Source organism: Anomaloglossus baeobatrachus, chromosome 5, assembly GCF_048569485.1.
Source record: "Anomaloglossus baeobatrachus isolate aAnoBae1 chromosome 5, aAnoBae1.hap1, whole genome shotgun sequence".
NCBI classification, from domain to species: Eukaryota; Metazoa; Chordata; class Amphibia; order Anura; family Aromobatidae; genus Anomaloglossus; species Anomaloglossus baeobatrachus.
The window spans coordinates 524,015,120-524,159,298 of record NC_134357.1 but is presented as its reverse complement, the minus strand read 5'-3'; the positions used below and the strand labels follow the sequence as shown (position 1 = coordinate 524,159,298).

Here is a 144,179-nt window from a genome sequence, read left to right as displayed (position 1 = left end):
AAGGTGCCAACTAGTGTTAATTATTTGTTACTGGGGCATTTCCTAGTAATTATGGTGTAACTACTTTAAATTACGTTATATTTAGTAGAATCTGTGACCTCTCTGCACTTAATCGATACTACTCACCTGTGTGGTTATCTGTAGGAATTTCTTCTATACACCGCTCATCACTCCTCACATATGTCCCTGTAGTATTAATAGGAGTCAGGTCTTCAGCCTGAAATAAATAATATAAAAGTCACAGACAGATGAAGTCACATTTATGATCAGCTCTAATCCTGCCATCTCCACCGCTCTCATAACACCAGTATAAAACATATAATACTGGTGGATAAAACAAGACTGAGCACAAGACCTTCACAGCCGTCTACACATTGTAGGGGAGAATTCATGACGCCTTCTCAATCTACCTGATGATCCTGAGGAACATTGGGCTTTTCTTGTTTACAGTCCTGTAGAAGAAGATGGGAACATCTCTCTGGTGTTGTCCTCTCACTGGATAGAACTGTAGGAAACACATACAGGGACTGAATTCATTCTTTACGTATAGATAATTATAGGCCGTGAGTATGTAGTCCTATTACCTGGTGATGTGAGGGGTTGGGGATCCTCCATCATGACGTCCTTGTACTGATCTTTGTGTCCTTCTAAATACTCCCACTCCTCCATGGAGAAATAGACAGTGACATCCTGACACCTTATAGGAACCTGACACATACGATGATACCGTCATCCCTCGATCCCTTCATAACATTACTGTATAATGTCCCAGCATTCCCACCTCTCCAGTCAGCAGTTCAATCATCTTGTAGATGAGTTCTAGGATCTTCTGCTCATTGATGTCCTCATGTATCAGGGGGTGCGGTGGAGGCCCCGTGATTGGGCTCAGGGGTCTTCCCCATTCCTCAGACACAGGGTCCTGACAGCGCTCACTAGAGGTCTTCTTCACTACTGTGTAATCCTGGTAATGGAGAGACACATTAATAAATCTCACTACAGACATTTCCAGAGTCCTCACCTCTCCAGTTCTGTCCATCTGTTATTCCCATAGATAAGAATGATGTAATGTGACGTCATCAGAATCTCTCACCTCTCCAGTAAGCCGGAAGAGGATCTCTAGGGTGAGGTGTAATATCCTCTCCACCATCTTGTCCCTGTCCCTATCCATCCTTGACAAGTCAATCAGGAAAATTCTCTTATATAGAGAAATCCACTAGAGAATTTGATATTGTAGGACCCTGAATGGGCAGAAGATGGAAAATCATAAAGAATCCCATGTACTAATCCAAATTACTGGAGGAGATAAGGAGAACATATGAGATAATATATCGTGTATTCCTGATGCTGCTTTATGCGGCCCACAGGCACAGTAGACTCCTTGACAATCGCAGCCCTGTCCAGGGGGCTGCCAATGTCTGTGCTTTTCTAACCAATAGCAGACATCATATTCTGACAGAGCTGACGTCGTGGTGATCCATTAAAACAGTCCTCGCTAAACATTGGCCTATACTGAAAATGGAGTCTACTCTGGCAGCTAATCTGTCTGAAATTCCATTAATGACCGCAAGACGCTCTAAAATATTGAGGATTTACTAGTGAACAGACATTACATTCCTCAATTAACAAAGCCCTTTGGTTCTGGTGGTCCCATTCATGGCTATTTTCCCTGCAGCCACTGCCTGGAGTACGCCAATGTGCTTCGCTGTACTATGTTCAGATCGGCTGATTGTAACTACAATATCAATTAATACATTTCTTGCAGCAGTACCCATGTGATTTACTATGCTACATGTGGTTGACTGAAGATTTATATCAGCCTGAGACCTGAGGGTCAGGATACAGGAACATTTAAGAGACATTGGTGCAGCCGGGGATGGTGGTTGACCTCACTACACTTAAAACTCTACCCTGCCACTTAAAAGAAACATCATTGCTGCAACTACTAGTCTTTAAAAGTATGTGGGATTGATTTGATACATGGCGGCATTAGAGGAAGAAACCTTAAACTATTCGCTCCAAAGAGAAACTAAATGGATAGTCTCTGGGCACAATGGTCTCCAATGGCTTGATTGAGACACTCAGCTTTCCTTCTTTCCTCTAGACCTCTCCCACCACCACAAATGTCAGAATTTTTTTAAATTTTTTTTCACACATCTATGTTAATCTTATTCTGGTAGAGTGTATGTATGTATGTATGTACATATGTATATATATATATATATATATATATATATATATATGTATGTATGTATGTGTGTATATATATATATAATATATATATATATATATATATATATATTCTCATGCATGTTCTTGTTACCTGCCAGAACCTCACAATCTCCTATATCATCCACCTAAAATACCCCTATCTATGACATGTACATCTGTTGTTCAAAATCAGGAGTCTCGTATGCAACACTGTTTTGATGTTCATCATTTCTATGTTTTTCACATTATTATTTGACATGTACTTCTTGTATAAATATCTTCTGATCTTCAATTATATATATTTACTGCCCATAGGAATTAATGGGTACATGCCTTTCCTGTAGCTCTGTGCCCTTTCGCCCTCCCGGCATCTTGGATGGATGTATGCATGCCTGGGAGCCATGGTGACTTATCCCTGATCCCACACATGCACACTACACCTTGACGCCTGGTGGGAGAATGGTGAGTACGGGCTTCTGGGTGCGCATGCACTGAATATATTGATTCCATTGGTTGGATACACAGACACGTGATCTTGGCATATGTTTTAAGGTTCTGGCAGGTCACAGTACATTATCCCCTTGAGAAAACGTTGAGACTTCATACCTGAAACGCGCATTAGGGCTCTTTGGGGGCAGTTGGCATTATATGCAGTTATCCAGGTACTAATTATATCCATGCCAATTATAAACATGTCTGGAAGTTTCATGTATTGCTACTATGACCACAGTGTGCATCATATTTGCTTCTACCCTCTTTATATCACAGCCAGTGTCTTTGACTCTTTTTGTATGTGTGCCTGTCACTATTTTTTTTTTTTTTTTTTTTTATATATGTAATTATCTCTAATAAAATTGTAAGTTTATGAATATTTAACTTCCACTTTTTATTTTTTGTATGAAGACGAGGACCGTGATCCTGCACATAAATAAAAGAGGAAAAACCAGTGTGGGGCACATTACTACAAGATGAGGACTAAAATGGGGCATTATTACAAGAAGGGGTCAAGGATGGGCACATTAGAAGATCAGGACCAGGATGGGACACTTTACTACAGGATGAGGAGCTGGATGGGCACATTACAAGAAAGGAACCAGGATGGGGGAGATTACTACAAGATGTTGTCCAAAATTACTATAGGTTTCTAATTGTAAGATGATATTACTTACAAGGAGGGGATAAAATGTAATAAGAAAATTCAAAAGAAGGCATGAGAAAAAAAGTTACTAAAAATGCTGTTATATATACTAAAGCAAAGTGCTCGGCTGTTATCACATCTGTAATGACTTGCGCTATAACACAGTACCATAACCCCTACGATGAATGCCATTTAAACAAAATAAAATAAACAAGTGAAAAATTTTCAAAATTAGTGATCAAAAAAAGGTCACAAATGTCATCTTGTCCTGCAAAAGATGCGGCAATTCCCCCACCCAAATTCAAATTTTTTTTAATTTTTTTTTGTGTACCCCATATATCCAGCCGCATTTGAGACCTCTAATGTAGATGTTGTTGTCCTCAATGTCAGTGTCAGAGTGATGAGACAAACTGTTCAGCCATTGCCTACGCTGAACAAAACTGATGACTAGAGATGAGCTCGGTTTGGAGGGCAGAGTCAAACCTTTATACAAGGTTCGGTTTGTGACACTGACTTGATCCGAACCTCGATGGAAGTCAATAATTGGGCAGTTCATAGCTCCAACCATATGCTGCCAGCCATAAGCAGAACATTTCCAGGGGAGGGTGCTCGAGGTTTTATATAAAATGTTTTTTGTGTGTGTGCAGATTTTTACCCCCAGTGCGAGATGTTCAAACACTGACCAGGGCTGAATATCCAACATACCCAAGCACAGCGCTGCTCTCTTGAGTGGTTTGCATTCAAGCTTCGAACCTGAACGTTTTTTTTCTTTTTTCAAACTCCGAACCATCTCTATTGATGACCGCAATAAAGAGGCCAAAAAAGATACACTGTCGGACCACAAGCCAGATGGGAGGTCAAAGTAACTCCCTCGGCTTCATTACAGTGAATTTTTCTACTGGGAATTTCTTCTGAAAAATTTTTTTCAGAGATTTACACATAATCCCCAGTGTAAGTGCTGAGTGTAGAGCGCAGGATAAATATAAACTTGACATACTGCGATCTTTGGGAAACAGAAGAATTTGCTTTTTTTTTTTTTTTTTTTTTTTTCTTTTTTTCTTTTTACTTCACTCACTGTGTGGTATAAATGATTAGTTCAGTATGATTCAAGCAATACTAGATTTATATAGGTTTTTTTAAGTTTGGCTACTATCATTCTAAAAAATGCTTTACTTTGTGAAAACAAAAACAAATCTATAGCCTTCAAAATTCGGTGATGAAAAATGTATTTTTCTGCTGATAGTCATGTGAGGGCTTGTTTGTTTTGCATGATGAGTTTGAGTTTTTATTGGCACCATATATTGGGCCACGTCATTTTTTATTGCTTTCTATTCCACTTTTGAGGCAAAATCAAAAAGTAACTGTAATTCAGGGATTATTTTATTTTTGCAACCGTTTTATTCGTCGAGTTAGTACGACTTATTGATTTTATTTTTTTTTTTTTTTTGCTGCTTTTACACCATAAAAACTATTTTTATAAAAAAAAAGTGTTTGCATTTCTGTATTCTGACAGCTATAGCTTTATTTACTGACAGAACTGTATGGCGACTTGAATTTTTGCGAGACAAGATAACTATTTCAGCTATACCAGTTGTATATGAATTTTATTCCACTTTTTGTCACCTTTCTGAAAAGTTTTTGCTACACTTTTTTTTTTTTTTAGTGTTAACTGAAGGCGTTAACTAGTTTTTGTTTGTTGATTTGAGTTGTTACAAATGCGGCAATACATAACATGTACCGTTTGTTGTGATCCCAGGGGGTGCTTTCTGTAGCTTGGTGACACAGGTCGTCACCATGGCAACGATCAGCCCCTTATGATCACCTCATTGGGGCACCAATCTGAGGGGAGAGGGAGCGCAATCCCTTTCGGAATCCCCTAACTACTACCATGGATATCCATTGTAGAATTTAAGGGGTTAAACAGCTAGGGACAGGCTGGGGACCACCATTGTCTGAGAGCTGGGGCTCGGCTGTCAGAAAAGCAGAGTCCTCAGTGTCAATCGTGTCGGCACAGCTCCTGAGCCCTTAAGATCGCTAGGACATACCGGTACATCCAAGGTAGGTAAGCCCTTCCCCCGACAATCAGAATGTGCCGGTACGTCCATCTAGAGTCTTGAATGGGTTAACCACATACGCCCACAATTTAACATTTTTGAGCTTTCATTTTTCTTACACAGCTTATTTATTTGTGCTTATACATTGCCATAAAATTCTTACTTTTATGTAATTTTGAACAATATCATTCACTTTACAATATACTGTACTGAAAAAAAATTCCAAGTGTAGTGAAATTGCAAAGAATTAACCCCTTAACGACCGCGAACCGTAAAATTACATCCCAGCGATCAGCGCCGATCCTCCCCGGCTGCCCGTGGCAGCCGGGGAGGATCCGCGCATATGTCAGCTGATTTGCCCAGCTGATGTGTGCCTAGCAGGCACCAGCAGATCCGCAGTCTGCCCGTACCTGTTAACCCCTTAAATGGCGCTGTCAAAAACGCCATTATAGTAGCGGTAGAAGTTTTCGCCACCCGACATTAGAAGTTTCATGATCACTTGGATCTGATGGTTGTCATGGTAGCACAGGATCATGTGATGACTCCTGTAGCTCACATGATTCAGGTCCTGTAAACAGCAGCCGAGTACTGCAGGTTACAAGAGTTGATCACTTCTCCCTATCTGAACGGTGCTGCTGATTGGGATAAAAGAATGAGCGATCAGACTGCTGATACTTATAGCCCCCTAGGGGGACTATTAAAAAAGAAAAACCCCAAAAGTTCAAATCCCCCCACCCCCCTACCCCCACCTTCGCCCCAGTGAAAATTAAAGGGCTAAAAAATATACACACTTGATATCACTGTTAAGAAATGCCCAATCACAATATGAAATCAATCGGATCGGTAAACGACGTAGCGGCAAATAGAATTCCTAACTCCAAAATTAAGGGTTTTTTTTTTTACCACAAATTTTGCGCAAAATGCAATAACAGGCAATCAAAGCATAGCATCTGCTCAAAGAATGGTACCACTAAAAAGTCAGCTCGAAATGCAAAAAATAAGCTGCCATAGAGCCCGAAAAATGAGAATGCTACTGGTCGTGGAAAATTGTGCAAAACGTGCGGCACTGTTTTTGGACAAACTTCAGTTTTATTTTTTTTTTTTTTACCCACTTTAGATAAAATAAACCTTTCATCTAACGTTGGTGTCTACGAACCCGCACCGACCTGAGGCATCACACCGACACATCAGTTTTACCACGTAGTGAACACTGCATAAAATAGCTCAAACAATCATGCAATTGCACTTTTTTGCAATTTATCTGCATTTGGAATTTTGCCGTTATTCAGTACACTATATGGTGAAATTCATGATTTCATTTAAAAGTACAACAAGCTCACATGGCTATATTAACGGAAAAATAACGTTACGGCTCTTGGAGGAAGGGTGTAGAAAAAAACGGAAAGCGCAAAATCGGCTGGTCGTGAAGGGGTTAAAATCCACCAATGGTTTTGTTTCTACAACTTTCATTCATTGGTAAAAAATGACCTGTTAATGTTGTTCTTCAGGTCAGAGTACGGAGATACAAAACGTGTGTGTGTTTTTGTTTAATTTTTTTTTTTTTTTACGTCTAAGTTTTGCTGCAGAATTTCTGCAGCAAAAATAATGAGCATGTCACTTCTTTTCCGTTGGCACCTGCGGTTTTTGCCATAGATAATAGTGAAAAAACGCAGCAAAGCGCGGGTGCGTTATTACCGCGGTTTTTGCAGCGGGTATGGTATTCTGCCAGAGGGGGCGGATTTTTCTTAAGAAAAAGTTATTTCCCAGTGCGCACAGAGCCTAAATGCTTTTCTTTCACATGTCCTGACTAGGGATGAGTGTACCCGAACTGTAAAGTTCGGGGTTCATTCCAAACAGGTGCCTGGGTCTTGGAGTCTAGCATGGACTAAAAAAAAAGTCTGTTAATAAAGTTTGTTGAAAGCCTGCAGTGCTGCCAATCAACAAACTTTATTTTATTCAGAAGTTGCCTGACCCCTATGCAGAACAATAAAGATATAAAAAAAAAAAAAAAAGTGGGCTCCAGCCTATTTTTGATAGTTTGCGCAAGGGCACGTTTCCACTTGCGTACCGCTTCCGAAGCAGGAGCATCGGAAGCGATATGCTAATGACTGCTGCAGATGTCAGCCGAGAGTCATGCGACTGTGATGCGATCTTGCGATCACATCACAGGAGCGGAGAAGAGGGAGGGAACACTTTCTCCCCATCTCCTCCGGTGTCTGACTCTGCGTGTGCTGTGTGATTTTACACACGTAAGCCGAGACTCTATGCAAATCGCACGATGCTGCAATTGCACCGAGAGTCAGATCCATGTGAACAAAAAACGAGACAGAGGAAACTGTCTCCTTGTTTAACACTGGGGCGAGTGCAATCCGTTTTGCGTTTTGGTTTTTTTTTTTTTTTTTTTTATCGGATCACCCTCGCACCAGGAAATCGCAAATGGAAAAGCGCCCTAAAACAGGCAACTGCAGGCTGCAACCCTCAGCTGGCAGCTTTACCTTTGCTGGTTATCAAAAATAGACGGGATCCCAAGCTGTTTTTATAATCATGCAAATAAATAATTTAAAAAGAAGGGAGTCTTTATTAGAATAAAGTTTTATCGTCCACCCCTCGTGTCTGTTTTATAGTTACCGGGGTGTCTGATAGATGCCTATCCATTACTGGGAGGGGCCAAATAACCATGGGCCTCCCAGCCTGATCATACCAGCCCCCAGCTGTATGCTCTACTTTGTCAAGTTATCAAAAATAGAGCAGAGCCCACAACATTTATTTTTTTTTGTTTCTAAATTTTAAAAAATAGCTTTGGATCTCTATTTTTTATAACTAAAAGTGACAATTCTGGCATTACATTTTATTTTTCTTATTTTGTTATTTAATTTGTCGTTTTAATATTGTTATACTTTTTTTTTTTTTTTTTTTTTTTTTTTTTTTTTTTTTACATGATCTGCCCCAAACCCCCCCCCTTCAAGTTTAAACTTTTAGAAATTTTTAATTGTTTAATTTTTTGTTTTTCCAATATTACCGTATATTACAAATTAAAAACTACTTTTTACAACATCAGAAAAAAAATCAAGATTTTAGAACTATCATACTCCGTGTTTTTTTTTTTTTCTTGACTAAACATAAAAACTGCTAGTTTTTAAAACTACAGCGTGTGAATAATTTCTGCATTTTTTTTTTTCGCCATCAAAGGCAAAGAATACAAAATGCTACAAAAAGCAACAACTGTGTTTTTGTTGCTTTTTTTGATGAAAACCTAGCTGTAGACCAATGACACACACAATCTGCACCAAAAGCGCAGCAAAAAAATTTTTTTACCAAAAAGTAGAAAAACTTGCTTTTTGTTGGTAGCTTTTTTACTGCAAAGAGAGCATGTGTTAGTTGTATATAAAAAAAAAGAAACAAAACAGCAACATTCGAAAATAGTCTTACTCAAACCTGCAATGTTTTGATTGCTTACACTGTATGCAGCAATCCTACAATATTGTACACTGGGTGCAGAATTATTAGGCAAGTTGTATTTTAGCGGATTTTTTTTATTATTGATCAACAACTATGTTCTCAATCACCCCAAACGGCTCATAAATATCAAAGCTTAATATTTTTGGAAGTTGGAGTGGGTTTTCTTTAGATTTGGCTATCTTACGACGATATCTGATTTTGCAGGTAATTATTACTGTGCAGAATTATTAGGCAACTTAATAATAACCAAATATATTCCCATCTCCCTTGTTTATGTTCACAAGGTAAACCAATATAACTGCACAAAAGTTAGAAAAAAAACATTTCTGACATGCAAAAACAAAAGCCCAAAAAATTAGTGACTAATATAGCCACCTTTCTTTATGATGACACTCAGCAGCCTACCATCCATAGATTCTGTCAGTTGCTTGATCTGTTTACAATCAACATTGCGTGCAGCAGCCACCACAGCCTCCAGACACTGTTCCGAGAGGTGTACTGTTTTCCCTCCCTGTAGATCTCACATTTTATGAGGGACCACAGGTTCTCTATGGGGTTCAGATCAGGTGAACAAGGGGGCCATGTCATTATTTTTTCATCTTTTAGACCTTTACTGGCCAGCCACGCTGTGGAGTAGTTGGATGCATGTGATAGAGCATTGTCCTGCATGAAAATCATGTTTTGTGTTTTTGTTTTTTTTTAACGATACTGACTTCTTCCTGTACCACTGCTTGCAGAAGTTGTCTTCCAGAAGCTGGCGGCAGGTCTGGGAGTTGAGCTTCACTCCATCCTCGACCCGAAAAGGTCCCACAAGTTCATCTTTGATGATACCAGCCCATACCAGTACCCCACCTCCACCTTGCTGGCGTCGGAGTGGAGCTCTCTGCCCTTTACTGATCAGCCTCTGGCCCATCCATCTGGCCCATCAAGAGTCACTCTCATTTCATCAGTCTATAAAACCTTTGAAAAATCAGTCTTAAGATATTTCTTGGCCCAGTCTTGACATTTTATCTTATGTTTCTTGTTCAAACTAAGGTGGTTGTTTTTCAGCCTTCCTTACCTTGGCCATGTCCCTGAGTATGGCACACCTTGTGCTTCTTGATACTTCAGTAATGTTGCAGCTTTGAAATATGGCCAAACTGGTGGCAAATGCATCTTGGCAGCTTCACGCTTGATTTTCCTCAATTCATGGGCAGTTATTTTGCGCCTTGCCCAACACGCTTCTTGTGACCCTGTTGGCTATTTGCCATGAAACGCTTGCTTGTTCGGTGATCACGCTTCAAAAGTTTGGCAATTTCAAGACTGCTGCATCCCTCTGCAAGATAACAGAAAGCGAAGGAGAGAGGTGTTCAAATGCCGCGCCAATAGATCACTTAAGCAGATGTTCAGATCAATGTCACTTTAAGTGATCCATTGGCGCGGCATTTGAACACCTCTCTCCTTCGCTTTCTGTTATCTACCGGTTTTGGTGGCTGCAGCCCTGGATCGACATTACATGCGTTTACAGTAGTTGTGACTTTTCACAACTGCAATTGGTGAGTAATTTGACCCCCCCCCCCTCTCCCTGCCCCACATATATTGGGGTAAGACCCTATTTGCGCTTGTTTTTCCACAGTCTCTCCCCTTGCATCCTTCTGCAAGACATCTCACAATTTTGGACTTTTCAGAGCCCGTCAAATCTCTCTTCTGACCCATTTTGCCAAAGGAAAGGAAGTTGCCTAATAAGTATGCACCCCTTATATAGGGTGTTGAAGTCATAACACCGCACCCCTCCTCATTACAGAGATGCACATCACCTGATTTACTTAATTGGTAGTTGGCTCTCAAGCCTATACAGCTTGGAGTAGGACAATATGTATAAAAAGTATCATGGGATCAAAATACTCATTTGCCTAATAAGTGTGCACACAGTGTAGTAGACACAGAAATTGCGGTCCTCATAAGAGGCTGTGACTAAGCTTCACAGGAGTAGAGATGGCAGATTCAGGGGTCCTAGGAAGATCCATAGCGGCTATTAGAACCCATTGGATCCCTACAATCGTGTTCTGGGAATCCAGCAAAATGTTGTCTAGCCAGTAGGTTCAATTAGTTTATTAACACTAGAACTACTGGACTCGTGACACCTATATAGAAATATATGGTGCAAAGTAGTCAAAATGACTACCTCAGTAGTTCTAGTGTTAAAGGGGATTTGTCAGCAGCATTTCACACTCCAAACTATTTATATGTATATGTGGTTCTTTCAAAGACAAGTTGAGCAACTCCTCTAGATGGTCAGTTTATTACTCTATTAATGAGAAATCAAAGTTTTATTTAATTTTTATGCAAATAATCCTCAAGAGCTATGGTAGATCTGATGTCTCTGTCACTTCAGCTCCTTTCCCGCCTCCTTCTCCTCCATACAGAAAGAATGAGATTACTATTATTTTTAGGTCTCCAACTCTTTGATCACATTCGGATCCTATAATGTCCTGAGCGCTGATATTCTGCTCCACAATCTCCACCTCCGCGGCCAGTGCCCTCGTTACAAGACTGACACCACCAACATCTAATAATAATAATAATAATAATAATCTTTATTTCTATAGCGCCAACATATTCCGCAGCGCTTTACAATTCAGGAGGATCATATACAAACAAGTAACAGTTATAGAAATACAATATTTAGAGCAAAAAAAAAAAAGAAAAACACAACCCTACTCGTGAGAGCTTACAATCGACTCATGGGAAATCCCTTTATTATCAACTATTACAGGAAAAACCAGGAACATTACCCGACACCTCCATTCCCTATAATCTCCACCCCAGAGAGAAAGCGTCATCTGTCCCCAAACCCAGAGTGACCTCCCCTGTATACATGAGCACACCCAGCTGTATATTACTGTATATATACACATGGCAGAGCTGGGGGAGGGGACACTATCTCCGGGAATGGAGGGGTTACTGCACCCAGTAATGGGGAATCTCCACATACCTCCACCTGCAGAGCCGCACACTAGATATATGGTAGATGCTAGACTGTATGGGCTCCTTTCAGGTATGATGTCATTTCATTACACCCCTATCACATGACAGGGGCGTGTCCTTATGGCTGTTCTGTGCTTTCAGGACCTGTGATGATGTCACATGAAGGGGAGGAGTCAGGGGGGTCACATGATCAGCTCCTCAGTCAGTGTATGCAGGACCTGATGATGTGTGCAGAGTGGACGTGTGTGTGTACGACTTGTACAAAGCGAATCTGCATGTGTATGACATGTACGGAGTAGAGCCGTGTGTGTATGATGACATCTTCTTGTTTTATGGTATTGTGTATTACAGGATTGGGGGAAATGGCTGCTCTCTCATTGTATCACAATGTGTCATGATAGCAAGGGACATGGGTCCCCTATACTGTTACCGTCTTTCACACAAGGGGATCCTAGGCTATTCCTAACCTCCGGATTACCCCTGATGGTGGAGATGCCGGAGCACCGTGCCTTACTATGCTCCTGACCAGAACTAAACTATTGCCCCTCCATCGGCGATATTTGTAAAAACCTCCTTGTAACAGTACACCTCCCTCTAAAAGGGGCCTGTGGATCCTTAGGACTTGTTTTTTTCCGGCTAAATTAACTGCTCAGATTGAATATCGGAGGCTGGTAGCCAAGTCCTTTCCTCGGGACCATAACCCAGCCAATGAACCAAATACTGCAACGACCTGTGCATGAAACAGGAATCAACAATTTTTGAAACCTGAAACTCTAATGACCCATTGACGAACATTGAAAGTGGCGGTAAGCGAAGAGAGGTTCAAGAATCCAGCTATGTTTTTAACAGAGACCTGTGAAAAACATCATGAATTTTAAATGATGTCAGTAGTGGCAGATGGAAATCCACAGGATTAATGACTGCAGTAATTTTATATGAACCAATAAACCGCAGTTCTAACTTCAATGAAAGTATTTTAAGTTTAATGTTCTTGTTAGATAACCACACCAGATCACCCGCACAGAAGTCCGGACAAGGCACACGTCTACAGGCAACTGTGACACCCTGGACTAGCCAGGTAGTCACAGACATAACACACACCCCCTTCCCTAGACAGTCACAACAGTCTAACAAAAACCCTTGTTTCCTCCCTCCAAGGTCTGATGTCCACACCAAGTGGGGCGGAGCCAGGTGGTTGGCCCCACCCACCGAGGAGTTCACAGGTCTGGAGGCGGGGAAAAAAGAGAGATTTGTGTAGACAGTGAAAGTGAGAGGTCAGAAACTGTCGGTGTCTGGGTAGGGGCCCAGACACAAACAGCAAGGTTGGCATATGGTGGTGGCTGTCTGCAGGAGTTAGTGGATCTCTGCGAAACCGTAGGACCGGGGTCGGGCGGTGGCCCGCCGGTACCGAACCGGGGAGCGGAGTTAAGCTAAGCACACAGGCAGGGCCATCGGACCCCGACTAGGCTTGGAGCCGCCGACAACGGTCAAATCCGAGTGTGACCGGAACCCCAGGGGTTTCCCAACAACCAAGACCCGACAGAAGGCAACAGTCCACACCGTGAAGATATACAGCCACCGCCATAGGCTAGAGATCCAAGGGCCAGCGCCTGCGGGCAAAACAGGCTCCTCCGGTACCTATACTCCGGGGAGCGGACTACCGGTGGAAAACCACAGGAGTCAGAACATTCTAACAAGGTGCAGGGAAAGACAGCAACCATCACACTATCCGGGGAGAGCACAAAAGCACTGCAGCCGGCTGCAGGACCCGTCCATCCAGCTGTTTGGTTTACCAGAGACTATGTCGTTGACTGCCTGAGTGAGTACACCAGTGCCATCCGGCACCGCGCTGCGCTGCCCCTGCAACCCTGCATCCCAGCTATCCAGCCTCCCCGTTACACCACCGGGCCCCGGGATCACCAACTCCTACGAACGGAGGGGACAACATCCTAGCTGCTCCCTACCATCGCTCCCGGGATCCCAGTCACCAGCAGCGGTGGTGTCCATTATCACCACGACCCGTGGGTGGCGTCACGAACTATCTCCCTAACCAAACCACCCCCTTTTCACTCGTGGACGAGGAGCGCTGCTCGAGTCCCCGGGTCCAGCCCACCACTCGAGCCACCGAGCAGCAGCAGAAGCCCCGGACCCGAGCGTGGCGAGCGCTTCCCCTCCGCCCGCGACACAACCTCACATTTATATTTAGAACTCATGTCACACAGATATTGCTGAACCTTCTCCGATGTAGATGATAAAGATGAGACAAATCCTCCCCAGATACCCCAGACAAGTGTTCCTCCTGAACGTACAGAACTGGGGATGCCGACCATAGAGACAAAACTATGGTGAAACCCCAGTGGTTTCATGATGCCGATTATTAAAAGAATATTCAGTGAGAGGAAGGAAAGACCACTCTTCCTGATTATCAGGTACAAAACAAAGTAAATACTGCTCCAAATTCATATTTACATGTTCTGTATGCCCATTAGACTGCGGGTGGAACGCCGAAGAATGAGAACTTAATCACTAACCGAGAGCAAAATGCTCTCCAAAATTTGGCAATGAACTAAGTTCCTCTATATGATACAATATCAGAGGAGACTCTGTGGAGTTTAACAGCTTCATGACCAAAGGCCTGAGCTAAAGTCTTGGTATTAGGTAAGGATAATAAGGCGATATAATGTGTGATTTTAGAAAAAGTATCCACAATCACCAAAATGACCGTATTACCAGCAGGAGAGTAAATTCATTTATAAAATCGAGAAAAATGTCTGTCCAAGGTTGACTGGGAACACTCAAAGGGTGCAAGCATCCAGAAGAACAAGAGTGAGATGCCTTAGGCTACTTTCACACATCCGGTTTGAGCCGTGCGGCTCAATCCGGCTGTGAAACCTATGCAACGGATGCGCATCCTTTGCATAAGTTTTTATATGCGGCCGGTCCGTTTTTTTCCGTTTGCGGCACGCTACTGAGCATGCGCAGTGGAAGAAACCGCATGCGGCGGCCGGATGCGTTTTTTCCACATCGCGCCGCATCCTGCGTCCATAGGCATGCATTGAAAAATGCGCCGCAGCGGCCGGATGCGGCGCGATGCGGGTTTTTTGCCGGCGCAAAAAACGTTGCAGGCAACGTTCCATCCGGCCGCAGCATCGGCTAAATCTGCCGCATGCGGCAAAAAACGGACCGAACGGAAGCCCATGCGGCACAATACGGCACTAATGTAAGTCTATGCAAAAAAACCCGCAACCGGCGGCAAAAAAAAACGGTTGCGGTTTTTCTGCAGAGCGCCGTATTGTGCCGCAGAGCAAAAACCGGATGTGTGAAAGTAGCCTTAGAGTACGCACAGGCAGACACATAGGCCACTACATCCCTCCAAATTTTGGGCCATCAAAAGGGACACAACAAGATATCTAGAGTTCCCTTAACCCCAGGGTAAACAGCAAGAACAGAATCATAATGTTTACCCAAGACATTAAGTCAAAGATTCAGAGGGAGAAACTACTTGTTCACTGGAACCCCAGACGGCAATTCATATTGAGCTTCCATGATCTCAGATTCAAAATCTGTACTGAGCACGTCTGAAGAATGGGGACAGGTTCCTCACTGGGTTCCCCTCCCCCTGGAAATCTCCTGGACAAAGCATCGGCCTTAGTATTTTTAGAACCAGGGAGATAAGTTACAAAAAAATGAAACGTATTGAATAAGAATGACCACCAAGCATGTGCCAGTGTAATACGCTTTGCAGATTCAAGGTAGAGATTTTATGGTCGGTAGTTACAGTAACCGGATGGATAGCTCCCTCCAAAAAGTGTCACCATTCCTCAAATGCTAATTTTACCACAAGTAATTCTCTGTGCTATCAATATCGTAATTGCGTTCTGCCAACGATAGTTTCTTAGAGAAAAAGGGGCATGGACACAGCTTACCAAGAGACGGATCCTGAGACAACACAGCTTCTACACCCACTTCTGAAGCATCAACCTCCACCGTAAAATGCTGAGATTCATCAGGCTGTATCAATACAGGTGTCGACAAGAAGCATTTTTTAAGATGGTAAATGCATACAAAGCACCCTCAGATCATTTCAAGAAGTCTGTACCTTTTAGTCATGTTATTAAGAGTTCTTGCTATGGCAGAAAAGTTATTAATACATTTCTATAATAATTTTTAAAACCTGAAAAAACATTGCAGAACCTTAAGGTTATCATGATGGTCCCATTTTAATAAAGCCTATAATTTAGTGGGATCCATCCGAAAACCTGCCACCGAAATTATATACCCCAAAATAGGAAGTTCCTGTACAGCGAATACACTCTTATCAAGTTTAGCATACAACATATCAACACCGAGAATTTGTAGTATCTGTCTGACATGTTCCATATGAGACCCATAATCTCGTGAGTATATGAGGATGTCATCTAAGTAAATGATTACAGTCTTTCACAAAATGAGATAAAAAACCTCATTAACAATGTGTTGGAATACTGCAGGTGCAATTGGTAAGTCTGAATGACATCACCTGGTTTTCAAAATGCCTCTCAGGAGTATTAAAGGCCGTTTTTAACTCATACCTGTTTGACCTGGATCAGATTATAGCCCCCTAAGTTCAGGCTTCCGTTTAGCACTGGCAATCTGATTAAAAAGATCAGAAATGAGTGACAGAGGATAAGGATCCCAAAACGTTATGTCGTTGAGCTCCTGGAAGTCTAGGCACAGCCGAAAACACCATATTTCTTTTTGACAAAGAACAATCCAATTTAGAAAGTGTGCCTCTTCGCTAAACTCTGTGTTATGTACTCTTTGAGAATTGAAGTCTCAGGACCACACAAATTATATTTTGCTCCCAGGATCAACCTTATGGTGTAGTCAAAAGGCCTATGTGGCAGCAAGTCCTGACTTCCTTTCTCTGAGAACACATCACGAAAGTCAGAGAGAGGACCAGGAAGGCTTGTGGTGATTGCCAAAATACAGGTTTCCAAACAGCGGCCTTTACAATATGTACTCCATTTCATTATCTCCTGAGTCTGCCAATCTACGGTGGGGTTATGTAAGGCTATAGCCAGGGAAACTTCAAAATCAATTGTGAAGGAAGGCCCTTGAGAATATAACATGATATCTGCTCTGTATGCAGTACCTCTATATTGAGTTCCAGCGCCTGTACACACTCAACACTCCCCCCCCCTCCGAGTAAGAGATGAAGAATCAAATCTTCAATTCCAGCCCTTTGGAGTGAGCAAACTGTTCATCTATCATGTTCACCCCTGATCCATTGTCTATAAAAAACCGTAGAAGGAATTTCTTGCCTCCAAGCTTAACCCTGGTGGGTATTAAACATGAAAACACCATTGTGTGGAGGACATACATAGACCCAGGTTGGGATCCCTCAAACAACCTGGATCAAGGAGCTTTCCGACTACCGTCTTTCCCTGGGCATCGAGGGGCAGGCACTGATAAAGGATAAAGTGTCCCTTTTTCCAACAGAAAAAAACAGTCTCCGTCCCTTTTTTAGTGGCGTGGAGGTTCTCCCCTCATGGGACGTACCTCCAAGCTGCATAGACTCGGGTGAGGCCTCTGAAAGTAAGGCAGGTACAGAAACACCCTCTCCCGATGATTTAGAATCAGGGGTGCTCTGCAGAAATCGGCAATCAATACATATTACTAAGGACATAGCACACTCTAAAGAAGTAGCGGTCTCCTCTATAACCAACGCTTCCTTTACCCTCTTTGACAACCCCTGGAAAAAGTGGCCTTTCAGCACACAGTCATTCCATTGTGTATACGTGGACCAGCACCTGAATTCAGTCCAACAATCCTGTAAAAGCAGATTCCTCTGTTGCAGTGACTGGATTTTAAACTTGGCTAATGGTGTTCTATGCGGATCATCATAGATGAGCCCGAGTGCTGAGAAAAACCCGTCCACCTTCAAAATGGGCAGGAGTGTGATTGCAACAGAGATAAAAACAGGGAAAAAGAAAAACTCAGATACACTGCAAACTCATGTCTTGCTAAATTCTACTAAAAAGGGGGCTGAAAGCCCGTACTTACGAAGCGCTCACTGATATCCTAATCAGGCACGAATACTAATATTCTTTATAGCAAGATACTATTTATTTTAATAGCACATGAATAGTTAATGGTACATAGGCATTTAGAACTATAGTCATAGAATCTTATACAATAACAGAAATATGCATCAACATTACCGTTTGTTGTAGCAATCCTTTCACATCGGAGGGAACTCGAGTTAATGATAAGGAAACAACATGGCATCTTGCATCACAGGAACAGTGCGTACGTACACTTCAATGTCCTGGAAGGTTTCCCTTAACATTAAGCGAGTCCAGTGTATTTTTATAGGAAAACTTTGTAGGTTGTGTTTAAATGGTCACCAGCATGTGACAGCTGAGTCATGTTCATGTAACTTGACCACAAACTGCTGTGGGCACCAGCAGCTTCCTGCACATTTACTTGTACATCCTGCCAGTTGACAACTGACCGACCACAGTTGACCATAGTGTTAGTGAAATATTGCAATGAGCCGTAAATTTCATATGCAAGCTTCCTTAAACCTGTCTTTAAGCCAACCACAAGTTTCCGGTAAGTGGAACTGTAAATGTTACTTCCTTATTATCGTGAAACTGCTTCAAAACCTGTTTGACATGTATTCTTTGGTCATAGAAATTGGCTATAGAGAGGACATCTCTTTGATACTGAATTATTGATAGGTCAAATAATATCTGGGATCACTCCTATCTTTTGATTATGATCCCTATCTAATCAAATTCATACTTCAGTCATATCACATTGGTATCACAACTCACAGGAACAAACTATAAGAAACTAAGAAGAAAAGCAAGAGAATTAAGGCAGCAACAAAAGGACAACAAGGGTTAACACCACAACTGTTCACAGCAATAAAGTACTACAACCACCAGTAGGTCTGGATCATAACTTCTTACCAGACCAATATGGAGAAGCTATAGCTGGCATTAATGGAATTGTCCAGCCAGCATATATAGAGGAGAGGAGCGAATGTGACTAGCTCCCCCACAGCATGCGATCAAAAGGAGACTAACAACCAGCTCAGCAGAGATTAATTCCTGCTAGCCTGCCTAGGAACTACAAGTTGGTTGGTCGATGCCCAAGTCTCCCTGCGCTGATCACAGACATGAGAGAAGTTATCAGGCAGAGTGCCAAAATCTGGATTCTCCACAGATCCTGACACCACCGTGACAATCAGCGAAGTTGGTAAAAACCTCCTTGTGGGCCATTGGTCGCTAGTTCAATCTGACTGCATAATTTTCCTCTGAATTATGTAGTCAAAGGAGCTAAGGCAATACACATTTGACAGACAATCCGCATTTAATAAATAATAGGGCTTGGATCAATCTGACATGAGACAATGGCTAACTTGTCTTGATTTACCAAACAAATGAACCATACGTCTGGCCTAATTAAGGACAGTTCACCCCAACACAAGTCGCCGAATCATCACAATGTTCTCAACTGGATTCGGATCAGGAGAATATGTGGGCACAGGTAGACAGGTATTTTCCTGCACCAGGAGTAACCCATTGCACTAGTGAAAGATCTGAAAATGGCTCAAAAGATTTAATCTCTAAACACTTTTCACAGTAACGTGCTCATTGTCAGCAGAATAACTTGGATCCTGGTTCGGCAATGCTGGCTCCAGATCTCACCTTTGTGGTGTTCCCTGTGATGGGAATTGTCTTTGAGGATCCAGTCTAGATAACATCCTTGATCAAGCATCTGAAGAAAAGAAAAATGTTCTTACCGATTCAAAAGTTTGTGTTTTTTTTTTGTTTTAAGCAAAGGAGATGCTTTCGTAACTTCAAAAAAAAATATTCAGGAGACCAATAAAAATAATGAAGTTCAGTCTTCCAATGGTTGGAAGTCTTAAGGATCCAAAGGGAAAATAGTCTACAGCTACGCTAGCTTCAATGTGACTGCCCGTGTATCATAGCAAAAAGAAAACAGTTGCAAGTCTGACAAGACTATGCCAATATAAATCATCTCTGCTGTTGAATAAGGCTGTCACTGAAGCTAAAAATGAATAATCATATATTGGGAATCTTGATTCTGGAAATTTGTAGCTAAAAGATGCATAATTTGTATATAGCAGTAAAAGAACTCAAGAGATGGCAAACTTTTTTTTCAGCTGAATAAATGATCTCTATACTGTAGAGCAGGGGTCTCAAACACTCAGGCTGCATGCGGCCCCTCAGACTGCTTCTTGTGGTTCACAGACATGTGCCCCCCTTATGATTGCGGCCAATGCAGGGGCCACCGCTGTCAGCGCTTCATCTGAAATTCACAAACGTTTTGCCGATGCTGCGCAGAGTCAAGGTATCTCTGCACAACTATTCCTATGGCAGCCGCCGGCCAATCACAGGCAAGCAGCTGAGGGAATGGAGGACAGGTGAGTAGAATGGTTTTGGGTTTTTTTGTGTATGTGAAGAACGGTACAATAGGGGACCAGGATGGGATATTGCTACAAGAGGACCAGTAAAGGGGGCATTACTACAAGAGGACCTGCATGGGCACATTAGTAAAAGGGGACAAGGATGGGCACATTACTACAGGATGAGAACAAGGATGATCACATTACTACAAGATGGGGAAAAGGATAGTCACATTACTACAAGATGGGGATAAGGATGCGCACATTACTACAGCATGGGGACAAGGATGTGCACATTACTACAGGATGGGGACAAGGTTGGGCACATTACTACAAGAAGGGGTACAGGATGGGGGACATTACTAAAAGATGTTGGGCAAAATTACAATATGGTGCGAATTGTAATACTATATTACTAAAGCCTGCTTTACACCTTACGATCCAGCATACGATATCGTATGCGATCGTAACCGCCCCAATCGTATGTGCGGCACGTTCAATTTGTTGAATGTGCCGCACATACGAGTAAACCCGTCACACGTACTTACCCATCCATACGACCTCGATGTGGGCGGCGAACGTCCACTTCCTTGAGTAAGAGGGACGTTCGGCGTCACAGCGACGTCACGCGGCAGCCAGCCAAAAGAAGTGGAGGGGCGGAGCTGAGCGGGACGTAAACATCCTTCCGAATTACTGGCTGGGAGCCGCAGGAAGCAGGTAAGATCTGTTCATCGTTCCCGGGGTGTCACACACTGTGATGTGTGCTACCCTGGGTACGATGAACAATCAGACGTTCAATTCATGAGGAATGAACGACATGCGCGCAATGAACGTTTTACCGTTCAATCGCAATCGCACATAGCTGTTACACACTGCAATGTACCTTACGATGCCGGATATGCGTCACTTACGATGTGACCCCGCCGACACATTGTAAGATACATTGCAGCGTGTAAAGCGGGCTTTAAAAGGGATAAAATGTAAAAAAAAATAAAAATTTACCTTCAAAAAATATTTTTATATATTTTATTTAAAGAAAAAAGTACAAGTTTGTTATAATAAATGGGCAGCAAAAAATGTTCAAAAACAGTGATCCAAAGTTGTATAGAAAAAAAAAATATGGTACCAATAAAAATGTCACTTTGTCCTGCAAAAGAATGCGGCCCCCAAAATATTTTTTTTTCTATGTGCGGCTGAGTTTGAGACCCCTGCTGTACACTATCCTTATATGATATCCTGGGTGGATGGGTTTATATCAATAGTCATACAATCCCAGTTGTCTCCTTTAGTGATTCCTGCTTACAGGACATGCTCTGTTAAGCTGCCCTTCCTTGCTCTGATTCCATCTGCGCATGCACCAGAAAAAATGGGAGTACACTGCTCACTGCGGAAACCCTGAAAGAAGAAAATACAAGTATAGACAGCAGGAACTTCATGTCAATGGAGTAAAAAAGCTCAGACTAGGGGACCTGTTCAGGTTAGTCATAACACTGCGCACTGTGTGCTTTCTCATAATCACTTTATTATACAACAAATCAGGATCATCTAATATACAGTTAAGTACAATCTGATAATATACAATACAGTGAATTCAGGAATAATGTACAAGTAGTTTTAAAACAATAGGTACAAAAGCAATATTAACCCTTTTTGACCTATTCACAGTAATAATTTAAAAAAGAGCAAATAATGGCCAATGACGAGTGGGGCTTTATGACATTTTAGTAATGAATACATTTAGTTTGCTTATTTTGCCACTTCTTGGATGTTTCAAATATGATTTCCCTACTGCAGACTACATTTTCCATCACTCCAATGCAGAGGGAATGGAGTCTGATCTATGGGTGTGTTTTGGTATCTGTACCAGTTGACTGTACCAGTTCTTTCCTCAAGGTAATTCAATTTTCCAGTTCCATATACCCTCTATAATGCTTGTGGAGTAGAGATAAGAGAACCCGAATAGTAAAGTTCAGTGTTTCATACTGAACATGGACCTTACAAAAAAAATAATCAATATTCGAATTTGGAGTTTGGGTGCTTTACGTATGCGGACCACTCAATCGAGCATCGGTGTGCTTGGGTGTGCTCGGTGCTCTACCCAGTGCGAGCCACATGCGGTGTTTGAATGCCTTGCACTGGGAGTAAAATCAGTGTTATCAGATGAAGTGTGTACAAACCCTCCCCCAAAAATACACAAAAACAAACCCCACCCTCCCTCTCCTAGCGTTTATGGCTGGCTGTTTGCGGGTGGAGAGCTGAACTGCCCAATCAATGACTTTTAATGGGGTTCAGGTCAAGTCCGGTTCCCAAACTGAACTTTATCTAAAACCCGCCAAACCCTAACTTCAACGGGTCAGCTCACCTCTATTCTTGAGTCATCTTGATGCTATAGCAAAGGCAAAATCATACCTATATATTGCTACACAAGAAAATCTATCTAGCAGGCAAAACTACACTGATAACATAGAACCTTTAAGGAACCAAAAAAACACAGACCAAGGTCGCCAACCATCCACAAATTCTTTGACACTACATTAAAATAGGACATCTTTTTCCTATCCGTACAAAACTATTTGATGCTTTGGGGGTTTTTTTGCAAATGGAAGAGTTTGCATAGATGATTGTGACTAATTATTTTACAGTTCACAGTAAATGCTGCAAATTTGTGATGGTGGATCAATTCCTGTGACAGATGACATTGCGTAAATCCAAATAATCAAAAGCCAAGCCAGGGATGCCGTAGAGCAGTGGTCCCCAATCTTTCTATGAGAGCCACATACAGCTCCGAGAGGGTTGCAAGCCACATCCACCTCCCACCTCTCACAGTAGTGACACCCAGAGACCCCATTAGCAGTACAATGACAGCCAAAGCTCCTGAGCTACAGGTAAGGGACACCTGCCATAGGGTATGATATTTGTGAGCCTTCTTTCCAGGTTTGATGGACCGGAGTCCCGAGAATCGATCCGCCCATGTCTATTACAAAAGTCTTCATATCACAATAATAGGTTGCAAACATACAGTATATCACTTTAAATCCTAATGATTTATTATGGCTTTCAATGAGTCTGTAAAAATTATTGGCTCGGTTCTACTTCTGCATAGCGTCCGATGCGAGAGCATTGGAAGCTATATGTTACTGACCCTCTGCTGCGAGTGTGAGCTGAGGGTCATGACTATGATCCGATCTTGCAATCTAATCACAGCTGCGGAGAAGAGGGGGGGAGCACATTCTCCCCATCTCCTACGCTGCCTGTCTCTGCGTACATCGCACTGCAGTTGGATGACATGCGAGTGCAGTGTGATGTTTCACACGCACCCGTAGACTTGTATGGGTGCGTGTGAGCAGAGACTCGCATGAGAGACACAGACATGACATGAGAAATCAATCGTAGAAGGACACTGCCCCATCGTTTTGCACTGATGTTTTATCGGATTGCACTCGTCCGTGCAAAACGCAAGTGAAACCGAGGCCTATCTGTGATTTTTGGACACGTTGTCCATAGAAAAAAATTAAGTTCGCAACCCTGATACAGATGTTTATTGTTAACACTAGAAGTCCCAGAGAGGGGTAATTTAACATTTCTACCTTTGGAACCCAGAGACTGGTCGAATGATCTGAAGTATTTTAGCTAACATCCTATAATCACCGTCTTTTGTTCTGTAATTAAGGCCATTACTGTCGCACCACAGGAGGTGGTTGTTTTCCATTGAATTTAGCCATTTAGTTTCTAGTTAGTTCTATTCAGTTTATTGTATTTGGTCATTTGACCCTCTTTCGGGACTTCAGGGGGGAGCTCGACATTTCTGGGACTTCTAGTGTTAATTATATACATTTCTTAATCATTTAGTTGTCTGAATTGCTTTCCTTTTCTTGCCTACGACAAAACTTCACTCTAATTGTAATTGTCAATAATGCATCTCTGATGTATAAGGAAAATGTCATCTTCCCTATGTGAGCGATGTGAATTTTGCCCTGTAAGAATGCAGCCATGTTTAGTTTCATTTTCAGTTTTTTGTTGTAACTCGTCATCTTTTTTGTATGGCAAAAATGATCAAATGCCTTTATAGTTATTGAGACCAAATTTGTATAGTTTTTTTGGAGCTGTACTACTTAAAAAAAAAAGTTATAAGAGCTATCTGACACAAACAGTTTAAAGTTCAATTGCATACAATTTTTGGATCTTTTTACTCAATTTTAGGGAAAGTGAGATGAGGAAAAAACATAAGCTCTGCCATCTCGATTACTTTTTATCAAAGTTCACTGCATAATATGCAAATGTCTCAGTCTCACATAGTGAAGTCAGAAAGTTTATTTCAAATTGGTTTACAAAAAAAAAAATATTTAAAAAGGGAGCAATAAAGAAACTACATGGCCCATGGTGATCCTAAAATAGCAGAAGCATTTGTACCCCCACCAACTGACTGGGCTTCTAAGTATGTTCTCTGTCTATCTGCCTGGTTAAGAAGTCGCCTTATAAACCAATGACCGATTAAAAAAATCATTGATTTTAATTAATGTAGGGATTGTCACTGACTTTTCCCATTATAATAACCATACTGGGTCTACTTTATTGACCCTTCCTTACTTGCAAGAGATCGCTCGATAGGCAAAGATCCCCCTACTTATCAGAGCATAAGACATAATTGAGCAAGACAGACAGAAATACAAGTACAAACAATTATACACATACATTGTAAGAAAATGTAATAATTCGGCATTATTTACTTAGGTTTTAAGAAAAGGGGGATAATTTTAACTTTTAAATATTTTCACATTTTTAAAAAAATATTTTAATGTAAAAGAAAAAGTTAAAATTTACTTGAACCCGTGATTGTGCGATGATGGGTGATGGCTATATAACAAAGTCTGCATATGTACTCTATGGAGATAGCCCAGCTTCTGAACTGGCTCTATATAACTAGTTTGCACGTCTACTCTGCATAAAAGGCAGACATCAACAAAGTAAAGTGTGATTCACTCAGTACTTTACCAAGAAACATTGATGTAACTGCTAAGGCTACTTTCACACTCGTTTTGCCTTACGTTCAGTGGTCCTGTCGGGGCATCCGTCCGAACCGCCCCTCCCCCACCCTGCAAAACGTGTTTCGGAGTCATGCGCCGACAGGGTCCTTGACTGTAATGGAGTACACTACGTTAGCGTGTGCTCTGTTTTGTACCATTTTTGCACATATACGATTTTTGCAGGCGGACACTCGAACGTAGTCGACTACGTTCGGGTGTCCGCCTGCAGAAAATGTGTATGCATGAAAATGGTACAAAACAAAGCACACGCTAACGTAGTGTGCTCCATTACAGTCAATGGCCCTGTCGGCGCATGCGTCCGAAACACGTTTTGCAGGGTGGGTGGAGGGGCGGTTCGGACGGATGCCCCGACGGGACCACTGGACGTAAGGCAAAACGTAGTATGAAAGGGGCCTAAAAGAGTCGATTGACCATACTAAAATTTGGACCGTACATACTTTGGTTCATGAGATGGGAGAGTGCAATGAACTTCAGTGCCAGCGGCGAGAAACATCCTCACGCTGAGTGGTCTTGACTACTTTTCGGTCCACCGATCATCTCTACTTATTGCGTGCTGGCAGTTTGTGTGGTGCTTGCACTTCACTTCTGCTGAATTCCTACTTCATTTGTTAACTATGTATAGATACAATTTGGAGGAGCGTGTTTTTATTGTGAAAATGTATTGGAAAACTGAGTCCTTTAAAGAAGTGCCAAATTTAGTTTCTAAAGAAGCTTGGACTTCGAAATGTATTCTGTCAGTGGTGAATAAGCTGGAACATACAGGGACATTACTGGGTAAGTATGATCTAGGACATCCGAAAATGCATTTGAAAGGTTGGGTGTATAGTAACAAGCCACAAACATAACAGGCACTCTGAGAGTAAAACAGGCTATGACCCCAGACAACCTGTGGAATACATTCAATAATATGGAACAGCACATGCAGGCATGCTTGGGATGTGAACGCTGGACATTTTAAACACTTGCTTGTAAACATTTGTTTCTCATGAATAGTCCAAATTTCAGTATGATAGATAGTCTTTTTTAGACGTTACAGCAATCTTTCCGGGTATAGTAGTGCGTGAATCACCCTCTATTAAGAATATATTTATTTGTGGACAAAACAGCACAAAATATGGTTATACCCCTGCTCTTGTTATTTTAGCTCTATAATTTTTCGCACATTCTGAGCATGAATATAGCTTCTCTGATGTGTAACAAGATATGATTTTAGCTTAAAACATTTACCACATTCTACACATGGAAATGGCTTCTCACCTGTATGACTTCTCTGATGTGCAATAAGATGTAATTTAGCATTATAACTTTTTCCACATTCAAAACATGTATATGGCTTCTCCCCAGTGTGACTTCTCTGATGTCTAATCAGATTTGATGTTTGGTTAAAACATTTCCCACATTCTGAACAAATAAATGGCTTCTCCCCTGTATGAATTCTTTGATGTGTAGTAAGATCTGATCTCTGGCTAAAACACTTCCCACATTCAGAACATAAATATGGCTTCTCTCCTGTGTGAATTCTTTGATGTTTGACCAGATGTGATTTCTGATTGAAACCTTTTCCACATTCTGGACATAAAAATGGCTTTTCTCCAGTGTGAATTCTTTCATGTGTAATAAGATCTGATTTCTGGTTAAAACATTTCAGACATTGAGAACATGTATATGGCTTCTCGCTTATGTGACTTCTCTGATGTACTTCAAGATCTGATATCTGATTAAAACACTTCCCACACTCTAAACATGAAAATGGTTTCTGCCATGTGTGACGTTTCTCATGTTCAACAAGATGTGATTTCTTTTTAAAACATCTCCTGCATTCAGAACATGAAAATGGTTTCTCCCCTGTGTGAGTTTTTTGATGGTAAACAAGATTTCGTTTACGAGTGTAACATTTGCCACAATCTGAACATGGATATGATTTCTTCCCAGTGTCAGTGGTTTGAAATTCAACATCCCTTCTTTCTTTAAAAGGTTGCGATGGAACAGAATATAAGATCTGTTGAAAAGGATCAGGTGATAGATATTTCCCGGGAATAACTGAGGTTATATCTGGAATAATTTCATATTCTTCATACATATCTTGTGTGATGCCACCATCTTCTTCTTTAAAATCTGAATACATTGTATATTCCTCTGAGTGCTTGATACAGTCACCTATCAAGAATGAAACAGAGTTGTTTTTTGACAAACTATATGGCATGTAACAAAATTTAATTTCCTGCTTAAAGCTGTTAGAGAGTTTTTAGCCTCTGGAAACCTCCCCATACATGCTCTGTTTAGCCATGGTGCATGCGTTTTGAATAGGGAGGAAGGAGGAAGCCGCTACGACACACCTCTGGCATTACTAAATCTCCCTTAAGTACAAAAATATCAAGCATGTTAAAATGTATAAGCCTGATACTTCATTCTTTTTCCCCCAACATAATCTGTCCAGGAAAAGTTGGCCAGATCAACCTAAATCAAAAAATTTGGTGGAAATTACCCTAAGGTGTACAACAACAACAACAGTGGTGCTAAAACAAGTCACAATATTATAGTATACCACAGATCATAGACCTGACTGTTGTCTTCAATTCTTCTTTATATTTTGTCTTTTGAATCATTTATGGTATATTGAATGCTCATTATCAAATTTAGATCTGGCCCTCAGAAATGTCAATGTCAGCTTTAATTTCTAGACTATATTATTTTCGGTTTCTGGATCAGGTTTCTAAAACCATCTGCCAACCAATTAAGAAAAGTGGAAATAGTTAAAAGGGTGGTTCACCCATATTTTTTTATTGTCTAGTTCGATATTATATTGAGAAACAATGTTTCTCTCAAATACCTTATGTTGGCAATAGTGCATGTGAGAGGCGCTATTGCAGACCACTGTTCCCCGCTCTGGTAACGTCACATCAAGTGCCGCATATGTCACATCTCTGCGGCCGGCTGCAGTCTTCCTGACTCACTGGGTTGTGGGCGGTGTTTCACCGCTGTCACAGCACAGCGCGTCTCCTGCTTGAAGCGTTCTGCGAGGAGGGAGCAGATGGGCCGTGACGAGCGGTGAAACACCGCTCACAGCTTAGTGAGTCAGGAAGACTGTAGCCGACCTCAGGGATGTGACATGTGCGGCACTTGACGTGACGTCACCAGAGCGGGGAACAGCGGGTTGCAATAGCGCCTCTCACATGCACTATTGCCAACATAAGGTATTTGAGAGAAACATTGTTTCTCAATATAATATCGAACTAGACAATAAAAAATATGGGTGAACCACCCCTTTAGTTGGTGGTGGGGAGGTAATAGAAGGAAGGCAAGAGTACTATAGCGGATGTAGGAGTATTCAGATTGCATTAACAGATTCCCAATTGTCCAACTTTTCAAGCTTCAAGTTTCAGACATCAAAAAGTACATCAAAAATTAAGTGGACATCTTCAGTCTGAAGGGCTGCAAAAGCACATATATAGCATTGGAATATCATGTATTCTTCATCATTTTGTGGCAAACAATGCGCACTCGGCTTTCTATAAAAGATATCTCAGTGCACATAGGCTGCTATAGTTCTCAGCGCTGTGAGTCCTGTTTACACAGACTGATACACTACTGAGAAAAATAATGTTTTATAATGCATAACAGATCAATTCACCCAATAGACGAGCTTTTTTCTTGATCATTGGTTGATCAGCAGTATGTTTTCATGGTAAAATAATGGTAAAAACAAAAGCTTTTTAACAATGTTCATTCACAGAAATATTGCAGTGAAAATGCAACTTTACCACCAAACTCAATTTCCCAGCTCCACAGCTCCCGCTCTGACTGTCTCTTTCATACTAGAAATGAGAACGTCATGAACACCAGTCACCTGACTACTTAGCCCACAACTTGAGACAGACAGTAGCAGCACTGGAGTGGGAGCCATTTTTGGTGCAAAGTAAGGCATGGCATGTTTTTTTTTACTTTTAACAGGAAGGCTTTGCTCTGCTAACGTAATAAAAAAAAAAGTTGAAAACCCCTTTGAAAGGATTGTTTCATCAGAAAATGACCACCTGCTTTTAACAAGTTTTTAAGTTAATTTTTTTTTTTCAATATCATAATCTCTTTAAAAATAAAAATGTAAAATTTGGCAATTGTCACACTGACCACTGGGGCTATTTTAGATTCCTATTTCCTGTTGCTCGAGGATATCCACACTTAAATTAGAAAACCATAAGCACTGACTCTGATTCTGTATTGAATGTGATGACTCGGTGTCTGACCACTTAAGTGGGAAGTGAACTATTCTTAATTAGGCCAGATGTATGGTTCCTTTCATTGGAAAATCAAGAGAAGTTACCCATTGTATCATGTGAGACTGATGGTAGCGCTATTATCTGTTAAGTGCGGATTGTATGTTAAATGTGTAGTGCCTCAGCCCCTTTGACTTCATAATTCAAAGGAAAATTATGCAGGCAGATTGAAGTAATGAGAAAGCAGCCATCTCCTACCAATCCTGTATGACACAATACCCTAAAATTAGAAATGAGGGGTATAAAAGGGGCATTGCTTCCATCACCAGGTTGATATTCTATTGGTCTTCAGCCTAGGATTTACGGTTGCAGCTGGAAGATCACAGGACTGCTTCAAAACTCATTCATATTCAACAGGACTGCCACCTTGGATCGCCTCACTACATATTTTTCTGTGCTCGGTCAGCCTCCTAAGCTTTACTACTATCTCCTCTAAGTTGGTGTCCCTTAAAAGCGGGGTGCTGCTGACTGGGACAGTTGGCCATGGAAGCCCTGAAGATCCTAATCCCTGGTGGCTCAGCAGAAGGGTGAGACTCTGTCGCTTGTAACATTTTGTGTACTTGCTGGGAATGTATGATATATTTTTGCCTGTTAGTGAACCAAAAGTCATACCAATGTGTGGGTCCCTCACCATTTGTTGTCTGAGTAATGTTTTGCCCATGGGGGAAGAAGAGTGAGTATTTAGTGGGATGAGCCCTGGTCCATGCAGACTTTCTGGAAACAGCCAGGCCTGCGGACCAGAGCACTCACTAACCCTCATGTCTGTTTCTGCAAACCTCTTGGATATTACATAACAGTACAACCAAGTAGAGACATTGACTGTCCACCATCTGCAATGGAGTTCATACACGCATGGGAGGCCTTACCCAATACTGACTCACATTATTTCTGATGATTATCGCATTCACACAAAATGGATCAGCCTGTAAATTTTTACTTTGACTTTCAGGGTGATTTGGAATCCAACCCTCAGTTAAGTCGATGATTTTGGTATCTATTGACCATTGTGCTGCTCTGTACGTCAGAACACCCACTAACCCTCATGTCTCCACAATCAGCATTAAGGGAGAAAAGGAAATCAGCTGTGATATCACGTATTCTAAGTGGTGTATATCAGCCTTGTCTGTGATGATAATTAGACTTCTGAAAATTCTTAGCACTTGAACAAGTGAATACTAAGAATTTGGAAATAATATAATATATCCTAAAAGGAAACTTTAAAATAAATTTCATAATAAAACATATTTCTCAATCCAGCTCAAAAGGAAGTATTCCATTTGGCGGAGACCAATTTGCTTTAGCAGGACACCAATACAAAACCGTTTCATTATTAGAGTCCTAGCAGTCCACACAAAAGGATAATATGTATGTTACAAAACTTAGGGAAATATTTTTACATAACACAATTTGTCAGATATTTTGGAGTCAGTGGAGGATGGATGTTTTTGAAAAATGGCCATTCCAGAAGCTTTGCTTCACTCCAAGTGTGTATATAGTAATCTCCATTACCTGGTGATGTGAGGGGCTCGGGAACCTCCATTATGACGTCCTTGTACAGATCTTTATGTTCATCTAAATATTCCCACTCCTCCATGGACAAAAAGATGGCGACATCCTGACACCTTATAGGAACCTGTCACATACAATAATACTGTCATTACCCCAATCCCTTCATAGCGGTACTGTATAATGTCCCAGCATTCCCAGCAGTGTCACCTCTCCAGTCAGCAGCTCAATCATCCTGTAGGTAAGTTCTAAGATCTTCTGATCATCGATGTCCTCATGTATCAGGGGGTGAGGTGGAGGCCCCGTGATTGGGCTCCATGATGTTCCCCATCTCTCAGACACAGGGTACTGACAGTGCTCACTAGAGGTCTTCTTCACTACTGTGTAATCCTGGTTATGGAGAGACACATTAATAAATCTCACTACAGACATTTCCAGAATCCTCACCTCTCCAGTTCTGTCCATCTGTTATTCCCATAGATAAGAATGATGTAACGTGACGTCATTAGAATCTCTCACCTCTCCAGTAAGTCGGAAGAGGATCTCTAGGGTGAGGTGTAATATCCTCTCCGCCATCTCATCTCTGTCCATATACATCCTTGATGGGTTTATCAGGGGAATTCTCTTATATGGAAGATCTCGCAGAGAGGATTCAAATATTATAGAAACCTGAATAGGAAAAAGATGGGCCACAGATTGTTGATGATATAGAAGGGTTGATATGTTTCTCTGTTCTATATCTTGTTTAGCATTAACTAGTCCTTTAGTCTCACTGTTAAGGTTTCATATTTAATCTAAGATTTTCTTATTACATATACAGTGTTAAGAGAAAACTGTGCTATGGGTAGTACACTGGAAAGTATGGTAAATAAAAGTTATAGTAACCTCTTTCTGATAAGGGTGCGGCTGGTGGAACTTGCAAATGGGAACTTTGCATGCAGTGGTACTTTTGTCTCTAAAATGGTATAAGAAAACTCCCTACAGGGGAATACACAGAATTGTTTTTGATTAATTACTCATGTCTAAAAAGGCCTAGTCCCACAATTTTGCCTCACTGGTCATCCCATAGTTTGACTTTGGGTAAGAACAAAACATCTACAACAGTTTTTGGCGCCCAATGTGGGAACATGATGTACAGTGGATTCCGGAGAAAGTGAAACTTCCAGCTACAGCACAGTAATAATCCTTACATTCTTTTCACTCACTATGATTTCTCTGGATTTGTAAGGTTGTAAACAGGGTCCAAAAACTAACATCACCTGTGAATTGGACGAATTTTATGTATGTCTGCATGAGAGTTAAATAACAGAGTAATAGGATAATCTGTCTATTATCTAGTTACGTAGTACAGAGTTGAGGAGGTGTATGTTCGATTCTATTCCTGTGGCCATCTCGGATGAGCAGTACACTGTCCTAGGGCTGTCTATATGTAATAACATGGAGGTTCCAGTCACATCTTTACAATTTCTCTACAATTCTGATCATTCTAGATGCTTTTTGGGAGACCCAGTAGAAAGATTTAAAAAGGAACCTGTCACCATTATTTTCACCATTAAACTAAAAGTCTCACCTTCTGCAGCTCCTGGGCTGCATTATATGAAGGAGCACCTTGTTCCCTGACTCCCCTTGCAGACCCCAAAATAACTTTATGAAACATGATCGCCACGTATGCTAATTATCTGTGTGGCTCAGATGGGCGTCCTCTTTTTCGGCTCCTGTCACCCCTCCTGCCGCTTTTCGCCGTCCTCCTTTCTTGATTGACGGGATGACGTCTCAGTCATCATCCTCGTTGCACTTTCAAATCTCGTGCCTATGCAATCATGTCGGCTCGCACAGGAAACATAGCTGCCCTCGCTCGCACTGGTGAGCTAAATGTGCAGGCGCGCGATTATGGTCGGCGCTATACATGACCTCGCCAGTGTTATCCTCGTACTCGACCTAATCCTCGCGCCTGCGCATTTAGCTCACCGGTGCACGCGAGGGCAGCTATGTTTTCTGCTCTGCCCGTTATATGGCAGAGCGAACTGCGCCTGCACGGGCCGACATGACTGCACAGGTGCGAGACTTGAAAGAGCAACGAGGATGATGACGGAGGCGTCATCACATCAATCAAGAAAGGAGGACGGCAAACAGCGGCAGGAGGGGGAACAGAAGCCGAAAAAGAGGATGCCCATCTGAGCCACACAGGTACTTAGCATACGTGGTGGTCATGTTTTATAAAGTTATTTTTGGGGTCTGCAAGGGGAGTCAGGGAACAAGGTACACCTCCATAGAATGCAGCCCAGGAGCTGCGGAAGGTGAGACTTTTAGTTTAATAGTGAAAAAACTGGTGACAGGTTCCCTTTAAGAGATAACCTAGTTTGTTTGGATAACATTAGTTAGTTTTGGGCAATGGTTAAAAAGCTACTTAGAGGACACATAATTCAGTTATTAGACAAAAAAAAGAAAATATTTTCCATTACACGGACCCCACCTTTAAAACCTCCACAAATCCTAGAGAAACATTAATATTTGAGGAAATCCAGTAACAAAAGAACGTTATCTGTAAACTAAGAAAGCCCTTCATTTTGTCCTCCATGAGGAAGCTGCCATCCAGTTAGCATACCAGAAGAATATGCATTTCCATTGGGGTAATAAGCAAGGTAGCTTACTAGCTTCTCTGAACAGGTCCCGTGTGAAAATTCCAGTTATTTATTCTCTGGCACATTGTATTACCTTGAATTGTAGATAGGTCAGGTTTTTCCAATCTTATTTTGCAGATCTTTCATTTCAGTGTCTGGAGGCCAACACTATGCCTGATTGTATGTCACGGGTATGACATGATAACCAGGAGTAGGGGCACCTAGACTGGCCCTCAGACTAGGGGCCCTAAACACTTATTCCAGAGGTATGCCAAAGGGTGGTGAGGTCTGGCCCGCCAGTGCAGCCCTAACTCCTGAGTAGACCTAGTCTAACACTCCCGGGGAGGGCTGGGACAGGAGTAAAGAATTCTACAAATACCGACAGACACTGGAAAACCAAGACTCAAACTCACTGCAAGCACACACAAGGGAAAAGACAATAAAGTACAGGGCAAAAAAAAAAACAAGGATATATCCACAGGACATTAAATTGCATACAACAGTTCACCAACAACTGGATCACCACTCTCAAAGACCGATATCGCGGTAGCAGAGCTAGAGCTAAGTTCCACCATTTTTTTTGTAGCGGAGGCGGCTGTGATAGGACGTCAGAAATCTGTGACTACAGCAGCATTTCACCAGCCAGCAGGAATTACCGTATTTTTCGCTTTATAAGACACACCTGATTATAAGACGCACCCTCAAATTTGGTGAAGGAAAAGAGAATTTTTTTTTTAATGTTAAATGGGGTCCATCTTATAATGCCAGTGTCCATCTAACAAATCATATAGGGTATATGTCCCTCATAGCCCTCCATCCTAAAATTAGCCCCCCTTAATCTGGATATGGCCCCCTTATATTGAATATAGCCCCCTTGTACTGGGACACGTCCACCTGTGCTGCCCATGGCCCCTATAGATGGCACACCTCCCCTGTGTTTGATATGGCCCCCATGTGTGCTGCCCATTGCCCCCATAGATGGCACACCTCCCCTGTGTTTGATATGGCCCCCATGTGTGCTGCCCATGGCCCCTATAGATGGCACACCTCCCCTGTGTTAGATATGGCCCCCATGTGTGCTGCCCATGGCCCCTATAGATGGCACACCTCCCCTGTGTTAGATATGGCCCCCATGTGTGCTGCTCACGGCTACTATAGATGGAACATCTCCGCCGTGTTAGATATGGCCCCCATGCTGCTGCCCATAATAAAATAAAACACTTTCCTTACCTTCTCAGCGCTGTCCCTCCTCTGTTTCCCTCCTCGCAGTTGAGCTCAGAGTCCTCCCTCCTCCACTTCCTGGTTCTTGCTGCCGGTCATGTGATCGGCATGGCAGAGTGATATCATCTCTGCGTGCCTTATCACAGACAGCAGCAGCAGGAGACCGGGAGATCAACGCTGGAGGTAAGCAAAGCTTTTTTTATTTTACTATGGGCAGCAGCATGGGGGCCATATCTAACACAGGGGGGGATCATGTGCGATCAAAGGAGGGCGCAGGCAGATATAATATGCCCCGCTGCCCCAGCCCCTCAGCGTGATGCGGTTTCAGCACCACGCTGCTGATGGACAGCGGCTGTGCATATTATATGAGCGGGAGCAGGAGAACTAGCACCCGCAGCTGTCACCTGCCCCCAGCACCGCTCCAGAGCGGACCCTGCAGTATATATATATATATATATATATATATATATATATATATATATATATATATATATATATATATATATATGTACACACCCTCCCCTGTATATTCGGTTTATAAGACGCACCCCCTACTTTCCCCCAAAATTTGGGGGAACAAAAGTGCGTCTTATAAAGCGAAAAATATGGTAAATCCTGCTAAACTGATGACCAGAGAGCACTAAACAGTCAACACCTGACTGGCTGAGCAACTAAGAAACATCAGGTTGCCTGCCAGACTCTGCAATGTGAAAAAAGTCTGGAGTCACCATGACACCTAGTGAGAGAGGGGCAGAACACTGCATGACATTGTGTTAATAAAGCCTACCTCCGTTGTCCAAGCCAACTAAGAACCCCTTAATTTTTTAGTTTTGTTGACCAACTTCTATTCTTAGTGTTGACTTTAAATTCCGAACTAATGGTGACCCGACTTCAATCTTTTCTCCATACAAGAATAATGTACTCTCAGATTGGGATTGTCCATAGACGCTCTATCACCCACATCTGATCTATGATTGGGACATGTTACAGATAGCTCATAAAAAAAGAAGTGAAAAGTGCCTGTCTTTATACTGATGGGGCTTTTGATAGTCTCTTGGCCATAGCTAATCAAAAGTCTAAAATTCAGGTTTTTTTGGAAACACTTTTATAAAATTCATACAAATACTTTTATACCCCAAAAAGACAAAAGTATTCTAGGCGTTATACCTTAAAATTATATTTGCAAGTTTTCAAAGCACGGAGGCTCCTTCTTCAGACAGGTTTACAAATAAGTTACATTTTAGAGATGTTACAACAGGACATGTGTAAGGGGTCGATGAAGGGATGCCTCCCAAAGATATGCCAAGGTTAAAAAATATGTTTTTGTTACAAATGGAGAGGTGGTGCTTTATGGGGCATAATAATATTTACCTTAATTTTTCTGGCTAACATGGGACCACAATATAATTTTTTATTGTACATCATAAAATTCATACGCATTGTATTATCTGTTTGGAATCAATTTCTACTATAAGGATCAATGTCATGCAGTCCAAATCATTTGCCATTTCCAGGACCACAAGGCAAGGCTGTCTCCTTTCATTGCTATTGTATAACTGTATTTTTTGGATTATAAGACGCACTTTTCCTCCCAAAAATTTGGGAGGAAAATGAGGGGTGCGTCTTAAAATCCGAATGTAGCTTAGCGGGGGAAGGTGGTGGAGAGAGGTCACTGGAGGCAGAACAATGCTGTGCTGCTCTGTGCGGCCACCCGGCGAGGCTCTGAGCGGCTGCCCGATGCTGCTGTGTGCTGGTGCTCAAGATGTCAGCGGTAAGTTCTTCACATAATGGCGCCAAGAGTCGGCGCGTGTGCAAATGGAGCTCTTAGCTCAAGCTCTAATCTGCACAAGTAAAAACTCTGGCCATTTCTTTGAAGCCTACACCGCAGACATCTTCAGAATGGTCAGTGCCTGCAGTGAGCACCAGCACACAGCACCGCCGGCCACCCCAGCACACAGCACTGCCGGACACCCTAACACACAGCACCGCAAGCCACCCCAGCACAGCTCCGCAGTGAGCATTTGGGCCCCCCTCTGCATCACCCACAGCATCGACCTGCTCCACCACCGCTGCTGCCCCCCTCTGATGAGACACCACCGGATTATAAAACAGACCCTAGATTTATAGCTTTTTAACCTTTTTTAGCTCTAAATTTGCGACACGGTGGCTCAGTGGTTAGCACTGCAGTCTTGCAGCGCTGGGGTCCTGGGTTCAAATCCCACCAAGGACACCATCTGCAAGGAGTTTGTATGTTCTCCCCGTGTTTGCGTGGGTTTCCTCCCACACTCCAAAGTCATACAGATAGGGACTCTAGATTGTGACCCCCAATGGGGACAGTGTTGCCAATGTATGTAAAGCGCTGTGGAATTAATAGCGCTATATAAATGAATAAAATTATTGATTATTGTCTTATAATCCCGTGCGTCTTATAAAATGAAAAATACGGTAGTTTTTAATCCATTACACAGGTTTGTATTCTTCCACGTCTCTCTGTTTTTAGTTTCTATATTAAAGCATTGGAGATCATTTTAGCTGAACAGTCGATCATTGTCTTCACCTCTTTATAAGTTTTACCCTCTACAATTAACTTTTTCTTTTAATCCAATTAGTTTTTATTGAAAACACGGCAGATACAAACTCATACATGGTAATTTAAGAGAACAATTGTCAACTGCCCGCACATGAGGGCTCCATACATTAATATACTCCGAGACAATCCAGTTACAATTCCTCTGCCTTACACTTTAACCACACAACAACATGGGGAGGGAGGAGAGGGGAGGAAAGATGGGGACTTCATTCAAGTAAGGGGGAACAAGAACAAAGTGGGAGGGGAAGAAGGTAGGGTTGGGGGGGAAGTGGGGGGGGTTAGTAGGGGTACAGGGTTAGATGCCTGCCTACATTACCAACCCCAGTCCACCAGCCGGGGCCATCAACTCCTCCTAGATTTCTCTCATAAACTGCTGCCTCAGTCAGGGTCTCAATGCTTTAGCCCCCTGGCTAGCCGAGCCGGGGCTATAATTCCATCGGCTCTATCTCAACTAGGTGCTCTTTGCCCGGGGAATAGTTGTGTAATAGGTGTTGCATGGCTGGATGACAGCCAGGGTTCCCATATTGTAAGAATTCTAGTTTTTTGTTTTAGGGAGTGGGCAAGGCAGTATTCATATTGGCATTGTTGGTCGATCCTACTATATAACTCTGCTCCAGAGGGAGCTTCAGTGGCCTTCCACGAATGGCTCAAACACTGTCTGGCAGCTATTAGAATTTGCACAATCAGTCCCCTAAAATTCTGCGGGTACGAGTCTATGCCCAAATTCAGAACTGCCAGCCCTGGGTTGGGGTTGGTGTGCACACCTGTTATTTCACTAATGAGTCTGAAAACTGCTATCCAAAAAGGTTGGACCCTCGGACAGTGCCACCAACAGTGTCCCAGTGATCCCCTCTGGAGGCAGCCCTTCCAACAGAGCGGTGAGTAGTTGGGAATGTAATGCACCAATTTTGCCGGCGTATGGTACCAACGTAGATGCACCTTTTTCAGCTGTTCCAAATGGTTAATGCATTTTGAGGATCTTTGCACCCACTGCGTCGCAGTATGCCACGCCGAGGGGGAGGTGTTAATGCCTAAATCTGATTCCCATTTAGTCATGTATGGGAGCTTTTGCTCGTCAGAGGGGTTGTTCAACCATTTGTAGGTTAAAGAGATTCCCGGTTGCCTCATTAGTTTTTTAAACAATAGTGCCTTAACAGTGGGTAAGGTCGGGTTTGATCCCGGGGGGAATTTTGTGCTTAGAAAATGGCGAATCTGCAGGTGTTGATAAAAACACCCCTTTAGGGAGGGGTGCTCCCGAAGTATATCGTTGAAGGGCCTAATCTCTTCACCATCGTAAAAGTCCGCCAAAACTCCAAAACCCGCTGCTTCCCATCTACTCAAATTTGTATATGGAATGTGGGATTCTATTGCTCTGAGCGAAATTTCTGACAGCGGGACCTGGATCTTAGGGATCATCTCACTGCGCCATATGGCTATCGATGCTGTCATAGTAGGGAGACACAGGGTGGACCTAGTACGTTTTAGATATTCCACCTCCATCAGTTTCCTCGTCGAACCCTGGTCTGTCAGAGAGTTCTCAAGTTGAACCCACCTATGGGAGCTCTCCGTGTTCCACCATTCTTTGAGTGATTCTATAAGAGAAGCTTTATAATAGGCCATCACATTAGGCGTACCCAGACCTCCCATTCCATATGGCAGATGCATAATCTTACTAGCAACTCTAGCTCTTTTATTACCCCAAATAAACTTATTGGTCATCGACTGCAGTTTTATCAAATATCTATATGGAATTTTAAGAGGGAGACACCTAAACATATACAGCAGCTTAGGAAGGAACGTCATCTTAAAGGATTGAATTCTCGCCATCCAAGATAGCGACAACTTCTCATACCTGCCTAGAGCCTGACCCAAGTTTTTGAGTAGGTGATCGAGATTGGATCTGATGAGGGAATGGGTTGGTGTCAAACGGATACCTAGATAAGGGATACTGTCTTCGCACCACTGGAAAGGAAAGGCTGCCTCCAAAATCCTTCTGGACCTTGCGGGTACATTAAATGGTAGTACTAAGGACTTAGTGGCATTCAATTTGTAATAAGACACCTCAGAAAAGGTCGACAGGGTGGACATCACTGCTGGAAAGGAATATTCAAGGTTAGTACATGATATTATTACATCATCCGCATATAGACCCAATTTATGTTCATGCTCCCCTACCCTTATACCAGTTATGTTCGGGTTCACCCTAATTGCCTCCGCCAGAGGTTGCACCACCAGAGCAAAAACAATAGGGGACAGCGGGCACCCCTGGCGGGTGCCATTGGTTATAGAAAATTTTAATGAGCGAAAACCCGAGGCTAGAACTGAAGCATTTGGGTGAGAGTACAAGGCCAAAACAGATGACTTAATTCTTCCTTCAAAACCAAATTTCATAAGCACTCTTTCCAGATATCCCCAGTGCACCCTATCAAAGGCCTTTTCGGCGTCGAGTGACAAGAATACACCAGGGACACCCGACTTCTCCATCACCCCAATTAAATCCAGCATTCGCCTGGTGCCATCTTTGGATTGCCTGCCCGCCACAAAACCCACCTGATCCGGGGCTACCAAGGAGGGGATTATTTTATGGAGTCTGGTGGCTACCATTTTTGAGTAAATTTTTAAATCACAGTTGAGCAATGAAATTGGTCTGAAATTCCCAGGGGTATCTGCCGTTTTCCCCGGTTTGGGTAGTGTAGTGATAACTGCTTCTAGGTTCTCTGAGGAAATAGTCCCGGCCGTTTGCCACAAATTAAAGGTCTTTAGTAAAAAAGGGGCTAGAATAGAGGCAAATTGCTGATAATATTCATAGGGAAGCCCATCCGGGCCTGGGGCTGAGTTTCGTTTAGAAGCTCTAATGGTGTCCAAAATTTCCTGTATAGTAAAGGGAAGATTTAAAGATTCTAATTGCCGGTCTGAGACCCGAGGCAATTCCAGACCGTCCAAAAACTCCTGAATTTTTTCCGGTGTTGGCTGAGGGGTTTGCGGGTCATCCCTTAAATTGTACAGGGCAGCATAATACTTGGCAAAGGCGTCTGCTATCCCATTAGGGTGCCTTATAAGTGATCCGTCTGGGCCCTTCAAAAATTCAATTTTAGATTTAATTTCCCATTTTTTTGTTCTTCTAGCTAGTAAGGTGCTGGCTCTATCCCCCATCGCATAAAAAGTTGATTTACTCTTTTTAAGATTATGTTCATATCTATACAACAGGAGGGATCGCAGTTGAAACCTGCAAGTAAGAATTTCCCTGGACAGTGTAGACGATGGGGAGGCCTTGTTAATAGTTTCTAAGTGTTGAATATGGCCTATAATTTCTTTAATTTCTGCTTCTCTTTGCTTTTTCAAGAATGATGCAGTTTTTAAAAACTGCCCTCTAATAACTGATTTGTGTGCAGCCCATAAGGTCTCGTCAGAGACCTCCCCATTGTCATTATGTCCAAAGTATTCCAACAGGCCTGCCACAACCTCCTCCTGAACGTTCTTTTGGTTCAGTAAACTAGTATTAAGTCTCCACTGAGGCACCATAAATCCACTAGTAGAGTCCTGTACAACCAAAGTTATCGGAGCATGATCCGACCATGTTATCAGACCCACTTCAGCACCCGTACACTTGTGAACAGTCTTACTATCCGTCAGGAAGAAGTCGATCCTGCTGTACGACCGATGCCTTGGGGAAAAGAAAGTATAGTCCCTTTCCGATGCATGAAGGTATCTCCATATGTCATGTAGATGAAACTCCGCGACCAACTGTTTCAGTTCCTTTCCTGACTTAGCGGACCCCGCCGAGCAGTCCATAGATCGGAAAACTGGAGTGTTAAAGTCACCGCAGATTATCTCTGACCCCTGTGCGGTGCTCCTAAACATCTGGAAAAATTTCCGGGCAAATGTTAGTTGAGATGAGTTTGGAGCGTAAATCGATGCCAAGGTATACAAAAGCCCATTCAGGAGGCACTTTAGAATAATATATCTCCCGTCTGCACCATAGGTTACATGAATCATTTTGAAAGCCACAGAGTTTTTAATCAGGATAGCCACTCCTCCTTTTTTTTTTTTTAGAGTCATTTGCAAAGAACATATGTGGAAATCTTGGATGTAGTAGCCTTTTATTGTCATCAGTAAGAAGGTGAGTTTCTTGAATACATGCTATATCACATTTGGATGCTATAACTTCTCTCCACAGCATGGATCTTTTTGCAGGAGAATTGAGACCCTTCACATTGAGAGACAGAAACTTAATACTCATGGTGGATCCCAGAAAGGACGATGTTTCCAGGCAGGCCGACTAAGAGGCATAGGGCAGGCAGAGGCAGGCAAGGAGGACCAGTTAGGGACGGTGCACGGGTGGAGGGAAAAAACAACAAAAACAAAAAAACTTGAATACTTCAGCTTCATCCTTACCGGACAGCTGGGAAGTACTTGCTCGCCATAGGCGAGAACAACAGAGGGCTTAAGTGACATCACAGGTCACATGAGAGCTACACACGCCTGCGGCTGGCGAGACTCCCTCAAGCTGGTTCCCACTCAGGATTGATCTTTTTCTTCTGAGCATCCCCCTGCTCCCGGCGTGAGTCTGAGTGCATTGTAAGGGGTAATCCCCAGGACTCAAGTAGTTTGCTCAGTTGAGGAGGGGACTGGCATACATGTGTTTTAGAATCCCTGAAGATAATCAGTTTCACCGGGAATCCCCATTTATAGTGTATGTCATGCTCCCTCAGGATTCTGGAGAACTGGGAAAATTCTCTTCTTTTTGCCAGAGTTGCAGCAGACAGGTCCGGGAACACCTTTAAATCATTAAATTCATCTGGGAGGATAGGGTTATGCCTCAGTATCTGGAGCACTGCTTCCTTTGTTTTATAAAAATGCAGTCGTGCCAGCGTGTCCCTGGGCAGAGTGGGGTCGATACCTTTAGGTTTAGGGATTCTATGTATTCTATCCACTATGAGATCTCTTTCTGTGTGTTCTGGGAGCAGTAGTTGGAGAAACTTGTGAAAGAAATCTGGCAGCTCATTATCAGCTACTGACACAGGAATGCCCCTAATTTTAAGATTGTTCCTTCTGGATCTGTCTTCCAGATCCCCAAGCTTGTTTTTCAGTATTCCCACCTCCTCCTCTAGTGCTGTGTTAGCATCAATCAGATCATTGTGTGACTGAGCAAGTTCGGCCATTTTAGACTCCACATGGTCTGTACGGTCCCCCAGTGATTTGATTTCCTCTTTAACTTCTTTAATCATGTTCTTAAGATCCCTGAAATCCTCCTGCAGTGATGACTTCAGAGAACTGAGCATGGCTTGCAGCCTTTCCTCTGTGAGAGGAGTGCCTGTGACACTGCTTCCCAACCCTGTCTCTTCCTGGTGTAAGGGAGACACTGCAGCAGCAGACATCTTCTGAGGAGAGGGGGATCCCCTATCCCTGGGATAAAAGTCAGTAAGCTTGGCCGGGGGGCCAGATTTCCGGGGTCTACCCTTTGGCATACTGTGCAGGGGGGATTACTCACTGTTTCAGAGGAGAGTTCTCAGCGATTTGAAGCAGCTTTGAGCCAGTTTGTACAGCCACAGCACTGAGCTTCTCTCTTAAGCAGCCATTGCCTTCAGCATGCAGGCCACACCCCCCTACAATTAACTTTTTAATCAAAGTACTCTGTTCTTCTTAACAATGTCTTGGGCGATCCATATTTCACAGGCTTTCAAGGAGAAATGCATGTTCAACATGGGCTGACTTCACCCTTAGATAAGGGCCACCTGATTCACACCAGTTTCTACACAAAATGGCTGACCTCACTAAGGCTACTTTCACACTTGCGTTGAACGGTATCCTTTGCATTGCGTTGTGTGACAGATGCAACTGATGTGTTGCATATAGTGGCACAACAGATGCAACGGATGCTGCAAAACAACGCAATCCGTTTTGTTTTTTTTACAGTTTTACCATCGGCAGACTATTGTGAACGATCAGCTGATCGCTAACAGTAGTCGGCCACCGGGTGATCAGCTGATCACTCACAGTAGCCGGCCGCCGGGTGATCAGCTGATCGTTCGGTCGCCGACAATGTGTGCGGGGGGGCGGTTGAGGGGGGCGGAGTGCAAAGTGCGTGGAGCCGAGCGGGGCCATGGCTGAGGACGTCAGTGCCGCGGGGACTGCATCGCTGGGGGATAGATGAGTGAGTGTGAGAGTGTGTGTGTGTGTGCGATTGTGTGTGTGTGCGCGCGATTGTGTGTGTGTGTATACATACGTACATACGGAGTGCGGGAGGGGGCAGAGCCGAGCGGGGAAGTGTCGGGCTCCCGGCACACGTAACCAGGGTTCCTTGGTTACGGGTGCAGGGAGCCAGAGAGAGCATGCGCAGTGAAATCCAAAGGATTCCGCTGCTCAAAAATCGTTACATGCTGCGTTACTTCCGCCCGACGCAGCGTCAAAATAACGACACTGCGTCGTCCGGCGGATGCAACGCTGACACTTGCGTTACAGTGCGTCATCCATACAAGTCTATGGAGAATAGCGCAGTGCGTTAACGGACTGCGCTATTCTCGATAGTGACGGACTCTGCTGAATGCAAGTGTGAAAGTACCCTAATTTAACTCCTCTGCTCTTATTTTGAATACCCCCCCTTCTATTAATTATTCTAATACACAGACTCAAAAGCATGCAGATCATGAATGATGAGTCTGGTGGTTTTCTAAGAACCTACTGGACCAACTGGTAAAATGTGTGACACGTGGTAATATAATTTATACCAAAAACAGTGAATAATCAGGTCATATTGGACTGCTATTATTTTGAAGATCAGATTTGAGGTCATCTATGAAGGAGGATCTCATGGAGGCGATACCATTTGCCAGAACAAATTCATAGACTGGACAAATGTTAATCAGTACGTTTTACAATTTTTTAAAGTTTTTCTTGTGTTACAATAATTATATTTTATGTTCTATCTAAATAGTTTGATTATTGTTTCATAATAGTGATGAAAAGCCTGATGGTACCGTTCTACTACAGTAAATTTATCACTTAAAAGGTTGGTTCACCATATTTTTTATTGTCTAGATCCATATTATATTGAGAAACAATGTTTCTCTCAAATACCTTATGTTGGCAATAGTGCCTGTGAGTGGCGCTATTGCAGACCGCTGTTCACCGCTCCGTGACCCCCGGGCTCCGTGACCTCGGGGATCTGGTGACGTCAAGTCAAGTTGAGGACACGTCACATCCCTGCCGCCGGCCCCAGTCTTCCTGAGTCACTAGGCTGTGTTTCACCGCTTGTCACAGCCGAGCGTGTCTCCTGCTTGCAGTGTTCTGCTGTGAGGGAGGAGGAAGCACATGGGCTGTGACGAGCAGTGAAACACCGCTCACAGCCCATCACTTAGGCCTTGTGCGCACTAGGCGTTTTTGCTGCGTTTTTAGCGGCGTTTTTTACCGCGTTTTTGTGCTGAAAACGCAGTGACATTGCTTCCCCAGCAATGTCTATGGGTTTTCAGAAGTGCTGTCCGCACACAGCTTTTTTTGTAGCTGCGTTTTTGTGGTGACCACAAAAATGCAGCATGTCAATTATTTCTGCGTTTTTCACTGCGTTTTTCACCCATTGAGTTCAATGAGATGTTCAACAACGCAATGAAAAACGCATATAGCTGTGTTTCTATGACTAAAAACGCAGCTATAAACGCAAGGGGTGGGCAGTAAAGTGACGTGTACAGGAAGAGGATTCCTTCTGTTGGTAAACACAGAAGCATGAATCCTCCCGGTACCGTCACCGCTGCGTCCACAACCCGCCCGGTGCCATGTCAGCTCCGTGCGGTAACATTTCTGGGCGGGAGATGGAGGCAGCGGCGAAAACAAAAGTGAACAGTAGAAAAAAAAAAATGTCATATATACTCACCCGTCTGCAGGGTCCCGGTGCCATGCCCGCTCCCATCTCCTCCCGGTACCGCCGCTCTGGCTGTGTGCAGTCTCCCCAGGGCACGTACGAAGCTTGCAGGACCTGGCGGTGGATCACCTGATGCAGTCACCTGACGCATCAGCTGATCGTAATTCTCGCGGTGTCGCCGGCTTTTTCGCGCCCGGCCGGCTATCAGCTGATCCTGCCGTCAGGGGACTTCATCAGCTGATTACCGGCAGCTCCTGCAGCGATCGGACAGGATCAGACTCTCATCCGATCGCTGCAGGAGCTGCCGGTAATCAGCACAGACGTGAGTATTTATTTATTTTTTTTTTGCACTGATGCTTCAGCTGATTGTATAATCGGCTTTTATACAATCAGCTGATGTGTGATGTGCTTCAGCCCCTAGAACCTGACACATCATTTGATCGCTTTGCCTTCCAGCAAACCGATCAGATGATATTGGATCCGGATTGGACGGCGCGGGACCCTTGACCCAGGATTACTGCGGAGGAGGGTTCTTTATTTCAATAAAGATGGAGTCACTAATTGTGTTGTGTTTTATTTCTAATAAAAATATTTTTCTGTGTGTTGTGTTTTTTTTTATCATTACTAGAAATTCATGGTGGCCATGTCTAATATTGGCGTGACCCCATGAATTTCGGGCTTAGGGCCAGCTGATAATATACAGCTAGCCCTAACTCCATTATTACCCAGTGAGCCACCCGGCATCAGGGCAGCTGGAAGAGTTGGATACAGCGCCAGAAGATGGCACTTCTATGAAAGCGCCATTTTCTGGGGTGGCTGCGGACTGCAATTCGCAGCGGGGGTGCCCAGAAAGCTTGGGCACTCTGCACTTCGGATTCCAATCCCCAGCTGCCTAGTTGTACCTGGCTGGACTCAAAAATTGGGCGAAGCCTATGTCATTTTTATTTTTAATTATTTCTTGAAATTCATGAAATGACAAAAAAAAAAAAAAAAGGGCTTCCCTATATTTTTGATTCCCAGCCGGGTACAAATAGGCAGGTGGGGATTGGGGGCAGCCTGTATCTGCCTGCTGTACCCGGCTAGCATACAAAAATATAGCGAAGCCCATGTCATTTTTTTTCTTCTTTTTGGGCAAAAAACTCCTGCATACAGTCCTGGATGGAGGATGCTGAGCCTTGTAGTTCTGCAGCTGCTGTGTGCTCTCCTGCATACACTAGTTCTGCAGCTGTCTGCTCTCCTGCATACAAAGAACATTTTGAAGAAGGAAATGACATCAGACCTTTTTTTTTTCTTTTTCATCAACAATCTTTAATGGCATTGTGCACTGATTAAAAACGCAGTGAGCAAAAACGCAGCAAAAACCGCACCAAATCGCGGTAAAAACGCATGCGTTTTTGTCGCGTTTTTTGAGACAAAGACGCACATAAAAACGCAGCGTGAAAAAAACGCCTAGTGCGCACATACCCTTACGGACACTGCGGCTGGCCACGGTGTCAGGAACTTGACGTGACATCACTGGATCCCCGAGGTCACGGATCTCGGGGGTCAGGCATGGGGAACAGCGGTCTGCAATAGCGCCTCTCACAGGCACTATTGCCAGCATATGGTATTTGAGAGAAACATTGTTTCTCAATATAAAGAAAAAATCTCCAGCGTCCATTCTCGATCGAGAAAGGACACAATGTCCGAAACATGTCTGTGTGTTCACAGACTCTCGGCATCTCGGGGATGTTTGTGCTTTGAATTTGTTTTTACCCTTCTTACATTGGCGATTATAATTTTAAGTGAATGAAATAAAAAGAACGATTTTAGAAGAATGATTGCTGGAGATTTTTTCTTTATATTACCTGTGCTGGAATCTCACTGGATCCGTGATGGCTGCTCTTCTAAAAGACTGGTGAGCTGACTAAACCTATTTTTCTATATATTGTTTCTCAATACAATATCGATCTATTCTAGACAATAAAAAATATAGGTGAACCACCCCTTTAAACATGAGCCATGTATGAGGGAGTCGAACTAGGGAGTCGGAGTTGGAGTAAGGGAAATTGAGGAGTCAGAGAATTGCTTTACCGACTCCAAAGCCCTGACAGTGGCAACATTTCATTAATCACTGAGCCAGGCTGGGATTTCAGGGGTATATATACTGGATCAGTTCTAAAGGTCTGCTTTCCCTCATCAGTTGCTGCGAAGGCAGAGCAGCTCCTTTATCTTTCCTCCCAGCTGCAAAACAATAGAAGTGTCCCTCCTCTTCTTCACTCACCTCCTCCTGTCATTAGCTGATCAGCTGCTCATTCCTTTCCCCCTTCCATCACCTCCTCATTAGAGGAATAGTAATTACTGGTAAAATTCCAATGCATATATTCAATGAGGGTCACAAAGTACAGACTACCTCTCTGTCAGATTCATGATTTGATAACATGACTTTTTTTTTACTTTTTTCTGTTTATAATTGCTAAAATGCTCGAGTGCTCGGTAGTTGAGTCCATCCGATCAGATGCTCTGAAAGTGCTCAAGTAACGAGTATAATGGAAGTCAATGATTGGGCAGTTCGACTCTCCGTCCACATACAGCCAGCCATAAAGAGAGCATTTCCCAGCGGGAAGGGGAGAGGGAGATCAAGTAGTGTTTTTTTTTCTTTTGGCACACTACATCCAAAAATGTTGCTTTACCCCCAGTGAGAGCCATTCAGAGACTGAATATGGCTTTCTCTGGTGTGTCTGCTCATGTGGCGCCCCTGAATACATCAGGGTGCCACAGGGTACTGCATCCTTACCCAGGGTGCAGGGCCCACCCTCTATGGTTCCAGGTACCCAAGAAACTGATTTCACTCACATCTGCACTACAAAACCCAATCACCTCACAGCAGTCACTGCCAGATACACCAGGGGGGTGGACAAACTGAAAATGGGCCGGCCACTGGGGGACTGAGCAGATTGTGAGAGGGAGACAGACAGAGCAGAAGTAGACTCCAAAGAGAGAGGAGCTGGGAGAATGAGCTCCTGGGGAGCTAGGGACACAGGTTGGGTCGCAAGCGGTGATCCGGGTCCAGAGGAGTCGGGGACCGGTAGCAGTGACATTGGCACCAGAAGGCCCAAAAGAACTGACCGGTACAGAGCACGACGGGGTACAGGACCCTATGTCAGGAGCAAATTCAACGTCCTGGTGATTCACCTGTAAGGGAGAGGACCTCCAAGGACTTCCCTACAAGCTCAGAGGATGAGGGCATCAGCACAACGAGGGGGCAGGGGTGTATCCAGACACAGTAACCCACTAAAGTCCCGCATGCACAGCTACACTACAAATAGTGAGCAGGGCCCCCAATAGCTTCAAACCACGTGGACCACCAACGGACTATAAATTGTGCACGGAGGCAGGCACCGGATCACTAAGTGACATCAGTGGGACCGGGTACTTGGACGGGCTCCCGGCAGCGGTAGCTGTACACAGAGACTTTGGTTTACCTACAGTGTGTGTGTCTACTTTTTAAACCTCATCCAGCACCACGACTATCCACAGTGAGTACCCTGGTCCCCTGCACCCTGTCCTCCCAAAGCACAAACACCCTGCAGCATTCAATAACTTCTCCATACCCACATATGACACTTGATGACTGGTCACACTGCATTTTACAATTGTATCTTGACACAGCATGCAGATTCTGTCTGAATTCTGAAGGAGATTCAGATTAGACATTAGGAAAAAACTTTCTGACAGTGAGGGCAGTCAGATAGTGGAACAGGCTATCATGGGAAGTGGTGAACTCTCCATCAATGGAAATCTTCAAGCAGAAAGAGGATAAACGTATAGCTGAAATGATTTAGGAAAACCTGCACTCGCAGGGGGTTGGACCCGATAGCCCTTGAGGTCACTTCCAACTCTACCATTCTATGATAATTGATTTCAGACAAAACCCAAGGGGAGTTGTTAAAGGGATCCTGTCATGTCCCCAAATTCTATTAATCTGCAGATATAGTGGTAATCTACTGGTCAATCGTACTACATACTGAAAGTGCAGCCACTGAGTGAAAATTAACTTTATCACCCCATGGCTTTCAGTCCTATAAATGTGGCCGGAAGAGCTACAAACGTTTTCTCCCATTAGCTGCCATTGTTAGGTCATTAACCTACAGATTAAATGGGCTCTGTCTGTATAGAATGATGGTTCAAACCAAGAACAGGCACTCCAAACATTTAGGTACACCTTCCTACTGGTTTGATTGACAGCTTTGGCTTCATAAGAGCCAGAGAAGGATGGAGTGTCACACTAGGTACGGGGAAGTACCAAGCAAATGGCGAAAGGGAAGGGAAACTCTTTGTTTAGGGGAGGGGAGATGGTGACCCCTTACCAAGCCTACCGAAGGGCCCTGACTTCCCTTACCACCCTAGATAGGTTCCGTCCCTATACACCAAGCCGGATACCTGACCCTGAAGTAGGTAGGGAGCAGATGGGCTGAGCGCTTAGTCTACCCCACTAAGCTCTACAGAAGAGGCAGGGATAACAAACAGGGAGAAAGTAAACAAATAACTTCTTTCCAGATGACTCAGGAAGAGCAACTGCAACAACGTTTCTCCAGATGTATACAAGCCGACTGCTTGCACTGGAGATGTGTTAAGGGTATTAGACCTGTCACCAGCACAGAGTAAGGGAAAATGAGGGTATGTAAAGACACCAAGGGAAGTGTTGATGAAAAACAGCTGAACGGATGAGGAACTCCGCAGGATCCTAAAGGGAAAGGGGTGAAAACCAAGCAGAGGAGATATATAGGATACCAAATACACCAAGCAACAATAATAGAAGGTCAGGGAGCCCCGGAAATCAGTGATGTGTTCTCTATGCAGTGGATCGGTAACAATATTCTGAGGCTAACCCTAGAACTCTGCAATATTCTGGACACAGTATTCCAGATTTCTGACTATAAATAACAGATATTTCCATCCCCTATAATCTCCCCCCCAGAGAGAAAGCGTCATCTGTCCCCAAACCCAGAGTGACCTCCCCTGTATACATGAGCACACCCAGCTGTATATTACTGTACATATACACATGGCAGAGCTGGGGGAGGGGACACTATCTCCGGGAATGGAGGGGTTACTGCGCCCAGTAATGGGGAATCTCCACATACCTCCACCTGCAGAGCCGCACACTAGATATATGGCTGCTCTGTGCTTACAGGACCTGTGATGATGTCACATGGAGGGGAGGAGTCAGGGGTCACATGGTCAGCTCCTCAGAGTATGCAGGACTCTGCTGTGCTGGGTGTCATGGTGCTGGATGAGGGAAAGGTTATGTGTGTGTGGGGTCAGGAGGGATATACAGTGTGGATGAAGCAGAGCCGTGTGTGTACGAGGTGTACGGAGCAGAACCGTATGTGTACAAGGTGTATGGAGCAGAACCGCATGTGTACAAGGTGTACGGAGCAGAGCCGCGTGTGTACGAGGTGTACGGAGCAGAACCGCATGTGTACGGAGCGGAGCCGCATGTATACGAGGTTTACGGAGCGGAGCCGCGTGTGTATGAGGTGTACGGAGCGGAGCCGCATGTGTACGAGGTGTACGGAGCAGAACCGCATGTGTACGGAGCGGAGTCGTGTGTGTACGAGGTGTAAGGAGCAGAGCCTTTTGTGTACAAGGTGTACGGAGCAGAACCGCATGTATACAAGGTGTACGGAGCAGAACCGCATGTGTACAAGGTGTACGGAGCAGAGCCGCGTGTGTACAAGGTGTACGGAGCAGAACCGCATGTGTACGGAGCGGAGCCGCATGTATACGAGGTTTACGGAGCGGAGCCGCGTGTGTATGAGGTGTACGGAGCGGAGCCCCGTGTGTATGAGGTGTACGGAGCGGAGCCCCGTGTGTATGAGGTGTATGGAGCGGAGCCGCATGTGTACGAGGTGTACGGAGCAGAACCGCATGTGTACGGAGCGGAGTCGTGTGTGTACGAGGTGTACGGAGCGGAGCCGCGTGTGTACGAAGTGTACGGAGCGGAGCCGCGTGTGTACGAAGTGTACGGAGCGCAGCTGCGTGTGTACGAAGTGTACGGAGCGCAGCTGCGTGTGTACGAAGTGTACGGAGCGGAGCCGCGTGTGTGCGAGGTGTACGGAGCGGAGCCGCGTGTGTGCGAGGTGTACGGAGCAGAGCTGTGTGTATACGAGGTGTACGGAGCAGAGTCGTGTGTGTGCGAGGTGTACGGAGCAGAGCAGTGTGTGTACGAGGTGTACAGAGCAGAGCCGTGTGTGTACGAAGTGTACGGAGCGGAGCCGCGTGTGTACGAAGTGTACGGAGCGGAGTTGCGTGTGTACGAAGTGTACGGAGCGGAGCCGCGTGTGTACGAAGTGTACGGAACGGAGCCGTGTGTGTACGAAATGTACGGAACGGAGCCGTGTGTGTACGAAATGTACGGAACGGAGCCGTGTGTGTACGGAGCGGAGCCGTGTGTGTACGAAGTGTACGGAGCGGAGCCGTGTGTGTGCGAGGTGTATGGAACGGAGCCGTGTGTGTACGAGGTGTACGGAGCGGAGCCGTGTGTGTACGAGGTGTACGGAGCGGAGCCGTGTGTGTACGATGTGTCCGGAGCTGAGCTGTGTGTGTACGGAGCAGTTTGTGCTTGTACACCATGTTTTATTAAGCACCCGGGCCAGCCGGGCCTTTCCCCCTCTTCACCGGGCCCCAGTCACAGTCACAGCAGAGGGGCCCGGCAGTGCTGCTTTTGCCGCGATACACGTGGCTAATTTGCATCACATGCAAATTAGCCACGTGTGCTGGAGATACCGCTTATGCAGCTGCAGAGTGCCCCGAGGTTCAGGAAGACTCTGCTTGGCCTGTCAGGAATGAGGGAAATCTGACCTGTAGCTGCTCAAGACTCTGGGGGCTACTGGCCAGATTGCCCTTATCGCATGCAGCGTGCCGGGCAGGGAGCGAGCCGCAGCTCTGTACATTGTAGAGCGGAACTCAGGAGTCCGTCCTCTGCTCCCTGCCCTGCCCTTTTCTGTGTGACACAGGCTCGCACTCCTCGATGACATCATCACGCCGCGCGCGCCTGTGTAATTTGAAAAGTACCCGGGAGCTGGGAGATGAAGAGATGGTGCGGCGTGGGTCCGTACAGCCGAGGTAAGGGTTAATTTTTTTTTTTAAATAGACTGAGGAGGGGATAACAAGGAGGGGGAGGATTGGGATTAGTAGAGGGGATTCAGGGACTTATGGTGATCGCCGGGGGGAGGGGGGGGGGGGGGGGGGGAGGGGGTGAGAGGAACATCATATGTAAATTTACAGGCATCCTGTCAGGTCCTCCAGCAGCATTCACACACACACATACATATATATTATATATATAAAAAATAAAATACATATATATATATATATATATACAGTGCCTACAAGTAGTATTCAACCCCCTGCAGATTTAGCAGGTTCGATAAGATGCAAATAAGTTAGAGCCTGCAAACTTCAAACAAGAGCAGGATTTATTAACAGATGCATAAATCTTACAAACCAACAAGTTATGTTGCTCAGTTAAATTTATAATAAATTTTCAAATTGTCTCTCCAGTAAAGGAGACAAACTCTAGCACAGCGCCACCTATTGGAAGTAGCGATCCTAAAAGTCACAAGTGGATCTTCAACAATCCTTTGCAATATGACTCAGGATATATAAGCCAGATCAGAATCCCAATTTGCAGACACGGTGTTTCGGGGTGCTTGCCCCTCGTCAGTGCAAAGTATGGGGGTGTCTGATCTGGCTCATGAGAAAGCTATGTGGGGACCACGGGGGAACACTATTCTCCTTAAGGAGACTTTGCAAGCCAGTCTGGCTGCCAGGTAAGGGGACTTATAGCTGCAATGCCCCTCTGGGAAATATTCAAATTGTCTCTCCAGTAAAGGAGACAAACTCTAGCACAGCGCCACCTATTGGAAGTAGCGATCCTAAAAGTCACAAGTGGATCTTCAACAATCCTTTGCAATATGACTCAGGATATATAAGCCAGATCAGAATCCCAATTTGCAGACACGGTGTTTCGGGGTGCTTGCCCCTCGTCAGTGCAAAGTATGGGGGTGTCTGATCTGGCTCATGAGAAAGCTATGTGGGGACCACGGGGGAACACTATTCTCCTTAAGGAGACTTTGCAAGCCAGTCTGGCTGCCAGGTAAGGGGACTTATAGCTGCAATGCCCCTCTGGGAAATATTCAAATTGTCTCTCCAGTAAAGGAGACAAACTCTAGCACAGCGCCACCTATTGGAAGTAGCGATCCTAAAAGTCACAAGTGGATCTTCAACAATCCTTTGCAATATGACTCAGGATATATAAGCCAGATCAGAATCCCAATTTGCAGACACGGTGTTTCGGGGTGCTTGCCCCTCGTCAGTGCAAAGTATGGGGGTGTCTGATCTGGCTCATGAGAAAGCTATGTGGGGACCACGGGGGAACACTATTCTCCTTAAGGAGACTTTGCAAGCCAGTCTGGCTGCCAGGTAAGGGGACTTATAGCTGCAATGCCCCTCTGGGAAATATTCAAATTGTCTCTCCAGTAAAGGAGACAAACTCTAGCACAGCGCCACCTATTGGAAGTAGCGATCCTAAAAGTCACAAGTGGATCTTCAACAATCCTTTGCAATATGACTCAGGATATATAAGCCAGATCAGAATCCCAATTTGCAGACACGGTGTTTCGGGGTGCTTGCCCCTCGTCAGTGCAAAGTATGGGGGTGTCTGATCTGGCTCATGAGAAAGCTATGTGGGGACCACGGGGGAACACTATTCTCCTTAAGGAGACTTTGCAAGCCAGTCTGGCTGCCAGGTAAGGGGACTTATAGCTGCAATGCCCCTCTGGGAAATATTCAAATTGTCTCTCCAGTAAAGGAGACAAACTCTAGCACAGCGCCACCTATTGGAAGTAGCGATCCTAAAAGTCACAAGTGGATCTTCAACAATCCTTTGCAATATGACTCAGGATATATAAGCCAGATCAGAATCCCAATTTGCAGACACGGTGTTTCGGGGTGCTTGCCCCTCGTCAGTGCAAAGTATGGGGGTGTCTGATCTGGCTCATGAGAAAGCTATGTGGGGACCACGGGGGAACACTATTCTCCTTAAGGAGACTTTGCAAGCCAGTCTGGCTGCCAGGTAAGGGGACTTATAGCTGCAATGCCCCTCTGGGAAATATTCAAATTGTCTCTCCAGTAAAGGAGACAAACTCTAGCACAGCGCCACCTATTGGAAGTAGCGATCCTAAAAGTCACAAGTGGATCTTCAACAATCCTTTGCAATATGACTCAGGATATATAAGCCAGATCAGAATCCCAATTTGCAGACACGGTGTTTCGGGGTGCTTGCCCCTCGTCAGTGCAAAGTATGGGGGTGTCTGATCTGGCTCATGAGAAAGCTATGTGGGGACCACGGGGGAACACTATTCTCCTTAAGGAGACTTTGCAAGCCAGTCTGGCTGCCAGGTAAGGGGACTTATAGCTGCAATGCCCCTCTGGGAAATATTCAAATTGTCTCTCCAGTAAAGGAGACAAACTCTAGCACAGCGCCACCTATTGGAAGTAGCGATCCTAAAAGTCACAAGTGGATCTTCAACAATCCTTTGCAATATGACTCAGGATATATAAGCCAGATCAGAATCCCAATTTGCAGACACGGTGTTTCGGGGTGCTTGCCCCTCGTCAGTGCAAAGTATGGGGGTGTCTGATCTGGCTCATGAGAAAGCTATGTGGGGACCACGGGGGAACACTATTCTCCTTAAGGAGACTTTGCAAGCCAGTCTGGCTGCCAGGTAAGGGGACTTATAGCTGCAATGCCCCTCTGGGAAATATTCAAATTGTCTCTCCAGTAAAGGAGACAAACTCTAGCACAGCACCACCTATTGGAAGTAGCGATCCTAAAAGTCACAAGTGGATCTTCAACAATCCTTTGCAATATGACTCAGGATATATAAGCCAGATCAGAATCCCAATTTGCAGACACGGTGTTTCGGGGTGCTTGCCCCTCGTCAGTGCAAAGTATGGGGGTGTCTGATCTGGCTCATGAGAAAGCTATGTGGGGACCACGGGGGAACACTATTCTCCTTAAGGAGACTTTGCAAGCCAGTCTGGCTGCCAGGTAAGGGGACTTATAGCTGCAATGCCCCTCTGGGAAATATTCAAATTGTCTCTCCAGTAAAGGAGACAAACTCTAGCACAGCGCCACCTATTGGAAGTAGCGATCCTAAAAGTCACAAGTGGATCTTCAACAATCCTTTGCAATATGACTCAGGATATATAAGCCAGATCAGAATCCCAATTTGCAGACACGGTGTTTCGGGGTGCTTGCCCCTCGTCAGTGCAAAGTATGGGGGTGTCTGATCTGGCTCATGAGAAAGCTATGTGGGGACCACGGGGGAACACTATTCTCCTTAAGGAGACTTTGCAAGCCAGTCTGGCTGCCAGGTAAGGGGACTTATAGCTGCAATGCCCCTCTGGGAAATATTCAAATTGTCTCTCCAGTAAAGGAGACAAACTCTAGCACAGCGCCACCTATTGGAAGTAGCGATCCTAAAAGTCACAAGTGGATCTTCAACAATCCTTTGCAATATGACTCAGGATATATAAGCCAGATCAGAATCCCAATTTGCAGACACGGTGTTTCGGGGTGCTTGCCCCTCGTCAGTGCAAAGTATGGGGGTGTCTGATCTGGCTCATGAGAAAGCTATGTGGGGACCACGGGGGAACACTATTCTCCTTAAGGAGACTTTGCAAGCCAGTCTGGCTGCCAGGTAAGGGGACTTATAGCTGCAATGCCCCTCTGGGAAATATTCAAATTGTCTCTCCAGTAAAGGAGACAAACTCTAGCACAGCGCCACCTATTGGAAGTAGCGATCCTAAAAGTCACAAGTGGATCTTCAACAATCCTTTGCAATATGACTCAGGATATATAAGCCAGATCAGAATCCCAATTTGCAGACACGGTGTTTCGGGGTGCTTGCCCCTCGTCAGTGCAAAGTATGGGGGTGTCTGATCTGGCTCATGAGAAAGCTATGTGGGGACCACGGGGGAACACTATTCTCCTTAAGGAGACTTTGCAAGCCAGTCTGGCTGCCAGGTAAGGGGACTTATAGCTGCAATGCCCCTCTGGGAAATATTCAAATTGTCTCTCCAGTAAAGGAGACAAACTCTAGCACAGCGCCACCTATTGGAAGTAGCGATCCTAAAAGTCACAAGTGGATCTTCAACAATCCTTTGCAATATGACTCAGGATATATAAGCCAGATCAGAATCCCAATTTGCAGACACGGTGTTTCGGGGTGCTTGCCCCTCGTCAGTGCAAAGTATGGGGGTGTCTGATCTGGCTCATGAGAAAGCTATGTGGGGACCACGGGGGAACACTATTCTCCTTAAGGAGACTTTGCAAGCCAGTCTGGCTGCCAGGTAAGGGGACTTATAGCTGCAATGCCCCTCTGGGAAATATTCAAATTGTCTCTCCAGTAAAGGAGACAAACTCTAGCACAGCGCCACCTATTGGAAGTAGCGATCCTAAAAGTCACAAGTGGATCTTCAACAATCCTTTGCAATATGACTCAGGATATATAAGCCAGATCAGAATCCCAATTTGCAGACACGGTGTTTCGGGGTGCTTGCCCCTCGTCAGTGCAAAGTATGGGGGTGTCTGATCTGGCTCATGAGAAAGCTATGTGGGGACCACGGGGGAACACTATTCTCCTTAAGGAGACTTTGCAAGCCAGTCTGGCTGCCAGGTAAGGGGACTTATAGCTGCAATGCCCCTCTGGGAAATATTCAAATTGTCTCTCCAGTAAAGGAGACAAACTCTAGCACAGCGCCACCTATTGGAAGTAGCGATCCTAAAAGTCACAAGTGGATCTTCAACAATCCTTTGCAATATGACTCAGGATATATAAGCCAGATCAGAATCCCAATTTGCAGACACGGTGTTTCGGGGTGCTTGCCCCTCGTCAGTGCAAAGTATGGGGGTGTCTGATCTGGCTCATGAGAAAGCTATGTGGGGACCACGGGGGAACACTATTCTCCTTAAGGAGACTTTGCAAGCCAGTCTGGCTGCCAGGTAAGGGGACTTATAGCTGCAATGCCCCTCTGGGAAATATTCAAATTGTCTCTCCAGTAAAGGAGACAAACTCTAGCACAGCGCCACCTATTGGAAGTAGCGATCCTAAAAGTCACAAGTGGATCTTCAACAATCCTTTGCAATATGACTCAGGATATATAAGCCAGATCAGAATCCCAATTTGCAGACACGGTGTTTCGGGGTGCTTGCCCCTCGTCAGTGCAAAGTATGGGGGTGTCTGATCTGGCTCATGAGAAAGCTATGTGGGGACCACGGGGGAACACTATTCTCCTTAAGGAGACTTTGCAAGCCAGTCTGGCTGCCAGGTAAGGGGACTTATAGCTGCAATGCCCCTCTGGGAAATATTCAAATTGTCTCTCCAGTAAAGGAGACAAACTCTAGCACAGCGCCACCTATTGGAAGTAGCGATCCTAAAAGTCACAAGTGGATCTTCAACAATCCTTTGCAATATGACTCAGGATATATAAGCCAGATCAGAATCCCAATTTGCAGACACGGTGTTTCGGGGTGCTTGCCCCTCGTCAGTGCAAAGTATGGGGGTGTCTGATCTGGCTCATGAGAAAGCTATGTGGGGACCACGGGGGAACACTATTCTCCTTAAGGAGACTTTGCAAGCCAGTCTGGCTGCCAGGTAAGGGGACTTATAGCTGCAATGCCCCTCTGGGAAATATTCAAATTGTCTCTCCAGTAAAGGAGACAAACTCTAGCACAGCGCCACCTATTGGAAGTAGCGATCCTAAAAGTCACAAGTGGATCTTCAACAATCCTTTGCAATATGACTCAGGATATATAAGCCAGATCAGAATCCCAATTTTCAGACACGGTGTTTCGGGGTGCTTGCCCCTCGTCAGTGCAAAGTATGGGGGTGTCTGATCTGGCTCATGAGAAAGCTATGTGGGGACCACGGGGGAACACTATTCTCCTTAAGGAGACTTTGCAAGCCAGTCTGGCTGCCAGGTAAGGGGACTTATAGCTGCAATGCCCCTCTGGGAAATATTCAAATTGTCTCTCCAGTAAAGGAGACAAACTCTAGCACAGCGCCACCTATTGGAAGTAGCGATCCTAAAAGTCACAAGTGGATCTTCAACAATCCTTTGCAATATGACTCAGGATATATAAGCCAGATCAGAATCCCAATTTGCAGACACGGTGTTTCGGGGTGCTTGCCCCTCGTCAGTGCAAAGTATGGGGGTGTCTGATCTGGCTCATGAGAAAGCTATGTGGGGACCACGGGGGAACACTATTCTCCTTAAGGAGACTTTGCAAGCCAGTCTGGCTGCCAGGTAAGGGGACTTATAGCTGCAATGCCCCTCTGGGAAATATTCAAATTGTCTCTCCAGTAAAGGAGACAAACTCTAGCACAGCGCCACCTATTGGAAGTAGCGATCCTAAAAGTCACAAGTGGATCTTCAACAATCCTTTGCAATATGACTCAGGATATATAAGCCAGATCAGAATCCCAATTTGCAGACACGGTGTTTCGGGGTGCTTGCCCCTCGTCAGTGCAAAGTATGGGGGTGTCTGATCTGGCTCATGAGAAAGCTATGTGGGGACCACGGGGGAACACTATTCTCCTTAAGGAGACTTTGCAAGCCAGTCTGGCTGCCAGGTAAGGGGACTTATAGCTGCAATGCCCCTCTGGGAAATATTCAAATTGTCTCTCCAGTAAAGGAGACAAACTCTAGCACAGCGCCACCTATTGGAAGTAGCGATCCTAAAAGTCACAAGTGGATCTTCAACAATCCTTTGCAATATGACTCAGGATATATAAGCCAGATCAGAATCCCAATTTGCAGACACGGTGTTTCGGGGTGCTTGCCCCTCGTCAGTGCAAAGTATGGGGGTGTCTGATCTGGCTCATGAGAAAGCTATGTGGGGACCACGGGGGAACACTATTCTCCTTAAGGAGACTTTGCAAGCCAGTCTGGCTGCCAGGTAAGGGGACTTATAGCTGCAATGCCCCTCTGGGAAATATTCAAATTGTCTCTCCAGTAAAGGAGACAAACTCTAGCACAGCGCCACCTATTGGAAGTAGCGATCCTAAAAGTCACAAGTGGATCTTCAACAATCCTTTGCAATATGACTCAGGATATATAAGCCAGATCAGAATCCCAATTTGCAGACACGGTGTTTCGGGGTGCTTGCCCCTCGTCAGTGCAAAGTATGGGGGTGTCTGATCTGGCTCATGAGAAAGCTATGTGGGGACCACGGGGGAACACTATTCTCCTTAAGGAGACTTTGCAAGCCAGTCTGGCTGCCAGGTAAGGGGACTTATAGCTGCAATGCCCCTCTGGGAAATATTCAAATTGTCTCTCCAGTAAAGGAGACAAACTCTAGCACAGCGCCACCTATTGGAAGTAGCGATCCTAAAAGTCACAAGTGGATCTTCAACAATCCTTTGCAATATGACTCAGGATATATAAGCCAGATCAGAATCCCAATTTGCAGACACGGTGTTTCGGGGTGCTTGCCCCTCGTCAGTGCAAAGTATGGGGGTGTCTGATCTGGCTCATGAGAAAGCTATGTGGGGACCACGGGGGGAACACTATTCTCCTTAAGGAGACTTTGCAAGCCAGTCTGGCTGCCAGGTAAGGGGACTTATAGCTGCAATGCCCCTCTGGGAAATATTCAAATTGTCTCTCCAGTAAAGGAGACAAACTCTAGCACAGCGCCACCTATTGGAAGTAGCGATCCTAAAAGTCACAAGTGGATCTTCAACAATCCTTTGCAATATGACTCAGGATATATAAGCCAGATCAGAATCCCAATTTGCAGACACGGTGTTTCGGGGTGCTTGCCCCTCGTCAGTGCAAAGTATGGGGGTGTCTGATCTGGCTCATGAGAAAGCTATGTGGGGACCACGGGGGGACACTATTCTCCTTAAGGAGACTTTGCAAGCCAGTCTGGCTGCCAGGTAAGGGGACTTATAGCTGCAATGCCCCTCTGGGAAATATTCAAATTGTCTCTCCAGTAAAGGAGACAAACTCTAGCACAGCGCCACCTATTGGAAGTAGCGATCCTAAAAGTCACAAGTGGATCTTCAACAATCCTTTGCAATATGACTCAGGATATATAAGCCAGATCAGAATCCCAATTTGCAGACACGGTGTTTCGGGGTGCTTGCCCCTCGTCAGTGCAAAGTATGGGGGTGTCTGATCTGGCTCATGAGAAAGCTATGTGGGGACCACGGGGGGACACTATTCTCCTTAAGGAGACTTTGCAAGCCAGTCTGGCTGCCAGGTAAGGGGACTTATAGCTGCAATGCCCCTCTGGGAAATATTCAAATTGTCTCTCCAGTAAAGGAGACAAACTCTAGCACAGCGCCACCTATTGGAAGTAGCGATCCTAAAAGTCACAAGTGGATCTTCAACAATCCTTTGCAATATGACTCAGGATATATAAGCCAGATCAGAATCCCAATTTGCAGACACGGTGTTTCGGGGTGCTTGCCCCTCGTCAGTGCAAAGTATGGGGGTGTCTGATCTGGCTCATGAGAAAGCTATGTGGGGACCACGGGGGAACACTATTCTCCTTAAGGAGACTTTGCAAGCCAGTCTGGCTGCCAGGTAAGGGGACTTATAGCTGCAATGCCCCTCTGGTAAATATTCAAATTGTCTCTCCAGTAAAGGAGACAAACTCTAGCACAGCGCCACCTATTGGAAGTAGCGATCCTAAAAGTCACAAGTGGATCTTCAACAATCCTTTGCAATATGACTCAGGATATATAAGCCAGATCAGAATCCCAATTTGCAGACACGGTGTTTCGGGGTGCTTGCCCCTCGTCAGTGCAAAGTATGGGGGTGTCTGATCTGGCTCATGAGAAAGCTATGTGGGGACCACGGGGGAACACTATTCTCCTTAAGGAGACTTTGCAAGCCAGTCTGGCTGCCAGGTAAGGGGACTTATAGCTGCAATGCCCCTCTGGGAAATATTCAAATTGTCTCTCCAGTAAAGGAGACAAACTCTAGCACAGCGCCACCTATTGGAAGTAGCGATCCTAAAAGTCACAAGTGGATCTTCAACAATCCTTTGCAATATGACTCAGGATATATAAGCCAGATCAGAATCCCAATTTGCAGACACGGTGTTTCGGGGTGCTTGCCCCTCGTCAGTGCAAAGTATGGGGGTGTCTGATCTGGCTCATGAGAAAGCTATGTGGGGACCACGGGGGAACACTATTCTCCTTAAGGAGACTTTGCAAGCCAGTCTGGCTGCCAGGTAAGGGGACTTATAGCTGCAATGCCCCTCTGGGAAATATTCAAATTGTCTCTCCAGTAAAGGAGACAAACTCTAGCACAGCGCCACCTATTGGAAGTAGCGATCCTAAAAGTCACAAGTGGATCTTCAACAATCCTTTGCAATATGACTCAGGATATATAAGCCAGATCAGAATCCCAATTTGCAGACACGGTGTTTCGGGGTGCTTGCCCCTCGTCAGTGCAAAGTATGGGGGTGTCTGATCTGGCTCATGAGAAAGCTATGTGGGGACCACGGGGGAACACTATTCTCCTTAAGGAGACTTTGCAAGCCAGTCTGGCTGCCAGGTAAGGGGACTTATAGCTGCAATGCCCCTCTGGGAAATATTCAAATTGTCTCTCCAGTAAAGGAGACAAACTCTAGCACAGCGCCACCTATTGGAAGTAGCGATCCTAAAAGTCACAAGTGGATCTTCAACAATCCTTTGCAATATGACTCAGGATATATAAGCCAGATCAGAATCCCAATTTGCAGACACGGTGTTTCGGGGTGCTTGCCCCTCGTCAGTGCAAAGTATGGGGGTGTCTGATCTGGCTCATGAGAAAGCTATGTGGGGACCACGGGGGAACACTATTCTCCTTAAGGAGACTTTGCAAGCCAGTCTGGCTGCCAGGTAAGGGGACTTATAGCTGCAATGCCCCTCTGGGAAATATTCAAATTGTCTCTCCAGTAAAGGAGACAAACTCTAGCACAGCGCCACCTATTGGAAGTAGCGATCCTAAAAGTCACAAGTGGATCTTCAACAATCCTTTGCAATATGACTCAGGATATATAAGCCAGATCAGAATCCCAATTTGCAGACACGGTGTTTCGGGGTGCTTGCCCCTCGTCAGTGCAAAGTATGGGGGTGTCTGATCTGGCTCATGAGAAAGCTATGTGGGGACCACGGGGGAACACTATTCTCCTTAAGGAGACTTTGCAAGCCAGTCTGGCTGCCAGGTAAGGGGACTTATAGCTGCAATGCCCCTCTGGGAAATATTCAAATTGTCTCTCCAGTAAAGGAGACAAACTCTAGCACAGCGCCACCTATTGGAAGTAGCGATCCTAAAAGTCACAAGTGGATCTTCAACAATCCTTTGCAATATGACTCAGGATATATAAGCCAGATCAGAATCCCAATTTGCAGACACGGTGTTTCGGGGTGCTTGCCCCTCGTCAGTGCAAAGTATGGGGGTGTCTGATCTGGCTCATGAGAAAGCTATGTGGGGACCACGGGGGAACACTATTCTCCTTAAGGAGACTTTGCAAGCCAGTCTGGCTGCCAGGTAAGGGGACTTATAGCTGCAATGCCCCTCTGGGAAATATTCAAATTGTCTCTCCAGTAAAGGAGACAAACTCTAGCACAGCGCCACCTATTGGAAGTAGCGATCCTAAAAGTCACAAGTGGATCTTCAACAATCCTTTGCAATATGACTCAGGATATATAAGCCAGATCAGAATCCCAATTTGCAGACACGGTGTTTCGGGGTGCTTGCCCCTCGTCAGTGCAAAGTATGGGGGTGTCTGATCTGGCTCATGAGAAAGCTATGTGGGGACCACGGGGGAACACTATTCTCCTTAAGGAGACTTTGCAAGCCAGTCTGGCTGCCAGGTAAGGGGACTTATAGCTGCAATGCCCCTCTGGGAAATATTCAAATTGTCTCTCCAGTAAAGGAGACAAACTCTAGCACAGCGCCACCTATTGGAAGTAGCGATCCTAAAAGTCACAAGTGGATCTTCAACAATCCTTTGCAATATGACTCAGGATATATAAGCCAGATCAGAATCCCAATTTGCAGACACGGTGTTTCGGGGTGCTTGCCCCTCGTCAGTGCAAAGTATGGGGGTGTCTGATCTGGCTCATGAGAAAGCTATGTGGGGACCACGGGGGAACACTATTCTCCTTAAGGAGACTTTGCAAGCCAGTCTGGCTGCCAGGTAAGGGGACTTATAGCTGCAATGCCCCTCTGGGAAATATTCAAATTGTCTCTCCAGTAAAGGAGACAAACTCTAGCACAGCGCCACCTATTGGAAGTAGCGATCCTAAAAGTCACAAGTGGATCTTCAACAATCCTTTGCAATATGACTCAGGATATATAAGCCAGATCAGAATCCCAATTTGCAGACACGGTGTTTCGGGGTGCTTGCCCCTCGTCAGTGCAAAGTATGGGGGTGTCTGATCTGGCTCATGAGAAAGCTATGTGGGGACCACGGGGGAACACTATTCTCCTTAAGGAGACTTTGCAAGCCAGTCTGGCTGCCAGGTAAGGGGACTTATAGCTGCAATGCCCCTCTGGGAAATATTCAAATTGTCTCTCCAGTAAAGGAGACAAACTCTAGCACAGCGCCACCTATTGGAAGTAGCGATCCTAAAAGTCACAAGTGGATCTTCAACAATCCTTTGCAATATGACTCAGGATATATAAGCCAGATCAGAATCCCAATTTGCAGACACGGTGTTTCGGGGTGCTTGCCCCTCGTCAGTGCAAAGTATGGGGGTGTCTGATCTGGCTCATGAGAAAGCTATGTGGGGACCACGGGGGAACACTATTCTCCTTAAGGAGACTTTGCAAGCCAGTCTGGCTGCCAGGTAAGGGGACTTATAGCTGCAATGCCCCTCTGGGAAATATTCAAATTGTCTCTCCAGTAAAGGAGACAAACTCTAGCACAGCGCCACCTATTGGAAGTAGCGATCCTAAAAGTCACAAGTGGATCTTCAACAATCCTTTGCAATATGACTCAGGATATATAAGCCAGATCAGAATCCCAATTTGCAGACACGGTGTTTCGGGGTGCTTGCCCCTCGTCAGTGCAAAGTATGGGGGTGTCTGATCTGGCTCATGAGAAAGCTATGTGGGGACCACGGGGGAACACTATTCTCCTTAAGGAGACTTTGCAAGCCAGTCTGGCTGCCAGGTAAGGGGACTTATAGCTGCAATGCCCCTCTGGGAAATATTCAAATTGTCTCTCCAGTAAAGGAGACAAACTCTAGCACAGCGCCACCTATTGGAAGTAGCGATCCTAAAAGTCACAAGTGGATCTTCAACAATCCTTTGCAATATGACTCAGGATATATAAGCCAGATCAGAATCCCAATTTGCAGACACGGTGTTTCGGGGTGCTTGCCCCTCGTCAGTGCAAAGTATGGGGGTGTCTGATCTGGCTCATGAGAAAGCTATGTGGGGACCACGGGGGAACACTATTCTCCTTAAGGAGACTTTCCAATTATTATTCAACCCCTAGGTTTAATATTTTGTGGAATAACCCTTGTTTGCAATTACAGCTAATAATCGTCTTTTATAAGACCTGATCAGGCCGGCACAGGTCTCTGGAGTTATCTTGGCCCACTCCTCCATGCAAATCTTCTCCAAGTTATCTAGGTTCTTTGGGTGTCTCATGTGGACTTTAATCTTGAGCTCCTTCCACAAGTTTTCAATTGGGTTAAGGTCAGGAGACTGACTAGGCCACTGCAACACCTTGATTTTTTCCCTCTTGAACCAGGCCTTGGTTTTCTTGGCTGTGTGCTTTGGGTCGTTGTCTTGTTGGAAGATGAAATGACGACCCATCTTAAGATCCTTGATGGAGGAGCGGAGGTTCTTGGCCAAAATCTCCAGGTAGGCCGTGCTATCCATCTTCCCATGGATGCGAACCAGATGGCCAGGCCCCTTGGCTGAGAAACAGCCCCACAGCATGATGCTGCCACCACCATGCTTGACTGTAGGGATGGTATTCTTGGGGTCGTATGCAGTGCCATCCAGTCTCCAAACGTCACGTGTGTGGTTGGCACCAAAGATCTCGATCTTGGTCTCATCAGACCAGAGAACCTTGAACCAGTCTGTCTCAGAGTCCTCCGAGTGATCATGAGCAAACTGTAGATGAGCCTTGACATGACGCTTTGAAAGTAAAAGGTACCTTACGGGCTCGTCTGGAACGGAGACCATTGCGGTGGAGTACGTTACTTATGGTATTGACTGAAACCAATGTCCCCACTGCCATAAGATCTTCCCGGAGCTCCTTCCTTGTTGTCTTTGGGTTAGCCTTGACTCTTCGGACAAGCCTGGCCTCGGCACGGGTGGAAACTTTCAAAGGCTGTCCAGGCCGTGGAAGGCTAACAGTAGTTCCATAAGCCTTCCACTTACGGATGATGCTCCCAACAGTGGAGACAGGTAGGCCCAACTCCTTGGAAAGGGTTTTGTACCCCTTGCCAGCCTTGTGACCCTCCACGATATTGTCTCTGATGGCCTTGGAATGCTCCTTTGTCTTTCCCATGTTGACCAAGTATGAGTGCTGTTCACAAGTTTGGGGAGGGTCTTAATTAGTCAGAAAAGGCTGGAAAAAGAGATAATTGATCCAAACATGTGAAGCTCATTGTTCTTTGTGCCTGAAATACTTCTTAATACTTTAGGGGAACCAAACAGAATTCTTGTGGTTTGAGGGGTTGAATAATAAATGACCCTCTGAATAAACTTTTCACAATTTAAAAAAAAAAAAAAAAAAAAAGAAATAACATTCTTTTTTGCTGCAGTGCATTTCACACTTCCAGGCTGATCTACAGTCCAAATGTCACAATGCCAAGTTAATTCCGAATGTGGAAACCTGCTAAATCTGCAGGGGGTTGAATACTACTTGTAGGCACTGTATGTATATATATATATATATATATATATATATATATATATATTTTTTTTTTTTTTTTATTTTATATATATATATATATATATATGTATATATATATATATATATATATATATATATATTATATGCGTATGAAGAAGCAGCATGTCAATTGTTTTTCCATTTTGGCAGCGTTTTAATAACATTGAAGTTAATGTGAAATGTCACAACGCATTCCTGGACCAGGAAATGGGTAGTGGACACTCCACACTACCTCCACATAAATAGGTCTGGCACTGGCAGATCCACACTCCCTCCTCACTGGAATCACGCCCTGAACCACCACTGAAGGTATACCACCCTATTACAGCAGTTATCTGATGCAACAGCTGTTGCCTAGCAACCGTCAGTTATACTGTGTTTAGAATGTCCTTGAGAAAGACCTAACACAAGGTCGAAACGTTGGACCTTTCTTTGCACAAATTAAATAGAAACATTTTTTTTTTTGGTATTTGAATGTTTTTATTTTCTTGGAGTGTGCCAGAGTTTTGCTACAAAGTTCATTAACAGTCATGTCATGTCATATCTAACAAGAGAGGACGCTAAGAAATAAAGACAGAGCTCAATAAATAACAAAAATGACAAGAGAATCCAATATGTAAGGAATGGTGCTGTACATAACAAAAGAGGGCACTATGTAATATATATGTATATACATATAAATCTGCAGCTTTGTCACCATAAAAAAGGGAGGCCCAGGCACAATTTCTTGCACAGCTTTCAGTGTCCGCTCCTGTGCTGGAGGCAGAGGCAGAGCAGGGCTTAGCGTGCAGCAGTGTGATGAGGACATCACACTGCTGCAGGAAAGCAGAGCCGCGGAGGTTGCGAGGACTCGGCAACCGGCGGAGACAGGTATTCGCTCTGTGAGCAGAAGACAGGTGTGGGATGATCGCCAGGGTTGTTGGAGGGGCCTGCCGACCCCGGTCCCCTCCTTGCTTCAGCTGGATGTGTGTTGGAGGGCACATATCAGGGGTCAGCTGAAATGCATTGTGGCCCTCAGAGGACGCCTCGCGACTTGGGAGTCGGGGAGGGTGAGTAAAATACATATATATATATATATATATATATATATATTATATTTTCTTTTTTTTTTCCCAAGAGTAGTGGCACACTGGAAAGTTTGTGGAGTGGAGGCGAAGCAGGGGTGGAACCGTTGCAACGTCTCATGGGGGCCCCATAATGTTGCCAGTATGGGGCCCTGAAATTCCTAGTGGCGGCCCTGGTCCTCTCTACACGGCACCCTGAGGTGTGTGGTTTAGCTGCCTGTCAGACTATGCAATCTACTGTTGTTTAATAAGAAGACTGTATCCTGAAATCTATGCAGTTTGTCTTCTTGTCAGCCTACCATCCACAGTCCAACGTCTAAGTGGTGAATCAGATCCTGACGAACTTCCTGCGACACTTCATCAATGAGCATCACAATGACTGGGTCAAGTTCCTTTCTTGGGTGGAATTCTCATATAACAATCACGTGAGTGAATTGTTCGCCAAGTCTACTTTTCATATAGTGTATGGACAACCACCCAGAATCTCATTCCCAGTGATGCTCACCACCGGCAATCCTGCAGTTTCCCTTGTCAAGACATTCTCCAACATCTGGGCGGAGACCAAGTCCTCCCTGGAGTCGTCCTCCAACCATATGAAGAGGTACGTGGACAAGGGATGCCTAGACCCTACTTCGTTCTGGCCCGGAGACAAAGTAAGGCTCCCTTTCAGATACATCCATCTCATGGTGCCTTCCTACAAGTTGGGTCCCCGCTTTATTTGTCACTTTGAGGTACTCCAGCAGATTAACAAGGTTTCCTACAAGCTGAAGTTCCCGACTTCCCTACGCATCCTCAAGTCATTCCATGTGCCTCTCCTCAAACCTGTCTTCCTGAGCCGTAACTACAGGGATCCAGATACCTCACCTCCTCCGGTCAGTGATGAAGACACCTTTGAGGTAAAAGCCTTTCTTGCTGTTAGAAAGGTCCAAGTTTAAATATCCTACTTGGTGGACTGGAAGGGGTTTTCTCCTGAGGTGAAGTAATGGCATCCAAGGAAGAATTAATTCCCCTCTTCTCCTCAAGAGATTCCAGGAAAAGGTGGGGCATAAGAGGGATACTGCAACACCCATACCAGCATCCCCATGCTGTCGTTTTGACCAGAAAAATGTTTTTTTTTTCCTGTACAAAGTGGCAAGTTCCAGTTCTACTACTGGGTTACTACATTTCTATGGCGCTTTCCTGCACTTTTAGTGTAACAGCGAGTGTTTTGGTATCTGTTGCGTGCTCTATTAATTGTACAGGGAGAAACTGTAAACCATCTTTTGACAATATGTAAGGGTGTACCATCTTAGAGTAGCTGGACTACCGGTGCAACCTTTAGGCTGCAGGTACAACACTCATGCTACCAGTTGTGACAAGGACACAAGCAAAACTAGAGAACAATAAATAAGTCATGTTCTTCCACATCAAACTCACCCAACCATGTTTTTGTTCATGTGGAGAGAAAGTCTACACCCTACAGTAACCCTCATTTCACTATACCACTAAATGACCAGCTCTACCCTTACCTACTGTATTTTTAGCCATCCCTTATAGACTGTGAGCCCTTGTGAGTAGGCTCCTCACTCTTCCTGTGCCAGTCTGTGCCTTATTGTTCATGATTATTGTACTTGCTTTATTTATGTATACACTTTTTCACATGTAAAGCGCCATGGTATAAATGGCACTATAAAAAGAAATAATAATATATATATAATCTCTGTATGTCTATAAGATGTTCTCCTGAGTACGCGATGCCTCACATGTGGTGGAAATCTACTGTTTGGGTGCACGGCAGGGCTCAGAAGGGAAGGAGCGCCATTTAAATTTTTAAATGCAAAATTAGCTGGAATCGTTAGCAGATGCCATGTCACGTTTAGAGACCTCCTGAGGTGCCTAAACAGTACAACTTCCACCAAGTGACCCCATATTGGAAACTAGATCCCTCAAGGAATTTATCTAGATGTTTGGTGATACCTTGAACCCTCAGGGGTATCACAGAATTTTATAACGTTGAGTCGTGAAAATGGGAAAATACATTTTTACCACAAAAATGTTACTTTAACTCCAAATCTTTCATTTTCACAAGGTTAACAGGAGAAAATGCACTGTAGAATATGTTGTGCAATTTCTCCTGAGTACACTGATACATCACATGTGGTGGAAATCTACTCATTCGGGGCATGGCAGGGCTCAGAAGGGAAGCAGTGCCATTTGAATTTTTAAATGTAAAATTAGCTGGAATCGTTAGAAGATGCCATGTCGTGTTTGCAAAGCCCCTGATGTGCCTAAACAGTTGAGGTCCCCCACAAGTGACCCCATTTTGGAAACTAGACCCGACAAGGAATTTTTTTAGCTGAGCACCTTGAACCCCCAGGTATGTTAGAAAATTTTCTAATGTTGAGCCGTGTAAATGAAAAAATACATTGTTAACCACAAAAATGTTATATTAACCTCAATTTTTTTTCCTTTTCACAAGGGTAGCAGGACAAAATGGACATACAATTTGTTGTGCAATTTCTCCTGAGTATGCCAGTAGCCCATATGTGGTTGAAAACTACTTTGACACATAGTACAAAATGAAGACAGGATGGAGCGCCATATTTGAGTTAAGATTTAGAATGGTTTGTGGGTGTCATGTTACATTGGCAAAGTCCCTGATGTGCCTAAACAGTTGAGTTCCCTCACAAGTGACCCCATTTTGGAAACTAGAACCCTCAAGGAATTTATCTAGATGTTTAGTGAGCAACTTGAACCCCCACATGTTTCACAGAATTTTATAACATTGAGCAGTGAAAATGAAAAAATACATTTTTAACCACAAAAATGTTGCTTTAATGCCAAATTTTTCCTTTTCATTAGGGTAACAGGACAAAATAGACCATACAATTTGTTGTGCAATTTCTCCTGAGTACGCCAATACGCCATATGTGGTCGAAAACTACTTTTGAGGCAAGTGAAAAAGGGAAAGAGCACTATATTTGAGTTCAGATTTAGTTGGACTTCTTTGCAGGTGCCATGCCACATTGGCAGAGCCCCTGAGGTGCCTAAACAGTGGAGCTCCCCCACAAGTGACCCCATTTTACAAACTGCACCCCTAAATTCATCTAGGGGTGCAGTGAGGTTTGTCTGTAAGGGTCCTATCCTGATTACCCAGGATTGTCTATGATATAGTGTTTGGTATAAAGATTTATTGGTGTGATCCACTTGGATTTATTTTTGCACTTTGTATCTACATTAATGTCGCCACTTTACTGTAATACTGCACGATACCACTTTATTATCTATAGATCACAGATTAAATTCATCATTCATTCAAGATCACCTTATTGTCCTTTGGCTATAAATAAAAATGAAAAAGTTTTTGTTTTATTAATCTGCTCTTTTTTAAGCCAGAGTGATTAATGTATAGTACTGCCATCTAGTGGACAATTCTATTTACTACAGTGGTACCTCGCTTAACGAGTAACCCACTTAACGAGAATTTCGCTTAACAAGCAAAGCTTTCTGTAAATTTGTAACCCGCATTACGAGAAAGCTTTGCTGGACGAGCGAAATTCTCACCGCACACACTTCCGGTTTCGTCCATCCACCACACTCTGACCCGCACTTGCAGTCCACACAAACACGCACATGTACGCACATACACACACAAACAAACACGCACTCACACACATACAGTATTATGCTCACCTTACCTTCCGTTCCACCGCTGGTCTCATGGTTCTTGTAGTTCCCGGGTACATCGCGACGTCCTCGCGGCGAACTACAAGACCCAGGAGGCCTGCGATGGAACGGAAGGTAAGGTGAGCATATAACATAACATCATATGTTTACCTTTCGTTTCATCGGCGGCCTCCTGGGTGCTGTAGTTCGCCGCTGCGCTCCAGTCCACGCTATGTATCTGCATCCATAGCAACGAGGGAGGAACTTCCTGTCACCGCTAATGAAAGGCCGGGAAGTTCCTGCCTCGTCGTTATGGTAACGCGATACACAGCCCGGCCCCGTACCAGAGAACAGCAAGTCCCAGCAGACCGGCGATGGAACGGAAGGTAAGGTGAGCATATAATATGTGCGTGTGCATGTGTGCTTGTGTGTTTGTGTGTGTTTCTGTGAGTTTGTACGTTTGTGTGCGTTTGTGCATGTGTGGAATGATAGAATAGGGGACCAGGATGGGACATTTAACACATTGTGGAACGGATCGTCAGCATTGCAATGATTTCCTATGGGAAATCTTGCTCTGCTGAACGAGTAACTTGATTAACAAGCACAGTCCCAGAACGGATTGTTCTCGTTAAGCAAGGTTCCACTGTACTGTTTATTTAAATTTGGTCTTATCTCTTTATTATACTGTGATTTGTGTAGTTCCAGGTTTTCAGGATTTTTTGTTTCTGTCGCCAAGTTAAATTTTATTGATCTTGAATATTTTAATTAATTTTATTTTAATTAATAAAACTTATCATTTGTTTATTAATTGTTTTACTTCCTTTTACTTGGTTGTTAATTTTATACGTTGCTAGTTCTCAGGTCCCTTTGTGCTCCCGCTGCTGTTATTGTGCTGTTCCTAATTCCTATCTGTGCTTCAGTGCATTACAAAGCCGCAGCTGCAACTATCCATGACAACTGCTTCCACTATATCTGCTGCCGCTGGTGCAAGTATCCACATCGGCTGCTTTCTACAATATCCGCTGCCACTGCTGTAAGGCTCTGTGCGCACGTTGCATCCAGTTACTTGCAGTTGTAAACGCATCCTCTGGCAAAAATTGTCTTTTGGTTTGGACCACAAAAACGCTAAAAATACTCATGCGTTTTGACCACGTTTTGACCACGTTTTACATGCTTTTTCTTTGCTTAAAGTCAGATGCGTTTTCATTACAAATGCACGACTAATTAAAGTTTTAACATTCAAACACTATGAAAAAAATGGTACCGATATCGCTAGCGTGGGTACCCACCCCCATCTGTTGTGCGACACGGGCAAATCGCTGCCCGTGCCGCACAACATCACCCAGACCCGTCACACTACTTACTTGCTCGGCGACGTCGCTGTGACCGGCGAACCGCCTCCTTTCTAAGGGGGCGGTTCGTTCAGCGTCACAGCGACGTCACAGCAGCGTCACTGAACCGCCGCCCAATAGAAGCGGAGGGGCGGAGATGAGCGGGACGTAACATCCCGCCCACCTCCTTCCTTCGCATTGCGGCCGGGAGGCAGGTGAGGAGAGGTTCCTCGTTCCTGCGGTGTCACACGGAGCGATGTGTGCTGCCGCAGGAACGAAGAACAACTTCGTTACTGCTGCAGTAACGATTTTTGAGAATGGACCCCCATGTCACCGATGAGGGATTTTGCACGTTTTTGCGACGATGCAAAATCGCTTATAGGTGTAACACGCAACGGCATTGCTAATGCGACCGGATGTGCGTCACCAATTCCATGACCCCAACGACTTCGCATTAGCGATGTCGTAGCGTGTAAAGCCCCCTTTCGGCTGTGGCTGGGGTAAATCGGCACACGCATGCGCACTAGCTGCCTCTCCACACTTTGACATGAAGGAGGAAGCAGCCAGCTGGATGACCCGAGGCACGGCAAAAAATGGCAGCCGACACCTGTGCGCAACTGGAACTGCAGCAGGCTGCTTGCGGCTATGGTGGCACCGATTTGTAACACCATCTGCCAGCCAAAATAAAATGTCTACTTCTTCCCGTGGATAATCTGATATGATCCCTTTGTTACGGACACGACAATCGCTACCAAATGTAGATGAGGCACCAAAACAACAGGTGCTTGTATGGATCTCAAGTGCTCCATCAAGAGGCCTCTCCTCCACCTCAACTTCAATATCCCAAATACTCCATTCCTCTGTGGTGTAACCCCAATTGCACTTGCTTCCTACCAGCTCTCAAGTCTCCACCCGCCCTGCTGAGTATGGGGTAACGGAGATGGTTGAGTCTGCAGAGCTGTTTAGTCACACTATAGCCTGGGAATCAGAGGTCTGCTCCAAAGCTGCTGTGAGTCCAGACAAGGAAATGATTTGCACTGATGCCCAGAAGATTTGTGAGTCGGATCCAGGCCCAGATGAAGAAGGTTCTGAGGATAATGTAGACCCTCATTCCCAAACTGTAACTCCTCTTGGTGGAGACAATGGGGAACATGCTGATGAGACAACGACAACTTTACTATTCGGTCAGGGCAGGAAGAGGTTGGTTCTGAGGAGTCATGACGAGGGGAGTGAAAACACACAGGGTGATGATGAAGTTGGAGACCCCACTTACTGTCAACCCACAGCCAGTCGATGAGGTCAGCAGAGGAGGTGGAGGAGGATGCTACTGACGACGAGGTTAGGTTGCGTCTTCCTAGACAGAGACGAAGTACTGGAAGCATGTCAACAACTGAATCCTCAGCCACAACTCTGCCTCTGAGCAGAAGTTGTGGTGGCTCTGCAGGTCGCATGGGCTGTAAGCTTTGCCTAGCCTGGGCCATTTTTCGTTTAATATTTCTTTATTATTTCAAAAGTTTTCATATAACAGAAGATAAGAAATGCATAAGGGTCTTTCATGTTACCCAATGTTACAGCATATAAAGATTATAAAATAACCTATGTCTTGAAGTCTCGTAAAACGTATGGTACTATGAAATGTATCGCAAATCATGTGGAAGGTAAAATCTGTATAACATCCTATAGAACATCTTAATTTTAACATGTACTAATCTTCTATCTTTATATTTATTCCGTGTAAAGTGTTAAAGGCAACTCCTTCTGTATAGTCTGGTTCAATAGGTATGAAAACATGACCCTATGTATATCAATTAGGTGAGAAAGAGATATAGAGAGAGGGAGAGAAAGATAGGTAGAGAAAAAGGGAAGGAGGGGAAGACATGGGGAAATGATGGGGGGGGGAGGAGAAGGTCTGTATTGTGATGCCGCGCCACTCCTGTGTCCGGGAGCCCATCCCGGCTTCTTGAATATTTATTGTGATAGAGCGCCTGTGAGTAACCAGGTTTGGAATTGCTGTGTTTCTCTATACTGAAGCCACGGGTACCAAACCGAGAAACACAAGGAGTCTTTCCCTTCGTCAAACGCTCTCAACTCCTCCAGACGCCGCAGGCTATCCATAGCCTCTACCCAGTCTGCTCTCCTCAATGTACAGGGGGATCTCCAATGCCTCGGTATGATTTGCCTCATTGAAATCATAAAGTACGAGAGCAAGCCTTTCTTCGCCTTGGAGACTGCCCCTGTATACATTGATAAGAGGGCCACTTCCGGTGAGGGTGTCACTTCCGTGTGATGTAAATGGTTATAGAGAGCAAAGACATCTTTCCAAAGACCCTGTATCCCTGGGCAGGTCCACCAGATATGTAGCATTGTGCCCACTGAGGTCTTGCACCTCCAACAGGCGTCAGATACCTCTGGGAACATTTTATGTAGTCTGGCGGGTGTCCTATACCACCGTGAGAGGATTTTATAATTGAGTTCCTGCATTCTACAAGAAATGGTGGATTTGTGTGTTAGGTTAAATGACTTGCACCATTGTGCCTTGGGAAAAGTCTGGCACAATTCTGTTTGCCAATGTCTAACGTAGTCAGGCAAGTCGTCTCCTCCACCCCCCTCGGGCACTGCTATGTTGTAGATTATTGAGACTATGTGAGGGGGTGTTTCTCTAAGGAAGCATAGTTTTTCAAATGGAGTCAGATCCTTATGTATCTCAGATCCCGGAGCCAGAGAATCTATGAAACTACGTAGTTGTAGATATTGGAACCAGTAACCTGGTTCCCGTGGCCGGTCTCCAAGCAGGGATATCAGTGGTTTGCATCCCTGTTGGGTAATTACGTCTTTAACTCGTGGAATCCTTCCCATTGGCGTTGAAATCAGTCTGGGATGAGGTTCGTGAAACCAGCATTGAAACGCGGGGTTGCCCACCAGAGGCGTCATAGGACCCGGTTCTCCTGTCAATCTATATCGTCTATTGGCTGTCCTCCACGCTGTAGCCAGGGACAAGAGGATCGGGGAAACTCCCAGGGTCCCAAGGTTAGTTCTAGATGACAACCAGAAGATTCCGTGTGCCATATTCGGGCATAGGTCACATTCAATCTCCACCCACAATTTTCTGTCTTTACTGTGCAGGAGATCCAATATGCAACCACCCACCGCTGCTGCGTGATAAGCTTTAAGATCTGGGAGCCCCGCCCCTCCGTCCCAGCGAGATTTAGTCAGCATTGAGTATTTCAGTCGGGGTTTGGTGCCACGCCATATAAAATTGCTGATCATCTTCTTTAACTTGAGGAAGACAGTTTCTCCTAGGTTCAGTGGGACAGTTTGAAACAGGTATAGTATTTTAGGTAGGACATCCATTTTAATTGTATTGACCCTGCCGAACCAGGAAATGGGGAGGGTATGCCATGCTATGAGGTCTTTGTGGATATTTTTTAAAAGGTCTGGGAAATTGTAATTATATAGATCTTGGTGGTTGGGAGAAACCCTGATCCCCAGATATTTAATGTAATTGCTGGCCCACTTAAAGGGGAAGGCGGGTTTGAGAGTATTCTCTTCTACGGATGGTAGCGATACATTTAAGATCTCTGTTTTTTGTAGGTTTACTTTAAAATTGGAGAGTCTGCCAAAGATCTCAAACTCCTGCAGTATGTTGGGCAAACTAGTCTTCGGCTGTGTCACATATATCAAGAGATCGTCCGCAAATAGTGCTAATTTATGAGATGTTTGTCCTATCTGTATCCCTTTTATCGAAGGGTTTTCCCTGAGTGCATTTGCTAAGGATTCCATTACCAGGATGTATAGGTATGGCGATAGGGGGCATCCCTGTCTGGTACCGTTTCTAATATTAAATGGCGCTGACAGGCGTCCGTTCACGCCCACTTGTGCCGTTGGTTCGTGATATAATGCTTTTATCCATTGTAGTAAGCGCGAACGGACGCCGATTGCCTGCATTGTGGCTTCTAAAAAAAACCAATGGACTCTGTCAAATGCCTTTTCGGCATCTACTGTCAAGAGGCACATTGGGATTTGACGCTGACGTGCCTGGGCCACTAGGGACAGGGTTCTAATAGTGTTGTCCCGTGCCTCCCTCCCTGGGACAAATCCCACCTGGTCTTTGTGGATTAGTTTGGGTATGAGGGGGCCTAGTCTCAGGGCTATCATTTTAGAGTACAATTTAATATCCACATTTATTAGTGAGATAGGTCTGTAATTAGAGCAGGTCAGTGGGTCCCTGCCAGGCTTGGGGATTACAGTTATTCGGGCTTGGAGTGTCTGTTTAGGGAACTGGCATGTGTTGGTTATGGAATTGAAGGCTTTCAGCATTATAGGGCTGCAGGCCCCTCCACATATTTTGTAAAACCGGGGGGTGAACCCATCAGGACCAGGGCTTTTACCCACTTTAAGGGTTTTAATGGCATCGCTTAGCTCTGTGTCTGAGAAATCCTCGTCTATGTCTTCAGCTACCGCATCTTCAAGGGGGTCTGGGGCATATTTGTTTAAGTATTCCCAAATGTCGCGATGTCTCGCATCAGGTGATGGGGTATGTGGGGATGGGATGTTATAAAGTTTTGTATAGTAGTTTCTGAATTCTTCTAATATGTCAGGGGTGGAATGTATCTGGGTACCTGTCTGTGAGTTTAACGCTAATATTGGGGTTTGTTCCTGTCTGGGGTGAAGGGTCCTGGCTAACAATCGTCCACTTTTATCTCCAAACTCAAAGATATTCCTACGAAATTTATCTCTGATACACAGTGATTTTTGGTCAAGGATAGATAATATTTGGTGGCGGATAGTAGAAATTTCCGTTTTAATGGTGTCACTGGATTTGGTTTTGTTTATCGTTTCTTTATGGCCTAGTTGTGCTAACAGTTCTTTTAGTTCCCTTGCACTTTCTTTTTTAATTCTTGATCCATGGGATATGCAGACCCCCCTGATCATACATTTCAACGCTTCCCATTTGACCGGGGCAGGTGTGGGATCTGCCATATGATCTATTTTGAAGTTTGCAATGGTTTTATGAATATCCTCCAGGCATTGCTCATTCTTGAGCAGGTTGTCGTTCAGTCTCCATGTGTGTCCCACCCCCCCCATATCTCTCACCCCAATTTCCCCATATACTGGTGCGTGGTCCGACCAGAGAAAAACATCCATTGAACAACCCGGGGATTTGTCTAGCAGGTCGTGGGATATGAAAATGTGGTCTAGTCTGGTGTAGCTATTATGAACTGTGGAATGAAAACTGTAGTCTCTGATTCCGGGATGTAAGACCCTCCAAAGATCGACTAGTTTAAGGGATGTTAGTTCTCGTTTTAATCTGCGTAGTGCCGAGGAGGGGATTGCAGACCTACCAGAGGACGAATCCATGGCTGGATCCAGCACAAGGTTGAAGTCTCCTCCCAAGATGATACAGGTGCCACCCGCAAACTCTGCCAGCTTCTCCAGAGTCTCCACTCCAAAGGATACCTGGTCCTGATTTGGGAAATAGATGTTAGCGATTGTATAAGTATTATTCAGGAAAGATATTTTAAGAAATAGCCAGCGTCCCTCCGGGCTAGTGAGCGTGTCGAGAACTGTTGGCTGGAATGTCTTGTGAAAAGCAATGGAAACCCCACATGCCTTCTTGTTGGGGTGTGGGCCATGGAACCATGTCGGGTAATTCTTGGTTTTACAGTTGGGAGTGTTGGAGGCTATGAAGTGTGTCTCTTGAAATAGGGCTATTTTAACTCCCTTCCTGTGCAGGCGATATAGGATCTGACTTCTCTTTTCGGGTTTATTTAAGCCTTTAGTATTGTAAGTGCAAAAGGTGAGGCGCGACATCACAGGAAAGGGTAGGCAGGGTATAGGGAAAACCAAGGGGAGAAGAGAAAGAGCAGAGATAAGATAGTGGTGAAAGGTAAAATTAGATAAGCTAAGTAGGACTAGGGTGCCTACTGATCTTGGGTATCTACTGGTAGACTATTGTCTAATGTGGCACTCTGCCACGTCCCTAATAGAGGTGCGGGAAAGCCTACGGTCTTTCAGGAACTCCCTTCTGCGGCGAACGCCCACAAGTAATATAAATAACAATCAACGTATACAGTCTAGTAGTGATTAATCACTTTTCCATTCCCCTCCCCCACACCCCCAATTACTTGGTGTGTTTTGGGTATGGATCGCACATCGGGAGGAGAACACGAGGCTATCAACTCAATATAAAATGCCATTAAACCAGAGCTCAGTATCAGATCCAGATGTAAAGAATGAAAGGGGGAGCAACAGATTGAGTGAGACAATAAAAAAAAATAAATATGAAGTGGTGTAGGGCAAATGACCAGGGGGGAGGACGTGGGGAGAAGTGGGAGGACGGAGTGTAGGAGGCGTATGGAGTGGTGTATGTAGAGAGCATGTCTAAGAGGGGGGGAGAGGAAGGAGGTAGAAATTAGTGTAGGGCATGTGTCCTTTGTAAGTATGTGTGCTGGGGAGGGAAGATGGGTTGAGTAGAGTTAGTTTGTAGGAAGTAGTGCGCTCATAGAAGGTGTGTGAAGAGGAAGACGCAAGGTGGGAATGATACGAAGGAAGAGGTATAAGGGGAGGGGAGAGGGGGCGAGTGGAGGGGAGTAGGGAGAGAGAGAAGGAAAGAGAAGAAAAGAAGAAGAAAAAAAAAAAAAAAAAAGGGGGGGGGACTAGGAAAGTAAGCGTGAGGAGAGAAGATACTGATACATGACGCTCTATGAACAGGTAAGCAGTCCAATACAATCAATTTATATCTCGCCTCCTGGTTTTCCAAGAAGTTTTTGTCCTTTTCTTTGGATGGTCAGCGATATTCAGCGGTGTATATCACGGGGGGATCCTCCACCCCTTCTCTTCTGGACTTGTCGCCAGTGCTCTCTTGGTGGTAAGGGTGCAGGGCCCCCCGGGGTTGGCCAATCTGGCAGGCTGATCATAGGCAGTTCAAAAGTCCCTAGGAAGTTGGGGAGGTCTCCCAAGGACCGTAAGACCGCCGACTTCCCATTTTTCTTTGCTGTGAGTTGGAACGGATATCCCCAGCGATAAGGAACATCCTTATCTTTGAGGGATTGGAGTAGTGGTCTTAAGGCCTTGCGTAGTTGCAGTGTCCTCCGTGCTAGGTCTGGTAGGACAATCAGAGGTGTCCCTTTATATGTACCCGCTCCTTTCTCTCTGCATCTTTGTAGTATGGCCTCCTTTTCTTTATAGAAGTGGACCCGACATATCACATCTCTTGGTCTGGCCGGATCAGGAGATTTGGGGCCTAGGGATCTGTGGATGCGGTCCAGTTCTATGCGTTGTTCTGGGTCGCGTTGGAGGAGACGGGTAAAGAATTTTTGTGCCCATTCATCCAGCTGTGGTGGTGCCACTGCTTCTGTGAGGCCTCTAATTCTTAAGTTATTACGGCGATGTCTGTTTTCAATATCGTCTAAGTGGGTCAGAATGTCCTGTATCTGGGCCGTGTGCTCTGATAGGACTTGTTGATGTGATTCTATATGGGAAAATACCTGTTCCTGCACCTCTTCTGTAGCTGCTACACGCTGGCCAATTTGTTTGATTTCTGATTGTATAGAGGCCATGTCTTGCTTATGGGATTCCCTCAGTTTCCCCAGCAAAGAGTCCATTTCCTGCCTGGTTGGAATTGATCTGATATGTGCTTTCCAATCCCAATCTTCTTCTTGCTCCTGTGTCTGGTCTGATTTATTCTTCTCTCCCTTGTTTCTGCGGGTGGAGGTGTTGGAGGGGGGGGATCTTTGTTCTTTAGGTGATGTGTGCTGTTGTTGTGGTATTACAGGCTCCTCTCCGGGTGTCACAGATCTGCTTCCCATGGCTGCTGGGGTCTGCTGTATCACAGAGCTGGGGCCCTGCTCTGCCTGCAGTTTATCTGGCAGTCGCTTTTGTGGCTGGGACAGGGGGTTTTCAACACTCCCTTCTGTAGTGTCCTGCTGTGCCTTATCTATGTTTATGGCTGAGCTGGCTGCTGTTATGTGAGGAGACAGTGAGGTCGCTCCTCTGCATGTTTGCTCAGCGTTATCTCCTGCCTCAGTGTCTGCCGGCGCCATGTTGGAGAGAGCAGAGGTATCAGGCTGGGAGGCTGAGGTCCCGAAAAAGCGGGTGATATCTGTACCTTCCCCCTCTGGAGTCTGTACACTCGTCCCCCGTCCTCTCCTGCGTGCCATTACTGATCCTGGACCCGGTGAGTGCCTTTGAAGTGTGAGAATTCACCGCTGGTATGTGGGAGCTCCTTCTTACAGCATCTCAGTGTGCCATCGGCTAGCTCCGCCCCCCTCCAGCAGCAGCCTGGGCCATTTTTGACATCGCAAAGGATCACCCACCTCATGTCATCTGTAAGATTTGTCACCAATCTGTAAGTAGAGGCCAAAAACTCTCTACTTTGAGTACTTCGTCCATGAGCCGTCACATGGATATGAAGTGATAGGGTGAGGGTGTATTGATGACCTTTATGCACTGTGAATGCAAGATACTTATTTGCCGTTCATTGTATGCATTGTGGCTGACCACCCACAAGGGGTTGCTGTTTTGCATCTGCCTTTGACTGTTTGGTCATTATAGCAAAACGGTCTTCGGCTGTGGACTTGGAGACCGGAGGAGGTGCTCTATGTGAACTGAAGTAAAAGCAAAAGGTGTGTGTAACAGAAAGGAGCCGCTGCGGAAACACTTGGGTGGATTGTGAGGAGACTCGTGTTGGAGTTTGGTGAGGAGGACCGTAACATCTGTGAGCAGCATCCTGTGCCGGAGACCGCCATTCTTCAATTGCTGGCTAAACTGTTTACCGTGAGAGGATCGTCAAGTCTGTATTTATGGCAACTGAACACCACAGTACCCGGGTACGGTAAGCTGGGCCCAGCCAGGACTGCGTGCACACAACACTTTGTTTTGGTAACAAAACACATATCTGTTCTTTTTAGGCCGACTATATAGACAATAAGACTTGCTGCCTCTGCTCTGTCAGTTTGTCAGTTACAGTTAAAATCCTAGAGGGACAGATACAGTCAGGGCCCGAAATATTTGGACAGTGACACAAGTTTTGTTATTTTAGCTGTTTACAAAAACATGTTCAGAAATACAATTATATATATATATATAATATGGGCTGAAAGTGCACACTCCCAGCTGCAATATGAGAGTTTTCACATCCAAATCGGAGAAAGGGTTTAGGAATCATAGCTCTGTAATGCATAGCCTCCTCTTTTTCAAGGGACCAAAAGTAATTGGACAATGGAATCTAAGGGCTGCAATTAACTTTGAAGCCGTCTCCCTCATTAACCTGTAATCAATGAAGTAGATAAAAGGTCTGGGGTTGATTACAGGTGTGTGGTTTTACATTTGGAAGCTGTTGCTGTGACCAGACAACATGCGGTCTAAGGAACCTGAGGCTGAAAAAAAGAAAAAATCCATCAGAGAGATAGCAGACATGCTTGGAGTAGCAAAATCAACAGTCGGGTACATTCTGAGAAAAAAGGAATTGACTGGTGAGCTTGGGAACTCAGAAAGGCCTGGACGTCCACGGATGACAACAGTGGTGGATGATCGCCGCATACTTTCTTTGGTGAAGAAGAACCCGTTCACAACATCAACTGAAGTCCAGAACACTCTCAGTGAAGTAGGTGTATCTGTCTCTAAGTCAACAGTAAAGAGAAGACTCCATGAAAGTAAATACAAAGGGTTCACATCTAGATGCAAACCATTCATCAATTCCAAAAATAGACAGGCCAGAGTTAAATTTGCTGAAAAACACCTCATGAAGCCAGCTCAGTTCTGGAAAAGTATTCTATGGACAGATGAGACAAAGATCAAGCTGTACCAGAATGATGGGAAGAAAAAAGTTTGGAGAAGAAAGGGAACGGCACATGATCCAAGGCACACCACATCCTCTGTAAAACATGGTGGAGGCAACGTGATGGCATGGGCATGCATGGCTTTCAATGGCACTGGGTCACTTGTGTTTATTGATGACATAACAGCAGACAAGAGTAGCCGGATGAATTCTGAAGTGTACCGGGATATACTTTCAGCCCAGATTCAGCCAAATGCCGCAAAGTTGATCGGACGGCGCTTCATAGTACAGATGGACAATGACCCCAAGCATACAGCCAAAGCTACCCAGGAGTTCATGAGTGCAAAAAAGTGGAACATTCTGCAATGGCCAAGTCAATCACCAGATCTTAACCCAATTGAGCATGCATTTCACTTGCTCAAATCCAGAGTTAAGACGGAAAGACCCACAAACAAGCAAGACCTGAAGGCTTCGGCTGTAAAGGCCTGGCAAAGCATTAAGAAGGAGGAAACCCAGCGTTTGGTGATTTCCATGGGTTCCAGACTTAAGGCAGTGATTGCCTCCAAAGGATTCGCAACAAAATATTGAAAATAAAAATATTTTGTTTGGGTTTGGTTTATTTGTCCAATTACTTTTGACCTCCTAAAATGTGGAGTGTTTGTAAAGAAATGTGTACAATTCCTACAATTTCTATCAGATATTTTTGTTCAAACCTTCAAATTAAACGTTACAATCTGCACTTGAATTCTGTTGTAGAGATTTCATTTCAAATCCAATGTGGTGGCATGCAGAGCCCAACTCGCGAAAATTGTGTCACTGTCCAAATATTTCTGGACCTAACTGTACACATGTTTGCATTGACTGTTGCTTTACAAGATTTCGCGGACTAGGTTGCTGAGCTGTGTGGTTTGCCTTACCACTTTTATCATCTGCCTTATCTGTGAGGCTTCAGAAAACAAGGGTATTCAGGGAAGGGGGGGGTTAATGGGTTTTGTCTATGTTTAGGTAAATAAGTTGTAAGCTCTTGTGCTGCGCCACTGGTAGGTCGTGTTTGCACACACACAAACACAATTACTCCTGCTACGCAGAGGGATTACCAGGTAGTAGGCAACTGTTTAGACCAAGGGTGGGCAATTAATTTTCCCATGGGCCACATGAGAATTTGGGATGGTTTTAGAGGGCCGGACTATTATAATTAACTCAGTTCTACGCAATATACTACATTACTACACCTCCTCCATATACTACACCTGTAATAAACTACATCACTACACCCCTATATACTACACCTGTAATAAACTACATCACTACACATTTATATACTACGCCTGTAATAAACTACATCACTACACCCCAATATACTCATATACTACACCTGTAATAAACTACATCACTACACCCCTATATACTACACCTGTAATATACTACATCTCTACACCCCTATATACTACACCTGTAATAAACCACACCTCTACACCCCTCTATACTACACCTGTAATATACTACATCACCACACCCCTATATACTACACCACTATATACTACACCTGTAATATACTACATCACTACATCCCCCCATATACTACACCTGTAATAAACTACATAACTACACCCCCAGTATTAGTCACCAGTTCCCCCCTCAGCTTATTAATCACCACTCACCTCCCCCTCCTCATTGTCCCTTCCTCAGCTATAGTCACCACTCACCTCCCCCTCCTCATTGTCCCCCCCCTCAGCTTATTAGTCACCACTCACCTCCCCCTCCTCATCGTTGCTTCCTCAGCTATAGTCACCACTCACCTCCCCCTCCTCATTGTCGCTTCCTCAGCTATAGTCACCACTCATCTCCCCCTCCTCATTGTCCCCCCCTCAGCTTATTAGTCACCACTCACCTCCCCCTCTTCATTGTCCCCCCCTCAGCTTATTAGTCACCACTCACCTCCCCCTCCTCATTGTAGCTTCCTCAGCTATAGTCACCACTCACCTCCCCGTCCTCATTGTCGCTTCCTCAGTTATAGTCACCACTCACCTCCCCCTCCTCATTGCCCCCCTCTCAGCTTATTAGTCACCACTCACCTCCCCCTCCTCATTGTCCCCCCCTCAGCTTATTAGTCACCACTCACCTCCCCCTCCTCATTGCCCCCCCTCAGCTTATTAGTCACCACTCACCTCCCACTCCTCATTGTCGCTTCCTCAGCTATCGTCACCATTCACCTCCCCCTCCTCATTGTCCCCCCTCAGCTTATTAGTCACCACTCACCTCCCCCTCCTTATTGTCCCCTCCTCAGCTATAGTCACCACTCACCTCCCCCTCCTCATTGTCCCCTCCTCAGCTATAGTCACCACTCACCTCCCCCTTCTCATTGTCCCCTCGTCAGCTATAGTCACCACTCACCTCCCCCTCCTCATTATCTCCTCCTCAGCGTATTAGTCACCTCACCTCCCCCTCCTCATTGTCGCTTCCCCAGCTATAGTCACCACTCACCTCCCCCTCCTCATTGTCACTTCCTCAGCTATAGTCACCACTCACCTCCCCCTCCTCATTGTCCCCTCCTCAGCTATAGTCACCACTCACCTCTCCCTCTCAGTCAGCTCCGTACGATCTGCTTCTGTGGCGCCCTGGGCAAGCCAGGTCGTCACAGGTACTACACCAACACACCCTACACCCCGGCTAGGCACACCTAAGTCAAACACAAATCCTTGTTGCCTTCCTCCAGGGGCTGATGTCCACACCAGGGGGTGGGCCAGGCGGTTGGTCCCGCCCACCGAGGAGTTCACAGTCCTGGAGGCGGGAAAGGAAGGCAGTTGAGTTTTGGAGAGGGAAGTGGTAGTAGAGGAGACTGACCGTGTCTGGGTGTGTCTGGGTGTGCGGCCCGACATACAGCAAGGTTGGCAGACGGTGGTGACCGTCTGCAGGAGAGGCTGATTGAAGTGAACCGTACGGACCGGAGATGGGCGGTGGCCTGCCGATACCGGATAGGGGAGTGGAGAGAAGCCAGCACCATTCGGCAGGGCCTACGGACCCCGACCAGGCTAGGAGTCGCCGTAAAACCGGTCAAATCCGTTAGCGAAGGGAACCTCCGGGGTTTCCCAGCAGCCAAGACTCGATTGAAGGCAACAGCTCACACCATAGAGGGAAACAAAGTCACCGCCAAGGCTACAGTTCCCAGGGCCAGAGCCTGCGGGCAAAAGGGGCTCCCTCAGCATCCATCCAAGCTGGGGAGCGGGTTACCGGTGGGAAGCCATTGGAACTGTAAACACAACACAGGTGCAAGGAAAGGCAGTCACCATCAACCTACCGGGAGGAGAACAACCGCAGCCGCCTGTGGGACCCGTCCATCCAGCCGTTTGTTTGACCAGACACCCTGTGTGAATTACTGGCTGAGTGAGTACCACCGTGCCGTGCGGCACAGCGCTGCCCCCGCGACCCTGCACCTCACCAGGCCCCGTAACCCGCCTGCCATCCCTAACACCCTCACCGGGGCCCCGGGACAACGAACCCCCCTACCCACGGAGGGGAGAACCAACATCCAAGCTGCTCCCTGTCATTGCTCCCGGGATCCCCGTCCAGAGCAGCGGTGGTGTCACAACTTCACCACAACCGTGGGTGGCATCACGGACAATATCCCCCAAACCACACACCAATCCCCCCTTTCACTCACGGGCGAAGAACACCACTTGAGACCCCGGGATCCGGCCCACCGCTCGAGCCACCACCGAGCAGCAGCAGCCGGACCCGAGCAGTGGGTGAGCGTAGCGTCCCCTCCTCCGCCCGCGACACTTCTTCTCCTGTACGTGCCCTGGCTGCGCCAATGCAGTTCTCCTAGGGGCCGCGCGGCTGCTTCTCTCAGTGAAGGTCCCTGCTGTGCGGCTTCTTCTCCTGCCGGCCGGGCGGAACTTTTGAAATTATACACGCCGCGCAGTACTGCCGTCATCAGGGCGCACGCGTGTGTCACAGAGAAAGTGCCGGCAGGGAACAGAGGAGAGATTCCTGTGTTCTACTGCCTGCACTGACTGAGCGGAGCTGCAGGATCGCTCCGTGCCCGGCACGCAGCACCCCGGCTCCACTGCAGCGGCTGAAGACGGGCGGGCCGGTCAGAGACAGTAGGCGGGCCGCATCTGGCCCGCGGGCCGCACCTTGCCCAGATCTGGTTTAGACAGTCCCTTGGTTAGGCAAAGGTTGGTAAGAAGGGGGTATAAATCGCCATTACGAGTGTCACAGCATAGGGGTGTAGGCTTTTGGACTTGTGAATAGATTGTTGTATTCTTTCACTTTTATGCATATTTGTTATTGTTTGTTTTGGTAAAGTTAAACAATCATTTATCAACCCAACTGCCTAGAGTCCTTTTCCTGGTGCGTGGTTTTGCTGTATACTGGGGAGCTCACCCCGTACACGACTTTAAATGAAGCATAAGTCGCAGTGGGAAGGTCACTGTGCTACAATGCGGCCTAGCGGGGCGGGGCAACCACCGTCTGCCCCATCAAGTGCATCTGCGTGCTCTTCATCCTCTGTGACTGTGGGGATAGCAGTCACACAGGCTTTTAGACGCAGACCTTCCACCCCTTTAGGCCCGTTTCACACGTCAGTGAAAAACAGTGACGTTTTTCATTGGCGTGTAAAACACGCACATGTCCCTGCGTGTGCCGTGATTCACGGCACACGTGGGTTGTCTAAGTGCAATCCGGGCTCCGTTCTCCGTGGCCCGTGATTGCACTTAGAAATCAACTCACCTGTGCCCGCTCCCGCTCTCCGTGGTGCTGAATCCTCCCGCGATGCAGCATCCGGCCGGCGGTGACCCCTGCAGCAGCTGCTTCCGGGTCGGCTGTGTCGTGCATCATTAAGATGCGCGACAGTAATCAGCCGGCTCAGAAGCAGCAGGGAGGACGGGCTGCAGAGAGCGTGGCTGAAGCCAGGTGAGTTAAAATGTTTATTATTTTAAATGCACGTTTTTTTCTGGCACGTGTTTCACGGACCACACCACTGCGTGGTCCGTGGAACATCAGTGATGCCAGAAAAAAAATGGACATGTCTCCGTGCAGCAATCACGCACACGCGAGTACGCTGCACGGAGACACGTGCAGTGAAAAATCACTGACGTGTGAGCAGACCCATTCATTATAATGGGTCTGCGTATGTCAGTGATTCTGGTACGTTTAAAAAAAAGCACAAACGTACCAGAATCACTGACGTGTGAAAGGGGCCTTACCCGCAACAGACAGTGTGATTGGCAGGTCATCAGTTGTTTTGGAAGTGGAAACAGCTGCTGGTGTTGAGCTCTCTCAGACATCGAGATCACCACCTTTGGATGAAGGCAACATTATATCTACGCCTGCACCTTTCTCACAGATTGGCTGGACTACCTGCAGTTTAAAATTGCGTAGCAGAAATGGAGAGGTGGCGCACAATGCAGAGGTGGTATAGGTTTATTTATAGTTCACTGACTGTCCCAGACAATGAAACTATGCCCCAAGGAACTGCCTGAGCTGATTTAGACAGATGCTGTGATAAACCCTTGCACAGCGCTGGCACAGACCTGCCTAGCAAAAATGGCTATGAACTGCTCTAATGTAGCCCTGAAAAGGGCTGAAATTACAAGTAGTCCCTAATCCCTAAACCGATGTGTAGATTGCACTGTATAAGTCTATAGTACACACAGTAGCAGTGGGAGCGGTGACTGTCACACACCCGCAGCAGAGAGATAATGGCGGCGATGGGGAAAATGGCCGGGTCTTATAGGGCAAGGACATGTGACATGCACAGCAAATGACACATGCCCTTGCTTGTTTGGAAAAAATCCACTTTGCTGTGTGTGTGTCTGTGATATGCTGACAGCCTGGCCCGCCCCACTGCACGCGTGGTTAGGGAAAAAAAAATGGCGATCGCCATTCTTTCAGCACTCAGCAGCACTGATCTAAACCCCAGCCCCCCCGCACACTATACGCTTACTTTTGATAATATCATTCGTAACAGTGACTGACAGTATTACAGTGAAAAGCCAGCTAGTAACTAGCTACGCTTTTGGTGATCGAACCGTTATCGAACGGTAGCTCGAACGGTCGAACATGAAGCAAATCGTTTGAGTTTGTCGAACGACTCGAACACCGCCCAAAACAACTCGAATTTGAAACTGGCGAACGGTTCGATTCGAACATCGCTCATCTCTAGGCACGACGCACTAAGTCTTCTTGAACTTTGTATTAGAACAGTGCCTGTAATAATATACTTACCTTTTGATCTGTTACATCTCCTCTTGTGCGCCATCTTGTGTACATTCTGGGTTCTTTCACCTAATCTTTTAAATGTTCATAATAAAGATTATAAATCTTACTTTTTGAGTTATTTTTTGTGTAAATAGGTTTTGTACGGAGCACAGCCACGTGTCTATGTCGTGTGCAAAGTGGAGCCACGTGTTACGACGTGTACGGAGCGGAGCCGTGTGTTTACGAGGTGCAGAGACATGTGTGTATAACGCTTATGGAGTGGAGCCATGTGTATACGACACATACGGAGTGGGGACAAGTGTGTAAATGTTCTGTGCGTAGCTGGACGTGTATGATGTGTATGGATCGGAGCCGTGTGTACAATATGTACAGAGCAAAGCCGTGTGTGTACAACATCTACCGAGCGGAGACATGTGTCTATATGGTGGAGCCACGAGTGTACGACGTCTATGGAGCCAAGCCATGTGTGTATGACGTGTACAGAGCGGAACCGCATATGTATGACATACAGAGCAGAGCTTGGGTGTTTGATGTGTACAAAGTGGAAATGCTTGTGTTCGACATGTATGGAACGGAACCGCATGTGTACAACATGTACGGTGTGGATCCATGTGTGTACAACATGTACGGTGTGGATCCATGTGTGTACAACATGTACGGAGCAGAGCCGTGTGTGTACGATTTACATGGACTGTAGCAGTGTATGATTATGGAGTGCAGCAAAATGACAGCAAGCAGCTAAGTAAGTGATATTTCACTGGATCTTCCTGTGTATGACGTGTACGGAGCAGAGCCGCGTGTGTACAATGTGTATGGGGCAAAGCCGCTTGTGTATGACGTGTAAGCAGCTGAGTAGCATGTGATTACGGAACGCAGCAGAATTTCAGCAAGCAGCCCAGTAAGTGACACACCACTGGATCAGGGCCTCTGTGCCTAAATCATGCTGGTTTTGTATAAAATAGCAAAAAATGGGTGACAGATTCCCTTAAAAGTCCAATGTTTCAAAATATAAAATTATTTCTGCCGTGAAGGAAAAAAATCACAATGCCAGAATTTTTTTTTAGGGTCTCTGCACTCGGCTTTTTTTTTGCCAGTGTGACTAATAACTGGAACGAATTGTAAAAATCTTTCCACGAGGCCAGTAGTCAGAACATAACGGACAAAATATAAAAGTAGGTCACTTGCAGTAAAGTGGGCGCATAGAGTTACAACTCGCCCAGGTCCAGTGGCTAGGCTCCTCGTCCTGTACTCATAAATATCCTTCACTGCAAAGATCGGGACAAAATTCTACGGATGGCTCGAGAGCGAAAGGATATCAGCTTGGGAGGCCAAAAAGTTTATTTCTTCCCAGATTATTCGGCTGATGTGCAGCGAAAGAGAGCCACCTTCATGGATACAGTCATGTGAAAAAGTTTGGGCACCCCTATTAATGTTAACCTTTTTTCTTTATAACAATTTGGGTTTTTGCAACAGCTATTTCAGTTTCATATATCTAATAACTGATGGACTCAGTAATATTTCTGGATTGAAATGAGGTTTATTGTACTAACAGAAAATGTGCAATCCGCATTTAAACTATATTTGACCGGTGCAAAAGTATGGGCACCTCAACATAAAAGTGACATTAATATTTTGTAGATCCTCATTTTGCAAAAATAACAGCCTCTAGTCGCTTCCTGTAGCTTTTAATGAGTTCCTGGATGAAAGTATATTTGACCATTCCTGTTTACAAAACAATTCCAGTTCAGTTAAGTTTGATGGTCGCTGAGCATGGACAGCACGCTTCAAATCATTCCACAGATTTCCAATGATATTCAGGTCTGGGGACTGGGATGGCCATTCCAGAACATTGTAATTGTTCCTCTGCATGAATGCCTGAGTAGATTTGGAGCGGTGTTTTGGATCATTGTCTTGCTGAAATATCCATCCCCTGCGTAACTTCAACTTCGTCACTGATTCTTGCACATTATTGTCAAGAATCTGCTGATACTGAGTTGAATCCATGCGACCCTCAACTTTAACAGGATTCCCGGTGCCGGCATTGGCCACACAGCCCCAAAGCATGATGGAACCTCCACCAAATTTTACTGTGGGTAGCAACTGCTTTTCATGGAATGCCGTGTTTTTTTGCCTGCATGCATAACGCCTTTTTGTATGACCAAACAACTCAATCTTTGTTTCATCAGTCCACAGGACCTTCTTCCAAAATGTAACTGGCTTGTCCAAATGTGCTTTTGCATACCTCAGGCGACTCTGTTTGTGGCGTGCTTGCAGAAACGGCTTCTTTCGCATCACTCTCCCATACAGCTTCTCCTTGTGCAACGTGCGCTGTATTGTTGACCGATGCACATTGACACCATCTGCAGCAAGATGATGCTGCAGGTCTTTGGAGGTGGTCTGTGGATTGTCCTTGACCTTCTTCTCTGCCTTTCTGATATTTTTCTTGGCCTGCCACTTCTGGGCTTAACAAGAACTGTACCTGTGTTCTTCCATTTCCTTACTATGTTCCTCACAGTGGAAACTGACAGTTTAAATCTCTGAGACAATTTTTTGTATCCTTCCCCTGAACAACTATGTTGAATAATCTTTGTTTTCAGATCATTTGAGAGTTGTTTTGAGGAGCCCATGATGCCACTCTTCATAGGAGATTCAAATAGGAGAACAACTTGCAAGTGGCCACCTTAAATACCTTTTCTCATGATTGGATACACCTGCCTATGAAGTTCAAAGTTCAATGAGGTTACAAAACCAATTTAGTGCTTTAGTAAGTCAGTAAAAAGTAGTTAGGAGTGTTCAAATCAAGAAATTGATAAGAGTGCCCATACTGTTGCACCGGTTAAATTTTGTTTAAATGCGGATTGCACATTTTCTGTTAGTACAATAAACCTTATTTCAATCCAGAAATATTACTCAGTCTATCAGTTATTAGATATATGAAACTGAAATAGCTGTTGCAAAAACCCAAATTGTTATAAAGAAAAAAGGTTATCGTTAATAGGGGTGCCCAAACTTTTTCATATGACTGTATCAAATGGTGTTTGAGGGCTCTGGGGTTACAATATTCCATGATTTCTCTTGCCAAGCTGAGGGTGGTCGCTTTGGGGACTACGGTTTTGTTTGACTTCCCAAAAGATGCTCTGAAAGCCCAGAAGAGTTTTGAAGTTCCCTCTGTTTTGCGACGTTCGATTTTTCAGATCTTTAATGTGAGGTGCTGTGTGGGCTACCTCACACTATTTTAGGAGCTCATGCATTATGCAATATGTTCAGTTTTTGGATATGTGCGTGTTGTTTTGTTTCCTGGCAGATTTCTTCCACAGGAGGAGGAGAATCTGTATGGCTAGTCGATGGACCGGTTCAGCCCCAACCCTTGCTTGCTAGGGCAGGTTAAAAATTGCTGTGGGATGGGGGGGCTTTAGGTTTGGGTTATGGTTTGGGTGGGTATGCAGTTTCCCGGTATGAGAGTACGAGCGCACTAATACAAGTCTTTCCACTACTCTGGTTGCCATATAAGCTAGCATGCACACAATGAAAATGTTAGTGAATTGTATCTCCTGGAACATTAGAGAATTGGGAGAGAATTGTAAGAGGAGGGCCATTTTTGAGTATATTGGGAAATATCACCCAACGATAGTGGGATTACAGGAAATGCACATCACATTACATATGCTGCAAAGGGCCTGGGTGGTATTTGAACAGCATGCTGCCTATTCCAACTACTCCAAGGGAGGTCAGCCTACTGGTACATAGAAATATTCCATTTAAGTGTATAGATTCCTTTAGAGATAAGGTGGCATATTCATTGGGGTCCGGTGTACCTACATATTCAAAAGTTTCTTTACGTAATGTTATTTCAATGTTGTCAAGCTGGCCAGATTTACCCCTGCTAATTATGGGAGATTTTAATGCTCTTTATAATCCATTTAATGATAAACACCCAGCGGGTACTGACATTCAATCCCCATTTGCTTACCTCTTTAACAAAGTGGAACTGGTGGATGTTTGTGCTTCCTCAACCAGTCAGAGTCCTTGATAGATATGGTGTTAAGTAATTATCTTATGGTCCCTGTGAGGACATGGACTCTGTCGGTGCCTAGCATGAGTTAAGTTTCTTAACATTCAGCGGGACATGAAGATATTTTGTTTATGGACTAGGGATAAGCCCTCATTGTTTCTGACTCAGGAGTCTATTATTAAAGTTCTTGTTGACTCGTGTAATTACCTTGGCCAGAGAGGATCAGATACCCAGACAAATCAATTGTGCGAAACTCCATTGTATTGCTGTGTATTTGGATGTGATGTGGCTTGGCTATTTCTCCCTCATCTCTGTCAGAGACCATTACTGCTGGGGATGTTTTGCATACGGCTTGAGATCTAGCCAATAAGAGCCCAGTCTTATCCACCAATCGTAAAGACCCCGGTCGTATGTATGGAGAGCTCAGGGGTATAAGAAGGAGGATTGTCCATTGACCAGGTTGACTCTTGCTACATGATACCAATCTAGGAACCTGGATTATAATACTACATGAACTTCAGCATCGAATGCAAGGATTCGGCTGAGATATCAAAGACTACCTAAGGAAGGAATCCAGCTTGGGACAATCCAGTCACATGACTAAAGGCTTTGCTGTCCTTAGCCAGCTTCCTAAATCTGGCGTTACTCCATTCTCGGTGGGTGTCCGCCAAAAGCGAGGTGCTGCTGGTTTGGAGTAAGTAGCCCTGGAAGCTCTGAGGCACGGACATTCTAATCCCTGGTGAGCCAGCGGACGGGTGAGAAACTGTTGCCGGTTACATTCTGTGGTTTTGCTGGTTATGTGCCATATGCCGTTAATTGTTTGGGGATCCAAAAAAGTCTTAATATTGTGATTCCTTCATCCTGTGTTGTCTGAGTAGTGTTCCACCCACGGTTAAGGAGGTCGGGCGTTCAGTTGGGATGAGCCCTGGGCCATGCTGTCTTTCTAAAGACGGCCAGGCCAGCGGACGAGAGCACCCACTGACCCCCGTATCTCCACAATTGGTGGCAGCAGTGGGATAATACTCAGCCTTGTTTATGCAGGGGAGCTGCAGAGGACTGGTGTTTGCGGACACCGTCCAGGGCGGCACATAAGTATATCCAGCAGGCCATAGAGGAGGCATTCAGGTTTCGGACGCTGCCATGTCCAACCCCACCAGCTATATTTATAACAATTTGGGTTTTTGCAACAGCTATTTCAGTTTCATATATCTAATAACTGATGGACTGAGTAATATTTCTGGATTGAAATGAGGTTTATTGTACTAACAGAAAATGTGCAATCCGCATTTAAAAACAAATAACAAAATTTGACCGGTGCAAAAGTATGGGCACCTCAACATAAAAGTGACATTAATATTTTGTAGATCCTCATTTTGCCAAAATAACAGCCTCTAGTCGCTTCCTGTAGCTTTTAATGAGTTCCTGGATGAAGGTATATTTGACCATTCCTGTTTACAAAACAATTCCAGTTCAGTTAAGTTTGATGGTCGCCGAGCATGGACAGCACGCTTCAAATCATTCCACAGATTTCCAATGATATTCAGGTCTGGGAACTGGGATGGCCATTCCAGAACATTGTAATTGTTCCTCTGCATGAATGCCTAAGTAGATTTGGAGCGGTGTTTTGGATCATTGTCTTGCTGAAATATCCATCCCCTGCGTAACTTCAACTTTGTCACTGATTCTTGCACATTATTGTCAAGAATCTGCTGATACTGAGTTGAATCCATGCGACCCTCAACTTTAACAGGATTCCCGGTGCCGGCATTGGCCACACAGCCCCAAAGCATGATGAACCTCCACCAAATTTTACTGTGGGTAGCAAGTGCTTTTCTTGGAATGCCGTGTTTTTTTGCCTGCATGCATAACGCCTTTTTGTATGACCAAACAACTCAATCTTTGTTTCATCAGCCCACAGGACCTTCTTCCAAAATGTAACTGGCTTGTCCAAATGTGCTTTTGCATAACTCACGCGACTCTGTTTGTGGCGTGCTTGCAGAAACGGCTTCTTTCGCATCACTCTCCCATACAGCTTCTCCTTGTGCAACGTGCGCTGTATTGTTGACCGATGCACATTGACACCATCTGCAGCAAGATGATGCTGCAGGTCTTTGGAGGTGGTCTGTGGATTGTCCTTGACCTTCTTCACTGCCTTTCTGATAATTTTCTTGGCCTGCCACTTCTGGGCTTAACAAGAACTGTACCTGTGTTCTTCCATTTCCTTACTATGTTCCTCACAGTGGAAACTGACAGTTTAAATCTCTGAGACAATTTTTTGTATCCTTCCCCTGAACAACTATGTTGAATAATCTTTGTTTTCAGATCATTTGAGAGTTGTTTTGAGGAGCCCATGATGCCACTCTTCATAGGAGATTCAAATAGAACAGGGGTGGGGAACCTTTTTTCTGTCGGGGGCCATTTGGAAATTTCTACCAACCTTCGGGGGCCGCACAAAATTATCAATGTTTAAATGACCCTGCTATATTGGGTGAAGCAATTAATTACTGTGGGGAGGCACAGACATCACTGGGGGGGCTGAACACTGGGGGGAGGCACAGACATCACTGGGGGGGAGGCACAGACATCACTGGGGGGAGGCACAGACATCACTGGGGGGGGCACAGACATCACTGGGGGGGACACAGGACTGGGGGGGCTGCACACAGGACTGGGGGGGCTGAACACAGGACTGGGGGGGCTGAACACAGGACTGGGGGGACTGAACACAGGACTGGGGGGGCTGAACACAGGACTGGGGGGGGCTGAACACAGGACTGGGGGGGCTGCACACAGGACTGGGGGGGCTGCACACAGGACTGGGGGGGCTGCACACAGGACTGGGGGGGCTGCACACAGGACTGGGGGGGTGCACACAGGACTGGGGGGGGTGCACACAGGACTGGGGGGGCTGCACACAGGACTGGGGGGGCTGCACACAGGATTGTGTGGGGGTGCACACAGGACATTGGGGGGCTGCACACAGGACTGGGGGGGCTGCACACAGGACTGGGGGGGCTGCACACAGGACTGGGGGGGCTGCACACAGGACTGGGGGGGCTGCACACAGGACTGGGGGGGCTGCACACAGGACTGGGGGGGCTGAACACAGGACTGGGGGGGCTGAACACAGGACTGGGGGGGGCTGAACACAGGACTGGGGGGGGCTGAACACAGGACTGGGGGGGCTGAACACAGGACTGGGGGGGCTGAACACAGGACTGGGGGGGGCTGACCACAGGACTGGGGGGGGGCTGCACACAGGACTGGGGGGGCTGCACACAGGACTGGGGGGGCTGCACACAGGACTGGGGGGGTGCACACAGGACTGGGGGGGCTGCACACAGGACTGGGGGGCTGCACACAGGACTGGGGGGGGCTGAACACAGGACTGGGGGGGCTGCACACAGGACTGGGGGGGTGCACACAGGACTGGGGGGGCTGCACACAGGACTGGGGGGGCTGCACACAGGATTGTGTGGGGGGTGCACACAGGACATTGGGGGGCTGCACACAGGACTGGGGGAGGGGTGCACACAGGACATTGGGGGGCACACTGCGCTGAGAGTTTCATGCAACTCTGGGGGAGAGGATTTACAGAACTGGTGTGGGGAGGCACAAAGCATTGGGCAGGGCACATAGCAGCAGAGGGTCGGCGCTGGACTCACAGCAGCATTGCATTCACATCACCGGAGTGCAGGAGCCGGACACACTGCATCAGAAGGAGAAGGCGGGTACTGATCTCCGGAGGGCAGGGGGCGGACACACAAGGCTGGAAGCTGTGAGGCTGCTGTGGACCCGCCCACAAAGTAAGCACTGGCCGACGGGAGAACACATTGCAGCACAAACAGCAATGTGTGGATTTAAAGGGCCGGCGGCAGCAAGACCGCGGTGACAGCACCAGCACTGCCTCCCCCGGGAATCTGCCCGGGGGCCACATAAAAGGTCATGGCGGGCCGCATGCGGCCCGCGGGCCGGAGGTTCCCCACCCCTGAAATAGAAGAACAACTTGCAAGTGGCCACCTTAAATACCTTTTCTCATGATTGGATACACCTGCCTATGAAGTTTAAAGCTCAATGAGGTTACAAAACCAATTTAGTGCTTTAGTAAGTTAGTAAAAAGTAGTTAGGAGTGTTCAAATCAAGAAATTGATAAGGGTGCCCATACTTTTGCACCGGTTAAATTTTGTTTAAATGCAGATTGCACATTTTCTGTTAGTACTGTGACAATGTGGGCCCCAAGTGTATGTGGGCCACACATCAGGTAGCGGGATTAAAGCACGCCAGAGTAATTGGTCTCTTTAACAGACCATCTGGTTTATTAACAGGTCCATAAACCATATCAGGTCACATAACATAAAGATGCCGTTCGTTGGCTTTCTCCTCAAAGACCAACACATAATATAAAGTCCACACACTTTTGGACTGCCACCCATGTGTCACTGACCCTTGTCAGTATCCAGACCCCAGGTCCAATCCCAGTTACCTTCCTCTTAAGGTGGCTAGTGTCCTTTCCAGGTTCCCCCTGGCTCCAGCCACATGGCTTTACACATGGACCTAAAAGCCCCTTCCTTCAAAAGAAGGTCTCCGGAGGAGTGCAAAACACCCTGCTTCTGCTCTCTCCATCTCCAGCACACACACTGGAAGTCTAGAGCCAGTCTCTCCCTAGACTGCCCTCGACACTCTCCCAGGTTCAGAGACAGGATTGCTTTAACCCATGGAGCCACACCCACAGGTGGTAAGGAGTGTGTAATCAGCATCACACACCCTTCCATGGCTCTACATGTAATGCAATCCTGTGGAACCACAGGTCCCAGCCAGCTTCACATTGCAGAGCACCCATGCTTCTGCAAAACATACCGGCCCTTTGTAATACAGCCGGTTGATACCTCACATACCCTCCCCCTCTGTTCAAACCCGTAGGGGAGAACACTTGCCAACGACCTGGGGCCGCGAGACAGGGCATCCCCGTTGCCATGCCCCACCAGTTGAGAGGGCCGTCCAAGAGCAGTAGTCCCTGAGGCATCGCCCGACACTGTCACCAAACCCTGTCTGGTCAACCTAGGGTTAAAGGACGTCCCATTTCCAGACCGTTCTCTCCCTGACCCCCTCCCAGGGTCACCGTAGTAGAGAGACATGTCCCCAGTCAAACCTACAGTCTTGTCCGAACCTAGGCTTTCTTGAGTACCCCCAAGGCTACTGTCGGGAACTCTAAGCTCATAGCGGCCACTATCTACAGTACATCGTAGGTTACCACTCTGTCGGCGATTCCTTTTATCGCGCGTCTGAACTACTGGACCGACACGCCATCTTCCACTTCTTTCCCCTGAACAACGGGTGGAAGACGGCTGCTGTCAGTTGGCGAAGCTGCTCCTTAATTTTCAGGTTTTCTTGCCACAACCGCTCCATGTCACGTACATGGTGTACCCGATATTCAATAAGGCTTCGAATGTTTCCAAGACTCTCTACAGTCCCGACACAGACGAACGGAACCATACCAGCTTCCCTGGGTATCTTGCTCTCATTAGCAGCAGGGATTCTTAATCTCACCAATCCTGATTTATTCACCATGTCTTGCATGACTCGTCCGGTTTTTCCAATGACTCTCCCCACCAGAGCCCGGGGTACTTGGACAATATCTTCCGCCAGACTCTGCGCTTTCCTTTTATACGCTAGCTGTCTAGTGGCTTCTTCCTTTTGCAGTTGGACCTGCCACTTCATACGAACACATCTGAAGTGCATGTCCTTTAGAATAGCCACCCGCTGCCCAGTAATTTCACTGGTGGACAATATCACTAACTGTTCAGCCCCTGGGGTACAGTAGACCTCACACGCTTCCACAGCTCTCTTAAATTCGTCATGCATGCACTCGGTGGCACACGCTTCTCTTAAGTCCTTAGGTATATCCACCATGCACTTGACTACAGAAGTCTCATTCATCCCTGCCACATGCTTGTCAAGTTTAGCTTCCAAAGTCAGCTCTCTTTGGGCCTCCCCTGCTTCAACATGTTTGGTCAGGATTGACACTCGCTGCTCCATCTGCTCCAAGGCTCCCTGGGACTTGGACTGGTACTCTGCCAAGCGACTTCGGAGCTCAGCCACTTCTTTCTCCAGCTCCCTTACTCGACTCTCAGTAGCCTGCCTAAGAAGTATCTCTTGTTGCAGATGGTCTTTGCTCATCCTCTTGAATGAGTCTTCACTTGCGGACCTCTCTGGTCTACGACACACTATTTCTGAGGCTCCTTCCATCTCAGCTTCAGAACGTTTGGGTTTCAGGCTCTTAGCTGAGCCAATCTTCTTGTCTGCGATCTTGGTCTTACCCACTGAGTCAGTCAGGCTCTCAGCTTCTGATGAGACCTCATGTCCAGACTTCACCTCTTCCTCAGAGGCTCTTTCCGCTTTTACAGCACCTGCTGTGTCTTGGGACTTCACTGCATTCCCTCCAACTTCCACTTGGGTCTCTGCAGTGTCACCCTCTGCCTTCTCTTGGGCATTTACAGCATCGCCTTCTACCAGGGTGTTACGCCCTTCAGCACGGTACTCTGTTCTTCTTAGAACCTTGGCACCATTTTCAACATTCATCACTTCACCACTGGGTAGCTTACCAGTCTGCTCACCATGACCTTTGTGGATTTGTACTCCACCAACACTGCCCTGGATTCCTTCTCCTATATTGTTCTGTAGGATGTCATCTCGTACAGCGCTATCATCCAACAGACCTCCAGCTTCATGCATGGAAATTATAGGAGACACCGCCATTACGTCTTTGGTCGGTTCCTCCCCTGCAATTTCACCCTGCTGGTTTCTGTCGTGACAATGTGTCAGTTCAGTCTTTGATTCCTCTTTCTTTTGCAGGATATCACTGTCTGACTCTTCCGTAGCAGGTGTTACTAGCACCATGTTTTCATTAACCAGGCATATCACTTTCTCTGCACCCTCAGATGGCCTACACTGTGCCCCCTCTCGGCGCTTATTACGTCTTCGGCGTCGGGAGGAAGTTTTGCCCTTCTCGCCCATCTGTACCACACTGTACTCGTTTGTCACCTTACTAGAGTCAGTGTCTTTACTGGAGTCATCATCACTCCCCCTGGTGTCCTGGACTATCATGTCCCCACTTAACCAGATATCTGCCTCCCTTTCTGGAGCTACCCCGTTTTTAACGGTCACACTATCGGTTATTCCCTTAGTCCTTATGTCACTAAGTTGGGTCCGTCCATCATTTTCTTTGGTCACCCCTAACTTAGGACAGTCAATTTTAGGAGGTGCTATCTCCTCCTTACCACACATAACTGCACAACAAGGACCCCTTTTCACCTCCCAATGTGGTGGGGTTTCCTTTGGGCTGTTCCGGCTCTTACACAAGCAACCGTATACGTCCCCCTGCTTCCACAAGTGCACAAATAATTTAGAGTCCCAACCTATAATAATTGGGTGCAGTAAATCTGAGACTACAGCAACATCATGAGAACCACTGTCCCAGGCTGTCTTAATGACCACTCTGGAGACCGGGTATTCTGTCTCATTACTGTGGGTGCAGCCGACGTGGATCTTCCTTCCAGGAATCAAGTGGACATCAGAGGTGGCCCTCACCAGGGTCACCAAGCTCCTTGAGTCTACGACTCCTGTTACAGATTCCCCATCCACTTCCACGGAACACAGACGTGGCTTCTCGTCGGATGGGTGGTCTATATTGCAAACAGGACACTTAAGGCATGAACACTGTTGTCCCTGGCTACAGTCCATCTGCACCACTTCACCCTTGGATTTGGGATGCGCCGCTCTCTTTTGGGGGACCACCGCTTTCTGGGACTCCACCCCCTTATGGGCAACCACCCCTTTATGGGACTCCACCCCCTTATGGGCAACCACCCCTTTATGGGACTCCACCCCCTTATGGGCAACCACCCCTTTATGGGACTCCACCCCCTTATGGGCAACCACCCCTTTATGGGACTCCACCCCCTTATGGGCAACTATTCCCTTCTGGGACTCCGCCCCCTTTTGCGGTTTCCATGCAATGTCCTTAGCCCCCAGTTCACACCGTTTGCCCTTGTCTCCCTGGGCACCCAGTGTCCATACTGGCCCCTGAAGGGAACGCTCAAACTGGTCCATGGCTGTGACATCGCTACACACCGACAGCTCCTGCTGTCCCCGGACCAGGAACTGGTACAGCTCCTCCACAATGTCCGCAGGGACCATTCCCTCTTTTTGGCTTTCAGCCCCCACTGCTGTCACTGGACCTCCAGGCACATGCTGTTGGTGCTGCTGACTCTGCAGCAGCTGGTTCAGGAGCTCCTCCATGCTGTAACGAAAAAGAGGCACAGGAGGGGTGCTCCAATGGGTAATACCCGGTGGTCAAAGACAGGGGGGGGGGTTAGAGAACCACTAACCTTTCCGGGTTGTACCGCCCGTACAACCAGGATCTCCAGCCTGTGGTGTATCACTGCTCACCAAGCAGGGCCTCGCAATTCCGGCTGGCCTGGAACCTCCAGTCGCTTAACTCTCGCCACTGCAGCACAGGTCCCCAACGACCTGCTGATTCACCGCCAGGTGCTTGAGAGCGCTGTCCCTGTTCGTGGACCCGCCGATCCACCGCCAGCTGCTTGAGTGCGCAGACAATTTTCGTGGACCCGCCGATCCACCGCAAACCGCTTCAAAAAAATTTTCGTGGACCCGCCGATCCACCGCAAGCAGTCCGTATCCACAGGAATATGTCCTAGGCCGTTGCCCTTAGCAACCAGGCTGCATTGCCCTTAGCAACCAGGCTGCGTTGCCCCTAGCAACCAGGCCATTTGCCCGCATTCTCCACCATAATGTGACAATGTGGGCCCCAAGTGTATGTGGGCCACACATCAGGTAGCGGGATTAAAGCACGCCAGAGTAATTGGTCTCTTTAACAGACCATCTGGTTTATTAACAGGTCCATAAACCATATCAGGTCACATAACATAAAGATGCCGTTCGTTGGCTTTCTCCTCAAAGACCAACACATAATATAAAGTCCACACACTTTTGGACTGCCACCCATGTGTCACTGACCCTTGTCAGTATCCAGACCCCAGGTCCAATCCCAGTTACCTTCCTCTTAAGGTGGCTAGTGTCCTTTCCAGGTTCCCCCTGGCTCCAGCCACATGGCTTTACACATGGACCTAAAAGCCCCTTCCTTCAAAAGAAGGTCTCCGGAGGAGTGCAAAACACCCTGCTTCTGCTCTCTCCATCTCCAGCACACACACTGGAAGTCTAGAGCCAGTCTCTCCCTAGACTGCCCTCGACACTCTCCCAGGTTCAGAGACAGGATTGCTTTAACCCATGGAGCCACACCCACAGGTGGTAAGGAGTGTGTAATCAGCATCACACACCCTTCCATGGCTCTACATGTAATGCAATCCTGTGGAACCACAGGTCCCAGCCAGCTTCACATTGCAGAGCACCCATGCTTCTGCAAAACATACCGGCCCTTTGTAATACAGCCGGTTGATACCTCACAGTACAATAAACCTCATTTCAATCCAGAAATATTACTCAGTCCATCAGTTATTAGATATATGAAACTGAAATAGCTGTTGCAAAAACCCAAATTGTTATAAAGAAAAAAGGTTATCATTAATAGGGGTGCCCAAACTTTTTCATATGACTGTATTAGTGGAGTCCAAAAGGTCAATGGGGGTAAAAGATGTATCACTGGGGGAACAGCTTTATCCATCACAGAAGTGACAGATATCAGATATTCTCGGAACATATGAATCCCTGTTCACGAATCAGCCTGGTAGAACCCCCCTGGTCCAGCATCATGTCAACACAGGGGCAGCCACTCTACTAAGACAACCCACCTACAGGGTGACCCCTCCTGTGTTGGCAATGATGAAGGCCGAGATGGATGACATGTTAAATATGGGAGTCATAGTTCCCTCCCATAGCCCATGGGCTGCCAGTGTTGTGTTGGTGCCAAAAAAGGACTAGAGTACTCGTTTCTGTGTGGACTATAAACGGCTCAATGAGGTCACGATTACAGATGCTAACCCCATGCCCCAGGTGGATGAACTACTGTATAGGTTAGGGGGATCTCGATTTATATCTACCCTCGATTTGAGCAAGGGATACTGGCAGATCCAACTCACAAAAGAGGCCAAAGAGAAATCGGCCTTCGTAACCTCTTTTGGCCTATTTGAGTTTACCAGCATACCTTTTGGGATGAAGAACGCCCCAGCTACCTTCCAGAGGATGGTAGACCATTTACTGGAGGGATGTCAGGGGTATGCCCAGGCCTATTTGGATGACATCGCTATCTTCAGCGACACTTGGGAAGAAGATCTTCAGCACGTGTGCCAGGTACTGCAGAGGGTAGCCAAAGCCCAGCTTACCATCCGACCTGACAAATGCCAAATGGGGATAGCCGAAGTAGTATACCTGGGACATCAGGTGGGAAGTGGGTGCATTCGTCCCAAACCTGCAAAAGTAGAAGCCATTACCCAGTGGTCACACCCGGTCAACCAAAAACAGGTCCGTGCGTTCCTAGGAACTGCAAACTATTATCAAAAGTTTATACACAATTACAGTACTGTAGCAAAACCGCTCACTGACCTCACAACCAAAAGATATGCCCGTAACCTTATCTGGACCCTAAAATGTGAAACTGCGTTCCTCCAGTTGAAAAACCGGCTCGCCCAGAGCCCAGTCCTGACTGCTCCTGAGGTTCATCGTCCAAACAGACGCATCAGACACAGGACTGGGAGCTGTACTTAACCAAGTGGGGGATAACGGTGAGGAACATCCGATAGCTTACCTCTCCCGGAAACTGTTGGACCGAGAGAGGGCTTACGCCACTATAGAAAAAGAATGCCTGGCCATAGTCTGGGCCCTGAAAAAATTGCAGTCCTACCTCTATGGCAATGAGTTCACAGTCCTCACTGACTACAATCCATTCAGTTGGCTAAATCGCACTGCCGGGGACAACGGACGCTTGCTCAGGTGGAGTCTGGCATTACAATCCTACAATTTTTCCATCTCCCATAAACAGGGCATTAACCATGGAAACGTGGATGGGCTTTCCCAACAGGTGAAGGATGATAGGAAGCCTATCATGTCTGGCTAATATTAAGAAGGGGGATGAATATGACGACATGGACTCTATCGGTTTCTGACTCAGGAGTCTATTGTTAAAGTTCTTGTTGACTCGTGTAATTACCTTGGCCAGAGAGGATCAGATACCCAGACAAGTAAATTGTGCGAACCTCCATTGTATTGCTGTGTATTTGGATGCGATGTGGCTTGGCTGTTTCTCCCTCATCTCTGTCAGAGACCATTACTGCTGGGGATGTTTTGCATACGGCTTGAGATCTAGCCAATAAGAGCCCAGTTTTATCCACAAATCGTAAAGACCCCGGTGGTCTGTATCTAGAGCTCAGGGTATAAGAAGGAGGATTGTCCAATGCCCGTGTTGACTCTTGCTACATGATGCCATAGCTGAACCTGGATTATAATACTACATGGACTTCAGCATCGAATGCAAGGCTTCGGCTGAGATATCAAAAACTAGCTAAGGAAGGAATCCAGCTTGGGACAATCCAGTAACATGACTAAAGGCTTTGCTGTCCTCAGCCAGCTTCCTAAATCTGGCGTTATTCCATTCTCGTTGGGTGCCCGACTAAAGCGGGGTGCTGTTGGTTTGGAGTAAGTAGCCCTGGAAGCTCTGAGGCACGGACATTCTAATCCCTGGTAAGCCAGAAGAAGGTGAGAAACTGTTGCTGGTTACATTCTGTGGTTTTGCTGGTTATGTGCCATATGCCGTTAATTGTTTGGGGATCCAATAAAGTGTTACTATTGTGATTCCCTCACCTTGAGTACATCAGGGTGCCACAGGGTATTGCATCCTTACTCAGGGTGCAGGGCCATCCCCCCATGGTTCCAGGTTCCTTTGAAATCGGTGTCACTACCATCAGCACCACAAATCCCAATCAACACCTCACATCATGACCTGTTAGAAACACCAGTGGCTTGGTCTAGCTGGAAAAGAACCACCCACCTAGGGGTCAGGCAGACTGGTGGGAGGGAGGAAGCAAGAGAGTATTGAGAGCCCTCAAAGAGAGAGGAGCTGGGGAGAGTGAGCTCCCGGGGAGCTAGAACGAGGTTGGGTCGCAGATGGTGATCCAGGACCAGAGGAGTCGGGGACCGGTGGCAGTGACATTGGAAAGGGGTGCGACGGACATAGTCTAGGATGACTGTCGGCACCAGCAAGCCCAAAAGAAACTGACAGGTATTGAGCACGACGGAGTACAGGACCCTAGGTCAGGAGCCGATTCAACGTCCTGACAATTAACTTGCAGAGGAAGGAGACCTTCAGGGACTTTCCCACAGTTATGATTAAGGGCGTCAAGTCAGAAACGCATTAATGTCTCTGTGCATTGGCTGTACTGTACTGAATAAATCACCGTGAATACTCAGCTGGATTACTTCATTCATTTACTGCTGTGAGGCCGGGGCAGGGCCGATATCCGAGACTGAAGCACGGTGAAGTCAGTCATGGGTGAGCTGGATCTTTAAACAAACTTTCCCACAGAGCTCAGAGATTGGGGGCATCAGCACAACGCGGGGACAGGGTTTTCTAGTCAAAAAGCAGCCCACTGAAGTCCTAAGTGCCAGCTTTCAAGAGCACAGCTACACTTCACAAAGTGAGCGGGCCCTAACAGTTTCAAGGCACGGGGCCGCAAACAGACAATTAAATTGTGCATGGAGGAAGGCTCCGGATTGCCAAGTGACACCGGTGGCAGCGGATACTTGGATGGGCTCCCCGCAGTGACTGTGGCACACAGAGAACTTGGTTTACTTGCAGCGGGTGTGTCGCCTTTATAATCCTCAACCAGCACCACGACTACCCACAGTCAGTACTCTGATCCCCTGCACCCTGCTCTCCCAAGCAACCACAACACCCCTGAGCCCGGAGCCATCCCTAGCTGTGGAGGGACTAACATCAGACTACTTAACTCCATCTGCCCCGATACTCCTTACAGCAGCGGCGGTACTCCCATTACTGCTACCCACAGGTGGCGTCACAAACTTCTCCCCTGTAAATACCCCCTTTTCACGGATCAAAGTGTCCATCAACCCGGGTCCGGGCCCCTCGAGCCGCTACAATCCCGGATCCGAGCAGCCCGACCAACACCGAGGAGGTACACTTCTATATAAATTTGATACTTCTTCAATAAAATCAGTTCTAGTTCCTTCTTGATCAGATGAATTGGTCAGCGTGATATTTTGCGTGCATGCACATGTTTGAAATCTAATTTGGTACCAGACAATTAAGAAAACAGCATATCCTTGGAGTGTGCCCCCAAATCACCAGGACACGACCCCAGCCTACAGGACTAAACTATTCCCTTATTCTAGTGAAATTAATTTTCCTAAAGTTCCAGGTTTTAGCATTTGTCCTTTGAAATGTTCTATGGAATATGTCTTTGAAACTTACCATTATTATGGTCGCTGTTACCCAAATGCTTCCGGACCTGAAGATCTGGTATTATATCTGGTCTATTTGACAAAATATCAACTCTAGTTCATCAATCAAATTAGAGGGGTAATTGTCTTGGATTATGGATAAGAATTGCAGCTTTTAGCGCAAGCAGGAGGCTCTATGTTCCATTGAATACTGTATCTGGTTATTTCCCCATAATAAAGTACCCTATTGTTATTTGCTGTTTTTTCCATTAGAAGCAGCATTTTATCATCTACCCGTTCAGCAATGTTGGAAGGTGTGAAGATCTCAGGTTGTGGGTTGCATTAATCACCTAGGCAGGTTAACGATGTAATTATTTTTATTCTGTCCACGGACTTAGACGGACTCCTGGTGGATGGTCAAAACAAGATGCCCCCAGTCCACAAGATCCCAAACCGGGACCAGTAGTGCCAGTGCCCCCATGCCAGGCAATACCCACTGTTTCCCAATTTTTGGTTGACCCACAGTTTTTGTATCTCCCACCAGTGTGGTCTGCAGTCACAGCCTATGCTCCAGACAACACATACCACAACACACACTGTGCCTCTGTATAACATCCTCCTGATATACTGTATATTTCCCTCTCCTGGGCCCATCTTGGTTTATATGTCACCATCCTGGTTTATTTGGCCCTTCCTAGCATATATGTCTCCATCCTGGGCCTCTCCTGGTATATATGTCCCCATCCGGATTTATTTGAACCCCATCCTGGTATATATATCCCCTCCTGGGCTCTGTCCCCTTCCTGGTATATATGGCCCTTCCTGGCATATTTGTCTGCCACAAAAAGAAAAAACAAACATTTTACTTACCTTCCCTGGCTCCCATGTCGCACAACGTCCTCTCTGAGCGACAAAGCATTTTTGCTGGATTGTGCGTCCTCCGACATGCATCTAGCTGCAGCAAGGTGTAGCGCCTGGTCCCGCCAGAGTCCGAGGGGGGCGCTCTTCCTCACATCTACCCAGCCCCAGCATGGCCCCCACCTGCACCCCCGGGCCCAGCCTCCGGCAGCGACGTTCCTCCTCTTACCGGTCTCATGACTCTGCTCCTGCTCACTCCCGGGTCGGACATCATGCTCCTGGGGCTGCTTCAGCCTCTTCCTGTCTGCAGAGCACACACAGTTCTGCAGTGTCTGATTCTAGGCTGCGCGCGAGGCCACGCCCCCTTTCTTAAAGTGGTAGCGCCCAATTACCTGGAAGTGACCTCAGAGGTCACCTCTTGCCATATGGTATTTAAGTTCACCTCCCCTGGCAGCAGGCGCCCGAGCAATGCCTCTATTAGTGCATTGCCAGTGTCCAGACCCATTTGTGCTATTATTTGATATCCGTGCATTTGATACCTGGTTCTAATCCTTTGTCTCACCGTAGTGCCATCTATTCCATTCCGGCTGTGGACGTCACCGTGCCATACCTGCCGTGGACACTATCTATACATACCTGCAGTGGACGTCACCGGCCATACCCGCAGTGGACATCACCGGCCATACCCGCAGTGGACGTCACCGGCCATACCCGCAGTGAACGTCTCTGGCGCACCTGCTGTGATCATCTCCGGTGCCACACCCGTGTCCTGCCTGCTGCGGACATTGTACCCGAGCTACGCCTGGCCGTACAGAGACTGCTACCACCAGTTCCTGGCTGCCGTGCATTTAGGCCTTCTGGGGAGGCGCCGCACAGTCCCTGTATAGGGGTTCGCTGCTGGTCGCCTTCTCAGGGGAGTCCGGTGCACGGTCCAGTGGGTCCACCTCCGGACGCTCACCGCTCCTCGGTGAGCGTAACAGTTTGCTCGGGCCATGGACTCCGCCGGGATCAAGGCTAACCCCCTGACTGACCTGCAACAGGAGCTCGCTCGCCAACGCGAGACGCAAGCAAGATTAGTGGCTCACATGAAGTCCGTGGAATCCCGTCTGGCATCCATGCAAACTTCCGGATTCGCCAACGGCTCCCAACTAACTGAACTACAGAAGGAACTATCCCGCCAGCATGAGGCCCAGAGACGCATGGCCGAATAAAGGGCGTCCGTGGATTCCCGACTATACGCCCTGCAGAATCCGGCCTCCTCAACAACCCCCGACTCTACAGGATTGTCGACATGCATGTCTCCTTCCCGCCTGGTCTCCCCACCCATGTATGGAGGGGATCCCCGTTTGTGTCGCGGATTCTTAAACTAGTGCTCCCTGCACTTTGAGCTGTCGCCTCTGCAGCAAGTAACTGATCGCTCGAAAATCACATTTATCATGTCTCATCTGACTGGTCAGGCTCTGGCTTGGATGAATACACTCTGGGAGAGGAATGACCTGACCGTTCAAGTCCTGTCTGTCTTTTTGAATACCTTCCGTAAGGTGTTCGATGAGCCAGGCCGTCTCTCGTCTACTGCCTCTTCGCTCATGAGAATCCGCCAGGGGAATCTCACTGTGGGACAGTATGCAATCGAGTTCCGCACTCTGTCCTCCGAACTCAAGTGGAACAATGATGCCTTGGTAGCTGCCTTGTGGGAAGGATTATCCGGAAAAATCAAGGATGAACTGGCCGGCCGGGATGTACCTACCACCCTGGAAGAGTTGATCTCTCTGGCTACCCGTATTGATCTCCACTTCCAAGAGCGTGCCAGAGAAGTCACCCGGGTGAGAAGAACCCCGCGCCTTGCGCCCACCTTCCAACGGCCGATGACACCTCTCTCCACCAGACCTAGAGCTCCGCACGAGCCCATGGAGGTTGATCGCGTCACTGAGTCCAGACTGCGGCAGAAGAATCGGAGAATGGCAGGAGAGTGCTTCTACTGCGGGAGTGCCGAACATCTGATCCTGGACTGTCCAGTAAAGCCGGGAAACTACCGAGCCTAGGGTCCTTTGGAGAGGCCACCCTAGGTCACGCCAAGTCCTCTCCTTTCCTCCATGTACCCGTATCCCTGTCCTGCGGTTCCATCCGGGTGTCACAGCATGCGTTCTTGGATTCAGGCTCTGCCGGGAACTTTATCCAACAGTCCGTGGTGGACCTACATCAGATTCCCGTCCGACGACTTGCTATCCCCATCAGTCTTTCTTCGGTGGATGGAAAACCGCTTTCCGAACCCATCCGGTACATCACGGAGAACTGTACAATGCATGTGGGGTTGCTGCACTCTGAGACAATCGCCTTCCATGTACTCCCTGGCATGGCGCATGCTCTACTACTGGGAATACCGTGGCTTCGGTCACACAAGCCAGTACTGGACTGGGATTCTGGAGACATCCTGCAATGGGGTGCGTCTTGCCACAGCAACTGCCTAAAACCAGTGCATCCTCCGCACCGACCAGTCGAACCGGTCAACCTTCCCGGGTTACACCCCGCTTATTGGGCCTATGCCGATGTCTTTGACAAAAAGGAGGCTGAGACGTTGCCGCCACACAGACCCTACGATTGTCCCATCGACCTGCTCCCCGGGTCAACCCCTCCTCGTGGGCGCATCTACCCGCTGTCACGAGAAGAGACCCAAGCCATGTCGGACTACATGAAGGAGAATTTAGCACGAGGTTTCATCAAAAAATCCTCCTCTCCTGCCGGAGCGGGCTTCTTCTTTGTGGGGAAAAAGGACGGGGGTCTACGGCCTTGCATTGCCTACCGCGGATTGAATAAGATCACGGTGAAGAACAGATACCCGCTACCCCTGATACCAGAACTGTTTGATCGCTTTTGAGCTGCCAAGATCTTCTCCAAATTAGATCTCCGGGGTGCGTACAATCTGGTACGCATTCGGTCGGGGGACAAATGGAAGACTGCGTTCAACACTCGGGATGGGCACTATGAATATCGAGTGATGCCCTTCGGGCTCAGTAACGCTCCGGCGGTCTTCCAGAAGTTCGTGAACGACGTCTTCCGTGATCTTCTCTACACCTGTGTGTTTGTGTATTTAGACGACATCCTTATCTTCTCTCCGGACTTGCAAACCCATCGAAGACATGTCCGTCTGGTCCTGCGGAGATTGAGGGAGAATCGCCTTTACGCCAAACTCGAGAAATGCCTGTTTGAGCAGACCTCGTTACCCTTCCTTGGCCACATAGTCTCGGATACCGGTCTGAAGATGGATCCTGACAAGGTATCAGCCGTACTGAAATAGCCCCGTCCGGAAGGGTTGAAAGCTATCCAGCGATTCCTGGGATTCGCCAACTATTACCGGCAATTCATTCCACATTTCTCATCTCTGGTGCGCCCCATATCCTCTCTCACTCGCAAAGGGGAGAACCCAAAGAAATGGACCCCGGAAGCTGAAGAATCATTCCTGTCCCTTAAACGAGCCTTCGCTTCTGCTCCAGCCTTACACAGACCTGACATGAACAAGCCGTTTATCCTTGAGGTAGATGCCTCCTCATCCAGAGCCGGTGCGGTCCTTACACAGAAAACGTCCGAGGGTAAGACAGTAACCTTTGGCTTCTTTTCTAAGGCGTTCTCCCCGGCGGAACCAAACTACTCAATCGGAGATCGTAAGTTGCTGGCAGTCAAGCTGGCCCTGGAAGAGTGGTGATACCTGCTGGAAGGGTCATTGCATCCAGTTACCATCTATACTGACCACAAGAATCTGGCATATCTCCAGACAGTCCACAGGCTAAACCCCCGACAGGCCCGATGGTCATTATTCTTCGCCCGCTTTGATTTTGTCCTGCACTTTCGTCCAGCCGAGAAGAATCTGAAAGCCGATGCGCTGTCTCGATCATTCCTGTTAGTGGATCAGGAGGATGAACCTCACCACATCATTGAACCTTCCAAACTAATGGTGGCACCGGTTGACATGCACCACCTTCCTCCCGGTAAAACGTTTGTTGCTGAGGTCGATAGAGAACATGTACTCCGGTGGGGACACTCTTCCCGAATAGCAGGCCACGTGGGTCAAAAGAAATCACTACAATTGATATCCCGGTATTACTGGTGGCCAGGGCTACGACAAGACGTCCAGGACTTCGTCTCATCCTGTTCCTCCTGTGCTCGGAACAAGGTCCCGAAGACTCTTCCAGCCAGCCCTTTGCTTCCTTTACCCGTACCATCCGCTCCATGGCAACATATCAGCATGGATTTCATCACAGACCTGCCGAAATCGTCTGGCTGCACCGTAATCTGGGTGGTGGTGGACAGGTTCTCCAAGATGGCTCACTTCACGCCACTTACCGGGCTACCGTCCGCTCCGGTTCTTGCGGACCTATTCATCCAACACATTTTCCGGCTTCACGGCTTTCCTCTCCACATTGTGTCCGATAGAGGGGTCCAGTTCACCGCCCGGTTTTGGAGAGCAGTCTGCAAAATGATGGATGTTAAATTGGACTTTTCTTCAGCCTACCACCCTCAGTCTAATGGGCAAGTGGAGCACATTAACCAAGTCCTGACTAACTATCTCCGCCACTTCGTGGACGAACACCACAGCAACTGGTTCAAACTGCTTCCATGGGCCGAGTTCTACTATAACAACCACGAAAGTGAGTCCTCTGCTACATCTCCGTTCCAGGTGGTTTATGGACAGCGACCCAAAGTTCCGTGCCCTGTGACTTGTTCTTCAGGCAAACCTGCAGCTGATGATCTCGTGAGGTCCTTCTCTGCCATCTGGGCCGAGGCCAAGTCGGCTCTGGAACGTTCCTCTGTCCACATGAAGAGACACGCTGACAAGAGACGCTTGGATGCCCCTTCCTTTCAACCTGGAGATAAAGTCAGGCTCTCATCCAGGTACGTCCGCCTGAAGATGCCGTCGTACAAGCTGGGTCCCCGCTTTATTGGTCCCTTTGAAGTGCTCCAGCGGATCAACGAAGTGTCCTACAAGTTGAAGCTGCCGTCTACACTTCGCATCCCGAACTCCTTCCATGTGTCCCTCCTCAAGCCGGTGGTCCTGAACCATTTACACAATGATCCTGGTACTTCGCCTCCTCCTGTCTGTGATGACGACATCTATGAGGTAAAAGCCATCCTTGCGTCTAAGGAGGTCCGAGGTAAAACCTACTATCTGGTAGACTGGAAGGGGTTCGGTCCTGAGGAGAGGACGTGGGTGCCTGCAGAGAACGTTGATGCTCCTCGTCTCCTCTGGAGCTTCCTGAGGATGGGGGGGCTTCGGGGGGGGGGGTACTGTAGCGCCTGGTTCCGCCAGAGTCCGAGGGGGGCGCTCTTCCTCACATCTGCCCAGCCCCAGCATGGCTTCCACCTGCACCCCCGGGCCTAGCCTCCGGCAGCGACGTTCCTCCTCTTACCGGTCTCATGACTCTGCTCCTGCTCACTCCCGGGTCGGACATCATGCTCCTGGGGCTGCTTCAGCCTCTTCCTGTCTGCAGAGCACACACAGTTCTGCAGAGTCTGATTCTAGGCTGCGCGCGAGGCCACGCCCCTTTCTTAAAGTGGTAGCGCCCAATTACCTGGAAGTGACCTCAGAGGTCACCTGTTGCCATATGGTATTTAAGTTCACCTCCCCTGGCAGCAGGTGCCCGAGCAACGCCTCTATTAGTGCATTGCCAGTGTCCAGACCCGTTTGTGCTATTATTTGATATCCATGCATTTGATACCTGGTTCTAATCCTTTGTCTCACCGTAGTGCCATCTATTCCATTCCGGCTGTGGACGTCACCGTGCCATACCTGCCGTGGACACTATCTATACATACCCGCAGTGGACATCACCGGCCATACCCGCAGTGGACATCACCGGCCATACCCGCAGTGGACATCACCGGCCATACCCGCAGTGGACGTCACCGGCCATACCCGCAGTCAACATCTCTGGCGCACCTGCTGTGATCATCTCCGGTGCCACACCCGTGTCCTGCCTGCTGCGGACATTGTACCCGAGCTACGCCTGGCCGTACAGAGACTCCTACCACCGGTTCCTGGCTGCCGTGCATTTAGGCCTTCTGGGGAGGCGCCGCACTGTCCCTGTATAGGGGTTCGCTGCTGGTCGCCTTCTCAGGGGAGTCCAGTGCACGGTCCTGTGGGTCCACCTTCGGACGCTCACCGCTTCTCGGTGAGCGTAACACAAGGCAGGAGCTGGGGTAAGCAGGGGGTTGGGATCAATGGCCACCCCCACCACCACCAGCGATCATCTGCAGCTCACCGAACGCTTACCTGCCGCGGCCGGCTGCTGCACGTGTCCTCGCCAACTCCTCTGCTCTGTTACCTGCAGCAGTGTGGTGACGTCGCAGAGTGATGACCTCATCACAATGCTGCGCGCTGGGAAGCGAGATGACGCACCTGCGCCCTGCTCTGCTCCACTCACCTTATCTGCAGCACAAATGGCTAATTTGCATGCGATGCCAGTGAAGGGCTTCGCCTGAAACTTAGCGGTGTGTTGTGTTGTAGTGACCAAAGCGACACTGCTGGGCCCCTCTGCTGCGGCTGTGACTGAGGCCCGGTGAAGAGGGGAGCCTGGCCAGCCCAGGGCTTAACACAGCTAAGTAATTACACCGGACCTGGCCGGGCGCCCTTCTTCACAGGGCCCCGTACACCAGTCATGGTTGTAATGCCCTGAAGGCGGCCCTTATGCTCACACTTTCTCTCCAAAAAATGAAATTAAATAAAAATTAAATCTAATGGGGTTTTTCTTTCTCATTGTCCTTCAAGGTCAATTCAAAAGATATCATAGTCAAATTTCTAGCAGAAGGACACAACATTCTTCAAGGAGAAGGCATGAGGTTGGTGGATAACATGATACCAGCTCCCCTTCCACAAAGGCCACACACAGTGTACCTTTATCATCTGGATACCAAGCAAGAAACCCTCTGCACGATTTATTGATCCCTGAACACATGATTATGTTGTGGTGGTCACCTCTTGCTCTTCTGATGACTCATACCATTGGATTATTGGATTTCTTCTCTGAAAGACTTAAAAGGTGTAGTTGCATTTCTTCACTCAGACACACTTTTTTTGTATGTTTCTTTTGGTATCCTCTAGCAACTATTGGTTGAAACCCAGATGTTTTTGACCTCTACAAAGTAGATACCCACATGTATCAGTCTACGCTTCCTTTTTTGCTTTGGTTTTGGTCATGTAGCAGACACAGCCACCACGGTTCATTATAGCCACCATGCACTTAGAAAAACCACATGTGTACGAAGGGCATGGACTAATGGTAGCTTCTTCTCTTTCAATATAGAGCAGTACAGCTGTGAATTCATAACATCATCAATGAAGTATAGCTCTCTGATGCCAGCAGCACTCATGCATTTTTCTAAATTCATTTTTATAAATATAAGGCATCTACCGGGAAACTGAGTGAGTGCTCCTGCTGTCAGAAAGCTATATATTTAATTGATGGTATCATGAAATCACTGATGTACTGCTCTATATGGAAAAGATTCTGCCATCACTCCGTGTTCTTGGTAGACGTACACTTTTCCAACATGACAATGATCCAAAACACAAGTGATGCATTTCTAAAGAACAGTCTGAAAGTAATTGTCAAAAGTGTCTCCTGATCTGAACCCAATGTACAGCGGGTGAAATGAGTACTGAACACGTCACCAATTTTCTAAATATATTTCTAAAAGTGTTATTGACATGACATTCTCACCAGATGTAAGTAACAACCCATCCAATCCACACAGACAAAGAAAATCAAACCATAGATGTCCATAAATGTATTGATATACACCTTTAGAAATATAGTTATTTAGAAAATTGTTGATTTGTTCAACATATATTTCACCCACTATATATATAGGTTACTTAAACATGTGTCGGCTGGTATCATAACTGGTGATGGCTGTAGAACACAGTTGGCACCCATAGTTTATGAAGCTCAGCTTCATACAATTAGTTCGCTCACCCAACACACCAATGTTGAGGATAAAGATTTGAGTATCCAAAAATACTTAATTCAGCCATTTCATAGACTCAGTTATATAGTTCAGTAGATGTAAACTAACACACATATTTGTGAATGCTTTTGTTTCTTACTAACATCTATATATGTATATTGCATATTCAGTGTATTTTCCTTAGACACAGTATATACCAGCACATGTAATTGTAAAGATGGCTGCCATTTCCTGTTTTGCACATGAGACAGATGGACAAAAGAAATTCCTGGAGCCTGGACTGACCAATCAAAGGAGGATGTGCAGATCTTTATACGTCATGAAGCCCCAACCTACGATACTGTCAGGGCCGGGAGTACTGGTGGGCCCAGGAGGTGGATCCACTGGACCTTGCACCCCACCGGAGGGCAGGGCACACGGCAGCCAGAGCACTGACGTGGCAGGGACAAGTATAAGCAGGTCACAGAGTTCTTTAGGACAGTAATGTAAACAGGCACAGGTACCAGAGTGCAAGGACAAGAAGTCAGCAGGACACGGTACCAGGGGACCTGAGCACCTAGCTCATAAGACTAGCTACAAGACACGTTGATCAGGCTCCGCCCACATGGAAAGGCCAGTCTTATATACCCAGCACAGCCTCATGTCATTTCCTGCTGCAGGTGTGCTGGGCCTATAAGACCAGGAGAGTGGGCGCGGCCTGGTCCTATACAGAACCATGTGGCTAAGACTCAGAGTCAGACTCCTGAGACCAGGAACAGGACTCAGGGGAGCAAGAGCGGGAGCGGCAGCCATGACTGGTGAACACATGGACTGGATCAGTGGGTAAGGAGTGGTGCTGGGACACGGGGAGCGTGACAGATACTTGATTGGACTAAAACTTTTGTTTACACTCCCTTACTGCTCGGTCTAGAGTTTTTTCAAATAATAAAGATTACTTGGTCAAGAGCCAGTCATGGAGATAGATGTAACTGACTTGTTGTCCAGTTATTTAGTCTCGAAGTGCACTCATGACATTTTAATTAGAAACAGCAGCCAGATCCCGAGAGATCCTTTGAGTCTCATCATCATTGTCATTTTTAACCTTGACAGTTGGCGCGCCAAGTGTGGGGCCACCGAGAAGGGTGAGTCAGATCTTCCATTTTCCGGACGTTTGGGGGCTACTCCACAAGTATCCAGGTGTTGCTCGATATCGAGGACTTGATCACCCTCCGTTGCGCGGTGAGCATCATATACATTGTGTGTGCTGTTTTACCTGTGGTTCGAGAGACACCTGGCGAAAGGGGGTGGTCACTAGTCTGGAGAATGGTAGTGCACCGGAGACCTAACGGTGTGACTGTCACTCGCCGGTGACCTAGAGGACCCAGTCCCCATAGGGGCTAGGCGTAGGTGTTAAAGGATCTGACTGTCTGTATTTATGGGGGGCTTTTTGAGTAGCTGTTGATTTGTATATAGTGTATGGATAATCAGGCTTGTGATTACTCTGTTTGGTTCTCGGAGAGTTAATTGTCTGTTATTGTTCACGGAGGCTAGGGATGCAGCTGCTGTCTTTGTTCTGTGAAAAAGAAGGGGGGTCAGTCCCTCACTGGCTGCTTACACGGGACAGAGAGCGCGAGTTGTATTACGCGCTGTGCCTGCAGTCTCTTACACAAATTAAGCAGGGGGGGAAGTTAACAATCACCCACTGCCTTCAGTTTTTTTCTTCTTCACTGAGAGCGAAGAGGCAGACTGCGGGGGTCTGGTAGAGCCCAGGGACATCCAGGACAGTCTTTCTATTGAGAACAAACAATGTGAGAGGGGGGAGCAGAAGCCCACAGAAGCAGCTACAGCCTTACATTCTTACACTCAGAGGGAGCAAAAAGGTGGGGGCCATATGTCCACCGGCTGCTTGAGACAGAGCAGAGATCGAATTACATAGCTATGTCCCTGCCGTCTTTTAGCTGAGAAGCAAGGGGGGGTCAAGGAGTGAACAGGCAGAGACCGGGGGTCAAGACAGCGCAGCTCTTTGGAGTGAGGAAAAAGGAGGGGTCAGTGGAGGTGGCTGCAGCCTTTGTATAGTAAAGCAAATGGAGGAGTTGTAATGATTTGAAAGAAAGACAAGTGTTATTTTGGTTTGGATTAGAGAGAAATTAACGGGTTCATGCGTTTTTCAGTCTTTTTAAATTGTTTGTTTTTGAACAGAAGTATGAGAACTAGCGATTCCCCTGTGTTGCGGATGACACAGCCACTGTTTGTTAAATATTAAATATTGAATATTGGATAGATAATAAACGAGGCGGGAAGGGTTCTGTTAACTTAAAGTGGAATTAGCGTATTCCCCTGCGGTTCAGGCGCATGTCACTGTCTGCGTGGCAGACGAGGCGGGAAAGGATCTCACTTTAGTTAAGGTAAAAGTGTCGGAATTAGCGTATTCCCCTGCGTATTAAACGTGAGCCACTGTTATGAGGGGGTAGGTCCTCATAACGAGGCGGGAAAGAATTCCGGTTGGAGCCGGCCGGTCCAATTAGAGCACTGTATACTCTGTTCAAAAAATAAATATGTTTTTTTTTTAGTAGGAGCTGAGAACGCTGTCGCCCTAGTTACAAAAAAAAGCGGGAAAAAATATAAAAGATTGCAAAAACTTGTGTAAAATCGTTGGACTACCACTAGATGGCAGGCTGCAACCCATGTACTGAAGTTCAGATTAATCTCCAGTGAGAGTATACTGGAGGACAAAGACCCTATTCACTGTGTGTTGCTGTTTGTAGAATCACTAAATGTTTTTCTCTAGCTGTGCCTCATTGTTTTCCTTTAGAAGTCATCATATCTGGTGCTAATCAAATCTCTCCTTTGTATGCTGGAATGCAAATTTACAGGCACTAAAAGTATCCCTGGTCTACTACGTAGTTCCAGCCACTCCCAGTACACCCAGGGAGTTACAACATGGATGCTACACCCGGAAGTCAGGTGCTTGGAATTTCCTGTGGCAGCTATCTTGCTACACCCACTGATGGCAGTACACCTCATAAACCACGCCCCTCGCAATGGCTCTTTGTTCAAAGCTCTCCACCCATCCCCCGGTGGGAGGTGTTCTGTGGTATAAATGACTAACACATTTGAATAAGTATAAATAGTATATTTGTTTACTCAGCTATCCAATACATGCAAGTCAAAGATAAGTAAGTGAAATTTTTATTGAATTGATAAAGTCAGAGATAAGAATGGAATGTATCTTTCCCCAATAGTGACGTAAGTTTGGTTTAACCCTTGGAGTTCAGGATTTCCCATTTTTAGTTTGCTGTTTATACCTGAATAGGGAATATTAAATTTCATGGGATGTGCGATTTAATTTGTGTTGTTTTGTTTTTAATGGCGATTTATTCGAACAATATATTTTTATTTTGTGACTCTATCACCTTTTCTGTTTTTACGATTATTTCTAAACAATTTAAATATTTTTGCAGGTTAGTCGCCCAGTCACAGCTGTCATTTAATCATGTCTCAGTTGTTTCTACTATGAAAGGTTTTTCTTTTCTTTATGGATACAGTGTTTATTGTAAGGTTTTAAAATTCCCCAGTAATGTATATTGTTGTGAGATATACGTTATTTTCAGTGTTTGTTCTTTTTAAGTTTTAGTATGTAGCTAATTTATTACCTGCTGTTTTATTTTTTCTTTTAGGGAATACCAGTATAAAAACGCTGAATTTTGCCATATTGGTAAATAAACAATTAAACAAGGGGGGAATAAGGTATTAATTATATTCTCCAGTTTCTTTGAGGGTGCAGTAGGCATATTAGATAGGTTTTGAAGCTAACCTTTTTCCCTCAGGCTATGTTTATTAGATTACTATAAGGTATATCTGTTAACTGAAATGGGAAAAATCTTGTCCTATATGTTTATTTGTTTGTTTGTTTATTTATTTAGTATTCTCAGTCATGTGAAGTATAGATGACCACTAACTGTATTATGATCAGAAATAAAGTTATAAGAATGATCTAATGTATATTTCTTTTAGTTTTGTTTTTATAGATGAAACCAGATGTTGGTCGATTCTGCACTGGATATGCTGCTGTTTACACCACATGAGGTAGTTAAATTTAAGCCATTCCCTCTAATCCTATTGATACAGGAGGCAATGACGTATTAAATGCCTCTCTTGATGGGTAGAACAGGAGTGGGTAAGAGTTTTTAGATGTGTATGTAGGTTGTAGATTTTTTCCTGTTGTCAAATGAATTAGGTATGCTGAAGAGAAAGTCTAGATCTGAGCTGATGGAATTGGATGGAGATCCCCGCACAGGTGCAGCTGACCAAGAAGCAGTGAACGGGCCTAGAGTTGAGAGTCTTTCACCATGCATAAAGACCATGCCTCGGTGACACCGATCACGTCAGTGACTTCTGTCACTCCTTGTGTTCTTAAATCCCTACAGGAACAAGCAAAACAACAAGGAATGGAGTGTGACATGCAGGGAGCCAGCTGACTGAAGAAGGTCTGTAGACAAAGGGTGGTAAGCTTTCTCTGCCATGAGAGCTCTTCTTAATGATGGCCCAGGTAACATCTGTGAAAGACAATTGTCAGTGTGTGCTTTGGTGACGCCAGGGTTCAGTACGCAGGTGGGTAGATTCACCCAGTCTTGTAAGACAAGTGCCTAGAACGAAGTGAGAAAAAACTGTAAAGAATCCGCAGAAACACCCTGCACCTACTCTACCCATTCTTAGAGACTGCAAACTGATTATAGATGTATATTATGAGCACGTTGTATGCAAGTCTGTGCGTGTTGTGTAAATCTCTCTCCAGGTTTGTTCAGAGGCATTCCAGTGCAGAAAACAATGTTATTGTTGAGAAGCACATGAAGTTGGTATGTAAAAAAAAATGTGTTTACAAACAGTGTATATTTTATAGAAAAGTGGAAACTAGTAAATCATGTATAAAATGTATATGTTTTGTTTACTTTTTGCAATAAACAGGTCTTTATGTAAGATGTTTTTTGGGTTGACACAGGCATGTACAATTTTTATATAATTGACTGAATAGTGTGATAATCAGGTGTATTTTCCAATTCCAGATTTTAAATCAGAGCTATTAGCATATGGTCTCCAGTCAGGAGACTGATTGATCCTAAAGGACAAGCGAGAAAGAGCCATGAGTCAACACTAGAGGAGCCGATCCAATCGCAGAAAAATCTATGGATCCACATCTCGCATTGCAGAAGGGTCGACCCACCAGAGCTGCACTGAGCGTTCTGCTCATACTTATCCTTTTCAGAAAACCCTGTACAGTCTCAGACCAGCATTGCCAGAACAGTTAGAAGAGAGGACTTAGAGAACCTTGAGACATGGGAAAGTCCAACTACAAAGTGTGAGGACTCGCCTAGGAGTCCTTGGTCTCAAACCGGTGTAGAAAACCCCTTTCCCCTTTCCGCCCATGTTTCAACGTTCAGTTAGGCAGGTTTTTCAACAGATCTTTCTACCTCTCTTCCTAAGGGAACACAGTACCCTTAGAATTTAGAAATGGCAGAAGTAAGTCTTTAGGGGGGACTGTTGAGGATAAAGAATTGAGTATCCAAAAATACTTAATTCAGCCATTTCATAGACTCATTTATATAGTTCAGTAGATGTAAACTAACACACATATTTGTGAATGCTTTTGTTTCTTACTAACATGTATATATGTATATTGCATATTCAGTGAATTTTCCTTAGACACAGTATATACCAGCACATGTAATTGTAAAGATGGCTGCCATTTCCTGTTTTGCACATGAGACAGATGGACAAAAGAAATTCCTGGAGCCTGGACTGACCAATCCAAGGAGGATGTGCAGATCTTTATACGTCATGAAGCCCCAACCTACGATACTTGATTGGACTAAAACTTTTGTTTACACTCCCTTACTGCTCGGTCTAGAGTTTTTTCAAATAATAAAGATTACTTGGTCAAGAGCCAGTCATGGAGATAGATGTAACTGACTTGCTGTCCAGTTATTTAGTCTCGAAGTGCACTCATGACATTTTAATTAGAAACAGCAGCCAGATCCCGAGAGATCCTTTGAGTCTCATCATCATCGTCATTTTTAACCTTGACACCAAGAGAAAAATGTCAACAAAATGTTGTAGACAAAACATTTTCCACATTCAGAGCATGAAAATGGATTTCATCGTATTACAATGGGGAAGGGGGAATCAAAACTACATGTTTTATTAAAACACTCTATATTTTGAACATAAAAATGAGATTTATTTGAGCACTGTCATATCTTCCACATTCAGAATGTTAATATGGCTTCTCAACTTTATGTCTTATTTGATGTTTAACAAAATGTGATCATTTAAAACATTTTCCATATTCTTAACATAAAAGTGGTTTCTCCCCTGTGTGAATTCTCTGATGTCTAACAGGATGTGATTTGTGGTTAAAAAATGTCTCCTCACATTCAAGATATGAAAATAGCTTCTTCCTTGTTTGAAGTATTTAAAAAAATTTATAGTTACATAGGTCTTTTTTTCAACCTAGGTTCATCTAGTTCAACCTTCCTCCACCATATATTTTGTCATTATATCATTTAGAACCGACAATATTGTGTGTAATGAGGAAATCATCCAGCCCTTTTTTAAAAGTTGTTATAGTGTCAGCCATTACTACCTCTTGAGGTAGGGCATTCCACAATCTTACTACTCTCACTGTTAAGAACCCTTTCCTATTGAGCTGCCGGAATCGTCTTTCTTCCACTCACACTGAGTGCCCCATGGTCCTTAGTATTGTCTTTGGAAGGAATAAGTCATGTGCTAGTCCTTTGTATTGACCACATATGTATCTTTATATATATATATATATATATATATATATATATATATATATATATATATATATATAAATTAATCTCCTCTGAGATGTCTTTTTTCTAAGCTAAACAAATCCAACTTTTTCAACCTCTCATCATATGGGAGGCTTTCCATTCCTTGCAATAATCTAGTTTCCTGCCTTTGAACTGACTCTAATTTTCCCACATTTGGAACAAGAATATCACTTTTGCCCTGTGTGAATCCTCTGATGTGCAACAAGGCTTGATTTAGTATTATAACTTTTTTCACATTCTGAACATGAATATGGCTTCTCCCCTGTGTGATATCTCCGGTGTCTAATAAGATGTGATATGTGGTTAAAACATTTATCACATTCAGAACATGAGTATGGCTTCTCTCCTGTGTGAATTCTTTGATGTGTAATAACATCTGACTTACGGTTAAAACATTTCCCACATTCTGAACACAAATGAGGCTTCTCCCCTGTGTGAATTCTATGATGTAAAACAAGATGTGCTTTCTGGGTAAAATATTTTCCACATTCTGAACATAAAAATGGTTTCTCCCCTGTGTGAATTCTTTGATGTTTTATAACATCTGATTTCCGTTTAAAACATTTCCCACATTCTGAACATGAATATGGCTTCTCCCCTGTGTGAATTCTTTGATGTGTAATAACACCTGATTTTTGGTTAAAACATTTCCCACAATATGTACATAAAAATGGCTTCTCTCCTGTGTGACTTCTCTGATGTACAATAAGATGTAATTTAGTATTATGACCTTTTCCACATTCAGAACATGAAAAAGGCTTCTCCCCTGTGTGAATTCTCTGATGTCTAATAAGATGTGATCTGTGGTTAAAACATTTCTTACATTCAGAACATGAATAGGGCTTCTCCCCTGTGTGAACTCTTTGATGTGTAATAACATCTGATTTACGGTTAAAACATTTCCCACATTCAGAACATGAATAGGGCTTCTCTCCTGTGTGAACTTTCTGATGTGCTTCAAGATCTGATATATGGTTAAAACACTTTCCACACTCTGAACATGAAAATGGCTTCTGACATGTCTGACCTCTCTCATGTTTAAAAAAATGTAATTTACTTTTAAAACATCTACTAAATTTTGAACATGAATATGATTTCTCCCCAGTGTGACGCCTTTGATGTTCAACATTTATTAGATTACTTTTATTTTTTATAACAGCCTTCAATGAATCTGAAGATAGGACTTGTTGAAAGTTATCAGATGATGGATCTTTCGTTGGAGAGGCTGAATATATATCTGGTGTAATGGCATGCTCATCACATATTTCTTGTGCCATTCCATGATCATCTGCATTGAAATTACAAGACATCACGTGTCCTTCTGAATGATTGATACGGTCACCTGCCAAAAGTAAAACTAAGATTTTTTTTCTTCTTCATTTTTTAATAACAAAACATTAAATGGACATTAGTATAAAGAATCGCGAATAACTCTTGGAACAGATTTCATAAAAAATGGGACCCATGTACTGACTTTATTAACAACAATACATAAAATTTTAAATGTAATCTAGTTCTAATTCTGGTATAAACGTAATACATGATACTTATTCAATTAGTTTAATAAGAAAATTGTTTGTCTACATCCATCTCCTGACATATATTATTTGAAAATCATACTTTGTAAATTCTTAAACTGACTGTATGTCATAGTTTTTACCAATGTTATTTGTTTTGTTTCTCCTTTTGTATATGTCTATATTATTTGTTTGATATAGCATGAAGTAATGCTATACAGCACATTCTGTATTACTGTTTTTGTTAGAACTGTTTTATGTATAAACTTTGAAAACCTAATAAAAAATTATTGAATCATAGAATCTTATAAAATATCCATATTACAAACAAATTCCTCAGATCAAGGACTAGCGGATAATCATCATAACTCACTAGACTATTTTCTTGTAATTTTTCCTTTATTTTTTTTCTTCTACGTCGTTGACTGTAGGAGAATATTGCATCTGCATTAGATTTAGATCTAGCTCTCAGAAATATGAACATGTTTGCTTTATTTTCTGGAATACTTTTATTCTCAGTTTTTGGGTCATCTTATTGCATTTGAACAAGTTCAATAAGAAATGCTGAAGCTGTTGATTGGTGATGGGCTTGTGAGGTATAGGAATAATCCATAGTTTATTGTACTTTAGTTGATCCCTATAGTGCGAGAAGCTATATGCACCTGCATTGATAATTATCTCCTTTCTCACTGGAAATGTCATTTTTTTGAGACATTGACATCCATACTTGTGACACTTACCTTCCTTATTGTCCATGTTTTGATCCCTCCTTTTGGTGCAAATTTTGCACTCTCCTATAAATTTCTACACGTTAATGAGAATGTCTATTTAAGTGTTACTTCTCTGGGCTACTGCTGAACAGCTTCTGTATTTTGGTGTCCCCATCCTTAAGTTTTTATATTATCTTTTGTACATTGATAAAGATTTATATTTTTGAAGTATTTCTTTAGTGGCCTCTACTCCAATTTTTTGTTGGTGGTCTTAATTAGGGGGCTTTACTTAGCCTCATAATAAACACTGGGATGTCATACAGTTATAATTTCATTTTAAGAACATGTAATCATAGTGCCATAAATGTTAATTAATTATATGGTTAGAAGAATCTGTGTATTCTTTGCATTTAATGGTTACTACTCACCTGGATAGTCATATGTAGGAATATCTTGTTTACGCCACTCATCACCCCTCACATATGTCTCTGTAGTATTAATATGGGTCAGATCTTCACCCTGAAACAAATATTGTGAAAGTCACAGACAGTTGGAAAAGTCACATCTATGGTCAGCTCTAATCCTGCCATCTCCACCGTTCTCATTACACAAGTAAAAACATATAATACTGGTGAATAAAACAAGACTGAACCCAAGACCTTCACAGCCGTCTACACATCATAGGAAGATTTCATGACACCTTCTCTCCATCTACCTGATGGTCCTGAGGAACATCGGGATTTTCTTGTTTACAGTCCTGTGGAAGAAGAGGACGGGGACATGTCTCTGGTGTTGTCCTCTTACTGGATAGAACTGGAGCAAACACATACAGGGAATTAATTCATTCATTACATACAGATAATTATAGGCCGTGTAGTTTATATTTAGTCCTGTCTATTACCTGGTGATGTGAGGGGCTGGGGAGCCTCCATCATGACGTCCTTGTACAGATCTCTGTGTCCTTCTATATACTCCCACTCCTCCATGGAGAAATAGATGGCGACATCCTGACACCTTATAGGAACCTGACACATACAATGATACCATCATTCACTGATCACTTCATTGTGTTACTGTATAATCTCCCAGCATTCCCAGCAGTGTCACCTCTCCAGTCAGCAGCTCAATCATTTTGTAGGTGAGTTCTAGGATCTTCTGGTCATTGATGTCCTCATGTTTCAGGGGGTGAGGTGGAGGCCCAGTGATTGGTTTCAGGGGTCTTTCCCATCTCTCAGACACAGGGTCCTGGCAGCGCTCACTAGAGGTCTTCACTACTGTATAATCCTGGTTATGGAGAGACATGTTAATAAATCTCACTACAGACATTTGCAGTGTCCTCACCTCTCCAGTTCTGTCCATCTGTTATTCCCATAGATAAGAATGATGTAATTATTATTATTTTATTATTATTATTTATTATTATAGCGCCATCAATTCCACAGTGCTTTACATGTGAAAGGGGTGTACATAATAGGGACAAATACAATAATCATAAACAATACAAGACACAAACAGGTACAGGAGGAAAGAAGTCATGTAATGTGACGTCATCAGAATCTCTCACCTCTCCAGTAAGCCAAAAGAGGATCTCTAGGGTGAGGTGTAATATCCTCTCCGCCATCTTGTCCCTGTCCTTATCCATACTTGATGGGTCAATCAGGAAAATTCTCTTCTATTGAAGATCTCCACTGAGAGGATCCGATATTGTAGGGACCTTAATGGTAAGAAGATGAGCTGATAGAAAATCATAAAGGGTCTCATAAAGATATAAAAGATCCCATATGGCTCTCCCAGTGTAATCAGCCTTGGGCAAGGTAGATCTTCATCAAAATTGATGTTTTTTATTGTAGTTGATGCTTAAAATATAAAAACGCGTTTCGGCTCTGTTCATACAGCCTTCTTCATAAAAAATACATATTGTGCACCTTGGTGCCAAACCGAAATCCATGCTCTGAATATCTCTGGTCCCCGCTGTTCTTCCTAGCAGGGGAAGTTGCAAGTAGTGATGGGCGATCCCGATCTATAAAAATCAGGGATCGTACCGATCACATAGTGATCGTGTATATTATCCCAATCACAAGTTTTCCTGTGAAGCGTGTGTTACAATTCGTGAACCAGTCAACATTCACACCTGTGACCAGTCAGGTGTGAATGTTGTATTACCTTATTGGCTACAGACTGGTTACAAGACTATGACGTCATCAAAGGTCCTGTAAACTGAACTGTGATTGTCACTGTGCGAGTGTCACATCGTATCACGGCGCACAAGCCACCGACAGCATCGGTTTGGCTGCAGGTTATTTCCATGCAGCTGAGTCGCTCCTGTCCTGAGAGCGTCAGGCAGTGTGCGGGGTGATGCAATGCGAGAATGCACGAGTCATACTCTCACTGTCAGACTGCTTCTCGCTCCCTACAGAGCGATGTAGCTGAACTGACATGGCTCTCTGTGCTTCTCCCTCTGTATAGACTGCGTTTGTACAGACTGATGAAGCAGAGCTGACATTGCTGTCCTTGTGGATTACGTCAGACTAAGGATTGTTTTTATAATAAAGATGAAGTTTCTAAAAAAACTTTTGTTTTATTTCTAAGAAAAAAAAATTTGTGTTGTCTTTTTTTTTTACTGTTTACTAGAAATTCATGGTGGCCACGTCTAATTTGGCATGAGACCATGAATTTTGGGCTTAGTACCATCTGAGAATACAAAGCTGGTATTAACCTATATATTACCTAGCGAGCCACCGGGCACCAGGGCTGCTGGAAAAGCCGGGTAAAGCATCTGGAAATGGCGCTAATAAACAATGCGCCATTTCCAGGGTCGGCTGCGGGCTGTGAGAATCCCAGCACACAGCTGCCTGCCTTCACCTGAATGGCGATCAAAATACGCGGGATCCCACGCATTTTTTTCTTTATTATTTTTTTAAATAATTAAAAAAAAATTAATGGGCTTCCCTGTATTTTGTTTGCCAGCCAAGGTAAAGTCAGGCAGATGGGATTGGCAGTCTGTAGCTGTCCGCTTTATCTGCGCTGAGAATCAAAAATACCGCGGAGTGCTATGTCATTTTTTTTTTAATGATTTATTTATTTTCACAGTACTGTGATGTCAGACCCGACATAGAGACTGAGCGGCTGTGATTGTGTTTGAGGAGGGGACAGCCATGTAGTCTTGCTCAGCTGCTCACACCCACTAACCTGGCGGCAGATCATACAATCATAAAATCTGAAAAACTAAAAATTTTGCAGTGGTCTCTTAATTTTTGCCAGAGCTGTGTATATATATATATATATATATATATATATATATATATATATATATATATACACATATATATACACACATGTACATACATGCATACATATAGTACACGATATATAGTTGTATAAAATTAAATAATTTTAAAAAATGACGTAGCACTCCGCTAACTTAAGTTACCGAGTAATAACATTGTATTTTGTATTTAATTTCTATGTTGAAAAATCACACTGTGTTGAAATGTATTCAGAATAGTTTAATGTACAATATGCATTCACTCATTTTTATGCCTGCCCTCAAAGAACAGTCTGTAGCCATTAGTAACTCAGTTTTTGGCTTTTGAATGTAACGTTACCATGGAATGACCCAGTAAGGTTTAGGTCTGGAGACATACTCTGTCAGTCCAGCACCTTTACCTTCAGTTTCTTTAGCAAAGGCAGTGGTCATCTTGGAGGTATGTTTGGGATCATTATGTTAAAATACGAAAACAGAGGATCATGCTCTGCTTCAGTATGTCACAGTACATGTTGCCATTCATGGTTCCCTCAATGAACTGTAGTTTCCCACAACTGGCAGCACTCATGCAACTCAAAACCATGACACTCCCACCAACATGCATGACTGTAAGAAGGACACAATTGTCTTTGTACTCTTCACCTGGTTGCCACCACAAACGCCTGACATCACCTGAACCAAATATGTTTAGTTTGGTCTCATCAGACCACAGGACGTAGTTCCAATCCATGTTCTTAGTCTGTTTGCCTTCCGCAAACTGTTTGCGGGCTTTCTTGTGCATCATCTTTAGAAGAAGCTTCCTTCTGGGACGACAGCCATACAGATCAATGTGATGCAGTCTAAGGCAGAGGTTCCCAACTCCAGTCCTCAAGGCACACCAACAGTGCATGTTTTCAGGATTTCTTTAGCATTGCATGGGTGTTGGATTCAGCACCTTTGCAGGTGATTAAATTATCACCTGTGCAATACTAAGGAAATCCTGAAAACATGCACTGTTGGTGTGCCTTGAGGACTGGAGTTGGGAACCTCTGGTCTAAGGCATATGGTCTGAGCACTGACAGGGGGACCCCCCACCCCTTTAACTTGTGCAGCAATGCTGGTAGCACTGATATGTCTATTTTGAAAACACAACCTCTGGAAGTGGTGTGAGAATTTGTATATAAAGAAAAAGAGAGGGTACCATAGGGATCTCTGCGAGCACAGTACAGAAGAGCCAACAGGTAAAAAAAAAACAAAAAAAACAACTTACTTATGTACAGGGTCACCACAGACAAATGTAGAGAAGATACACCAATGTTTACTAGTAATCACAGACAAAAATGGAACAAACAACAATCATTAAAAACCATACATGTATTCATTCATGAACACCCTAAGCAATCCATGTAGTAAACATGGATGGAATGGCCAAGAACTCTGCAGATACAGCTACACAATTTCCTCAAATGCAAATAGTCTTAGCATAAATAAATATAGGTTAAAGAGAACCAACATAGGCAGTAAAACAGTACAAGCTGCTAAATTATATAAGCTGGTCACAAAGCATATCAATGTACAGGTGATGATACATAACCCTGAATATAATAGGTCTACTTTTGAATTTACTGATGTGACCATGGGGGTAAAATCCCTGTATAATTCCTGAACCGCCTAGCTGTGAGATATATCTTAATAAAAGAGGATATTTAAGCTACTTTAACATAATAGTTAAAGTCACATGGCCAATGCAACAAAAAAGAAGGGGCATACCTTTTTTGTTGTAAATTTAGCAGACTATTTAAATTTCAGAACATTGTTTATCTGTATCTGCACAATTCTTGGCCATTCCCTCGCTTTTTGTTCAAATCAAAGTTTATTAGAATAGAAGAAGATAATCAAACAATTGCACAGCGCGCAGGCAGAGGGTATATATCCAAGCTAGCTGCTAAAAACACAACAGTTCTTTGACTACACCTGCGCCACTGGCGACCAAAAATAACAAGTACAATTCGTATGTGTTTGAAATAGGAAGAACAAGTTGAAAAAAAAGAGATAAAGAAGAGGAGGTGGAAGAAGAATTTAGAGACAGTAAAGACAACAGAAACGTGGGAAAGTAAGATGAAAGAGGAAGGGTACAAAGAGTTCCCACCCGAGTGGACGCGCCCTCCTACATCAAAACCACATTTTCAAGGCTAACCTTCTAGGTATAGAAATAAGAGAATGGAAAATTACCTACATACCTGCCCCCCCGTGAATCCATAGACCCATATCCGGTGAGTCCCTGAACATGATCCACGGGGCCCACATAGCATCAACTTTGTCCTTGTTGCCGAGTGTCTGACCTATCAAGGTCTCCATCCTGAAGATCTCGTTGCATTCTGCTATGAATTCATCCCGTGATGGGATTCTAGTTTGCTTCCAATATCTTGGAATTAGGTTTCTGGCAGCTGTTAAAAAATGTCTTAATAAACCTTTCCTAAACCCTGAAGCAGAAACATTCCCGAGGGACAGGAGAGCTAACTCTTTTGTGGGCCGGATCTGCCTCAAGGAAAGTTTATTGAGTAACTGGAAAATGCTCTCCCAGAATGATCTCACCGGGGGACATGACCACCAGATATGAGTGAGGGTTCCCCTCTCCTTTTGACATCTCCAGCACACATCAGAGGCTGATGGAAAGGCAGCATGGATACTCACAGGACACCTATACCACCTAGATAGGATCTTGTAGCACCTCTCCTGTGATATCACATTCAGCGAAGTTTTACCAATAAAGAGAAGGATTTTGGTCCGCTCCTCAGCCGAGAATGACCTCCCCCACTCTCTCTCCCATTTCCCAAAGTACCCAGGCAAGCCGTCCCTCGCACCTCTGCATCTGAGAAACAAGTCATACAAGGTCGAAATGGTATGGCCTGGAGGATCCTTCTCTAGGCAAAGGGCCTCAAAGGGTGTGAGTGCCCTATAGATGTCTACCCTCCTAGCCATAGACACTATAAAACTTTTCAGCTGTTCGAAGAAGAACCACATATCTTGAGATTTGTTGATATCTGAAGAGTAATTATCTAGGGGTTTAATACCTGTGTCTGAGATAAAGTCATGAATAATAGGATGGTCACTCTTCCTTTTATGGAGGAATGTTGATCTATGGAAACCCGCCTGAAAATCTGAATTACTATGGACCGGTGTCAATGGGCCTGGAATGTAGGACAAGTCAAGATATTTATTACCTCGGGACATAAAATTCCGCAATTGCTTTGTGATAAAGGGTACTGTGATAGAGCTGGAGCTGGGTGGTGCTCTGGTCCAAATAACTACCTTCGGATCAACATCAGATTGCGCGCTTTCGGCTTCCACCCATCTTTTCGTTTCACCTGAGTTAAATAGATCCAGAACGCACGTCCCTAAAGAGGCGTAGCTATACAAAAGGAGATTAGGGAGTCCAGTTCCTCCCATATCCCTTGATCTACTCAATATTTTGTGGGAAATACGTGGGCGTTTATGTGCCCAGACAAATTTGGTTATGCTAGATTTCAGACGTGAGAAAAAAGAGGCCGGCAATACTAAGGGGATGGTTTGGAAGTAATAAAGCAGCTTCGGTAACAGGTCCATTTTGATCGCATTTATCCTCCCAAACCATGAAAGCTGGAGTTTGTTCCAGTTATTGAGGTCTAATTCTAACTTCCTGGAAATGGGGCGGTGATTTGATTTAAAGAGGTCAAGGGGATCTGCCGTCAGTTTAATTCCTAGTTATGTCAATGAATCCACCTGCCATTTGAAGGGGAGAGAGGCTTTGAGCTGAGTCACCAGCATTGGAGGAAGAGATATATTCAGTATTTCGGATTTATGAGTATTTATTTTAAAATTACTCAGAGATCCGAACCTCCGCAATTCAGCCATTATGTTGGGTAGACTAATGAGTGGAGAGGTAACGTACAGGAGCAGATCATCTGCGAATAAAGCTAATTTATGGTCCTGTTTGTGAAATGTAACCCCTTTAATTGATATATTGCTCCTCAATGCCACCGCCAGATGTTCCATGGTCAGAATATATAATAATGGGGAAAGGGGGCACCCTTGTCTTGTTCCATTACATATTGTAAAGGAATCTGAGAGGGAGCCATTTATTTTGATTTGTGCTGTGGGCGAAGAGTAGAGTGCTGTAACTCTGTTCATCATGTGCTCTCCCAACCCTATGTTTTTAAGGACCTGAAACATGAAACCCCAGTGCACCCTGTCAAACGCCTTCTCTGCATCTACCGACAGGATGCACATGGGGATCTGGTCTGGATTTACCAGTCTGGGAAGAAGGTCTCGTAACCTATTTGATATCATTTTAGAATAAAGCTTGATATCTAGATTTATGAGCGAGATCGGTCTATAGTTGCAGCAAAGAGATGCGTCCTTCCCTGGTTTTGGTATAACTGTGATGTGACCGATAGGAACAGAGGATTTAGAAGTTCTGAAAATTGTTTATAGAAACCCGCTGAGAACCCGTCTGGACCTGGGCTTCTCCCTGACTTCAAATCTGAGACTACCGCATTGACCTCCTCCAGGGAGAAGTCCTCTTCCAGCTCCAGTAAGGTATCATTTGAGATGGAAGGGAGATTATGGGATTTCAGGTAAGCTTTAACATCATCTTGAGTCCCATATGTCGCTATGTGTCCCGATTGTCCCCTAATATCATAAAGCGCCTTGTAGTATGTGCGGAAGCCTGCTAAAATGTCCTGGTTGCTATGCAAATGACCATCACTTCCTGGGTCTTTTATGAAAGGGATGTAAGTATTCATGGAGCGGGGATGGAGGGCCCTTGCAAGAAGCTTCCCACTTCTATTGCCCAGTTGATAAAAGCGGCTTTTGAGATGTTCTCTTAAGCCCCTGGATTTCTGGTCTAATACCTCTAGTAATTCATGTCTGGTTGTAGAGAGTTGTGCGTAGGTTGTAGGAGATGAGTCCCATTTGTGTTTGCTTTCTAGTGAGGCAATCTGGTTAGATAACTGCGTTATTTCAATGGCTCTTTCTTTTTTCAGGCGGGTACCATGTGAGATCAAAATGCCCCTTAATACACATTTCAGTGATTCCCACTGGATTGCAGGAGAAGTGGTATCACATTCATGATCTCTAATAAAGTTATGAATTGACTGGGTAAGGTCCGCTTTGCATAACTGATCCTGTAATAGGTTTTCATTCAGTCGCCAGGTGAAATTTGATTTGACACGAGGCCCTAACTGAATCAATAAGTAAATGGGAGCGTGGTCTGACCATATTATATTACCTATGGTCGCTTCTACTGTCATGTCTAGGAGGGCATGAGAAATGTGGAAGGAGTCAATTCTGCTATAGACAGAATGGACCGAGGAATAGAAGCTGTAATCTTTGGTGTCCGGATGAAGAATCCTCCATATGTCCACCAATCTCAGACCATGCATGTGCTTTTTGACCCTTTGTATGACTGAGGCCGGATAGGATGACTTACCCGAGGACACATCGAGGGCCGGGTTCATTGGTAGATTAAAATCGCCTCCTAATATCACCGGAGAGGAGCCCGCAAAATCTTCCAGAATTTTCCTCCCGTCTGCACAGAATCTGTCCTGCCCCTGGTTAGGAAAGTACATGTTAGCAATAACAAAGATATTGGTTTTCCAAGAAAGCTTTAAGAAAATATATCTTCCCTTGGGGTCGATACAGGAGTCTAACACCTCTGGTATGAAGGACCTATGAAATGCCACGGAAACCCCCTTAGACTTAGCATATTCCCTCGCTTTTTACTCCATGGTTGGCTTAGGATGTCCATGAATCGATACATGTATGGTTTTAAAATGTTTTTAATGATTGTTTGTTCCATTTTTGGATCTGATTACTAATAAACATTGGTGTATTTTCTCTACGTTTGTCTGTGGTGTTCCTGTACATGAGCACATCTTTTGTGCTTGTTTTAGCTATTGACGCTATTCACATGCACTCATCTTCTTTGGTCGACCATGGTGAGGCTATTCTGAGTAGACCCTGTTTTGTTAACCCCTTCAGCCCCCAGCCTGTTTTCACCTTAAAGACCCGGCCATTTTTTGCAATTCTGACCAGTGTCACTTTGACTGGTTATAACTCTGGAACACTTCAACGGATCCTGGCGATTCTGAGATTGTTTTTTCGTGACATATTGTACTTCATGTCAGTGGTAAATTTAGGCCGATATGTTTTGCGTTTATTTGTGAAAATTTCGGAAATTTGGCGAAAAATTTTGAAAATTTTGCAATTTTCAAAATTTGAAATTTTATGCCCATAAATCTAAAAGATATGTCACACAAAATAGTTACTAAATAACATTTCCCACTTGTCTGCTTTACACCAGCGCAATTTTTGAAAAAAAAAAAAATTCCGTTAGGAAGTTAGAAGGGTTCAAAGTTCATCAGCAATTTCTCATTTTTCCAACAAAATTTACAAAAAAAAATTTTTTAGGTACCACATCACATTTGGAGTGATTTGAGAAACCTAGGCGACAGAAAATACCCAAAAGTGACCCCATTCTAAAATCTGTACCCCTCACTCTGCTCAAAACCACATCCAAGAAGTTTATTAACCCTTTAGGAGCTTCACAGCAACCAAAGCAATGTAGACGAAAAAATGAAAATGTTACTTTTTTAACACAAAAATGTTACTTTAGCCATAAAAATTAGTATTTTCACAAGGGTATCAGGAAAAATGCATCATAAAATGTATTGTGCATTTTCTCCTGAGTACGCAGATACCCCATATGTGGTGGAAATCAAATGTTTGAGCACACGGCAGGACTCGGAAGGCAAGGAGCGCCATTTGAATTTTTGAGTGCAAAATTAGCTGCACTCATTAGCGGACGCCATGTCGGGTTTGAAGACTCCCTGAGATGCATAAACAATGGAGCTCCCCCATAAGTGAGCCTATTTTGGAAACTAGAGCCCTCAAATATTTTTTCTAGATGTTTGATGTGCACTTTGAACCCCTGGGGGCTTCACAGACGTTTATAACGTTGAGCCGTGAAAAGAAAAATTTTTTTTTTTACCACAAAACTGTTGCTTCAACCAGGTAGCTTTTTTTATCACAAGGGTATCAGGAGAAAATGCACCATAAAATGTATTGTGCATTTTCTCCTGAGTACGCAGATACCCCATATGTGGTGGAAATCAAATGTTTGTTCACATGGCAGGACTCGGAAGGCAAGGAGCGCCATTTCACAGAAAAATTGGTTGGAATTATTAGCGGACGCCATGTTGCGTTTGGAGACCCCCCTGAAGTGCCTAAACAATTGAGATCCCCCACAATTGACCCCATTTTGGAAACTAGACCCCTCATGGAATTTATCTAGCTGTTTAGTGAGCACTTTGAACCCCTGGAGGCTTCACAAACGTTTGTAATGTTCAGCCGTGAAAATATTTTATTTTTTTTACCACAAAATTGTTTTTTCAAACAGGTAGCTTTTTTTTCCACAAGGGTATCAGGAAAAAATGCACCATAAAATGTATTGTGCAATTTCTCAGGTACACAATACATTTAAACAGGTACCTCATATGTGGTGGAAATCAATTGTTTGGGCGTACGGCGGGGCTCAGAAGAGAAGGAGCGCCATTTCACAGTAAAATTGATTGGAATTATTAGCAGACGCCATGTTTCATTTGGAGACCCCCTGAGGTGCCTAAACAATGGAGCTCCCCCACATGTGATCCCATTTTGGAAACTAGACCCCCCCCATACAAAAAAATTAGTTTGGCGAAATAAAAAATACAGACATCAGTAAAAAAAAAAAAAAAATGAATAAAAAAAAAAAATGAGCGCCTGCCACTAAGACCAGTGCCAAATGTGAGAGCAATGCACGAGTCTCGCATCGCATAATCCACTGCAGTCTGGAAGCGAGCAACTGCGCTGGATAATGCGATGCGAGAAGGCGGGGCGGCAGATGAGAAAGGGCGCAGCGGATGGAAGATGAGAAAGGGCGCAGCGGGTGGAGGAGCGGCAGAGGATGGGAAAGGGCGCAGCGGATGGATGATGGGAAATGGCGCAGCGGATGAAGGAGCGGCAGAGGATGGGGGGGGAGGTGAGATGGGGATACCTACCTTACAGGATGGATCTAGGCAGCAGGATCACAGCAGACAGAAGAGGCAGCAGATGAAGGAGGCAACAGATTGAGGAGGGTGAGAGGGGGCAGTAGATGAAGAGGAAGGGAGAGAGCAGGCAGCAGATCGGGGAGGGGGGCAGAGTCTGATGGGAGAGAGAGATGGCACATGGAGGAGGGGGGGCCCCGGGGGGAGGGTGGCCCCCAGAACATGGAGGGGGGAGGGTGGCTTGCAGCACATGTGGGGGAGGGTGGCTTGCAGCACATGTGCTGCAAGCCACCCTCCCCTCACATGTGCTGCAAGCCACCCTCCCCCCACATGTGCTGCAAGCCACCCTCCCCCCACATGTGGGGGGAGGGTGGCTTGCAGCACATGGAGGGATAAGAGGTGTAGTGGCGATGAAGAAGGGGCAGCCGATGAAGGAGGCAGCGGCAGCCGCCGATCGGGAACAGTGGGGGCCGATTCAAGGGCAGCAGCGGCTGAAAAAGGTGGGTGCGACGGCAGCGGGGACAGTGGCGAGCGTGGCGGCGGGGACAGTGGCGAGTGTGGCGGCGGGGACAGTGGCAGCGGGGACAGCGGTGGATCGGGAGCGGCGGCGGGGACAGTGGCGAGCGTGGCGGCGGGGACAGTGGCGGTGGGGACAGCGGTGGATCGGGAGCAGCGGCGGGGACAGTGGCGGCGGGGACAGTGGTGAGCGTGGCGGCGGTGGATCGGGAGCAGCGGCGGGGACAGTGGCGAGCGTGGCGGCGGGGACAGTGGCGAACAAGGCGGCGGGGACATCGGTGGATCGGGAGCAGCGGCGGGGACAGCGGTGGATCGGGAGCAGCGGCGGGGACAGCGGCGAGCGTGGCGGCGGGGACAGCGGTGGATCGGGAGCAGCGGCGGGGACAGTGGCGAGCGTGGCGGCGGGGACAGTGGCGAGCGTGGCGGCGGGGACAGCGGTGGATCGGGAGCAGCGGCGGGGCGATCGGAGACAGCGGCGGGGCTGGCGGTGGCGATCGGATCCGCGGAGGGGCTGGCGGTGGCGGGCGCTGCGGGCGGGGCGATCGGAGACAGCGGCGGTGGCGGTCGGGGCGATCGGAGACAGCGGCGGGGCTAGCAGGGCGATCAGGGACAGGGGCGGGCGGCGGGGGCAGCAACTTACCGATGGGCACCCGCAGAGACCGCTCTCCTCGGCTTCCAGGGATGGTCACAGGCCCCAGATCCACATTGATTGGAGAAATCGGTCACAAGACCGGTCTCTCCAATCAGAGCTGGGGGCGGGTGAAGCAGGGTGAAGGGAGAGAGCAGGCAGCAGATCGGGGAGGGGGGCAGAGTCTGATGGGAGAGAGAGATGGCACATGGAGGAGGGGGGGCCCCAGTGGGAGGGTGGCTTGCAGCACATGTGGGGGGAGGGTGGCTTGCAGCAGTACATGTGGGGGGAGGGTGGCTTGCAGCAGTACATGTGGGGGGAGGGTGGCTTGCAGCAGTACATGTGGGGGGAGGGTGGCTTGCAGCAGTACATGTGGGGGGAGGGTGGCTTGCAGCAGTACATGTGGGGGGAGGGTGGCTTGCAGCAGTACATGTGGGGGGAGGGTGGCTTGCAGCAGTACATGTGGGGGGAGGGTGGCTTGCAGCAGTACATGTGGGGGGAGGGTGGCTTGCAGCAGTACATGAGGGTGGCTTGCAGCAGTACATGTGGGGGGAGGGTGGCTTGCAGCACATGTGGGGGGAGGGTGGCTTGCAGCACATGTGGGGGGAGGGTGGCTTGCAGCACATGTGCTGCAAGCCACCCTCCCCCCACATGTGCTGCAAGCCACCCGCCCCCCACATGTGCTGCAAGCCACCCTCCCCCCACATGTGGGGGGAGGGTGGCTTGCAGCACATGGAGGGATAGGTGGTGTAGTGGCGATGGAGAAGGGGCAACCGATGAAGGAGGCGGCGGCCGCCGATCGGGAACAGTGGGAGCCGATTCGGGGGCAGCAGTGGCTGAAAAATACGTAATTACTTACCGGTAATGTGTTTTTTTGAACCCATGACGGCACCACGAGAGAGGGGATCCGCCCTTCAAGGACAGGAAACCTCCAGAATAAAAAGGGGCGGCACCTCTCCCCGCATCAGTTGATTACCGAGCATGACAGGACCTCCGAAACAAGGAACATCATTAAAAACATATCCCGCCACCATAACCGCCCAGTGAAGAGGAGTGAAAAGGGAAGCAAACTAGCAACCCCCAAGTGCAGGGAGGGAATGTAAGGGTGCCGTCATGGGTTCAGAAAAAACACATTACCGGTAAGTAATTACGTATTTTTCCAGCACCCATGACGGCACCACGAGAGAATTACAGAGAGGAAGACCTAGGGAGGGACAACAGTTTGCAGAACCCGCCTCCCAAAGGTGATGTCGGTGAACGACAAATCAAGGCGATAGTGATTAAAAAAGGTGGACGGAGAAGACCAGGTTGCCGCCTTACATATCTGCTCGATGGAGACCTCCGATCTCTCCGCCCAGGAAGATGCCATCGCTCGCGTGGAGTGTGCCTTCAAACCAGGAGGTACGTCTTCCCCCCCGGCCGTGTAGGCAACCGAGATGGCATCCCTGATCCACCTTGCCAAGGTGGATTTAGAAGCCTTAAGCCCCTTTCTACAACCCTGGAAGACTACAAACAGAGACTTATCCCTCCTCCCTTCCGAGGTGACCAGCAGATACCGTTGAAGACAACGCCTAACATCCAGGCAGTGCCATCCCATCTCCTCCGGAGTAGAGGGGTTGGCATAAAAAGAGGGGAGCACTATTTCTTGTGATCTATGGAAGTGGGAATGCACCTTCGGCAAATAGGCAGGGTCAGTTCGTAAAACTACTCGGTCATCAAAAAACTGGGTATACGGAGGAGAAATGGATAAGGCCTGAAGGTCACTAACCCTACGGGCAGAAGTGAGGGCGACCAGGAGAATCGTCTTAAGGGACAGATGCTTGAGAGAGATAAAATCTAAGGGCTCAAATGGGGGCCGTGTTAAAGCTGAAAGGACCAAGTTAAGGTCCCAGGACGGTAGTGGCATGGTTCCCCGAGGCTTAGACCTAGCACAGGACCTAACGAACCTAGATACCCAGGGATCTCCGGCCAGGGCATGGTTATACAAGGCGCTCAGTGCGGAGATTTGCACCTTAAGGGTACTAACTGATAGACCCAGTTCCCAACCCCTCTGGAGAAATTCCAGGACAACCGGGACAGAGGGCAGCTTAGCAGGATCCGCACCCGTAGAGGTCAGGAATTTGGCCCAAATGCGCCCATAAATGCGAGTAGTGACAGGCTTTCTGCACTGCATCAAGGTGGAGATCAGACCCTGAGAAAATCCCTTATTGCCTAACAGCGACTGCTCAAGAGCCACGCCGTCAGATGCAACCTGGTGTGCTGCGGGTGGAAGGCTGGACCCTGGGATAGGAGATCCGGTAGGTCCGGGAGAACCCACGGATCGGTGACGGACAGATGCGTCAGCCAATAAAACCAAGGCCTCTTCGGCCAAAAGGGTGCTATGAGAATCACGACTGCTTGATCCTCCCGTATCTTCCTGAGCACTGCAGGGAGGAGGATGAGTGGAGGGAAGGCATATGCGAGGCGGAAGTCCCACTTGAGCAATAGCGCGTCCACCGAGTGGGGACGATCCCTCGGATCCAGGGAACAGAATCGGGGAACCTTCCTGTTGGTTCGTGTTGCAAAGAGGTCTATCTCGGGAACCCCCCACATCTCCGTTATCCGGTCGAAAACGGACTGATTTAGAGACCATTCGCCTTGGTGAAACTGGGTGCGACTGAGAAATTCCGCCAAATCGTTCTCCTTCCCTCGGATGTGCACTGCCGACAGGGAACCCAGATGAGCCTCTGCCCGAGACATGATCCTGCTTGTGACGGACATGAGTTGTCTGGAGCGAGTATCCCCCTGGTGGTTGAGATATGCTACTGTCGCTTGGTTGTCCGACAGAACTTTCACATGGCGACCCCGTAACAACGGCAGGAAACGACCTAACGCCTTTTCCACCGCCAGCAATTCCCTTGTATTCGAGGAATTTTGAGCTTCTTCTCCAGACCATCGTCCCTGAATGAAATGAGCGTCCAAGTGTGCACCCCAACCGTAGAGACTGGCGTCGGTGGTTACCACGACGGGCTCTGGCGCCCTCCAAGGCACCCCTCTGCCCAAGTGAACCGGATCTAGCCACCAATAGAGGGACTGCAATGTGCGATGGTCGAGAATGATGAGTCTGTCCAGATGGTCCCCGTGAGCGGTCTGATGCTGTAAGATATTCCACTGCAGGACCCTGGTGTGTGCCTGAGCCCATCGGATGGCCGGGATGGCCGCAGTCAGGGAGCCCAGGAGGGACATCGCACCCCGGAGAGAGATACGCCGGTGCCTCAGAGTCCGGACTACCTGGGTCTGGAGGGCTTCCACTTTGGAAGGAGGCAACCGACAAAGCTGAGTGTTGGAGTCCCAAGTGAGTCCCAGAAACAGCTGAACCTTGGATGGGATTAATCTGGACTTTTCCTCGTTGATCAACCAGCCCAGCTCCCGCAGGGAAGCTTGCACCTGCCGGAGAAGGGCCGCACAATGGAGAGCTGAGGCGCCCACAATCAAGAAGTCGTCCAGATAAGGAATCAGAAGGACCTCTCTCTGACGCAGATATGCTGACATTTCTGCTATTATCTTTGTAAAAATTCTCGGGGTGATGGCCAGACCGAAGGGGAGGGCTTTGTATTGAAAATGGCAGACTCGACCGTCCATGTGGAGGGCTATTCTGAGGAAGCATTGGAAGAGAGAGTGGATTGGGACATGATAATATGCATCGCGCAGGTCTATGACAGCCATGTGACAGTGGGGATACAGATATTTCACTATGGACCGCACGGACTCCATCTTGAAGCTGTCTATTTGAAGGAACCGGTTGAGGGCTTTCAGGTTGATGATTGTGCGATAGGAACCGTCGGGCTTCCCTACCAGAAAGAGGGTGGAATAGAATCCTTCTCCTTGTTCCCTTGCGGGAACTTCCACTAGAACCCTCTTGAAGAGGAGGTGACGGACCTCTGCTTCCAAAGCCAGCTGTTCCGCCGGAGAACGCCGCAGAGGGGTAACCAGGAATCGGGGAGGAGGAGGCCGAAGGAAGGGGAGCCGGAGGCTGGAGCGTATAAGGGCCAGTATCCATGCACTGGATGAAATCCTTTCCCAAGCCGGAAGGAACTGAGAGAGCCTCCCTCCGACCTGGGAAAGCGAGTCACTTGGACGACTTATTCTGATCTTTTGAGGGGCCCTTGAACATGAACCCCTTTCCCTGAGTCTTTCTATCGGACCAGGTATTCCGATCCCGTGGCCGGGTGGGGCGGCGAACTGGCTTCCTCCGAAAGGACCGCCGTGAAGAAGGAAACGATGGAAAGGGAAAGCCGCCCTTCTTGTCGCTAGCTTTTTCCAGGATGACATCCAGTACCGGCCCGAACAGATATTCACCTTGACAAGGGATATTGCAGAGTTTAGACTTAGTTTGCAGATCCCCCGGCCAGCATTTCAGCCAGAGAGCTCTTCTAGCCGCATTGGAGAGGGACGCTGACTTTGCAGCCAACTTAGTGGAGTCCGCCGAGGCGTCCGCAAGTAAGGCCGCCGCCCCCCGCAATTTGGAGAGGGAGGAAGCAATCTCCTCCTTAGGTGCTCGTGATCTAAACTGGTCTTCCAGTTCGTCAATCCATATAGTCAGGGATCTAGCCGTACAGGTAGCCGCAATGGCGGGTCTCAGTCCTCCGGCAGAAGCTTCCCAGGTATTCTTTAGGAAGTGATCAGCTTTCTTATCTAACGGGTCTTTCAAGGAGCCCATGTCCTCAAATGGCAAGGCAAACTTTTTGGACGCCTTAGCGACAGCCACATCCAATTTTGGCGCCTTATCCCATGTGGAGCAGGAGGCCTCCTCAAACGGATATTTTCTCTTAAAGGCGCCTGGAAGGGAATGCTTCTTATCAGGTCTCTTCCTTTCCCGGGCAATTAAGGCTTGTATTTTATCCACCACCGGGAAGGAGCGTCGTTTTTTCTGCTCCATGCCCCCGAACATCCTATCCTGGATAGATTTTTCAGGTTTCTCATCCGGGAGGCCCATGGTGGTCCTCACTGCCTTAACTAACTTCTTCATATTTTCGAGTGGGAAGCACTGGCGACCCCCTGAGTCGCTATCAGAGGAGGAGCGGGAAGTAGAGCCAGAGGAATCACATTCCCCATCAGACCTATCAGAGTCCTCGTGGGTAGGCGAAGGGGCCAGAGAACCCCCAGCACTCTGTGCTCCAGACAGGGATCGGAGGGAGTCCCTGACCTCTTCCCGTATGAGGGACCTGAGATCGGAGGCAAATCCTGGCTGTTCCTCCGACAAAGTCTGCTGAATGCAGCCTTTGCACAGTCTCTTAGTCCAGGAACCAGAAAGTTCTTTACAGCACAAGGCACATTCCTTATGTCTGGATTTTGATAAACACTTTCTAGGTTTACTGCGATCCTATAAAAAAAACATAGACAAGACGACCGCCATTAAAAGCGGAACTCATGAGTTGCACTCACCCACAGATGTCAAGAGGCTATACCGGGTCAGCAGGGCCATCATCTGACTTCCCTCCTTTAGAGGGCCGTCTTTTGTCAGGAGAGTCAGGGTCCTTCCGCTTGGAGGACCGGTCATCAGTCCTCCCACGCTTGACCCCTGAGCCGGTGACACTGTCATCTTTGCCACCCTTCTGCTGCTGCTTCAGAGAGGCAGTATCATGATCAGAGGGAGGCTTTGGGGAGGAGGGAGGCGAAGGAGACACAGCTGACTGCTTGTCCGTCATGGTAACAGAGCACAGGCACCATAGAGAAAATTGCCGCTCTGATTTTCAAAGAAACCCTGGCGACTCCGCCCCCTACTTCCGGCGGATGACGACCCATCCGCGCGTCCAATAGGAAAAAAGCGCGCTGCGCATGCGCAAAGCCCGGACATCCCTTTTGCCACACACAACATGGCGCTCCTTCCCGGAAGCGCCACAGCATCTGCCGCCACGAGGACGCCCCGCAGGGATCACAGCAGCAGCCACCCTTATCCCGGCCTCTGGTGCTGGTACGCGTGGTAAGGAGAGGGGGGGGGAGCAGGGAGGGAAGGAGCCTGCGTGCAGACAGGACCCCCGTGGGTACGCTGTGACGGGAGAGCCCTGCGGTCAGTTCCCCGGCAGAAGCCTCCCACCGACTGGACTTACCTGGTCCCCGCAGGCTCCTGGCGCTCCTATCGGGCGCGCTGTACGCAGTCCTGACCCCCATGGGTCCGCTGCGGCAGCTCCACAGCACCTCGGCCGACCGCCGCAGGACCCGTGCCGCTGCCAGAGTCGGCCGGCCGGGCGCCGGACTTGAATCTTCGGCCCATCAGGCCTCTTGGATCTAGTGGATCTCTGGAGGCTCCCTGTTCAAGGACAGGAAACCAACTGATGCGGGGAGAGGTGCCGCCCCTTTTTATTCTGGAGGTTTCCTGTCCTTGAAGGGCGGATCCCCTCTCTCGTGGTGCCGTCATGGGTGCTGGAATAAGGTGGGTTCGACGGCGGCGGGGACAGTGGCGAGCGTGGTGGCGGGGACAGTGGCGAGCGTGGCGGCGGGGACATCGGTGGATCGGGAGCGGCGGCGGGGACAGTGGCGAGCGTGGCGGCGGGGACAGTGGCGAGCGTGGCGGCGGGGACAGCAGTGGATCGGGAGCGGCGGCGGGGACAGTGGCGAGCGTGGCGGCGGGGACAGCGGTGGATCGGGAGCGACGGAGGGGACAGCGGTGGATCGGGAGCGGCGGCGGGGACAGCGGTGGATTGGGAGCGGCGGCGGGGACAGCGGTGGATCGGGAGCGGCGGCGGGGACAGTGGCGAGCGTGGCGGCGGGGACAGTGGCGAGTGTGGCGGCGGGGAAAGCGGTGGATCGGGAGCGGCGGCAGGGACAGCGGTGGATCCGGAGCAGCGGCGGGGACAGTGGCGGCGGGGACAGCAGTGGATCCGGAGCAGCGGCGGGGACAGTGGCGGCGGGGACAGCGGTGGATCCGGAGCAGCGGCGGGGACAGTGGCGGCGGGGACAGCGGTGGATTCGGAGCAGCGGCGGTGACAGTCGCGAGCGTGGCGGCGGGGACAGTGGCGGCGGGGACAGCGGTGGATTCGGAGCAGCGGCGGTGACAGTCGCGAGCGTGGCGGCGGGGACAGTGGCGGCGGGGACAGCGGTGGATCGGGAGCAGCGGCGGGGACAGTGGCGGCGGGGACAGCGGTGGATCGGGAGCAGCAGCGGGGCGATCGGAGCCGCGGCGGGGCTGGCGGTGGCGGGCGGGGGTATCGGAGACAGCGGCGGGGGCGATCGGGGACAGGGGGGGACAGGGGCGGGCGATCGGGGACAGGGGCGGGCGGCAACTTACCGATGGGCACCCGCAGAGACCGCTCTACTCGGCTTCCAGGGACGGTCACAGGCCGCAGATCCACATTGATTGGAGAGAGCGGTCACAAGACCGGTCTCTCCAATCAGAGCTGGGGGCGGGTGAAGCACCGATCACCCAGCTCCAGCCAATGGCCAGTGCTACAGCAGCACTGATCAGGGCTGGATTTAAATGTTCCAGCCATTTTCAATGGCTGGAACATTACAGTGACTGTAATTGGCTGAGCGGCGTTCGTCAGCCAATCACAGCCTCTGTAGGTTCGGGGAGGAGGCACCACCCCTCCCGAGGTCAGGCAGAGGTCCCCTCCTTCCCGAATCTACCGTTTAATTAAACAAATTGGACTCCCCGGGACTCCGGGACCGCGATTTCGCCATGACGTACTGGGTACGTCATGGGTCGTTTAGCACCATGTCACCGTGACGTATCCAGTACGTCAAAGGTCGTTAAGGGGTTAAACTGCTGTATGGTCTTGGGCACCGCGCTGGAGCTCACTCTCAGGGTGTTGGCAATCTTCTTATAACCTTGGCCATCTTTATGTAGAGAAATTTTTTTTTAGATCCTCAAAGAATTTTTTTGCCATGAGGAGCCATGTAGAACTTCCAGTGACCAGTATGAGAGAGTGTGTGAGCGATAACACCAAATTTATTATACCTGCTCCCCATTCACACCGGAGACCTTGTAACACTACTAATGAGTAACATGACACCGGGAAGGGAAAATGGCGAATTGGAAACAATGTGGCAATTTTCCCTTAGGGG

At 46.2% G+C, this 144,179-nt stretch overlaps 2 protein-coding genes across 2 annotated transcripts in view; both read right to left on the bottom strand.

The window, feature by feature from the left end:
• LOC142312887 (uncharacterized) overlaps positions 1 to 19,582 on the bottom strand; it is a 206,464-nt gene extending 186,882 nt beyond the window's left edge. The window contains exons 1-8 of the mRNA XM_075351872.1: positions 19,527 to 19,582; positions 16,398 to 16,458; positions 15,753 to 15,837; positions 11,280 to 11,407; positions 782 to 961; positions 585 to 708; positions 411 to 505; positions 127 to 217 (exon numbers count right to left, since the gene is read on the bottom strand). Of these exons, the coding sequence (XP_075207987.1) occupies positions 127 to 217; positions 411 to 505; positions 585 to 708; positions 782 to 961; positions 11,280 to 11,407; positions 15,753 to 15,837; positions 16,398 to 16,458; positions 19,527 to 19,582 (820 nt within the window). The remainder of the gene's footprint in view (positions 1 to 126; positions 218 to 410; positions 506 to 584; positions 709 to 781; positions 962 to 11,279; positions 11,408 to 15,752; positions 15,838 to 16,397; positions 16,459 to 19,526) is intronic.
• A 6,109-nt stretch (positions 19,583 to 25,691) lies between these two features.
• Positions 25,692 to 132,465, bottom strand: LOC142312886 (uncharacterized). Its single transcript, XM_075351871.1, is given in 11 exon segments — positions 25,692 to 27,450; positions 31,074 to 31,197; positions 31,281 to 31,460; positions 31,590 to 31,739; positions 121,593 to 122,797; positions 124,111 to 124,201; positions 124,398 to 124,495; positions 124,584 to 124,707; positions 124,790 to 124,966; positions 125,247 to 125,396; positions 132,397 to 132,465. Coding segments are annotated over 10 exon segments (3,249 nt in total). The 5' UTR covers positions 125,325 to 125,396; positions 132,397 to 132,465; the 3' UTR covers positions 25,692 to 26,428.
• Between the last annotated feature and the right edge of the window lie 11,714 nt (positions 132,466 to 144,179).